The following is a 144,179-nucleotide window of genomic DNA, read 5'->3' on the forward strand; positions in this document are numbered from 1 at the left end:
CCAATGAAACTGCAGCCCTTGGCGAAGGCGTTGCTAGCCGTTGCCAGGGGCAACCGCCGTCAAATGAAAGCGGCGAAGGCGTCGCTAGCCGTTGGCAGGGGCAACCGGCGTCCAATGAAAGTGCGTATGGTCCGGGGATACACGCACACACACACAGACAGACAGACAGACATTCACGATTTTATATATATAGATAGAGACACATAGAGAAAAACAAAGACCCATAGAGATACACAAAGACCCATAGAAATACAAAGAGACCTATAGAGAAAGACAGAGACCCGTAGATATATAGAGAGACACAGAGAGGCCAATAGAGACACTCAGATACCCAATGAGATACTCAGAGACTCCTAGAGATACACAGAGATACATGGAGATACAGCGAGATGAACAAAGACCCTTAGAGATACACAGATACACAGTAGCCCATAGATATATACATAGATCCTTAGAGATACACAGAGACACACAGAGGCCCATATACATACACAGAGGCACATATAAATACACAGACCCATGGAGATACACATAGACCCATACAGATACACAGATCAATACAGAGACCCATAGGGAGACCGATATAAACTCTCAGAGACCCATATAGATACTCAAAGATTCATAGAGATAAATAGAGATACATTCAGATCCATAGATATACATAAACACTCATAGAGATACATAGAGGCCCATATATATATATAGAGACTCTTAGAGATAAATAGAGATCCATAGAGACGCATGGAATTAATAGATATGCATAGAGTTCCTATGCGTCCTGACTGTAGGCCACCGTATATACGAACCACCCTTAATAAGTGCAAACCCACTTTCTATTAGGAAACAATGTTAAGAGGGCAGGTTACATTCCTGGGGAAATTTACGATCGAATATTTTTTTAAAAATATTTGTGTACATACATTGAACCACATCGTATATATACACATTAATGAATGTGTGCAAGTGGAGTGCAGCAATGCACAGGCAGAGCTACACCTTGTATATGAACCTGGAAATGCCACTTTAAGTGAAGCAGCGCTAAGTGAAACCCAGTTTCCCATAGGAAGAAATGTTAATGAGGGAGGTTACGTTCCTGGGATAATATTTTACCGCAGTTAATTACGTACAAAGACTTTCTTAACATATGCACCACCCTATATATATAATAGGTTTTCCCCATATTTCTGGCAACAAAACAGGTGTTACAATATTAAAACACCAAACTGAAACCTCTTACAAGGAACCATGTCTGTGTAATGTTTTAATTACTGACGAATAAACTTCTTTATGAGGCACACACTGTTTATTGTCTTTCTTCGACACGGTCCCTAACACACACATAAGGGGTATACGGTCCTCTTACCCGATACCTAGGGAGGTATGGCCTCCGAACTCGGCGGGACCTACTCACGAGTTACCCGTTAACCTAGCATCCTCCGGCTGGGACCTAGGGGAGGTTAACTGACCCGACCGCTGGCTCGGTGGGTCCCCGGCCACTGGTCACACTGAGCCTCAGCCCTTAGAAGGGCTGCAAGGCTTGGTTCCAGGGTCCTGTCTATCCAGGACCTATTCTCCCCTGACCACAGGGTACACTGAGCCTCAGCCCTTAGAAGGGCTGCAAGGCTTGGTCCAGGGTCCTATCCTATCTTCAGCCCGGGCTTCGGTCGTCGTGTGGAGAGAACTGCCTCGAGCTCTCAGCGCTCTCCCTTATATACAGGTTCATGGCTGGCTCCGTCCAAGCCACACTCCTTCGTGGAACCTTGTGATTGGTCCTTCTCAAATGGTCGTTCTGATCCGCTTTCACCTTATCTGACCCCGGGAATTTCCCGAGCAGGAATTGGCGTTCTGATCCGCTCTCAACTCTGCTTGACCCCCGGCATTTCCCCGTTGACACTCAGTGGTACTGCAGGTTACTGAATGGTGAGTGGCGATGACCTCTGCATCTGCATTAACCACAATACTTGTGGTCAGAATGGGAAAAAAAACATACTTTGATAATATGCATTGTCCTTGAAACTGATTGGTCCACACCAGAGACAGCTTTCTTTTGAGCCTCGTCTCAAACGGTGTTTGCATTCTGACCACAAGCATTGTGGTTAATGCAGACATGATTCTTTGTAAAAGGTTTCAGTGTTGGTCTTTTAACATCTTAACACTTCTTTTGTTGCCAGAAAAAAAGGTGAAAAACTTATTATCATATTTTGGTACTGGCCATTGAGGTCCCATGATGTACACCCTATATATGCTTGCCTTTTCTAAACAAATGTGTATATATATATATGAACGGATGCGTGCAGATGGCGCACAGTCATTCACGGGCAGAGCCCCGGGCTACATCTACGCCGCCAGCTACATGGGTGGCTATTGGAGCGTCGTCTGCGCCAGGGCGTCTGCACCCGGCGAGCGCCCGTCCTGGTTGACGACCTCGATAAGTCTCCTGAACATTTTGGCCGACGTCTATGCCGTAGGTTGCTCGCCCGACGAATGTTGGGCCTGCGACGCCTTATACCGGCTGTGGCATAAACCCAACGTTGACTGCGCCAACACGACGTGGGTGAAGGCGAGCAGTACAAACTGTCCGACTTTGCCCAAGAAAATAGAGGTGGACTCTGCGGGTGGAGTCTACCTCCTCGGAATCAATGGGCTACTCTACCACAGGTTGGAGTTGTGTTGTTAAATCTATGGGTTTCAATGTTGAGTCTATGGGTCTCAGTGCTGAGTCTATGGTGCAGTGCCGAGTCTATGAGTGAGTACTAAGTCTATGATGCAGTGTTGAGTCTATGGGCAGTGCTTTTAATTCTATGGTGCAATGTTTAGTGTATGGATTTCAGTGCTGAATCTATGGACAGTGCTGAGTCTATGGGTATTTTTGAGTCTATGGTGCAGTGTTTAATCTATGGGCAGTGTTGAGTCTATAGGAAGCAGTGTTGGGTGGCAGTACTGAGTCTATGGTGCAGTGTTGAGAATATGGGTGGCAGTGTTTAGTCTATGGGTAGCAGTGTTGAGTCTAAGGGTGGCAGTGTTGAGTCTATGGGTGGCAGTGTTGAGCATATGGGTGGCAGTGTTGAAACTACTGTATGCTTGGCAGTGTTGAGTCTGCGCGTGGCAATGTTGAGTCTGTGGGTGGCAGTGTTGAGTCTATGGGTGGCAGTGTTGAGTCTATGGGTGGCAGTGTTGAGTGTATGCGTGGCAGTGTTGAGTGTATGGGTGGCAGTGTTTAGTCTATGGGTGGCATTGTTGAGTCTATGCGTGGTAGTGTTGAGTCTGTGCGTGGCAATATTGAGTCTATGGGTGGCAGTGTTGAGTCTATGGGTGGCAGTGTTGAGTCTATGGGTGGCAGTGCTGAGTCTATGGGTGGCAGTGTTGAGTCTATGGGTGGCAGTGCTGAGTCTATGGGTGGCAGTGTTGAGTCTATGGGTGGTAGTGTTGAGTGTATGGGTGGCAGTGCTGACTCTAAGGGTGGCAGTGTTAAGTCTATAGGTGGCAGTGCTGAGTTTATATGTGGCAATGCTGAGTCTATGGTGCAATGCTGAGTCTATGGTGTCTCTGTTCTTTTCGCAGGGTTGTGAATGAAACGGCGTGGACTGAGCCAATGCCCAATGATTACTTCCTGTCCATCACTGTACACGAATCTAACCTTATCGTCATAGACGCCACCGGGACCATGAAGATATGCAAACTGTGACACCATTTTCTTCTTCTTCTTTGTTCTTTCAGGTAAAGTCACGTAGAAGGGAAATGATAAAATAATAAAATAAAACATAATTAAATAAAAAAAATGTGACACCATTATTCGCTCACTCGACACTTAGCAACACAGAGCCTTTGCCTCTGCAAAACTCAGAAATTGGCTGGTTACGGGTGCCCCCAGAGTTTGCCACTGCAAGACTGACTTGTATGATTTCTAACTCATGTGATTAATTACCTAAGATACATTATGGCCCAACGTTCCCATCTTTGCACACTCGGTGCATCCCTGGTTCTGGCTCCACTGGCGCCTGACGGCATAACCCCTATCATACTCCCTCCCTCCGGAGATCATCCCACGATTTGTGTGGGCACAGATGTTCTTAATTGCCCCTAGGTGTGTGTGTGTGTCTCTAGCCATGCTCATTGTGAAACGGCCTTAATCTCTCTTTATGTCGACTCATCCTTAATATGAATTCCTGCTGCAGCATGCAATGACAGCCACTGGGAAGACAAAGGCGGTCGGGTGGGACGTTGGTTGTACCCCTGGAATACATATTATTCTGGTCGTGGAGAATTGACCATTCTTGTCTCTTTGCCCTGTATTTGCCCTCGGTTGGGCAGCGTGTTTATGGTGTTTTGCCATGGGTTCTCCCTTGCGCTCTCAGAAAGTCCCTGGGTCACTCCTTGCCCAGGCAAAAGTTGTTCCTTCATGGCCTATCATGAACGCATCCTCCTTTGTTACGTGAGTTAGGTTAATTCCTGGGAAGCAAATATACTACGGCTTCAAGGCCCTCCTCAGCTTTGGTTATTCTCTTCATGCCCATCTGTTCGACGTCTCTTGTGTTCTGTTTAACCGCTTCTCATTCTAGTGCTGTTTTGGCTTCGTCCTCTGGTTTTCCCGACTTTCGGCATGCAGGGAACGCGTATTTGTCTCCAATGATCCACGACATTAAGTCGACAATATCACACTAAATATACATTTTTGGAAAAGGCATATATACAACATGTCTCTCTTCATACTCTCTGGTTCTTTCGGTAAAGTCTCGTATATAGAAAAAATAACAAAAGAACACGACGTTTCGGTCGAAACACAAGCGTCCGTCTTCAGGTGCGAAAATCATCTGCTGTTGTGGCTTTATATAGGCACGGGAGGGGCGAGAAAGGGGGGGAAATGAGTTTTGTCGAGTCGTGGCTGTAAAAGTTCACTGGGGAGAGGGGGGGGTATGGCGTGCAGGGACGGGTGGGGTTGGAGAAATTAGCAAGTAAAGGAGCTCGATAACTGGGTGGGTGAGTGAAAATCACAGCAGTTAAAACTCGGCGCGGTTTATCACATCCTTCCAATGATTACTCAATCTGAATCCATCTTCTCGATTAAAGTTTTGTCTGTGTTTATATATCTGTTTGGCTTCATGAACAAACTACATATTCAACAACCCAGGATATTTACGCCTCACACGCCTTCACGCCATGCACCATCAGTACGGCGATCCGGGCTGTAGCCCATCCTCCCACAAAAGACTGTAATTGTTTAACCTTAGTGGTCGATATGATGAGGATAGAGGCGTTTTGTGATGATTTTCACAGGACTCCGTTACAATTGTAGTGGCATCGGTGGATGCCACTACAATTGCGAGACACGCGCCACTCACGCCGCCAACAGCGGTGCAGCAAGAGCGCAGTGTTCTGCGTGCAGTGCCAGCCTCTGAAGAGTAGGGGGCCCTGGGGCTGAGACGAGATTCTCCCCTCTAAGAAGCCCGAGAAGGGAGGCGTGAAAAGAAGCGTACGGAGCTCCATAGGCCGGGAATATAAACCGGACCCCCGAACAGGGGGGTCTGCTGACGAAGAGAAGCCAGAAGCCGTGATGCCGGGAGAAGTCGTGCCGATAGACGAGACCCGGACCCAAGCCAGGGTCTGGTCGTGGCTAGCTACTCCTGCTGCTCGGGAGGATTAGCCCGGAGGAGTTACCTCCCGAGGGTAGACTGACAAAGGGGCAGCTATAGCCTTTTGTGTGCATTAGGGAAAGTTGTAATAAACGTGTTGCCTCCACGCCGTCTCCGAGTGTCTCTGAGCTGGACACTACACAATCATTAAGTTGAAATAGCTGTAGAAGCAGTTGTGAACCAGACCTAATGGTCACTTCCTCTCACCATGAATAATCAGAAGATCGGAACGACACAGAAGTAAGTTATACTTATGACACAAATGCAATACCCCAAAATACATGGAAGGACTAATAATGTTGAGGTTTCATACGGCATCAGTTATGCAACTGCATCCCACAATACTGCACAATTCACAAACACCGGCACTTAGATGTTTTCAGAGAATTAATACGTGTTCATGCACATGGCAGGAAACTGAAGCACCCGGAGCAACACTCTATCCCATACAGATAGGACAGACATGTGGATACGCATTTATTTATTAATTTGTTCACTCGGATTATTGCACAGGACAGAGTGAGCACTTCGTTGTAGTGACTTCATCCAGGTTCAAATACGCAGACAATTACAGGCTCTGCACAGTGGCGGCTCCTGCAAAATCTCTCAGGGGGGGCAAATGTCTGGATGATTGATAAGGATAAGGTCCCCTCATGCAATGAATAAATTAACAGCTTAAGCATGTAAAGGCAACTTCACTTCTTTAATATTAATGAAAAATAAAGTGACTCTTACAATACATCTTGTTTGTTTATATACTCACTATTAAAACAAACCACTCAAGTTTATTTTATTAAAGATTCCACTAGGTAGCGATAAATTATATTGTTGGATGAAACGTGCTTACGTATGATGACGTAAGCACGTATGATGACGTAAGCACGTTAGGGCTTGCCCTCCCAGAAGCCATAGAGAATGCATTGGAGCGCCCCCGTTCGAAAAAAAACATCTTTGAATGTAAGTCAATGGGGCCACTCGGGGCGATTCTCAGCCGGAGTGAAATCGCCCCAAAAGAGGCGGTACTCCACAGAACGTGACATGACGCTGATTGGACTATATCCAGAGGCTGCAGTGACGGCTCGCGTGACTCTGTGGTTGAATGATATTGGTGGTGCGTCGCCCAATCGCCCTAATGAAGAAACCGCCCCTGGCTCTGCACACACACACGGGCACACGCTTCTTCTGGTGCTGCCGGTGATGGCGCTGAAGGTGATGGCGCTGACAGTGCTAGCATTGCTGCTGCTACTGCTACCACTGCCTGTTCCACTCCTGCTGCTCATACAGGTTGAAGGCGCCGGCAGTGCCAGCACCAAACTGCACTGTTGAAGGTGCAGTAGATTGGAGTTAATAAGATGTCATGGGTTGAGCAAGGCTTTTACAAGAACTTGAGAAAAAAGATCAAGGTGGGGAGTTACAAAGATAGGCAGCTCAAGACAAAACAAGGAGAGAGATAAAGCATTGAGTTGACTGCCATGGTTTATGAAATATGCTAACTACCGCACCACCTCCCCCTGCTTCCCATTTAAAATTGCTCAAAGATGTCCTCCAGGTGTGGGTAGGATCTCCTGAGATCCCACAGCGCCATACACAACTGCTTGACATTTGGACCTCCTTTCACCCCAACCAGCTCCAGCACGTGTTCATTCGCCTCTCGCTGCCGAACCATTGCTCTGTTTCTTTCACTTACTGCACAAACACGAGCACAAAGCTTGTCTTTAAACAGACTGATGTCCCAGGCATCGGAAATTCTTCCGACCCACTGCTTAGACCCACTGCCAGGCTACACTGTGTGCGTTTTGGTAAAAAGGCAGTGTTATTGGCAAAGGTGTGACTTGGGTTGATGCTTGTACATGAATTAAAACGCAATCCCTTGATGTTAACAGTTTCCAACTAAAGGTGTAAAGCTTTAATCTATTAACTCTGTTCGTTGTTTTGTAATGTGGGGGCACAAAAACTCTCATGAATGTGACTCCATATGAACAAGAGTTTAGTCTAAAGTTGTGCTGCTGTTAGGTATTCATCTTGAAGGAAAGTGGTGAAATTATTTAAAGAGTCACCATAGATTTAGGATTCCCCTTGCACCTGGCCCTAGCGACCAAGGTGTGTGTGCCTCCCAATGGCGTGATGATGTGTGAGGTTATCTCACTACGTTACAATCATGCACCGTGTGAGGTCATTTCATTATGTGGATGGGAACGTGATGTTATATTTTATACCAAAATATTTCCTAGGACAAACGCAGGTTAGACATGTTCATACAATAGTTGGACCACCTATATGGATCATCTTAATGAAGGTCATCGCACCTTCATGTTACTGACAAACTGCACACCATCCCACTCACCTTTGAATTTAAAATTGTCAGTATGTTCCTGATCCCCCTTCAATGATGGACATACCCGCATATTCTTGTTGGTGAGTATCTATCGGTGCTGTAGTTGGGACAGCAGGCGTGTCAAGTTGGAGTGTAGTGCCTTGATCAGCTCCCATTTATTGGATTAAAATTTTATTGCATTGAAGACTTCTTATACTTGGTCAGAAAACAGGTGATCTTCTTGCAAAGCCTCTGGAAAAACACTGCAGTATAAATAGACAAAGTCAAAGCTGTATCTGCCTTAGTGGTGGACAAGAGGAGGTTGGAGTGATTTTGGAAAACTGACAAAGAATAAGGAACAGAGACTGGAAACCGTGCAAAGAAAAATGTCAAAGTGCAAATTTGGAATTACAGTGAAAGACAGAAAGAGGAACACATGTACAGTATGTGTAAAGTCGCCTAAATTTTACTATACATTAACAGTAACAGAATACGCTGATAAACGTGTATATTTTTACCAGAATTGGTACTAATGTAACAAAGTATATTACTTCACAATTGTAACAATCGGTATGGAGCTCTCACAACCTCGCCACTCCCTATACCTCTCCAGGCTTAACTGCCCCTAACTGCCAGTTCACCCCTTTTTATATCGACTCTCCTACTCCCTACATTGCCCCAACTGAGAGCCTCGTGACTGCCTGTTAAGTGCCCCCACTGACAACCGTCTTGGCTGCCCGTGAACTGCCCCACAACGCCACCTCACACCCACGTTCTGCAGGAGCGGGGCTTCGTCCAACAACGCTCGCACTCAGCACCGCAATTCGGGAGTCCCATTCTTTCAGTACATTTAGTACACAGTGCGACCCATTTTTCTACATCAGGGGTGTCAAAACTTTTTGCAAAGAGGGCCAAATTTGATGAAGTGAAGATGCCCGGGGGCCAATAGTTCCTTCCGACATTTTTACCACAAAAGTTACGTGAAAACACACTGTTATAAAACAATTATCATCGTCTCAATTACCTTTATTTTTCAAATGACAATGTAACCAAATATAAGCCGCTCAGGCAGACGTGAACAACTCTAAAAACACAATTCTGCCTTTCATTTAGTCAGATAACATTGAACAAACTGTATAGAATACCTTAAATTTCCATGAGTTAAATATATTTGCCTCATGAACATTTTAAACAGGAGTTATAAGTAATGCAAAGTGGTCTGTTATCATTAAACTTTAAAACAAGTGAATTTTGTCTTTTACAAGATCTTTCAGAAAGCAGGAGTTTGTGTCACATCTACAGGTACATAACATCAACAGTTATAACCAAAGAGTTTAATAAAAACATAAGTGCCATAAGTCCAAGTGCATTAGTGTGATTTAGGCTTTTCACTGTTAATAGTGACAGATGTTACCGTTCAAAACACTTAATTTCAGATTGATCAAGGAACAGATAACTTGCTGACACTAATGAGAAGGGTGATACTGAGATCTAGATTTCAGTAAAGAGACCAGGTCAGGCTTGAGGGCAGTGGTTGAGATGCATAAAATGCCACGCAATTTGGAGTCACTCATCCTTGACCTAAATCGGTTCTTATTTAAGTTCATGACTGAGAATGTTTGCTCACACAAATATGTAGAGCCGAATAACCTCAGAATTTTCTTAGCGAATGACCGCATTTCTGGAAACCTGCTTTTGTACAGCTGCCGGTAAAAGTCAACAAGAGAACACTGCAGGTGTTTTCCGCGGCACTTATCGTCAAACTGCAGCTCAATGAGCTCCAGATGCAGCTGTGGAGGAGCATCATCAGGGTCCACGGAGAAGGGAGAAGAGAAAAGCAACATGTCCTTTTCAATAACTGCAAAGTCCTGAAAGCGTTTGTTAAATTCCACAGAAAGAGATGCGATAGCTGTTGCATAACTCTTCATTTGCGCACCGATGTTGTCCTGTGAGAAACGGTAAATTACCTCTTTCAAAGCTGGGAAGTGTGCGGTGCAGAACTCTGTTTGGGACAAGTGTCTTTGGAAAAGTTGCAGTTTGGTTCCAAAGGCCTTGATGTGAGCATATAGCTGGCTCACCACTGCATCTTTCCCTTGAAGGTTAACATTCAGCGCATTCAGATGCTTCGTTATGTCAACCAAAAAAGCCAGATTTGCCAGCCATACAGGATCGGACAGTTCTTCCATTGGTTGTCCCTTCTCACCCAAAAAATGTCCAATTTCCTCTTTGAGAGAGAAAAATCACTGCAGTGCGGATTTCCGACTTAGCGACCTCACATCGTTGATATATTACGTCACCGTATTCAGCCTGGATGTCACGCAAGAACTGCTGAAACTGTCGGTGGTATAGAGCTTTAGAGCGAATATAATTGATTGCCTTTGCCACTGGTTTCATAACATCGTCAAATTTCAGAAGTTTGGCGCAGAGAGCCTGCTGGTGAATGATACAGTGAAGTTTAATAGCGTTACCTGCTTCTTCGCTGACTTTATTGCAGATCAGTGTGGACAATCCACTTCGCTCACCAGCCATGGCAGGTGCACCATCGGTAATGATCCCAGAAACTTTACTCCATGGTAGTTTCATATCATCAACAGCTTCACAAACAGAAACGAATACATCTGTTCCTCTGGTTTGCCCTTTAAGGCTTTTGAGGTCAAGCAGCTCCACTGTCACGTTCATGTTGTCATCAACTCCTCTTAAAAAAATAAGTGGTTGTGCAGTGTCAGATGCATTGGTGCTTTCATCGCAGGCTAATGAGAAATAATCAAAAGCCACTCCCTGTCCCCCAGTTGTCTCGGAATATCTGACGATATGTCCTCAACTCTCCGTGCCACAGTGTTGCGTGCCAGGCAAACATTAATAAATTCTTGCTTCTTCTCGGGGCAAATGTTCTCCACCATTTTAATGACACAGTCTTTGATAAACGCACCTTCAGTAAAAGGTTTGCCATGTTTAGTTATTAATATGGCCACTTCGTAGCTGGCTTTGGTGATGTTTTCTTTTGACTCACGGGCCCGCGTGAAGATTCGCTGTTGCGATGCCAGAGCAGCTTGAAGTTGCTTTACTTTTTCAGCGCGGTCACTCCCTGTTAGCTTGTCGTATGTTGTAGCATGCTTAGTCTCGTAGTGTCTCTTTACGTTGAAATCCTTAAATAAGGCATCCGTCTCTTTACAAATTAGACAAACACAATTTCCTCGATTTCCAGTGAAGAAGTATTGTAATTCCCACCGCTCCTGAAAGCGGCGGCCCTCATTGTCAACTTTTCTCTTTTTTTTTGCAGTCGCCATGGCAGAAATGATTCGAGAAGGGTTCGTGGCACGGATGCAAAATTAGAGAGCATTAGAATGGTGCTGCCACCGTGTGGCGGAAAGAGGAATAACATCTCTAAAGTTTTATGATTTATTCTGACAGAGCTAGCAAGCCATAAATAACACATTATAAGACCGAAGCTGTGGGCTGTATGAAATCTGACCGCGGGCCGTGATTGGCCCACGGGCCGGACTTTGGACATGCCTGTTCTACATCTTTCGACATAACAGGTCAGGAATAATGTCTATTTAAGTGAGAATTGTAGGATGTACCCCCTGATGCCCTATATAAATGTGGTTGTGTCCATGATACAACACACCTTTGTGCAGTGCCTCCGGTAAAATAATTTGTCTGTCATTTGCCAACGGATGTATATACATGATCAGTCCATGCCACTCTACATACCATATTTTCCCGCATATAACCCGCGGGGTAAACCACTTTTTACAAACAAAACAAGACCCTGCGGGGTATATGGAGGTGCGAGCTATCCCAAAAAACATTTTACACGTGTGACATGTCATAACTCGTTACAAAATTTTATGGTAGGACTATCCACTATGAAACACTTACCTTTGACTAAAGCACTGCTGAATAAACCACTCCGTAAAATAGGACATGTTATCACGTTTTAAATGATTGGAATTGTTTGTACAATTAAACGACAATGTTTGAAGTGAGTGCACTTTGTTTACCATAATACTTTCAGTGGCTGTAGGGGGGTGCGAAAGTTTCAGCTCAGGCTATGGATTGCACAATGGGAAGGGCCTTAACAAGTGTCAATCAGACGCGGAATCATAATTGCTGAGTCCCTTAGGCCGCTGCTATTAGCTGAGCACTATACAGTCGCGACCATGAGCTTTGTTTCGATTTAAAGCTTTCGTGACTGCAGGGATTCATCTTCTTGGTTCTTTTGGTAAAGTCACATAGAAGGGAAGTAATAAAATAATAAAAATAAAACATAATAAAATAATTCTCACGACGTTTCGGCCACAACGCAAGCAGCCGTCCTCAGGTGAAGAATGAAACACCACCAAGCTTGGAGCGTATATTTAAGCTGGGTTAGAGGGGTGGAAGAAGAGCGCCTTGACAAAATAATTTGCATATCAAGAGGAATTTAGCATATTTATGGGAAATGCATAGGAGGAGTTTCAAAGTCATATTATGCCCGTGCATTATGCAGGATTAGCAGCATCAAAGGGAGGGGATGGGGGTAGCATTAACAAAGGGAAGGAATGTTAATAGTATGTAGCTGCAGTTACATACTACTGAAAAGCTAGACGTTAACAAAGTCGTAATTAATCGCAGTAACAGTTCTATTTCTGATGGTCTGAAATCCGTTTTAGCTAAAGGACTAAACTTTGCAGTCACACCTAGACACATACCAGTTAATGATATCATTGCCCGAGTAGATGTGGCTCTCAAGGGCCTGGGTCACATCGCTGCAGACGTAGCAAGATCTGAAATCGCTGCAACCCTCAAAAACGCTAAGATGCCAGCTAGTAACATCAGCCGACAAAGGCAATGCCACTGTCATCATGGACAAAATAGAATACAACAACAAAATTCAAGAACTACTCAACGATGGTAGCTATACAAAAATAAAAAGAGACCCCACCAACAGCCTCGTCATTAAAACCAACAAAATCATTTCTGATTCAACCGCATTAATTGATCAAACCAAACAGTTCTCGTTGAAACCTTCTGCAGCCAGGCCACCAAGATTATATAGCCTTCCAAAGATACATAAAGAAGATACACCTCTTCGTCCCATTGTCTCTACTATCAACTCCCCCACCTATAAACTGGCTCGTTTTTTGTCTGAAATCCTGCGGCCTTTCACTGGAAAAAGAACCTCTGCGGTACTAAACTCTACGGACCTGGTATCGACAATCAAGATAATTTCACTGTCCCCAGACGACCTGCTTGTCAGTTTTGATGTGGTTTCCTTATTCACCAAAGTTCCTGTACCTGACACCATAGCAATCATTGAAGACTTGGTTAATCAAGGACTGAATACTGGGGTACCCCCCCTGGTGAGACACTGCTTAACCAATACATACTTCACCTGGAATGGAACTTTCTACAAACAAACTGAGGGCACCCCAATGGGCTCCCCCCTATCTCCGGTTGTAGCCAATGTTTTCATGGAAAAATTTGAGACTGACGCCATCCAGACTGCCACTCTACGCCCGACCTTTTGGAAGAGGTACGTAGATGAAACTTTGTCATCTGGCCACATGGCCGGCCTGCTCTAGACTAATTCCTCGACCACATAAATTCCATTCACCCAGCCATCAGATTCACCATGGAAGTCGAAAAAGATGGCAAGCTACACTTTTTGGATGTCCTAATTTAAAGGAGACCTGATGGTTCAATGAGCCATTCTGTCTACAGGAAAGCCACCCATACGGATGCTTACCAAAAACCGGATTCCCACCACCATCCATCCCAGAAGAACTCCCACATCAAGATTCTATACCATAGAGCCCAATGCATCTCCGACCAGGAACACATTGCCAGTGAACTCAAACATGTACGCCAAGCTCTTAAGGCTAATGGTTACTCCGACTACACAATCCGCAAAGCCATCACTCCAACCATCAAGAAGGATCCTGTTGAGGAGCCTTTCAAAAGCATCACCTTACCCTACATTGCTGGGGTCACAAAAAAGATCTCCAAAATCCTGATTAAACACAAGATCCAGGTCCGATTCAACACAGTACATAAAATCCGTGATCTGGTCCCGTCTGTAAAAGATGTGGTTCCAGACATACAGTACCCTGGCGTCTACAAACTAAGTTGCCTCTGTGGTAGCAGTTACATTGGAGAAACCAAACGACATGTCTCGGACCGCATCCGTGAACATAAAGCAGACCTGAAACACGGTAGGACAAACACCTCAGCCGTGGCACATCACTGTTACAATTCAGTGGGCTCACATGACATTGACTTCTCCAAGACAGAGGTTCTCTGCAAGCCATCTGGCTACCATGAGAGATTCGTTCATGAGGCGATCCACATATACAAACACCAGAGACAATTTCAACCAAGAAGATGGATTCTGGCTCAGCAATCATTGGAAGGACGTAATATACCATTTCGGATCTTAACTGATTGTGTTCACATTTACGATGACTTTCAGACCGCAGTCCACTCACTGGCATTGACTATATATCTTGTATTCTCCACAGGGAATGGATTCTTTGCTCCGCTGCAAGTCTCCTTTCACCACTCTCCCATTGACATATTTCGTTGCTTCCTCTTAGTATCTTTCACGCGACGGTTAATGGTATAGTGTATAGCAGATTGTATAAATAGTATAAAATTGTAATGTTTAATACAATGTATAAGGTAATATACAGTATCGTAATTGTATAGTGAATATACAGCAGTGTGGTATACATTAGGATGGGTAGAATAATACTTAGGGTAATATTATAGACGAAGGTGTAATGCGAGCAAGGACAGGGTGGGCGCTGCCTCCGCACCACTCACACGGGCCGGAGTATAGGGGAGGCGGAGCCTGGTCGTCGGGGTGAGTGGGGGCAGAGTCAGGGTCATGTGAGAGGGAGGAGTCAGGGTCACGTGGGAGAGAGGTTATAGGAGGAAGCCTGGAAGAGATCAGGGCAGTCGGTCGATGGAGTGAAGAGGGAGACCACGTTGGGTGGCCGCCGTGCCATCAGCCACGTGGCTGATAGGGCTGGCACACCGCCAGCTAGCGGTGTGCGGCAAGAGAGAGCAGAGTGTGCGGGGCGCACAGGGCGTGCGAGGTTGCACGGGGCTAGCAGAGTAGCTAGCGGGACCATGTGGGTTGCACGGGGCTAGCGGAGGGCTAGCGGAGCGGGCGGAGTGCACGGCAGCAGAGTGGCTGCAGAGTGTGCGGGAGCACACGGAGCAGCGGGGTGGCTGCAGAGTGCGCGGGGCGCGAGGAGAGACGACGCTGGTCTGAGGAGGAGGCCAGCGGGGTGCGGAGGAGAAGAACATAAATTAAGGACAGACGGAGACCAACATCGCCTGAGAGTCCTTTATTACAAAGGTATAGAGTGGTGTATAGTAATACAGTATGTAATTTAATGTTGGGTTTGTCTATGGTAGTATATAGTACGGGGTAGATCCGTGTGATGTAAGAGAAAAAAAGTTTATCTGGATGCATATAATATTTTTTGCGACATAGAATTGTAATTGATTACTTACTGTTAGTAGCTCAGCTTATTGGAGATTATATTTAGTATACTAATGATACTATGTAGTTTATACTTTAGCTCTTTTTTTACGTGGTTGTGTAGTAACTGCAGCTACATACTATTAACATTCCTTCTCTTTGTTAATGCTACCCCCATACCCTCCCTTTGATGCTGCTAATCCTGCATAATACACGGGCATAATATGACTTTGAAACTCCTCCTACGCATTTCCCATAAATATGCTAAATTCCTCTTGATATGCAAATTATTTTGTCAAGGCGCTCTTCTTCCACCCCTCCAACCCAGCTTAAATATACGCTCCAAGCTTGGTGGTGTTTCATTCTTCAACTGAGGACGGCTGCTTGCGTTGTGGCCGAAACGTCGTGAGAATTATTTTATTATGTTTTATTTTTATTATTTTATTACTTCCCTTCTACGTGACTTTACCGAAAGAACCAAGAACATTAGCTTTGTTTCAAACTTACAATGGCTTTGTTGCCAGGAGGCAATGGCGTACCGTAGTGGCACTATTGTCTGTGCAGTGCGCAATCTACCAGTGCTAAAACCGTACAGGGGTAACTACCGGTCCAGTAGCTGCAATATGATGAGGTCGAATGCTGGTAAACCTAACAGTACGCTTACTTACTTATCTACCAGTTATGTGTTACTTATTTATTGGATACTTACTTTTGTTACTTATTTACTGTTTTAAGTTCACTCGTTTCCGGTTAGTTTGTTTTCTTTGTACACGTTATGATTTTAATGTTAACAATTTATAGTGGAATGTATTACAAATGTAAACTTTGTGTAATAAAAGCCATAGAGGGTTCACGTGGGGATTGGCTTGCCGGTCCCGTTTTGTAGCCAATAAGGGGTGAGCCAGGGAGCATGGCCTCGGCGTGATCACGGCATGCTAGCAGGGGTGATTGGCCTGGACAATCGGGGCCTCAGCTAATGGGAAGCCGGATCAGAGGCGTGGTCCCGGGATTAACAGGGAACCATCGGGAATGGTCAACGCTGTCTACGGAGGATTGGCTGGGGGGTACCACGTGACGAAGGGATTAAGAGAGAGAGGGAGAGAGAAGTCGGGAGCAGACTTGGGAACGAGAAGAGCGGGAGTCACGCGCGTACGGGGGCTCTGGGTGCCACGTGCGCGGTGGGGACTTGGCGGGAAGTCTGCCCTCTCTCCGTTGTCTGCCAGCAACGGGGAGTGTGTAAAGTGTAACTGTGGAAGTTGAAAATAAAAAGGACTGATTCCGGAAGCCGTCTCAAGAAGGTTTATTACATTTGTATTAATACGATGGAATTAAGCTGCGGTAACGACGTTTTATATATGAATGCATGCGGGGTATATGGAGGTGCGGGCTATCTAAAATTTGTTTTACACAAAACGCTATTTTTGCGGGGCATATGCGTCTGCGGTTTTTATGCATATGCGGGCGATTTGCGGGAAAATAGGTAAATGTCTCATCCATATAAATGTTTTCTTTTAATTTTTTTATCTCTTCATCTTTTTCTTGATAGCGAACCCAATATTTCAATGTTAGTCCTAAATCACGTGGTAAGGTCGTCCCTTGCTAAACAGCCATTACCGTTGATGGCGGAGGCAAACCACATCACATTCATCCAGTAAAACAAGTGTAATAAAGGACTCGACCACGATGTCTGGCTTGGTGTCCTTTATTCGGTTCTTCTCTCTTAACCCGCACGGCTGTCCTTCTATAAGACTCTATACTGACACTGATACTGCTCTCCTGCAGTTTCTCCCCTCGTCGTTCTCTCAGCCTCTCTCTCCTCTCGTCGCTCTCGTAGCCTCTCCCTCACACACAGCCTCGCCGGCTGTGTTCCCCGCAGCTCCTCGTCCGCCTTCTCTCCAGCCGCCCCACCGCTGTCTTCTCTCGCAGCTCCGCTGGCTGCTCCCTTAGCTGGCCACCGCTGGCCGCCGCTGCCACCCCTTGGCTTTGCCCACGTGGCCTTACTCTGGTCCAGTCCCACTCGTTCTGCCTTCCTCTTCCGGTCTCCTCCCTTAAGAACCTTAACCTTTCCTCCCACGTCACCTAACTCCACCTCTCCGTGACGTCACATCCGGGAGGTCGCCCGCGCCCGCATTACACCACCCTCCCCCGTGGAGAAAAACCCAGCCGACCTCGGCTGAACAACACCAACAGTAATGCGGGCGAACCCGAGCGTAACACACCAAAGGACACCAAGCATGCAATATAACAGTAAGAACAATCAACACAACTCAACAATCAATAACGTAGCAGAAGCAGGCAATAAATACACAGTAAGAACAATACAACATAACAATCAACGAAACACAAGGGATTTAGAGCGTGTGCGGGTCGCCGGCCCGTCCCGGACGGTCGGCGGCCCATCCGCGGAACGGGAACGTGATTGAGTTTGAGGAGCGACAGGGTGAAATCCCCCTGTCGCTGTTGGAAGTCCACCAACGTCCCGTGTCCTTGAAGGATCAGTCTTGGGCTTGTCCCGCGGATGCGTCTGCAGCGGGGTCGGAAGGGCTGCAGGGCTCGAAGGACCCGCAGATCTGGCAGGCACCCTCCGAGCAGAGCGCCTCGTCCCCTCCGGTGTCAAGGCCGGCCTGCCTGTTTCGGTGGATCCTTGGGCGGCTTGGCCGGTAATGAGGCCTCCTGTTGTGGCGGACCCGGGATGCGGGCCCAGCAGTCCTTCGCGTAGTGGCCCTTCCGTCCGCAGCGGAAGCAATCGGCGTCGTTGCGCCGAAGCGCAGGCCTTGCATCGCGCCGCCCGCGTATCGGCGGTGCAGCACGAGAGGCCGGTCCACCGCGGCCTGACCATGGCACCGAGGCGGCCGTCAGCTCCTGAGGGCCCCGCTCATCCGGCACGTATACCGACTTCGTAGGGTCCCAACCCAGAGCGCCACCCTCCGCGACGGGCCCCCCTGTCCACGCCGTGACCTGTTTCCATCGTCGTAGGTTGAATTGTGCATCCAGACATTTCGCCGCCGCCCGGGAGGTGAGCTTCTCATGCCCGCACACCGGCATGGGAATCCCAAGATCCCGCGACAGCTCGAGCATCTTGCCCAAGATGAGAGGCTCGAGCAGGTCAGGTGTTGTATCTGGATACGCGGCCATAGCCAAATCAAGCACTGCACCCCTGTACGCCACAGGCGACTCCTCGGGCGCTCGTTGTCGTTGAGCGAATCGCCGATGCGCGTCGTCAGGTGGCTCGTAGGCGTCGGCCATTTCTTGAAAAACTCCATATAATGTCCTCTTCTTCTCGGCCTTAATGGAGCGAAAAAAACGAACAGATTCGTCGTCCAGAAGAGTCGGCAACACTTCCAAGGCCTCAGCATCGGTCCATCTCGCAGAACGGACCGCCGCTAAAAATCTGCAGGCGAAAGCGCTCCAGTCGCCCCCAATGGCGAATTCCTTGACCGTGGTGAGATGGCGACTCCGACTTCGCTTCACTCCGCCCTCCGCCGATGGTTCCTCCGGAGGCAAATTCAAAATGGCGTCGAATCGCGGCGTGGTCAAGATGGCGGATTCCCGCCGCGGCACGCGCAAGATGGCGGCCTCCTGCCGCGTGGCCCATGGCGCCGGGAGTGAAGAACCCGTGGCGGCCTGTGGAGCACTCTCCGCTCTCTCCGTCGCCGTGCTTGGGGTGACGAGATGACACAATTTGCCCAGGGCGTCCTTGAGAGTCTCCAGTTGCTCAGCCACCTGCAGCCATCGCCGATCAGCGTCTGATGGTGTCGGCGGCCCTGACACTGTGGCTACATCTTCCACTCCCGTCCCCGCACTCGTTCCAGCAGGGCTCTCCTCCACCACCCTGGCAGGATCCATGTTTGGAGGGAAGTCTTCGTCTTCGGACGAAGAAGCCGATGCCGGCGCTGGAACATTTTTCTTTCTCACTTGTTTCGACATGCCGTTGCACTTCCGACACCAATGTAATAAAGGACTCGACCACGATGTCTGGCTTGGTGTCCTTTATTCGGTTCTTCTCTCTTAACCCGCACGGCTGTCCTTCTATAAGACTCTATACTGACACTGATACTGCTCTCCTGCAGTTTCTCCCCTCGTCGTTCTCTCAGCCTCTCTCTCCTCTCGTCGCTCTCGTAGCCTCTCCCTCACACACAGCCTCGCCGGCTGTGTTCCCCGCAGCTCCTCGTCCGCCTTCTCTCCAGCCGCCCCACCGCTGTCTTCTCTCGCAGCTCCGCTGGCTGCTCCCTTAGCTGGCCACCGCTGGCCGCCGCTGCCACCCCTTGGCTTTGCCCACGTGGCCTTACTCTGGTCCAGTCCCACTCGTTCTGCCTTCCTCTTCCGGTCTCCTCCCTTAAGAACCTTAACCTTTCCTCCCACGTCACCTAACTCCACCTCTCCGTGACGTCACATCCGGGAGGTCGCCCGCGCCCGCATTACACAAGCACATGGAGCCAGAAGATCGTAGGTGTCTGCATTCGGTATTCCAGATAAAGCATCACCATTGGTATGTTTTACTCCTGCTCAATGAATGATCGTCATATTCAATTCCTATAAATGCTCCAGCTAACGAGCCATCTGACCAGTGCCGGTCTAAATGAAGAATATACTGTAATCCTGCATGGTTTGCGTGTACTAAGCATGGTCTAACATTCAAATATGGTCAAAATTTTTGAGCAAAATGGACTAATACTAAAAATGCATTTCTGGTAGCAATATCTCATCTCAGGATCTGTCAATGCTCTGCTTCCATAGGGCACTGCTAATTATTTGCCATGTCTCTTTCAATCTTTGAAATACATGCTGTAATCGGATCTAATCTTCATCAATATCCTATAAAAAATAGATATCATCCAACGAAATCAAACAAGACTCCAATTTAAGTTCCATCAACACTGCTTCACATCAACCTTTGAAATGTTGCAGGAGCATTTTATCACCCCATAGGCATAACTTGGAATTCATTTAGACCAACTGGAGTCACAAATGCTGATTTGGTTTCAAGCCATCATCCAATTGGACTTGCCAGTAACCCGAAGAAATATCCAATGTGCTGAAATATGAGACTCTAGAGAGTGCATCTCTAGAATCGTTAATTCTGGGGAGAGGGTAGGCATCTGCCAATGTAATTTTATTTAACTTCTGATAATTCACGCAAAATCTAGTGGTGCCATCTTTCTTTTTAAGTTACAGTACTGGTGCCCCCCTAATGGCCGGATTATGGTGACATCACATCGGCCTTCAACATATCATTTACACGTTGTTTGATGATCATTTTGTCTAGTACACTTGTACGGAAATCATTCTGTCTTACAGAGCGGTGCCACCCTGTTGAAATATGATGCTTGGCCACATTTGTCCTCCCTAAATCATCTCGCGATTTACTAAATATATCATCATGTTAAAACATGTATTTGTCCAATTGTTACTTCTGAATATCTTTTAACTATTCTGTTTCAATATTTAATATATTTTTCCACTAACTTGAGAGTGACTTCCCAATTGTGTGAAGAGTTTTCAATTAATCGCATTTTTTATTAGATCCACTATCTGTATTATTAAACCATCCTACGCGTTTATCATCTTGTTCTTTCGCCAATTGACAAACTGTGGCAAATGCCATTCCCTTTTTAATGTAATTGCATCTGGAGTAACATTGATCACCTGCAAACATTTAAACTATTGTGTTTTCCGCTACTATCCCATGTTTTCCTACCATCTCACATCTTGTTGACACCAACAAAACTGTATACCTTTGTGGCGTCACCAAAATGGTGCATTCCAATCGTGGTAACATCATTTGACTGTTTGGTGGTATTCAAACTGTGATTAGCGTTGCAGCTTGAAAATTTGCAGTCCGTGTCAATAATTCGGTTGGTTGAGTAAACAAAATATTTTCCTGAAGATATTAATAAACATGTGAAAATTTTGAGTTGGTCAATTTCTACGGTTGTTTCAATTCATCCTAATATTCTAAAGCTGCTTCCATTTGCTGCTACGATGTTTTCATTCACGGGTTTAATTTCCACATTTTTGTAATTTATCATATCCAACATTACATCATTCATTATTGACACTACTACTCCTGCATCCACCGTTCATAATCGCAGCCAAGCTGCTCCCACCGCTCCATGCAGTGAACACGGCAGTCAACATGGAGTCTCTCCCCATCCTCCAGCAGCAGCACCAGCAGGTCACCATCGCCTCCACCAGGGGCGGGCAGCAGTCCCGCCGGGCCTCCCCTGCCTCCAGGTGCGGCCGTCTCGCCGCCGCTGGCCCCTGGCGACTGCCACGAGCGGCTGCCACAGCAGGGAAGCTGGCCCACATTTGCTGGCCCCAGCAGCATTAATATCCAGCCATGGAATGCATTATTTGTCAACGATGCGAATTTATTTTTTTACGTAGATATTGCTTCGTCCTCTAACCTCCTTTTTACTATAGAAATAATTTTCTTTAGATGCTTTTGGAAATTTTCTGTAGTGTAAACTCATTTAATGCAAAGTAGATGTTAATGTATTTATTTTATCTTCTTAAATAAAAAAAACTCCGCTTATGAATCATCACCCAAATACATAGGCAATCCCCGTAGCGCCATTGTGTCTGACCACTTCGCTGATAGAGCTGCTATTTTAAATATTTGGCTAAATCTTTCCCAGTCTGGTTTTGCAAAGTCAAATATTGGAGGTACCCCAGATGGCCTTGTGAGCTGGAGTGGACGAGCAGGCCTTCTTTTCTTGTAGGTTCATCAAATAAAAAACGCTGCCTCCAAATGTAATGTTTATATTTTACAATAAATATAAACAGTAAGAGAATACGCTTATATCTGTCTATATTTTGTACATACTTTGTTTTTTTTGGTAAAGTCACGAAGGTAAAAAATAAAATAAATGAAAAACAACTAAATTAAATCACGACATCTCGGGCACAACACAAGCGGCCTTCTTCAGGTAGGGACAGCGTAGCGAAAGCACAACCGCTTAAGTGTGTCTCAGAGATGGCTGTGATCAGGAATTATATAGTCGAGAGAGGGAGGGGGGCATGGTGAGTGTAGGGGCGGGGTGTGATCTGGGAGGCAAAGTTGCGAAACCGGGGGTGCGCTGGTAGGCAACGACTGGAGCCGAAACTGAAGCTTTGTGATGTAGATGGTGGAAGTAGATAAGCAAGCTAGGATTAAGCCGCATTTTGTTATGTTGCTGGGGGGTAAATTAGAAATGTGCAGGCTAACAACGCATGGAGTTCAAACTGAAATGTGCAAGCTAAAAAACGATGTGTGGCACTGGTGATGGTAGTGTGGGAAGCTGGGGGTAAGACTGGGAATATGGATATGTTAATGAAAATAAATCTAAACCGGCTGTCTAGCAGTAAACTGCATGGTAGCTAAAGTTTAACTTGGTTAATTACATCTTTCCAATGATTGCTCAATTTGAATCAATCGTCTCGGTTGAATTTATGTCTATGTTTATATATCTGGATGACTTCATGGACAAATCTTTGGTAGTATCCAGGAGGCTTGCAGAGCACCTTGGTATCGGAGAACACAAAGTCATGAGAAACAGCAGTATTATAACAGTGGTCAGCTACGGCCGAAGAATTCGTCCTGCCATGTTTCAAATCCGACTTGTGCTCACGAATGCGATCAGAAATATGTCGTTTCGTTTCTCCGATATAACAATCCCCACAGGTGCAATTTATTTTGTAGACACCAGGGTACTGTAAGTCAGGAATGACATCCTTTACGGATGGGATCAGATCACGGATCTTGTGTACTGTACTGAATCAAACCTGGATCTTGTGTTTGTTTAGAATTTTGGAAATCTTTTTGGTAACGCCTGCTATGTATGGCAACGTAATGCTTTTGATCGGAGTATCAGTGGGTTGTTTTTCCACGTTGGGAGAAACAGCTTGTCAGATAGCACGGTCCGAGTATCCGTTCATCTTGAGGGCCAGATGTACATGTGTAATGCGAGCAAGGACAGGGTGGGCGCTGCCTCCACACCACTCACACGGGCCGGTGTATGGGAGAGGCAGAGCCTGGTCGTCGGGGTGAGTGGGGGCGGAGACAGGGGCAGGATGAGAAGGTGGAGTTTGGGGTCACGTGAGAGAGGGGATATAAGGAGAGAGACGGAGGAGGAGAGGGGGAGAGAAGAGAGTGAACGACGGAGGGAGCCACGCTGGCGGTGGAGGGAGAAGTGGCGCCATTGCCACGTGGTCGGGGCCGATAGGCACACTGGGCTCCAGCGTGCGCGGCCAGCGGAGCGTGCGGGACCGCACGGAGAGAGAGAGAGCCAGCAGCGTGTGCGGGGTACCCGAAGGGCGGTGTGGCCCAGGCGGGTGAGGAGAGAGCACACGGAGGGGCCGGAGGAGACGGCGTGGCGAGAGCCACACGGAGCGTGCGCGGGGTGCACGGCGAGGGTCAGAGCGAGGACCAGTGGGTGCGAGGAAAGAACCCAATAAAGGACCAACGGAGAGCGACATCTTGTAAAGGAGTCCTTTATTACACATGTTCCAATTCACTGGCCAAGTGTTGTTAGTCAGAGATGCAGTGGGCCCTATGGTATAGTGTTTTGATGAGGGAATTATTTTGTGCCGGATGGTGGTGGGAATCAGGCTTCAGGTAGGAATCTATTTGGGTGGCCTTCCTGTAGACAGAATGTCCCAAAGAGCCATTGGGCCTCCTCTCAAACAGAACATCCAGGAATGATAGCTTGCCATCCTTCTCCACCTTCATGGTGAATTTGATTGGTGGGTGTATGGAGTTGATGTGGCCTAGAAATTGGTTCAATGCTGAGAGGCCATGTGGTCAAATGACAAAAGTATCATCCACGTATTTCTTCCACAGGGAAGGACACAGAGTGGATGTCTGGTGGCTTTTGTTTCAAATTTCTCCATGAAAACATTGGCTATCACTGGTGACAAGGGGGAACCCATATGGGTGCACATTTCAGTTTGAACTCCATGCGTTGTTAGCCTGCGCATTTCTAATTTACCCCCCTGGCAGCATAACAAAATGCGGCTTAATCCTAGCTTGCTAATCTACTTCCGCCATCTACATCACAAAGCTTCAGTTTCGGCTCCAGTCGTTGCCTCCCAGCACACCCCTGGTTTGGCAACTTTGCCTCCCATCCCACACCCTGCCCCCACACTCACCTTGCCCCCCCCTCCCTCCCGAGACTATATAATTCCTCGTCACAGCCATCACTGAGACACTCTTAAGTGGTTGTGCTTTCACTACGCTGTCCCCACCTGAAGTGTTGCGCCAGAAACGTCGTGATGTAATTTAGTTATTTTTCATTTATTTTATTTTTTACCTACGTGACGTTACCGAAAAAACTAAATAGCATGAATCCTTGCAGTCACGAAAACTTCAAATCTATATTTTGTACCCAGAATGGGTAGCAATTTAATTAAATATATTACTTTATAACTGTTACAATTTGCAGGTCTCACAACCTTACCACTCCCTTTCCTCTCCAGGCATCACTGCCCCAACTGCTATTTCACCCCTTTTTATATCGACTCTCCAACACCCTAAATTGCCCCAATTGACAGCCTCGTGACTGCTGCCTGTTAACTGCCCCAACTGACAGCGTCATGGCTGCCCGTTAACTGCCCAAACTGACAGCGTCATGGCTGCCCGTTAACTTCCCCAACTGACAGCGTCATGGCTGCCCGTTAACTGCCCCAACTGATAGCACCATGGCTGCCTGTTAACTGCCCCAACTGACAGCGTCATGGCTGCCCGTTAACTGCCCCAACTGACAGCGTCATGGCTGCCCGGTAACTGCCCCAACTGATAGCGCCATGGCTGCCCATTAACTGCCCCACACTCCACCTCACACCCACGAGCTGCAGGAGCTGCGCTGTGTCCACTCAGTGGCGCCGACAATGCTCACACCAAGCACTGCAAGTCGGGAGTCCCATCACCGCAGCTCCCCGCCATGGTGCTAAGTCCTCGCCATCATATCGTCCCTCATACACAAGGATCGTGATTCACTACAGAAGCAAAGACGAATAGATAACTTAATTGAGAATATTGTTACCTTAATATCTTTGGGTTTTTTTCCATTGATAATTGTCATCGTGAGACTTCTCTTCCTCTAAACCCCAATACACGGTTCAACTAATATGTCTGTATACGGGAATTTAAAAAAAAACATCCGTAGTAATTACAGTAAAAGTGATTCGGGAGAAAGAAAGGTTGGGCCCCACAGTCGTGTATCTTGCACAGACCCCCACCCTGTTGGCAAAGGTCGTTCCAGTAGCCCCTGGTGTTCACTAACAGCACTTCTCCCTACAGGGTCGTTGAAGCCTATACGGTGTAGTCCTTCGCTTCACGTTCTGTTAACAGTGACCATCGGGTTAACGGTTTTTCAGTTAACATTTCGCCTCCCATAGGACCTATCCATGGTGTCGACGAACGTTAAAGCATGCGGGGCGCCAATTTCGGCCAATTTGAGGGCTCATGAAGTGGGGCTGAGCCATTGCCCTCATCAAATCAGCGACGCCCATTTATGAGCGGTATAGACCTCGCGACTGGCTTTGTTTACATTATGGTTTTCTGGTTAGCCAGTGGAAACAGCTGATTTTTGCTTATTTTGCAACTAATAAGGGAATTCTATTCACACTTTTTTGGTTCACAATTAGCTTTCGTGGAACTAATTTTAAAGGTAAACCGAGGCAAGTACTGTAAAGGGGATTTTTGTGTTTTTCTTGTTCATTCATTTATAGAAAATGTCCAGCCTATCTTGAATAGCATTCAGACGTGAACATTTCCCCCTTTACACCGCAGCTCATATATTGTACCCCGCACAGGTGACATTGCAATCGAAACTGAGGTATTTTAATAATAAGACAATAATAAAGATATAATGAATAACATATAAAAACTATGGTGAATAAAACTTAAGAATCCAGATCACATTAAATATTATTCTGCACTAAGTGGGGCTAAATCCCATCTCTGAGAATTCAAAACCATGGATGCGGCTGTTACGCAATGAACATTACTGGCTTAAAACTTTCGTGGCTGCAGCAATTTATTTTCTTGATTTTTTCGGTAAAGTCACGTAAAAAAAGTAATAAAATAAAATATAATGAAAAATAATAAAAATAAATTGAAAATAATAAAAACCAAAAAAACCCAGAATAAAAATAAAAACTATAAAGATGTAATGCGGGCGTAAACGGCCTCGCGGATATGACGTCACGGGGGGAGGGGTTAGGTCACGTGGGGGAGAGGGGTAAGCTCTTAAGGGCGGTAACCGGAAGAGACGGGAGGAGAGTGTAAGAATAAAGACAGGAGGAGGCCACGCAGGGCAGAGGGTGGAGAGTGGCGCGATCGCCACAGGATGGGACTCGGCACCGTTGGCCAGCGGTGTCCGGGCACGGGGGAACGGAGAGCAGCGGTGGGGCTGCAGCGAGAGCAGCTGAGAGACTGCACAAAGGCAGAGAGGCTAAGAGAGAAGCCAGCAGAGGAGCTGCATCGGGAGCGGGGAGAAAAGGCTACGTGAGCGACGGCAGCTGTTAAGCTGCCAAGCGGAAGGCTCTGAGCGAGGGCCGTGTGGGGCAAAGTTGTAAGAACCCAAATAAAGGACAACGGAGACAGACACAGTGGAAGAGTCCTTTATTACAAAGAGAAAAATAATTTGAAAATAATAAAAACAAAAAACCCACGACCTTTCGATCACAACACAAGCAGTCTTCCCCTATCTACGTGACTTTACCGAAAGAACCAAGTATATAACATTACCGGCCTATGCCCAGAGCATGTGGAGACATCCACGGTGGCTAGGAGATGCTAACTACCTCGCCTGGTGTACAAGAAGTCGTGGGTTCGATCCCAACCCTGACGCCTGCTGCTGTATATTTTCTCTCTCGTGTCTCTCTCTGTGGTCGAGGGGTTTTTTTCCTCCAGTCTCCTCCGGTTTTTTCCTCCACATTCAGGATCAACGTCACGCGTTCAGAGTATATTTGGCTACTTTTAGAAATGTCCACGTAACGATAAGCCACCTTGTTGAGCTATCATTTGTGATAGCCAGATCGCTTCTAAAAAATAGCGATATAGCTCAGTGGGGCCTTACCTGGTAAAATAAAAAAGATATTCTTAGGTTTTTTCGGTAAAGTCACATAGGTAAAAAAAATTAATTAAAATTAATAAAAGTAAAATTAAAATAAGATAAAAATCACGACGTTTCGGAGGCAACACAAGCTTCCGTCTTCAGGTGGAACCGTCACAGCACGATTGCTGTTTCAAGTAAGAAAAATTCCAAGAAAACGCTGCTAGGAATGAGCCTTTGTTGTGTAGACAGTCTACACAACAAAGGCTCATTCCTAGCAGCGTGCTTCAGCCGCACCGAACCTCACAATAATAATATCCAGGGGCCTACCTTGGCTCCTCCCACCCTCAACCAGTATATATACAAGGACTGTTTTCTTGGAATTTCTCTTACTTGAAACAGCAATCGTGCTGTGACGATTCCACCTGAAGACGGAAGCTTGTGTTGCCTCTGAAACGTCGTGATTTTTATTTTATTTTTATTTTACTTTTATTAATTTTTATTTTTTACCTACGTGACTTTACCGAAAAAACCTAAGAATATGAATCATTGCAGTCACGAAAGCTTCAAATCTAGAATAAAAAGATAGTTTATTTTGTAGTAACAGATGTCACTCAAAGGGATATGCGAGGTGGCTCTGTGGTATCCGCTTCCGTGAGCCGGTCTCTAACGCTTCCGAACTACCTATAGACTCAACACTACCCATAGACTAACACTACCCATAGACTAACACTAAACATAGACTAACATTCCCCATAGACTAACACTAACCATAGACTAACACTGCCCATAGACTGTATCAAAGGCTTTGGACAAGTCAAGAAAAAGACTGGCGCAGCACTGCTTATTATCAGGGCTAATGTAAATGTTATTCAGATAGTCTAATGCAGCAGATGTAGTGCTGTATTTTTTTCGGAACCCAGATTGTTTTCGATGTAATAGATTGTTGTCGGACAGGAAACTGCTAATTTGGTAGTTCAATAATTTTTTTTTAAAAATGCATCAACGGGGACAAAAGTGAGATAGGTCGGTAGTTATTTGGATCATCTTTAGGGCCCCCTTTGTGAAGTGGACGAACATATGAATGTTTCCATTCTAGAGGTACTGATGCTTATTTGATGGACAGGTGGAAAATATGGGCTATAGGTTTGTATATTAAGTAACCAACAGTTAGCAGAGCAAAGACGGGAATACTATCTGCTCTGGTAGAGGAGGACCCCCTTTGAGGTAGGACAGTTGTTTCAAAACATTACTTTCGTGGATTGGCTGGAAACTTAATTCGTTTAATGTTTGAACAGGGGTGTAGGAATTTGCATGCGCAGGGGTGACTCTCAATACATCATAAAAAGGTCACCAGCTTAAAAAAAATGAAGGTTAAAATTGTCAACTATTTATTGTGGCTCTGAAAAATATTCCCCATTTCAGTTAAGCTCAATGGGCAGATTATCTGTTTTGGATGCCTTTTCAATACATTTGATTGTTTTCCAGAAGATCCTGGCATTTCTATGTGATTCCAGGAGAGTGGAGGATAATTAAGCATTTTTTGCATACCTTATTTTTTTACGCATCTATTCCTTAAAATTCTGTATTCTAGCCAGTCATTGACCACATTACTTTCTGAGCACATGCCCAAGCCTTGTCCCTAGTTTTCATGAGCTTAGTAATCAAAGGATCAAACCATGGTGGGCGGTTGCCTTTGGTTTTAAATCTAACCAACGAAGCATGTTTGTTAAGAATTTGGAGAAACGTGTACCTGAAGGTCTCCCAAGCCGTAGTCAGGTTGGGGATATCACAGACCTTGTCAATATCCGAGTGAAGCCCATCATTAGTAAATGCCTGAAGTGTCTCATGGAGTGCTTCTCAACTAATTTCGGGGGGGCTTTGGGCCTGGCTGATGATCTCACCCCAACTATGAAGGAGTGATCACTAAGGTTATTACCCAGAACACCAGTCAGTGCAAAATTGTGAGGGTCATTTGTCAATAGGACGTCAAGCAAAGATGACTGTCCCGGATTTTTTAAGTTTGGTCTTGTGGGGACATTTATTAATTGAAATAGGTTAAATTCATCTGCAAAATTTGTGGCCACGGCCGGCAGGTTTAGCCAATTCCAATTTAGATCACTCACTAAAACTATTTCGCCTTTAGGGAGGCCCCCAAGAAGCTCTCTCAGTGCAGACGCAGCTTCAACATCCTTCCCACTATCCGGTCTATAGCAGCACACTACCAATATCTGTTGATTATTTGGGAAAGTTATTCTGAGAGCCAGACCTTCAAAGCAACATTTTTTAAACAAGGAATGAGCTGGTGAACATGCAATAGTATTACGAACATAGATGGCAATTCCACCTCCTTTAGACCCTCGGTCAAGCTGAAAAAGTTACAGTTGTCAATCGTAATCTGCAAGTCATTTATGGCAGGAGTGAGAAATGTTTCTGTTAGGCTAAAAATGTCCGGGTCCAGATTTGCCACTTCTAGTTTTAGTTGAATAAGTTTAATCACAAGCCCTCTGATGTTAACATGTGGAACACCAACATCTTTTCTGCCAGAAAAATCTACATAATTATAATAGTTCTTTACATTTGGGCCAGGATTAAGCCCCCTGTACTTACCAACCGCGGTTTTGCCTACTACGTTCTTTTCCAGGAACTAAACTCCCCACGGGTTCGCGAGGGATTGCTGTTTATACATAAACGTAATGTTTCTTTTTTTTACAAAAGTTATATAATAATTAAATAACATCTCATAGAGTAAAGCATCAGGCAGTCCTAACGTCTCCTAGCGATCTGAAGGTGTACAGTGAGCCACAGACCACTCCACTTTATTCGTGAGCTCGCGGTTTTCAGTGGAAGCCTGGACTAAGATTTTTATTTTTAAAGCCACCTTATCGCTTCCATGCAGCCTTTAGTAGGCTCCCCAGTGCGGTGACCCACTTCCTTGCCTACAGATTGAACCACTCTGGTAGAAAATCCGCCTCTCTACAAAGGTAACATTTCAACGAGCGCGCTACTGATTGAATGTGATACTCTGTACCATGTCGTTTGAGAAGCTGTCAATGGGTTGTGGAGGGCCTTCATTATCCGAGTAGTGGATTAACAAAGGTTACCCATTGATGATAATCATCATCGTGTCATTTGAGCTAACAAACTCTTAAATGCCCCTTGCGAGTTGTTGACCACAATGTGTCCGCTTTGATCACATGGGCTGCTGGCTGGCTCAGTGTCCCACCGAGACACACACAGAGAAGGTAGGTGGCTGTAATCTATAGTCAGACTTTTAAATTTACCAGGTAAGGCCCACTGAGCTATACAGCTCTTTTTCAGAAGCGACCTGGCCACAAATGATGGCTCAACAAAGTGGCGTATCATGTGGAAATCTATCACAGCCAAATACTCTAAACGCATTTTTCTAAATGTGGAGGAATAAACAGGAGGCCCCAGAGAAAATTTCACGTGACCACTATGAGAGAGACACGCAAACTCCAAATATACAGGCGTCAGGGAAGGGATCGGGATCGAACCCACGACCTGTATACCAGGCAGGGTATATACCATATCCTAGCCACTGTGAAGTCAGGGTCGGAATCGAACCCACGTCCTACTGCATAGCAGGAGATATAGTTAAAATCTTGCCACTGCGGGGCCCAGCTGACTCAGTCTGTGAGCGAGGAGTTAAAGTCTAATTATGAATGTTGATATGAGTCAAGGTGTGGGCTGCCATGACCAAAATCTTGATTCAAAGTTGATATTTTGGATCAGACCGCGTAAGTAAAATGTGTGTCGTACACACCCCTCCACCCGGCATAGCAAATAAATATAATTGGCATGTGAACAAACAATGTAAGCGCATTTCTGCTTCAATACACCCTTGTGTTGGAAAGTCATCTCACAACATTCCCCGTCACGACCAACACCACGGACAATCTGAATGGGTATCTGGGCATGCCTTAGGTCGACTCAGCCTAAAATGTGTACCTGCTGCGGTGTGTAAACATCGCCACTGGGGAGTCAAAGGCGCCCCCGGGTGTGGTGATGGCCGCCTACCCACTCGTGCGCAGTGCCGGCCTTCATAGGTGCTGCTCGCTAACAGCACTTCCCCCAACAGTCTCTCACAGGCTACACGGGTAATATTTGTCGCTTTGTGTGTGTCTTTGTATATCGGTGTGTGTCTGTATACAGTGCTGCTCGCTAACAGCACCTGCCCCAACAGTCTGTAAGGCTACACGGGGGATCGTTGTCGTTCTGTGTGTGTCTGTGTGTGTGCGTAGAGAAGACATGAGAGATAGAACAGGCTAGCAGTAGAAACTAGGAACCATGGAAGTGAGAGACAGAGCAGAGTGAGACAGAGCAGGGTGAGACAAGGAGAGACAGAGTGAGACAGAGACAAGGAGAGACAGGAGAGACAGAGTGAGACAGAGGCAAGGAGAGACAAGGGGAGACAAAGAGGGACAGTGACAATGAGAGACACGGAGAGATGGAGAGAGACGGAGAGTGACAGTGATAGCGAGAGACAGCGGGAGATAGCGAGAGACGCTACTGGGCAGTTGGAGGCAGTCGCCCTCCAGCAACAATGGAGGGCAGAGGAGCGACGCTCACAACAAACGAGCGGAGCATGGGGTGGCTAAAGCACAGCAAGTTGACACAGTAGGGGGCACAGGTGGTGCATCAGCCAGTCATCACGGTCATCTCAGTCAGTCGACCCGTGGCACCTGGGTCTGCCCCGTGACCTCCTGCCAGCGGGCGTTTGACACTTCACGTGGCCTCAAGGTGCACATGGCCTGGCACAAGCGTCGTGGTGACGTCACTGCCACTTAGTGGCGAATGGCGGTTGTTGTTGTTGTCTGTGTGTGTCTGTGTGTGTGACTGTAACCCCTCCACCTTCAATTAATTACCACGAGACTACGATATAAACATAAACATGTAACAAATAAGCTTGTGCCGGAGGCCCCGGGGGGACAGGCTTCTATGACATCTCCTGGCCAAACCCCAATTGGCGGAGCCAGGAGATTGAATCTTCACCCTCGGGGCTCCTCCAGAAACAACGAAAAACCACTGCGGATGGCCACGTGGAATGTTCGAACGCTCACTGCGGAGGAGAGGCTGCCACTCCTTTCTCGGGAGCTGGACCGGTACCGCCTGGATCTCTGTGGCATTTAGGAAGTCCGGTGGACCGGTTCTGGCTCCTGCCACCATGAGGGGTGGACAGTCCTCCACTCGGGGCAGGAGACTGCCAAACAACAGGGTGTGGCTCTTCTTCTGAACAAAAGAATGAAGGGGGCGTGGGAGTGTGGCGGTGAGGTGTGGGAAGCTGTAAGCCCCAGGATACTTTGGGATCGCCTTCCCATCAACCGGAGGCGAGAAGTGGTGGTCGTGGTTACTTATGCCCCCACCGAAGACGAACATCCGTGGAGGGATGCAGGCAAAGCCGATGAGTCAGATGCCTTCTATGACCTCCTGTCACAGGTGCTGGCTAAAGTGGCCACTCGGGACAGAGTCATCTTGTTGGGTGATTTCAATGCCCGAGTTGGTCATGATGCTGGCACCTGGTCTGGAGTGATTGGTAGGCATGGGCCAGATCAACTCAATAACAACGGTAGGAGGCTGCTAGATTTTTGTGCAGCCCATGGGCTTGTAATTACCAACACGCTCTTCTGGCATCGGCGCATCCACACAACATCATGGATGCATGCCGGGTCCAAGCAAGAACATCTGCTGGACTACATAGTGACGGACCAGCGGATGCGAGCCCATGTCCTTGACACCAGGACTTACCGTGGAGCTGATCTGCCCTCTGATCATCGACTGGTCATCTGTAAGATGCGCCTGCCATTCTTCCACTCCAGTGGTGGGTGTACACCCAGGACCGCATTCCAACCCAAAGTGGCCTGGTCTTAGTTAGCTGATGAAAGTTGCAAGCGAGAATTTCATCATCGCTTGCAGCTGGGGTTGGCATCGTCCCCCACCCCTCCTGATGTCGAAGGTAAATGGGCGAGTTACAGGACTGTGACTCATGCAGCTGCAATGGCTGCTTTGGGTACGCGGTCCAGACCTCCCCAGAAACCCTGGCTGACAGAGGAGGTGTTCAGGTTATTTGAGAAAAAGCGACAGGCCCACTCTCATCGGTTACAGCATCCCACGTCAGAGAATGAGGAGGTGTACCGCAGCCTTCGCTCGGAGGTTCGGAGAGCCGTAAGGCGCTGCAAGGATGGGTGGTGGTCGTGGGTTGCTGAGGAGATGGAGTCTGCCTCAGTGGCCTGCGATCACAAATCCCTATTTAACTCCATCAAAAAAGTACCCTGCAGCGCCACACCTATTACCATCATTAGGGGAAAAAACGGTGATCCAATCTCCGACCCCCAGGAGCAGGGTTTGCAGATTTGCTGAGCATTTCTGTGAGGTCCTGGGGGAGGGGAAATCCCTCAGCCAGGAAAACATCATGGCCCAAAGTGGGGATAACCCTGCTAGGGCTGCGGTGCCTCAAATATTGGAAGAGGTCACCCCGTGTGAGTGGATGGCTGAGGTGCCATCTGTTGAGGAAGTACTGAAGGCGATCCAGAGTCTGAGACCAGGAAAGGCACCGGGCAGAGATGATCTCCCAAGCGAAATGCTCAGGGAGGGTGGCGTTTGTGCACAGACTGCCCTATATGACATCATAACAACAGTCTGGACCACTGGACGGGTTCCGCAGGATTGGAAGGATGCCCTGGTGGTCCCCCTCTTTAAGAAGGGGGACCGCACAGACTGTAACAACTACAGAGGCATCTCACTCCTCAGTGTGCCGGGAAAGGTCCTGGCAAGGATTATTCAACATCGCCTTGCTAGGCACGCTGAGGAGAGGCTTGCGGAGCCCCAATGTGGTTTCAGGAAAGGGCGGTCCTGCACAGATGCCATATTTTCTGTCCGTCTGCTACAGCAGAGGTGTAGGGAATTCCAACAAGACCTACATCTCTGCTTTATTGACCTGGTCAAGGCCCATGATACCATCAGTAGGCCTGGGCTCTGGGTTGTTTTTCGTGCTTTGAGTCCCTGACCCTCTGCTCACGATCATTACGGACCTTCATGATGGTGAGCGGGCCCGGGTAAAACTACGTGGCCGGGAGTCAGAGCCTTTCCCTGTACACCTTGGGGTGTGACAGGGATGTCCTCTGGCTCCCACATTATTTAACATCTATTTTGACCGCGTAGTTCGTGAATCCTTCAATAGCTGTACCGGGGGAATTTTCATCTGGTACAGATATAATGGGAGGCTGATCGACGCCCAGGTGCGATCAAGGGATGGCTCCCTATTGGTCAAGCACGTTATGTATGCCGATGATTTGGTAATAGCTGCTCATTCAGAAGAGGAGTTGGAGACGCTGCTGCTGAAACTGGAGTGTGGCACTTAGAGGTGGGGCCTTACCATCAGCCCCACCAAAACTAAGCACCTGCCTGGGTATTTTGTAACATCGGACACTACACCCCCACAACTCCCAATCGGCGATGGGGCAGTATTGGAGAGAGTGGAGAGTTTCCTATACTTGGGCAGTGTGCTCATGACCGGCTCCAGTTTAACAGCAGAGGTCTCACTCCGAATCAGTCGAGCGGCAATATCTTTTCATCGGTTGCGTAACGCTGTGTGGAAGCTACCTGGTCTGTCGCTCCGCACGAAGCTTCAGGTCTTCTCGGCCACAGTCATTCCCTCCCTTCTCTACGCTTGAAAAACGTGGACCCCCCTAATGCAGCATTTTTGCCGGTTGGAAACATTTAGGCTGGCCTGCCTACGATCCATCCTGGGTTTAACCAGGCTGGATTGTGTGAGAAGTTCACAAATCCTTGAAAGATCTGGGCAAAGTCCCATCGGTGAGCTCCTCCGGCAGGCAAGGCTGCGTTGGCTGGGTCATGTAGCCCGCATGCCCAGCCACCGCATGCCTAAACAGCTTTTGTTTGGCCGGATCGAGGGGGCTAAATGGGCGCGGCACGGGCTAGAGATGAGATGGAGTGATGTGGTACAGGAGGACGTGGAGCTGAGTGGACTTACCGATGACTGGTACCAGCGGTGTCAAGATCGGCCTCTGTGGATGAGGCTTGTGAAGGACGCTACTGGGCAGTTGGAGGCAGTCGCCCTCCAACAACAACAGAGGGCGGAGGAGCGACGCTCACAACGAGCGGAGCGCCGGGTGGCTAAAGCACAGCAAGTTGGCACAGTAGGGGGCACAGGTGGTGCATCAGCCAGTCATCTCGGTCATCTCGGGCAGTCGACCGGTGGCACCTGGGTCTGTCCCATGACCTCCTGCCAGCGGGCGTTCGACACTTCACGTGGCCTCAAGGTGCACATGGCCTGGCATAAGCGTCGTGGTGACGTCATCGCCACTTAGTGGCGAATGGTGGTTGTTGTTGTTGTGTTTGTGTGTCTGTGTGTGTGTGCGTGCGTAAATTGCGGGGACTCGGTACACTCCTTCCGACAAGCAAGCCAGCTTTTTTCCCACCATATGTAGCGAACCGTGTTAATCGGAGGTCAACATTTTTAACTTATTATCTTCTATGTTACTTATTACGTGGAAATGTACAACATTTATTTGCTATTACTTATGAACATAGTCTCATGTTTTGAATGAGAACATTTGTCGATTATTATGTTATCAGGATATAAATGTGGCTCCAAACACATCTCCGTGCACGCATGACCAGGCACGGCCATGACCTGGGTTCGACCCCGCGCGCGTGGCTTGTGGCTTCTGGGTTTAGTTCACCAGGTAAGAGTGCAGCTCTGACAGCCACTGCGCTCATAACCATTGCTAAACGAATCCAAGAGTATAGTACTAAACGAAACAATTTACTAGGTAAAGCCCACTGAGCTATGTAGATGTATTTTTAGAAACGACGTGGCTACCTTATGAAGACCGCCTTTGTTACCCTCGTGGCAATGTTTACACACCACACCAGATATTCATTTAAGGATGAATAGATTTAGGGGAGGCCCAGGACCGGTTAAAAAATCATCACTGGGTGGTGGCCGTGAACGGAAATCGAACTGTGGTCGTCGGGGTAGTAGCGCAGCACGCTAACCACTGCACGACCGCTCACCCCGAAACACACGCACACATACACTCGCTCACACATAGCCCTGCTCGTGGCTGTGGTATATAACAACACGGCGATTTTTCCCTGAAAGGAAATGGAATTTCTCACCGACTGAGTGACGCATCTGGCTCGACCGCACGCCGTGGCTCACAGCGGCTATCGCGAAGGAGCTGCAGCTTGGAGCAAGACGCGAGCGCAGACAAAACGAGAGCTGCGCGTCCGTATGTATGTTGTATGTATGTTTTATGTACGTGTGTTGAACTTCTTTGGCACCGTACATAGCCAACCGTGCTCATCGGTGGTGCAGGGGAAGGACAACAAACTAAAGACGAAAGCAGTTCTAAAGCAATGAGTCGTCAACCTATTTGATTTAAAAGTGCATAGCTCCAGTGCCTTCCTGATATCGGAAGGAAGAGCGTTCCAGACGGCTGCAGTCGCGCGATGCGGTGACCTCTCACTATTCGATGGCTAGCCAAAAGTGTAGTCTACAGTGTAGTGTATAGTGTCGTGTATATTGGTGTAGTATATGGTGTCGTGTAGTTTAAATAGCATCTGAAAGCGTGTGATGCGGTGACCATCTTTGTTCGATTGCTATCCAAAGTCCGCTACTGCGAGGTTGACTTGAGTTCGTTTGATGTTTTATGCTTCTTGATGAGATCAGCGAGGTATTGTGGTTCATTTGTGGCAAGCACTTTGCGTGTGTATGTAGTGCGGTGTTGTCCACCGATCTCCTTCATAGGCGTTACTCACTACGAGCACTTGCCCCAAGGTTATAAGGGGATTTGTGTCTTTTTGTGTATTTACTGCAATATGGATGTACGAACACAAGCTGCTTATGTACATAGCAATGTGTGTGTGTGTTCCTATGTACGGGGAGTGGTAGTTTAGTGTTTAGTGTGCGGCCCTACAAACCCGACGACTCAAGTTCAATTCCCGTTCACGGCCAGCATCAGTGACTAATATTTTGACCAGTTTTGGGCCTCCCCTAGCTTGACTCAGCCTTTAATGAGTTCCTGCAGTGAAGCAAAAATATCAGTATGGGGAGACAAAGGCGGCCGGGCACGGTTTTGGCCATACAACTCCCCCTTTGTGTTTTGTGCTTGACTTCATAGGTGCTCGCTAGTAACTGCTCTTGCCCCAACAGTTTGTTAGAGGCTACACGGGGGATCTGTATCTTTGCTGTTGTGTTTGCCTCTGAATATGCTCTATGGGGGCTCGTAGTATTTTGTATATGCGGAGGGTATTTGCTAAAACTTTACTTCGCCACGCTGGTCAATGCGAGTTGGTGGTTAAATGGAGGGGAGAAGAGGGAGCCATCTCTTGTTCAGATATCAATGCAACACCCATGCTATCCGTGGCTTTGAATCGAACTCATGTTTGCACGTCGTGGCATTGTCGATGTTGGTGAGAATGAATAGTGTTGATGTTGACGTTGATATTGTTACGTCAGATCGTTGTTGGTATTGATGTTACGTCATGTTGTGTTTTGATGTTGATAGGTTATTTTACGAGTTCATGAAGCTGTCTTCGCCAGGCAAAATATTTCAATATAATAATTATGATAGGTTTTGTTTACAACTTTTATCTACGATCATACACTAAAAACTTCTCAAAAAAATTCCGCAAAAAAATAATTGTTGACAAGTTTGATTCAACTTCTTATGTTTAAAGCCGTACCCATCGGAAACTGCTAAATTTAAAGATTCTATTATTTTTTTAGAAGAAAGAGGATAACATTTCTACATCATAAATATTTTTTTCATTCCTGTAAAAGAACACTGGTAAATCGTATGTGTTGACAGGTATGATGTTATATGTATTGAAATTAAAGTTCATATCAAAGTCTAAAAATATTCATATCTTCATTACCACTAATAGCTAAATTCAAAGTTAATTGACACTACCTAAATCTTGATTTGAAGCTTTCGTGGCTGCAGGAATCCATACGCTTTGGTTCTTTCGGTAAAGTCACGTAGTTAGAAATAAAATAAAACAAATCACGACGTTTCGATCGCAACACAAGCGGTCGCAACACAAGCGGTCGTCATCAAGATGACGACCGCTTGTATTGCCACCAAAACGTCGTGATTGTTTTATTTTATTTCCAACTAGGTGACTTTACCGAAAGAACCAAACAGTATGACATTACCTATTTCCTGTCAGTCGATTGACATTCAAGTCATATCAGTGTAACAGTTATATATGACTGGAGCTCATGCAGGGCCGTATTATCTAAAAGGCAGTTCCGACTCTGCCTAATAAAAGTAAAGGGCCTCCGAAAAAAAATATTACCTTTTTTTTTGGTGATGTTTGTATGATAAAACAACTGTAACCAAGATGTCTTCTGGAATAAATATATTAATATAGCAAGGATAGACGCAGTGTTTCAAATTAAATCTGGTTATCTGCTGCACACAACGCGCTCAAATCGAATGAGGGTACAGACTAAATAATGAACCTGTCAACAGTAACGACATCTTGTCCAGCTGCGACTGGACGAAGTATGCGTGAAGCAAGCGGAGTGACGTGGCAATGGCGGTATTAACATGGGCAGCAGCAGTACCAAGTGTAGAAAATTATCACTGAAGGCCTACAAAATAGACGTTCCTAAGGCCTACAAGAACATTACTCCGGGCCTGAGCTAATGTCATATGTGCAGTTCACCAGCACGAAGTCCGCGCAAATCTAAATTGCTTTGGACGTGGGGGACTCGTGGTCCAATCGCTGATCACCGTTGGCATTCACTTAAATAATAAAAAGCACCTGGCTACCCGTAGCTATGAGCAGAGTGCACACTTATACGTGTGATTAATCACATGTGAGCTCATACCCGGCTACACTTCCATTGAAAGTGTTTTTCAAAGCGAGGCTTTTTACTGACGTGCAGTGAACGTGGGGCACCGCAGTGACGAGTTTTAATCCCCCTTGCCTGGTTTGTAGGAGGTCGTGGGTTCGATCCCAACTAGCGATGCCCGTTGTATATGTAGTGGGTTCCCTGAGAGACACACTAACTCAGGAGGCAACACGTTTATTCTACAAACACAACGGGGTAACTACATAACCAATAACCACAACGGGATAACTACATAACCGGTAACCACGGGATAACTATATAAACGGGTCAGGTCAGTCGGCACACTGCCTGACCCACGATGCCGAGCACGAAGACCGAAGACCCAGGGGAAGATGTAGCACGGCGGGTCCCATTCCAGTAGACAGCCCGATGCAGCCTCGGGACCTCCCTTTTATACCCCCCAGCGTGGCCTGGCTGCGCACTCGGCCACACCCCAGAAGGTTCTGGGCCATACACCACGTGTCCCTTCTGTCACCTTTGGCCCACTTCCCTTACCCTGGCCTATCACGTGCCCTTGCCAGCCAACGAAGCTGCTACGTCCTCAGATGCCCTCTCTCTGCCAGTCACCAGAACTATGCCCCCTAGGGACCCTTTCCATGACATTGCATACCCTGCTGGCAGAGAGGGCTACTTCACTCCCAGTTCCCCTCTCTATCAGTAACTGGCGCTTGGCGCCGTAGTGGCCCATTATATTTTACTACATATTTTTAGAGTGTGCATCTCTCTCTTCCTGTCTCCGGGGTCCTCCGGTTTTTCCTTCCAAATTTAGAATCAACATGCCATGTAGATTATTTGGCTTCTATAAATGTCCACATGACAAGTAACTTAGGTTGAACTGCTATCATTTGTGATGGCCAGGTGAGCTCACACCGGGCGACACATCACAGCCACTCCTGGGTCAGGGGACCGCACCTCTGAGAACCGCTGCGCTAGAGAAACAGACACGCGGGCAGCGGTCGTGCAGAGCAATGTAGTTCTCCTGCACCAGTCCCTGGAGACAAGAACACAATGCAACGCGAGCACCGACTGTTTCATTCTATGCTTATGTGTATGTATTTAATAATAATCATTATTTCATTTCAAATAGCGTAATTCATGCAATTGCATCCCACAACGCTGCACATCTATTATCCAGTTCCGTACAAAAAGAGGAAAATAAAACCCCACTACTTATCAAAAAAGTTAATACGTAAATAATGAGAAAAAATGCAGATAACAAGAAAAAATAATTCGTTTTCAATATAGTACAGTGCTGTAGTGGAGTGTATTATCGCGTAGTCTATAATAGTGTAATGTGTTGTGTAAATTAGTGCAGAGTATAGTAGTGCAATATGTAGTGTAATGTGTAGTGGATAGTCGTGTAGTGTATAGTAGTGTATTGTAGAGTATAGTAGTGTAGTGTAAAGTGCATATAACTGGTCACAACAAGACCCTGCGTGTTGTGCTTGCCCTGTCCTCATCCCTGTCTCTTGTAACCCGCCCTAGGAGCTTCCAACCATGAACCATCGCGAGTCCGCCTTCCTCGTAATGGTAATGGCGGTGGCGGTGCACGTGACTAACTCAGGTAAGAAATATGGAGTGGAACGTTCGTGAGCAACATAATTCAGCGCGCGTGCTCTCCAATGCGATAGTAATGGTCGCGCCGAGTACCGGATTATCCTAGTAGCAAAAGTAGCTACTACATATATATTTTCTACGGGCCCCTCACTTTCAAGGGACCCGCGCTAAATGCTTTCAAGCTTTCAATTCCGGTTCAGTGATTCTGCACTTGCTCTATTACTATAGTACTATAGTGCCTTCAACTTTTATGAACGACTGGGTGTTTAAGGTTAGCGATTTGTTGTATTATCTGGCTGTATAGCAAATACAATTACTTTACTATGCAAGTAAAAAAAATGTGTGTTTTAATATTTATGTTTTTAAATTTAGGGCCCCTTTATAACATATGCTACAGGCCCCACACGAGGTTAATCCGGTACTGGTCGCACCCATACCACGGTGGCTAGGAGATGTTAACTGCCTCGCCTGGTATACAGGAGGTCGTGGATTCTCTTCCGATCCTGACGCATGCTGTATATTTAGAGTTTGCGTGTCTCACTGATCATCATCACGATGGCTAGGAGATGTTAACTATCATGCCTGGTATGCAGGATTGTCGTGGGTTCGATCCCGACACTGATGGCTGCGATATAATTGGAGTTTGCATGTCTCTCTCTCCGTGGTGGACCTTACCTCGTAAAATCATATCTAAAAACACATCTCAGGCTCTGTAGTGAGACCACAAGGCTTGCATAGCGGCTCCATTGCTTTGTGCGACAGGCAGGAGTTGTGTCAGCCGTGTCACTCATAGCAACCACGTGCATTTTGATATGGGGCATGGGTTGTGAGTTAGAAATAAGCTACACACACCAAATAAGTTCCGTTCAGTCATAGCGTCATTCGTGTCCGCTGTAGATTAATGATACAGCTTTATTAATATCAATACGTTTGTGATTAAAATAAGCCGAGTTAAGAGTGGTGGTGCAGTGGTTGTATGTACGTGTGTATGTATATTGAACCGTGCTAATCGGGGGTGTGGGGAAGAACAAACGAAATGCAAAAATTAGTTATAAATAATTTAGTTGTCAATCTATATCATGTAAAAGTGCACAGCTCCAGTGACTTCCCAATATCGGAAGGAAGAGCATTCCAGACAGCCCCAGAAGCACATTCCAGACGGCCCCAGAAGCACATCTGAGAGTGCATGATGTGGTGTCCATCTTTGTTCGATGGAGAGCCAAAAGCTGCCACTGCGAGGATGACCGGAGTTTGGGTGATGGTTTATGCTTTTTGACGAGATCAGCAAGGTTTTGTGGTTCATTTGTGGCAAGCGCACTGTATGTGTAATGAGTACTCGGCGAACACTGGGACTGACAGTGGCATCAACGGCATTGGCAGTGACGGCCTCCTCAACCGCGCGTGACCCTTTTATGTCTTCAATCGTTTCCCCCAATTGTGTTATCAGCGTAATATCACGAGATACGCAACCTCACAGCTACCACTCAAATACCCCCTGAAAGAACATCTCACCCTCACAATAGGGGGCAGCACTTCCCCACCCACTCTGCCACACAGAGTAATGTTCGTCAGTAAACCCTCTCTCGATCCGCGAGCGTTGTGTTCTTGAAAATTGCTCGTATTTCAGAATTTTCCGAATCCAGAAACCTTGGTTCCATTTAGGGGAAAAGTGAACATTACGAGTGAACATTGGGTGAGAAATTGGAAAAGTTTAATAACAATGGCTAAAATAAATTATAAACTGCACAGAACATTTTTTTATTACCTTTGACGATGAATATTATGATTTGACAAAATTCATAAAATGTATAACCGAGTCAACTGTAAGTACGTATTAAGTAAAAAAAAATGCACAATAGCGAGTTCAGGACATGGCGGACCATCAGAGTGCTGTTTTTTGTTTGCATTTTGACTGCAGGTATTGTGGTTAATGCAAACATAATCCCTTGTAAAAAGGTGTCAGTTTTGTGCCAGATAAAAGGGTAAAAAAACTATAATTATAGTAGTGTATAGTAGTGTAGCGTAAAGCGGAGTGTTTTATAAGAATAGGTTTTTACGCTTTTTTCTGGTAACAAAACAGGTGTTAAGACGTTTAAACACAAAACTGGAACCTTTTGCAAGTATTCATGTCCGCATTAACCACAGAAACTTGTTGTGAAAATACAAAAAAAAAACATGATCTGACAATATATGCATTGTCTTTGAATCGAATTGGTCCACACCGGAGACAGCTTTGTTTAGAACCTAGTCTCAAATAGGGTTAGATCAGAGGACGCCAAAAGGCAAACAGCACAAAAACAATGCAATATCAAGACAATGAGAGCTCGGAGTGAGCAGCTACATCATGGGGCCATTTATCTGGCAACAAAACAGGTTTTAAGATGTTAAAACACCAAACTGAAACCTTTTGCAAGGAATCATGTCTGCATTAACCACAGATACTTGTGTTAAAAAAACATGCTCTGACAGTTTATGTGTAGTGGGTACAAATATGTAGTAAGTTGCAAGAGGCTTTGACGACGGGGTCGGAGGCACACTTATTTATTAATACCAACTTGTGCACAGTAACGGGTACACACAGCACTTGAAAGGGTATCGTCCCCTTCACTCGCCTAACAGGGAGACACCACGTCTAACCCCGCTAACCTACGCCCGAGTCCTCCACTACGGAGCAAGGGGAGGCTACCTATCCCAGCCCTGGTCAAGCTGGGATCCCGGCACCCTGAGTCTCCAGACTGGCTCTCGGGGCCACGCCACCGGCTTGCCCTGGTCGGCCCTGACAAGGACAGCGAGCCAGGGGAGCTCCGGGGCCTATTCTAGCTGGTCTTCACTCTTCGCTGGTTAAAGCTAATACTCGACCTCGAGCCCTCCGGCTCACCACCTTTTATAGCACTCGGCCCCCGGGAGGGGCCCGTGGGGGATGCAGGTGCGGACGTCGGTGTGAGCACCTCCTCTGTGTACGGCCCTAACCACGCCCCTTGTGCTTGTTACCCATCCATGCCCATACATCTACACAATTACACCTCTACATCACCCCCCCCTGTACAGCTCGCAGCCGTCCCCGGCTGCAACAAAATCAGAATAAAGGTGCATCCCTCCCCAAAACCGTGTGTGCCTCGCGTAATTTTAACAAGAACAACAACAATAACAACAGGAAACAGAAAAAAAACAACCCGACGCACCCCCCCTAAATAAATACCCCATTCCGCAAAACCACATATATACACGCACTCCGGACGCCCCCCCCCCCTTCTTCCGCAAGGGCCCCCCAACGGCCGACCTCACAAAAGTCTGCGCGTTTTGGCGCGCGTTCTCGCGGCGGGCCCGTCACAAGGGTCCGCCCCGGCTCGCCCAGTGGCGGGTGTCGACAGTCCGGGTGCGAGAGTGTCCGGCTTCGCTGCTGAGTGACCCCCGACCCCCCCGGGAGGGGTTGGCGGTCGTGGACCCGTCACTCCTGGTGCACCTGGAGATGGAACAGTCGGTGTCAGGTTAGGCGAAAGCAATGAAGCCGGGGAGTCGGCGGACCCCTCACACGTTTGGCCATGCGTGTGTGTGTGAGAACCCTGGGGTAGCGCAATGAACGGTTTCAACCTGGAGGGGTGCACGTACCACCGACGCTTCCCCCACTTGACGCGTACACATTGCGGCCGCAAGACCTGTATGACCTCCACGGGCCCCCGCCACGGCCGCACCAGCTTCAACGAGGTCGCCAGTGGCACCTGGGGACAGTGCAACCATGCCCTGTCCCCCGGTTTCCATTGGAACACATGTGCCCGCCCCAGCCTAAGCCTCTCATTCGCCTTTTGGCGGAGCTCAGAATTTTGCACGGCGCTTCCCGCGCCTCTGTTAATTTCCCGATGTTAAATTTAACGTGGTCGGACAATTTAGACATCACCTGAGGCGCCGAGAGCTTCAGCTGAGTCGTCACAGGTGGGTTAGCCTCGCGGCCATACATTAAAAAAAGGTGAAAATCCGGTGGCCGCATGGGGAGCCATCCTGTAGGCTTGCAACACACCCGCAATGCGAAGGTCCCAATCTGTCTGGGATTCCGATACCTGCTGGGACAGCATGGACGTGATAGTCCGATGCAGCCGTTCCACCATCCTGTCAGTTTGTGGGTGATATGGGGAGGTCGCACACCTCGCGGAGGAGTTTCCCCGAAAATGTTTTACCCTGGTCAGTCAGCAGCCATTCCGGAGCACCCTTGTCGAGGACGTAGCCCTGGACAAAGGCCTCCGCGACGGCTGCTGCCGACTGGTTGGCCAGGGGCCAGGCCATGGGCCATCTCATGAAGTATTCGACCCCTGTCAATAAGTACCTATTTCCCCTGGGTGTAGCGGGAAATGGCCCGAGAATATCCAGAGCAACGAGCTCGTTAATCCGGGAAACCTTTATGGACTGCAGCGGAGGGTTGGACCCCCTCGCTGGTGGCTTCCGCTGCGCGCATTGAGTGCATGACCCCAGGAGATCCCTCACGTCCTTTGCCATGCCCGGCCAGAAGAAATCGAGCTGGAGCATGGCAAGGGTCTTGTGAATCCCCAAGTGCAGGAGCCGCTCATGCGCAGCCCACACCACTTTACCCCTCAATGCTGCAGGCACCACCAGCCATTGGCGGCGGGATTTCCCGTCGCAGTGCATTAAAAGCCCCTGGAACAACCCCCACGAGTCAATGTTCGCCGCCCCCTGACCAACCCCCCCGATGCGACGGCGCAGAGCGAGGAGGGAGGTGTTCTCCATTTGGAGGCGTCCCCACTCCGCAACGGACAACCCCAGCAAGGAATCCCTCCCTTCTTGCTCGATAGGACCCGAAGTTGAAGGCGCATCGGCGGCGGCCACAAGGACCGAATCCGTGGTCATGTTCGGGGGCCTACAACGCCCCGAACCCGAGAGGCAAGCGCACTCCGAAGTGGGCGGCAACCGCGACAGAGCGTCAGCGTTCGTGTGGCGGACGCCCTTACGATATGTGGTGACAAAGTCGTAGTCTTGGAGAATCTCCAACCATCGAGACAACTGTCCCGATGGTTGTTGAATCCGCAGGGCGTACTGCAGCGCCGCATGATCTGTACGGACGGTGAAACGTCGACCGTACAGATACGGGCGGTACTGCTGAATGAAATAAACGATCGCCAATAGTTCACGACGGGTAAAGCAGTACCGTTGTTCCGCCGGAGACAACACCCGACTACCGTAAGCCACCACATGCTCTACGCCACCAATGAGCTGGGACAGCACGCCCCCAATGCCCGTGTTACTTGCGTCTGTATCGAGCAAGAAGGGTTGTGAGAAATCGGGATAATTCAACGGCGGAGCCCCCACCAGGGCATCCCGGAGGGAGCGAAAAGCAGCCTCCTCCTCCGGCCCCCAACGAAACCTGACTCCCTTGGACATCAAGGCATGCAAGGGTTTCGCGATCGTAGTGAAGTCAGCCACAAACCGTCAGTAGTACGACGCGAACCCAATGAAACTCCTGACCTCCCCCACCGAGGTGGGAGTCGGCCAGGATTTGACGCATTCCGTTTTGGCAGGATCGGTGGATATCCCCGAGCGACCAACAATATGACCCAAATACCGCACCGATTCGCGGAGCAAATGGCACTTCTGCGGTTTAAATTTCAAATTGGCATCCCGCATTTTGAGAAAAACAGCACGCAACCTCTGGAGGTGTTCATCGAATGTTTTGCTAAAGACAATGACATCGTCCAAGTAAATTAAACACGAATCCCATTGCAAGCCCGTCAAGACCAGTTCCATTAACCGCTGAAAAATTGCCGGCGCAGAATGTAAGCCCATCGGCAAGCGGTTAAATTGGAAAAGGCCGTGCGGTGTACGGAAAGCCGTCTTAGGTTTAGATTCGTCATCCAGAGGAAGCTGCCAGAATCCAGAAAGTAAATCCAGGGTGGAAAAGAATCGCGCCCCCGCCAAGGCATCAAGCGACTCATCCATTCGAGGAAGCGGGTACGCGTCGGCTACTGAAATTTTGTTCAACCGGCGAAAGTCGACACAAAACCGCAGTGAGCCGTCGTGTTTTTTCACCAAAACGATCGGTGCGCCCCACGGGCTGTTGGAAGGGGATATGATATCGGCGGCTAGCATGTCGTCAACGGCCGATTTGACATGATCCTTTTCGGCGGGACTCAACCGAAAGGGATTTTGGCGGATTGGCGCGCTGTCACCCGTGTCAATGTGGTGTCGCAGCAATTTAGTACAACCAATATCAAATTTGTGTCGACTAAAAACGTCGGCAAACTCTTTCAGGAGAACTCGCAGCCTCTCACGCTGTGAGTCGGACAGGTCCACTGATCCCGCGCAAAGCTCATCCAGCCATCCGTCATCACAGTCCGAATGTGGTCGCGACGGAGGATCGGTGCTCACCTGACCCACGAGAAGTTCCTCATAGGGTGCCGGCGTTGCGTGTGCAACCACGGTCCCTTGAGGAACCACGGCCGTTCGCGATCCCACATTAAGGACTGCAATGAAGGGGTCCCCATCCCCTTTCACTATGGTCTGAGCCGCTATCAAATCGGGTCCATTGACCCCGGCTCGAGATGGTCCCAACAAGACCCCCCGATCCGCAACCCCTTCAGCAAACGGCCGACGTAACCTAAGAGGGACGAGCATCTGAGCTCCCGGGGGTACGCGTACAGTTCTCGCCACGAGCGCCTGCACGGTCGCAAATGCCCGACGCTCCGTGGCGGGGGAAGACAAAAATGTTACAAGTCGGCCCGACGGGAGTTCGATGCACCCCTGGTCGATCAATATACGGATAGGCATTTTGGCCAAGAAATCCGTCCCCAACAGGCACGGAACCGCCAGCGAGGAGAAAACCAATACAGGCCCGGATAATTTAATGTCCCCAATGCAAATTTTGGCGCGGATCTGCCCAATGATGCCCAGCGAGCCCCCGTTAGCAGCATAGCATGGCACGTCAACGGGGAGCAAAGGACGGCTTTGAACGGGAAGGATGTTATAAATTAAATCAGATATAATGGTCGCTGATGCTCCCGTGTCAATTAAAATCCGCACCTCAACCCCATCTATGTGACCGACCACGACCGACGACCCCGCCGACGCTGCAACGACATGATGGGCGAGCTCCGACCACTGGCCCGGTTGGAGCGCTCGCCGCATCTCAGAACAATCTGACGCAACGCCCGACAAATTTCGAGCCGTGTATGTTTCAGCGAATGAGTGTGTGACAGATGTGTGCACGGGCCAAACGTGTGAGGTGCCACGACTCGCCATATTTCTTTGCTGGAGCTTGGGTGGAGGCGGCGCGGCGTCCTGACGAGGTGTTGCCCCGCGCTGACGAGGAGCCCGGCATCTTGAAGCCACGTGGCCTTGAAGGCCACAGTTGTAGCAGCGTGTGAGCGCCCCGGATGGCCTGGGCTGCTCCTGGCGGCTCGGTCCGTTCCGAGCCTGTGGTCCCGCAGATCTCCATTCCCCCCGCCGCTCCACCCCGCAGACCTCCTCCGATGGGAGAGCGGGAGCCGCCATGGCATGGCCGGCCACCCCCTTGGCGGCCTTGCGACGCAGGGAACGCAAGCCCCCGTGGATGTGGCGCGCGACCAGCAAGGAAGACATCTCTGTGTCGTCCTGAGCCAAGACGGCGACGTCCAGCTCGTCCGCGAGTAGCAACAGCTTTTCTGCCACCATAGCGTCCACTCCCTCCTCGTCCATCCGCGGAAAAGCTGCCTTCGCCAGGGCCAGGAGAGCCATCCGGAAAGCCAGAGGCGATTCGGTGGCGCCCCGATGACGATCGTGGAACAGCTGCCTGCAGTCCGAAGGCGGGCCGTAGACAGCGGACAGCAGCTGCAGCGCCAAGTGCAGCGTGGCGTGCTTTTCCTTAGGCGCCGAGGTGAGGGTAGCCAGGGCGTCGTTGTCCAGCATCGCCGGCAGCGCGCGTAGTGCTTCGGCGTCCGTCCAGTTCGCCATCTCCTGATGAGCGATGAACCGTCTCTTGAAGCCGCCCCAGTCCCCGTCCGCGCCCACGAATTCTTTGAGAGGCGGCAGTCGCTGCTGTAACGCTACGTCCGTGGCTGCGGATCGCGCTCCGTCGTTCCCGGCGCTCTGTACAGTGTGGGCGGGCTGCGCGTATGGCATCGCCGGTCACTCCGTTGTTGACGCGCTGGCCGGTGTTGATGATGTCATGGCTTCTGCTTGGCCCTCGGCGGTCACCTGACGCGGGCCGGCCCCGCCCTCTGCACCCACTGTAGCGATGGCGGGAAATTTGACCGCGAGCCGCGTCAGAGTGGCGGGAAATGGCGCCGCGCGTCGGCTGCCGTCGTCGTCCCGCGCAGCCGCTCCAGCCCCCAGCTGCGTGATCTCCTCCAACGTGGCGGCCGCAGCGTAGAGCAGCTCCGCCAGGCGGGAGTGAGCCAGCCGAAGTCCCTCGGCCGACGCATCCCACCCTTCCTGTCGTAGCGGCGCGGGTGTACTCGGCCCCGGCTGCTCGGATCCGACCTCGGCCATCTCTGGTGCCGAGTCAGCCGAGGTGTCCTCCATCTCCGACTCCCTGGTACGTGTCGTCCTTCGTGTGTCCATTGTTGCACGATCACTTCTGACCCCAGATGTAGTAAGTTGCAAGAGGCTTTGACGACGGGGTCGGAGGCACACTAATTTATTAATACCAACTTGTGCACAGTAATGGGTACACACAGCACTTGAAGGGGTATCATCCCCTTCATTCGCCTAACAGGGAGACACCACGTCTAACCCCGCTAACCTACGCCCGAGTCCTCCACTACGGAGCTAGGGGAGGCTACCTATCCCAGCCCTGGTCAAGCTGGGATCCCGGCACCCTGAGTCTCCAGACCGGCTCTTATAAGAACGTCAGTCTGGGCTCTCGGGGCCACGCCACCGGCTTGCCCTGGTCGGCCCTGACAAGGACAGCGAGCCAGGGGAGCTCCGGGGCCTATTCTAGCTGGTCTTCACTCTTCGCTGGTTAAAGCTAATACTCGACCTCGAGCCCTCCGGCTCACCACCTTTTATAGCACTCGGCCCCCGGGAGGGGCCCGTGGGGGATTCAGGTGCGGACGTCGGTGTGAGCACCTCCTCTGTGTACGGCCCTAACCACGCCCCTTGTGCTTGTTACCCATCCGTGCCCATACATCTACACAATTACACCTCTACAAATACAAGGAGGCTTCTCTGGAGGCAATATGTTTATTCTTCAACTAGCGGTAAGTACCCGGCGTTTCCCGGGCGAAAAAGGCAGCATAACACAGCCGATGAAAACATAATGGCGCTCGACTGATTTGGAGTGAGAGCTCTGGTGTTAAACCGGAGCCTGTCATGAGCACACTGGGCAGGTATGGGAATCTCTCCAATCTCTCCACAACTGCGGCATCAGCAATTGTGAGTTGTGGGAGTGCATTGTCCGATGGTACAAAATACCCAGGCAGGTGCTTAGTTTTGGTGAGGCCGATGGTAAGGCCCCACCTCTTAGTGGCAAGCTCCAGGTTCTGCAGCAGTGCCTCCAACTCCTCCTCTGAGTGAGCAGAGCATCAGCACACGTAACATGCTTGAGCAATAGGGAGCCATACCTTGATAGCACTCGGGCATCGATCAGCCTCCCAAGGTATTTGTACCATATGGTAATTCCTCCGGTACAACCATTGAAGGCTTCGCGAAGTACGTGGTCAAAAAAACTGTTAAATAATGTGGGAGCCAGAGGACATCCCTGTCACACCCCAAGGTGTAGAGGGAATGGCTGTGACTGACGGCCACGTAGTTTGACGTGAGGCCGCTCACCATCATGAAGGTCCTTAAGGATCGTGAGCAAAGGGTGAGGGACTCCGAAAGTATGAAGAATAACCCAGAGGCCAGGCCTACTGATGGTATCATAGGCATTGAGCAGGTCAATAACACACATACATTGGTAGTGCTCGACTTGACACGATAGCTTCTTGCTTTTCCTCTTCCTTTATTTCACCAATACCGATCAACATTCCTCCAGCTAACACCGATCAACGTTTCTTTCGCGCGTTCTCCGCTCGCTCGCCGCGTTCCACCGGCATCGCTCGCTCCCCATCACTCCTCCTTCGACTCACCTCTCCCCTCTCCCCGTCACACTCAGCTGCTCTTTATTGGCTCTCCCGTCACACTCAGCCGTATCTTTATCCGCTTCTCCGCTACTCTCCAGCCACTCTCTGCTGGCTTTGCCGTCACACTCCAGCCGCTTCTGCTGGCTTCTCCATTTCTACCTTATGCTTCTCCACTTCTACCATCTGCTTCTCCACTGCTACCATACACTTCTCTACCGCTACCGTACATTTTTCTACTGCTACCGCACACATCTCTATTCCCTCTGGCTCCGCTGCTTCGGCTCTCACATCCTTCTCCACTCTCAGGCGTGAACTCCCGTCTGCTTCGAAACCCCTTCTCTTTATCCCCCAGCCAATGAATCCAATCAATCGGTGCCATCCCCCGCGACACCCGTCGCCCCTTAGCCCCCACTGGCACCCGCCGTGTTTTCCCAGACAATGCGGCGCCACTTAGCGACAACAACAACTTCTTGGCCAATCAACGCCCTCCATCCTTAATTGCTCCCTGCCACCTGCTACCGTCCTCAGACAGCATGGCCCCACATCTCGACTACAACAACTCCCAGCCAATCAGCGCCCTGTGTCCTTATTTGCTCCCTACCCGTTTCCGGCCCTCTCCTCACGCCTAGCAACAACAACACCTCGAACTCGTTTGCTCCCACTGTATGCCATGCGCGCGTACGCCGACTTCAGCATGTAGCGCGTATCTCAGGCACTACACATTCACTCACACGCACAGATGGACCTACAGACACGCAGAAAAATGGACTTACACTGACTCACATGGAGCCACGCTCACAAAGCGACTAACACACACGCCCATGGACTGACGCACACAGACATATCGACTCACACACACAAACACATGGACTTACACACACACATATGGACTCACACCCGCATAGACATCCACTTTAGGTACACACACATGGAGTTACACACACATATATCGAAGTACACACATACAGCGACTCACACACATCGACTCACACACAGACATATGTGGACTCACACATTAACATAAACACACATATGTACTTACACACACACATATCGACTAAGATACACACACATGGACTTACACACACATACATAGACTGACACACACATTGCCCTACACACACATACACATATGGACTGTGACACACAGACATCTACTTTAGATACACACACATAGATTAACACACACATAACGACTCACCCACACGCATTGACTTACACACACATCGAGTGATACAGGTAGACACACAGCAGTGCATACTGACTGTGGTGGTACCTGCTATGATTAGAGCAGTGCATACTGACTGTGGTGGTACCTGCTATGATTACAGCAGTGCATACTGACTGTGGTGGTACCTGCTTACACTACAGTAGTACATGCTGACTCTATCTATCTTATATATGTAGTAAGTATTCAGGAGGCTTGACGACGGGGTCGGAGGCACACTTATTTATTAACACCAACTTGTGCACAGTAACGGGTACACACAGTACTAAAGGGGATATCGTCCCCTTTACTCGGCTACAGGGAGACACAACATCTAACCCCGCTAACCTACGCCCAAGTCCTCCACTACGGAGCTAGGGGAGGCTACCTATCCCAGCCCTGGTCAAGCTGGGATCCCGGCACCCTGAGTCTCCAGACCGGCTCTTATAAGAACGTCAGTCTGGGCTCTCGGGGCCACGCCACCGGCTTGCCCTGGTCGGCCCTGACAAGGACAGCAAGCCAGGGGAGCTCCGGGGCCTATTCTAGCTGGTCTTCAGTCTTCGCTGGTTTAAGCTAATACTCGACCTCGAGCCCTCCGGCTCACCACCTTTTATAGTACTCGGCCCCCCGGGAGGGGCCCGTGGGGGATGCAGGTGCGGACGTCGGTGTGAGCACCTCCTCTGTGTACGGCTCTAACCACGCCCCTTGTGTTTGTTAGCCATCCGTGCCCATGCACAAATATACCTCTACATATATAAAGGCAAATTTGTGAATCTGTGTCTCTGTTCGAAATGTTTAGCATACAGTGATGGCGGGGAGGAGGCCGTGAAACACTCACTCATATCACATTGACTCACTCACACATCATACACTGACTCACTCACACATCATACACTGGGAGTGTCATGCTGCCAGCTATGGCTGTAAGTTTGGTCGTACATGTTATTACATCGTTTATTGTTAAATGAGAATCACAGTTCCTATGATGACTGTTGTTACATTGTTTGTCGCTTTATTTTGGTGATTTAGAAAACATATGGTTAATCTATCTTATGGTTGTTATTGTTTAACTTGCATCACACTGGGATTTGAGCACACAGCGTTGTAATACGTTATTTTTTTTATTTACTGGTTTATCCAGGATGTTTCTGTTGCGCGTCGTCGCTTCAAGACGATTTTAAAGTAATCTACAACTTTTGATTCCTTTGCGCGATTTAAAAAATTGATTCTTGTCATGCTCGGGTTTAATTTTAAATGAGTTTTATTTTCATTTGTATGTTATGTTTTTAAGTTTTCAGAAGTTTGAAAATCAATTTTTGCCCTGGGCAACGCTGGGTATTTCCCGCTAGTAGCAGTATATATCGACTCTATAGCACAAAGTCCTCACCAGACAGAGAGGCCTAGTCACGTGCAGAGCTCCTGGCCTTGCCTAGATTGCCCAGATGGGTGAGGCTGTGGGCTGGGCCGCTACCAGTCCCCCCACCCCCCCGCTACAATAACCCTGTACTTAGAGGCGTCTCCAGCCACGTGGCTGATGGCGCAGGAGACGCCCCACAACCCAACGTGGTCCCACTCTGTGACTACACCAACTGACCACGAGTCTCTTCCGGATCCCCCTTATATTCCCCTCGCACGTCATCCTGTCTCCACCCTTCACCACGCCCTTTCCGAACCTTCCAGATTACGCCCTTCGCTTCGCGTGCCTCCGGCTCCGCCCCTAGGTCCCGCGCCTGATCTTCCGGGCATCCGATTGGACCGGAGGTGGGCGGCGGACCTCCCCATACGCCCACATTACTGGGCCCCACCCCCAATACTCCGGGCGTCTGATTGGCCCAGAGCTGAGCGGCTAAACCTCACTCACGCTCGCGTAACATTTGTAATAAAAATAAATAAAATAACGGCCCTTTTCACCCAATATCCTAAGGAGGTTTATCTTCCTCCCTCGCGTGCCCTACACACTGGGAGAGCTGTCCACTAAGGGTCCTCCTGCTCGCAGGACCGAGGGAGGCTAACCTGACCTGACCCAGCCAGGGTCCTCGGGTCCGGCCTCCGGCTCCAGGTCTTCCAGGTGGCTTCTTGAGTCCTCGAGTGGACGACAAGTGCCGGGCCCGTTCAGGGACCCGGCTTTTATACACAGTCCCAGTTCACCCCGCCCCTAGCCACACCTTCCTTCTGGAATCTTCCCGAGGGACCTGGAGTGTGAAGTCATCCCTCAGACGCCTTCTTGGGGTCTGGGGTCTGTACCCCAGGGATTACCTGGGCCCAACGGCCCGACTTCATCTACCGAGCCGGCTCAGCCTCCATTCCGCCCCCTGTTGAGACGGGGCCAGTACTACCGGCTATGAATAGTGGCGATCGCGACCAACAATGCCACGACATATGTGAAATGGGCTCAATCAGGCGCACACCACTCTTGGGAGGCAAAACTATTTATTAATTAACTCAACTCTTAATAGACATAGGGTGGTGACCATCGGCCTATTCTAACTAATACACACCAGCACTCTTTAGCCACTGACTCTCAGGTACATGAGCGGAACTCAGCCAGGAGGCCTACTGGCTGGTTCGCTGACTGGAGGCTTGACTCTTCTCTGGATATGTCTTCACGATGCCTCTTCCATTCTTGACACGAACAGCCCCGAACATAGAAATGAGGCTGCTTATATGGGCCTCGGCGTGCCCAGGTTCCACCTGGTCACGCCTCCCTTCGAGAACCCTCTCGAAGCCCCTTGGCTGCCCACGTGCCCCCTGAGGTGCCCCTCGGGGCCCCGGCCCCCACTGAGTTTCGGTCCGGATTTCGGTCACGTGTGCGGCCGGGTTCACACAGAGTGCCACGGCCTCACACCACCCCCTGTTGCCTCACCCCCGGCCTCCCGAGTCCTCAACCAGCCCTGACGTCATTCCCACCTCCAGACGGGATGACGTCATGCGTGTGTGCGTAGACCCGCGGGGTAGTGACGCTCCCTCGCATAGTGACGTCACACGTGTGCGTGTGTATACATTCAGTAGTGACGCTGCCAGTCACTACATATGCATTGTCTTTGAAACTGATTGGTCCACACCAGAGACAGCTTTCTTTAGAGCCTTTTGGAATCCTCTGGTATAACACTGTTTGAGACTAGGCTCTAAGGAAAGCTGTCTCTGTTGTGGACCAATCAGTTTCAAAGACAATGCATAAATTGTCAGAGCATGTTTTTGTTTGTATTTTCACCACAAGTGTCTGTGGTTAATGCAGACACGATTCTTTGCAAAAGGTTTCAGTTTGGTGTTTTAACATCTTAACACCTGTTTTGTTACTCTTTGCCTCTTTCGGTAAATTCACGTAGGTAGAAAAATTAAATAAAAATAATATATCACGACGTTTCGATTGCAACACAAGCGATCGTCCTCAGGTGGAAAAAATAATCCAGTAGTGGAACTGCTGAACCAGACAAAAGAGTAAAAACGTATTCTTGTATTTTGACACAGGCAAAGGATGTTCGTAGTGTATTGTAGTGTATAGTATAGTGTATAGTAGTGAAGTGTATAGTAGTGTAGTGTGTAATAGTGTAGTGTATAGTGTAGTGTATAGTGTAGTGTATAGTGTAGTATATAGTAGTGTAGTATATAGTGTAGTGTATAGTGTAGTGTATAGTGTAGTATATAGTAGTGTAGTGTATAGTGTAGTATATAGTGTAGTATATAGTAGTGTAGTATATAGTGTAGTATATAGTGTAGTGCATAGTGTATACCCACGGTTCTCACCTCTCACGGTACTCACCATACCCACTGTACTCACCATACCCACTGTACTCACCACACTCACTGTACTCACCATACCCACTGTACTCACCATACCCACTGTACTCACCACACTCACTGTACTCACCATACCCACTGTACTCACCATACCCACTGTACTCACCATACCCACTGTACTCACCACACTCACTGTACTCACCATACCCACTGTACTCACCATACCCACTGTACTCACCACACTCACTGTACTCACCACACCCACTGTACTCACCATACTCACTGTACTCACCATACCCACTGTACTCACCACACTCACTGTACTCACCATACCCACTGTACTCACCACACTCACTGTACTCACCACACTCACTGTACTCACCACACTCACTGTACTCACCATACCCACTGTACTCACCACACTCACTGTACTCACCATACCCACTGTACTCACCATACCCACTGTACTCACCATACCCACTGTACTCACCACACTCACTGTACTCACCACACTCACTGTACTCACCACACTCACTGTACTCACCATACTCACTGTACTCACCATACTCACTGTACTCACCATACCCACTGTACTCACCACACTCACTGTACTCACCACACTCACTGTACTCACCACACCCACTGTACTCACCACACTCACTGTACTCACCATACCCACTGTACTCACCATACCCACTGTACTCACCATACCCACTGTACTCACCATACCCACTGTACTCACCACACCCACTGTACTCACCATACTCACTGTACTCACCATACCCACTGTACTCACCATACTCACTGTACTCACCACACTCACTGTACTCACCATACCCACTGTACTCACCATACTCACTGTACTCACCATACCCACTGTACTCACCATACTCACTGTACTCACCACACTCACTGTACTCACCATACCCACTGTACTCACCACACTCACTGTACTCACCATACCCACTGTACTCACCATACCCACTGTACTCACCACACTCACTGTACTCACCACACTCACTGTACTCACCATACCCACTGTACTCACCACACTCACTGTACTCACCACACTCACTGTACTCACCATACCCACTGTACTCACCATACCCACTGTACTCACCACACTCACTGTACTCACCATACTCACTGTACTCACCACACTCACTGTACTCACCATACCCACTGTACTCACCATACCCACTGTACTCACCACACTCACTGTACTCACCACACCCACTGTACTCACCATACCCACTGTACTCACCACACCCACTGTAGTCACCACACTCACTGTACTCACCATACCCACTGTACTCACCACACCCACTGTAGTCACCACACCCACTGTACTCACCACACTCACTGTACTCACCACACTCACTGTACTCACCATACCCACTGTACTCACCACACTCACTGTACTCACCACACTCACTCTACTCACCACACTCACTGTACTCACCACACCCACTGTACTCACCACACTCACTGTACTCACCACACTCACTGTACTCACCATACCCACTGTACTCACCACACTCACTGTACTCACCACACTCACTGTACTCACCACACTCACTGTACTCACCACACCCACTGTACTCACCACACTCACTGTACTCACCACACTCACTGTACTCACCATACTCACTGTACTCACCACACCCACTGTACTCACCATACCCACTGTACTCACCACACCCACTGTAGTCACCACACCCACTGTACTGACCACACTCACTGTACTCACCACACTCACTGTACTCACCATACCCACTGTACTCACCACACTCACTGTACTCACCATACCCACTGTACTCACCATACTCACTGTACTCACCACACTCACTGTACTCACCATACTCACTGTACTCACCACACTCACTGTACTCACCACACTCACTGTACTCACCACACTCACTGTACTCACCATACCCACTGTACTCACCACACCCACTGTAGTCACCATACCCACTGTATTCACCATACTCACTGTACTCACCATACACACTGTACTCACCATACCCACTGTACTCACCATACCCACTGTACTCACCACACTCACTGTACTCACCATACCCACTGTACTCACCATACTCACTGTACTCACCATACCCACTGTACTCACCATACCCACTGTACTCACCACACTCACTGTACTCACCACACTCACTGTACTCACCACACTCACTGTACTCACAACACTCACTGTACTCACCACACTCACTGTACTCACCACACTCACTGTACTCACCATACCCACTGTACTCACCACACTCACTGTACTCACCATACCCACTGTACTCACCACACTCACTGTACTCACCACACTCACTGTACTCACCACACTCACTGTACTCACCATACTCACTGTACTCACCACACTCACTGTACTCACCACACTCACTGTACTCACCACACTCACTGTACTCACCATACCCACTGTACTCACCACACCCACTGTAGTCACCATACCCACTGTACTCACCATACTCACTGTACTCACCATACACACTGTACTCACCATACCCACTGTACTCACCATACCCACTGTACTCACCACACTCACTGTACTCACCATACCCACTGTACTCACCATACTCACTGTACTCACCATACCCACTGTACTCACCATACCCACTGTACTCACCACACTCACTGTACTCACCACACTCACTGTACTCACCACACTCACTGTACTCACAACACTCACTGTACTCACCACACTCACTGTACTCACCACACTCACTGTACTCACCATACCCACTGTACTCACCACACTCACTGTACTCACCATACCCACTGTACTCACCACACTCACTGTACTCACCACACTCACTGTACTCACCACACCCACTGTACTCACCATACTCCCTGTACTCACCATACCCACTGTACTCACCACACCCACTGTAGTCACCACACCCACTGTAGTCACCATACCCACTGTACTCACCATACCCACCGTGGGGAGCGGTGGTGTGGTAGCGGTTAGCGCCGCACCGCGCTACGAATCCGGCGACTTCGAGTTCGATTCCCGATCACAGCCAACACCGGCGTTGATGATTACACTATGTAACACAATATTTGTTCCTGGGTAGTAAGTGTTATTTCGTAATTGCCTATGCCTAAAAAGTGTAGAAAATGACTACAAAAGATTTAGAAGTGAGTAGTTTTTCGAGATTGATCCTCCCTACAGAGAACTCTTGTCCGCCGTGGGCAGCCCCGCCTGTGGTAGTGCGTCTTGGTGTCTAACACATCTTTTGTAGTCATTTTTGTATTACTTTAGTATAAATACATTAAAATATTGATTAATATGTTGTTGTTTTCTAACTTTGTGTGAACGAAAAGACACACATTCGCCCTTTTTCTCCTTGAAAATAGGTACATTTTAAAATATCAATGTCCTGGTCACTAACGCAAGATTTGTCGGCAAAAATAGCGACTTTCTATACTTTTGAGGCATAAGCAATTAGGAAATAACACTTACTACCCAGGAAGAGTATTATCTGAATCTCTACCGGGCCTCCCCTAAGTCAACTCAGCCTCAAATGAGTACACCCCCCTCCCCGTGCAGTAGTGGTGTAGTAAAAATCGCCACTGAGACAAAGGCGGCCGGACGTGCGTGGTGCTGGCCACCCACCCCCTCTGTGTGTGCCACAGTGCGGGTAGCCTTCAATGGCTACTCGCTAACAGCACTTGACCCCCTTAGTCTTATAAGGCAATATGGGGGATATTTGTCTTTGTTTGTATACGTACGTGTGTGTGTGTATAGGTTGAAATGTTTATGTGTATGTGCGCTATTGGACACCTAGGTTCAATTGTTAATATTTACTCAGTATGAACGGAAACAGTTAACATATATTTCCATGCATTGCAAGCATCTATATAAGTCTGGATATTTCTCTAGCCCTTCGAGAACATCGATGGCATTCTCAACCCTCAGCTATCTAGCCCCTTCTGGAACATTATCTTGAGGTCGTGATGATGGTGGTGATGGTGGTGATGATGATAATGGTGGGATCTCTCTTCATCTTTACAACAGAGGTTGATGGTGAGTGTGCTGGTGGTGGTAGTATCGATGATGATGGTGGTGGTGATGGAGGTGAAGGTGCCACCCACTCATCCACCCACTCACACACTCACAAATCTACTCACCCACTCGGTCACCCACCCACCAAATCACCGACTCACTCACCCACTGATCACTCACTCACCCACCCACTTACTCATCCACCCACCCACGCACAGGGTTTGGCCACTTCCTCCGATATCTGAGGCTAGGCAATCGCCAAGCTCACACGCATCTCTCTCTTAGCCACTCAACCACCCATCCACTCACCCACTCACTCACCGGCCCACCCATCTTTGTCTCCCCACAGCCGCCTTGGTCTGCACTACTCCTTTCAGCGACAAGTTCAAGGACGTTTCCGCGTCCCCCGGCGGGATCCTCATCGGCGTTGGGAGCGACAGAGACGTCAAAATCTGGTCCAGTTGCTCTTGGCGATCGATGGGGGCGATGTTTGATCGGATATCGATCGGTGGCCGAGGTCGGGGTGCCGCAACGTCGAGTGGAGACCTCTACGCATGGGCGAGAACCGACGACTGGAACGTGTACTACTACCACGGATACGCGTGGTACCATGTGATGGGTGAGATGATGATTTGCTTCTGCCGCTGCTACTATTATTAGTACCACTACTGCAAGCAGATTATTTTTAAGTAATACGCCCACTCACTCACTCACCCACCCACCCACGCACCCATTCACCCATTCACTCACCCACTCACTCACCCACTCACCGACCCACCCACTAATCCACTCAGTCATTCATTCATCCACCCACTCACTCACTCACCTACTCACGCACTCACTAACCCAATCACTCACTCATCCACTCATCCACTCACCCACCCACCCACTTACCCATTCACCCATTCATTCACTCACCCACTCACTCACTCGTCCACTGACCCACTCACTCATCCACTAACCTATCCACTCACTCATTTTCCCATTCACTCACTCACCGACTCAGTCACTCACCTATTCACCGACCCACCCACTCATTCACCCACTCATACACTCACTCACTCATCCACCCACTCACCCACATACCCATTAACCCACCCACTCACTAACCCATTCACCCACTCATCCATTCACTCACTCACCCACTCACTCACTCACCCACTTACCCACGCACTCACCCAGTCACCCACTCATCCATTCACTCACTCATAAATTCACCCACATACCCATTAACCTACCCACTCACTCACCCACTCACTCACTCATTCACGCACCCACTTACCCACGCACTCACCCACTCACTAAACCACTCACACACTCAATCATTCATCTACTCACCCACCCACTCACTCATCCGCTCACTAACTCAACCACTCACCCACCCACCCGCTCACCCATTCATCCATTCCATCACTCACCCACTCACCCACTCACTCACCAACTCACCCACCCACCCACTTACCAACCCACTCACTTACCCGTCCGCTCACCCTTAATTGAATGAACACAGCTGTACCAATGATACTCACGCACTCGCTCACTAACCCAATCACTCACTCATCCACTCACTCGTCCACTAATTCACTCATCAACTCACCCACCCACCCACTTACCCATTCACTCACTCACCCACTCACTCACTCGTCCACTCACCCACTCACTCATCCACTCACTCACCCACTCACTCACTCATCCACTCACCCACGCACACACCCATTCACCCGCTCACCCATTCACCCATTCACTCACTCACCCCCTCAGTCTCTCACCTACTCACCCACTCACCCACTCTCCAACTCACCCACACACTCACCCACTCACCGATTCACCCAACCACTCACTCACTAATCCACTCACTCATCCACTCACCCACCCAACCACTCACTCACTGACTCATCTACTCAACCACCCACCCACTCATCCACTCACCCTCTCACCCATTCCATCACTCACCCACTCACTCACCTACTCAACCTCCCACTCACTCACCCACTCACTCACCTACTCACCCACCCACTCACTTACTAATCCACTCACTCATCCACTCACCCACTCACCCACTTACTCATTCACCCATTCACTCACTCAACCACTCATTCACTCACCCACCTACTCACTCACTCACCCACCCACCCAGCCACCCACTCACTCCCTCACTCACCCACCAACTCAATCACACACCCATTCACCCACCCACTCATCCACTCACCCTCTCACCCATTTCATCACTCACCTACTCACCAACTCACTCACCTACTCACCCACTGACTCACCCACCCACTCATTTACTAATCCACGCACTCATCCACTCACCCACCCACCCACTCACCCACTCACTTATTCACCCATTGACTCACTCAACCACTCACTCACCCACCTACTCACTCACCCACCCACCCACGCACCCAGCCACCCACCCACTCACTCACCCACTCAATCACCCTCCGACTCACCCATTCACCCACCCACTCATCCATTCACCCTCTCACACATTCCATCACTCACCCACTCACCCACCCACTCACCTACTCACCCACCCACCCACTCACTCACTCACTCAATAATACACTCACTCATCCACTCACCCACCAACCTACTCACTCACCCACCCACCCAGCCACCCACCCACTCACTAACTCACTCACCCACCCACCCACTCAATCACCCACACACTCACCCATTCACCCATCCACTCATCCATTCACCCTCTCACACATTCCATCACTCACCCATTCACCCACTCACTCACCTACTCACCCACTCACTCACCCATTCCATCACTCACCCACTCACCCAATCACTAACCTACTCACCCACCAACTCACTCACCCACTCACTCACCTACTCACCCACTCACTCACTAATCCACTCACTCATCCACTCACCCACCCACTCACCCAAATCACTCACTCACCCACCTACTCACTCACCCACCCACCCACTCACCCATTCACCCAACCACTCATCCACTCACCCACCCACCCACTCACTCACCCACCCACTCACTCACCCACTAACCCACTCACCCATTCACCCATCCACTCACTCACCAACTCACCCATTCACAAACTCACTCACTCACTCACCTGCTCGCTCACCCTTAATTGAATGAACACAGCTGTACCAATTATATTCTATCTGCGTCTAAACATCCCACTGCTATTGTTAGTGTGGGAGTCAAGTTTCGTGTTTATTTGGTTAGTCAGGCTGTATCAATATACTCATTGACACATTGAGACCAATAACGACTGATAGAGATACACGCACGTCGATAGATATACATAGACACGTGAAGGTAGATAGATACTCTTAGAGATGAATAGAGATACGTAGAGACCCATTGAGATACACAGAGATATACGGATACCCTTTGGGATACTCATAGACCCATAGAGATACTCATAGACCCATAGAGATACACAGAAATACACAAAGACCCATAGAGATACTCAGATACCCATTAAAATACACAGAGATACACAGATATCCATAGAGATAGACAGAGATGAATAGAGACCCATAGACAAACACAGGGATACAGATGTAATGACATCGCGGGAAGTCAGTTTGTAGTACCGGCCTATAGAGGCACGGCGTGCGGTGTAATGACACCACGGACACCACAGTGGTGTGGGTGTAGTAGCGGCCCTAGAGGGACCCGGTGAGCGCTGATTGATAGCGCTGGATGGCACCAAGCTTGGCGTGCAGTGCTAGCCCGACAGGACATGGTTTTGGAGTGCCGGCCGTAGAAATTAGGTTGCTAAAGGCCATGGCACTTTGGTTGACCCAAGAGGACACGTGCCCAGTTAAGTCTACAAAGGGGCCCGAGTGGGGGCTAGGGGTGGTCACGTGGCTAGCATCCAGATCCTTTCCGAGGATTGTGGAAGGTGGTCGTGGCCAAGGGCGGAGCCAGCCACGCTGCAGAGAATAGAAGCCGAGTCCCCAGAGGGACCGGCGTTGTTGTTCATCCTGGAAGAAACCTTCATCTACGTTCTCCGTTCCACTCACTCACTCATCCACTCACTCATCCACTCACCAATTCACTCACTCACCCACTAATGCACTCACTTACTCATCTACTCACTTACCCACCCACTCTCCCACCCACTCACCCATTCACCCACCCACTCTTCCACTTACCCAACCACTCACCCAATCACCCATTCAATCACTCACCCAGTCAGTCACTTACCTATTCACCCACTCACCCACTCACTCACCCACTTACTCACTCTCCTACTCATCCACTCACTCACTCACCCACACACTCATCTACTCACTCACTCATCCACTCACTCACTCATGGACTCACCCACTCACCCATTCCCTCATTCACTCACTCACTCACTCACCCACTCTGTCACTCACCTACTCACCCAACCACTCACTCACTCTCCCACCCACTCACCAACTCACCCACTCACTCATCTACTCACTCAGTCATCCACTCACTCACTCATCCACTCACCCACCCACCCACTCAACCAGTCACCCATTCACTTACCCAATCAGTCCTTAACCTACTCAACCACCCACCCACTCAACCACCCACTCACTCATTCACTCACCCACTCACTCACTCACCCACTCACCCAGCCACTCACCCAGCCACTCACCCACTCATCCATTTACCCACCCAGCCACTCTGCCACTCTCCCACCAACCACACACTCACCCAGCCACTCACCCACTCACTCACTCACTCACCTGACCCCTCACCCTTAATTGAATGAACACAGCTGTACCAATGATATTCTATCGCCGTCTAAACGTCCCACTGCTATTGTTAGTCTGGGAGTCAAGTTCCGTGTTTATTTGGTTTGTCTGGCTGTATCAACATACTCATAGACACATTGAGACCCATATATCTATGTAGTGGCGGTGCGCGCTGACAAGGTGGGGGTGTGTGTGTGCGCGCGCCGGGCGTGGCTACATCGAGTGTGGGGGTGTTGACGCACGCCGACAGTGATGGATCACGGGGCGGCACTGGGTGCGTGGTTGTGCGCGTTGACACGATATGGGAAACAGGATCGTGGGCAGCGCGCTGAGTGATTGGTCAACTGGGGTGGGTGCTCTCAGCGACGTCCGCATGGAGGACTATAAAGGGGGACGCACGAGAGCACTCGGAGAGTTATTACCAGCTGAAGATCGAAGACGGAGTTGAAGAGATAGGGCCCTGAGACCCCTAGCCCCGCTGTCCTTGTAAGGGCCGGGACCCTGTGCGGCTCAGAGGCGAGGCTGTGGGACCCGTGGCCTGGCGTCCATGTGGGACGAGGCTGTGGGACCCAGGGTCGAGACTAATAACCCAGCCGGGTGGGTTCCGAGAAGCTACGGGGCGTAAGAACCCGTGTGGGTGTAGCCAGGGGAACCTCGTGGGTTATGTGGCAGTTGCCACCCGTGTAAAATAAGTTGGTGTTAATAAAAGGTGTGCTACCCGTCAGAGTCGTCTCCCGCCAAGTTACTACTTTACAACTGGTGTCAGAAGTGAACCTGTCTTCTAAAACGATGGATACTAGGAAGACTACCCATACCCACGAGCGAGATCGGGAAGACGACGGCGTACCGGAGCCACAAGCCTCGGGAGGCGAGGACGATGAGATGCCGCCGATGCAGCACCTCGCGGCGATGGCCGACGCTCCGCTCGTCTCCAACACCGGCCTTCAGGATGCACACTCTCGCCTGGCGGAGTTGCTGCTTGCCGCAGCTTCAATTTTGTCAGAAATCACTGCTTCAGGAGGCGGGAGGACGACTACGAGGTTGGAGGAGGGAGCGCGGCCGGCGGGATCCCGCCACAACGCGCTTCGCGCCGAAAGTTTTGAAATTGGCGCCATTTTCGAGGGTCCACCATCCATTGGCGGGAAGCGTGGACACCACGTGGTCGGGGACCTCCACTCTACACAGCCCGCATCATTGGCGCGCGCCGAAACTCTCCACCATGCGCCTGCCGACGGAGCCGACATTTTCGTTGACCACAGCGGTGCGCGGGAAAAGCATTTATCGGGGGACGACGACCAGGTCTTCCAACAAAGACTGCCCGCGCTCACGGCGTTCAAGGCGGACGGGGGCGACTGGGGGGCCTTCCAACGAAGGTTCCTCGCGCATCAGGAGATGTCGGGGTGGTCCGACACCACTGCCCTACGCGCGCTGCCGGAGACGCTCGACGACGACGCGCTTGCGGCCTTCACATCCGCCCCAAGGTCGTCCCGCTCAACGCTCCAGGCCACGCTACATCTCATGGCTAAGGTGTTCGGACCGCCCTCGACCTGTCGCCACCAGTTTTACGAACGGCGTAAGGTGGATGGAGAAACTACGCTCGCCTATCGCACGTCGCTGCTCGCCCTGGCGGACGCCGCTTTTCCCCGCATGGACAAGGAGGAGAAGGACGCCATGGTGACAGAGCAGCTGCTGGCGTTGGCTCACGGTCTGGGAGTGCCCATCAATACGGCGGACGAGATGGACATCTGCTCCTTGGGGGTTGCGACAAGTATTCACGCACACGAGGTCCTCAAGCGCAAGCGGACGGTCATCTGTGCATTGGCGGGATCGCGACACCAGCCGCGACGGTCGCCGAGCCTCAGACTGCTACGGCTCGGGAGGAGGCCTTCACCGTGTCAAGACCGGGGGAGTGGAGATCGGGAGGTCGTTCGCCCGTACGATCCCGCAAGCTGGAGCAACCGAAACCTACGACGTCCCTCGTCTTGTGCTACAACTGCGGCCTCCGGGGTCACGTCGCGTCCGGGTGCCGGGCTCCGCGTCAGCGCGCCACGGGACCACGTCCGGACGACGACCAAGGCCCCAAGTCATCCCAGCTAACCCCGGCAAGTCGCGGCACCCCACACGCTTGGTCCACATACACGGCACACTCGGGTCGCCGCTTCGCGGTGGGGGGACCGCGTATGGGTACCGGGGATTCGGTTCGGCGAGGGGGGTTCGTACACGGCCCGGGCGCAGTCAAATGGTCCGAGTTGGCCCACAGGATAGTGGCTGCGTCGGCCGGGTCGTCCGTAGTAACGGGGTTTATTGACGGGGTCGAGGTCCGGGTGCTGGTGGACACGGGTGCGTCGGCCACTATCATTTCGGACCTTATTTATAACATCCTTCCCGTCCAATGCCGACCCCTTCTTCCGGTGGACGTACCGTTTTACGCGGCAAACGGGGGATCTTTGGGAATCATCGGACAGATTCGGGCGACTATTTGTATTGGTGATATCAAATTGGCGGGTCCCATTTTTGTGTCATCGTCTCTGGCAGTGCCTTGTTTACTGGGTACGGACTTTCTGGCTAAAATGCCCATTAAAATTCTCATTGATCAGGCCTGCATTGAGCTTCCATCGGGTCGGCGGGTTGCATTTTTAACGAGTCCTACCAAAATACGCACGGTTTGTGCAACGGTTCAGGCGCTGGCAACTCAGACTGTGCGGGTGCCCCCGGGATCGCAAATGTTGGTACCCCTTCGGTTGCGAAAACCCCTCGGGATTGACGCAGGGGAACAAGGTGTTCTGTTGGGGCCGTCAAACAGAGCTGTTGGGGGCCTCGACTTAGCGGTAGCTCAGACCATGGTGCGGGCGGACAGGGATCCGTTCGTTATGGTTCTGAATACGGGGTCGCGGCCAGCTGTTATTACACAGGGCACGGTGCTGGCTCACGCGGCGCCGCTACCCGTCGACGAACAGCTCGTTGCGCATGCCGACTCTAGCCTCGATACGCATCCTCCATTGGAGGAGGGGACAGAATGGTTGGACTCGTTGTGTGCTGGGTCTAGTGACTTGTCTAGTGTGCAGTTGGGAGCGTTGAGGGGCCCTGCTACTCGAATTCGCTGACGTTTTTAGCAGACACAAGTACGATATTGGCTGCACGGACTTGTTGCGCCACCACATAGCGACCGGTGATGCGGCCCCTATTCGGCAAAATCCCTTCCGGCTCAGCCCAGCCGAGAAGGAGCATGTGAGATCGGCTGTTAATGACATGTTGGCTGCCGACATCATTTCGCCCTCTTCCAGTCCGTGGGGTGCTCCCATCGTCCTTGTTAAAAAACAGGACGGGTCCTTGCGGTTTTGTGTGGATTTTCGCCGCCTAAATAAAATCTCAATGGCAGACGCGTATCCACTCCCCAGGATGGATGAGTCGCTGGATGCCTTGGCGGGAGCACAGTATTTTTCAACGCTTGACCTGCTTTCGGGATTTTGGCAATTGCCCCTCGATGAGGAAACTAAACCTAAGACCGCTTTCCGGACACCAGGAGGCCTATTTGAATTCAATCGATTGCCCATGGGCTTACATTCTGCTCCCGCCACGTTCCAGAGGCTCATGGAATTGGTTTTGTCAGGACTCCAATGGGACACCTGTTTGATCTACCTCGATGATATCATCATTTTCAACCGGACTTTCGAGGAGCACCTCCAGCGATTGAGAGGGGTGTTCCTCAGGATGCGTTCCGCTAAATTAAAATTTAAACCGGCTAAATGTCACCTGCTTCGGGAATCGGTCAGGTACTTGCGGCATATTGTTGGCCGTTCAGGGATCTCCACAGACCCTGCTAAGACGCACTGCGTCAGCTCATGGCCAACGCCAACCTCAGTCACTGAAGTCCGCAGCTTCATAAGATTCGCCTAATACTACCGCCGTTTTGTCGAACATTTTGCCACCATAGCCAGGCCCCTACACGCTTTGACGGCTAAAGGGGTAAGGTTTCACTGGGGCTCAGAGGAGGAGGCTGCGTTCTGCTCCCTTCGGGACGCCTTGGTGCGGGCTCCTCCCTTGTGTTACCCCGATTTCACGCAACCGTTTCTGCTTGACACGGATGCCAGTAACACGGGTATCGGGGGAGTGCTCTCACAGGTGGTCGGGGGGGTCGAACGGGTGGTCGCCTACGGTAGTAGAGTTCTGTCACCTGCGGAACAACGCTACTGTGTGACACGTCGTGAATTGCTAGCGATCGTTTTTTTTATACAGCAATTCAGGCCGTATCTCTACGGACGTCATTTTACTGTTCGTACAGACCACGCGGCTCTCCAGTACACAATGCGGGTGGCGCAACCCTCCGGCCAATTGTCCCGATGGCTGGAGGTCCTCCAAGACTACCAGTTCACGACGATTTACCGAAAGGGATTGCGGCACTCGAATGTGGATGCCTTGTCGCGGTTGTCGCCTCGCTCGGAATGCGCGTGTCTTCTGGGATCGGCGCGGTGTAAACCCCCTGTCACCGTCCCCGCGGAAGTTTTGCTCGCTGCCACTGACGCTCCGGAGGTCGATGCGCCCGCCGCTCCTACGGGCGGGGACTCGTTACTCGCGTTGCCTCTTACCGAGTGGGGCCGTCTCCAAATGGCCGACAGCTCCCTACTCACGCTGCGTCGGAAGGCAGAGGCTCCCGGGGGGGGGGGAAACGCGGGTCAGTTCATGGGTGGTCAGACAGGGCCTCCTGATGAAGTGGGACAATATGTCCCGGCGCCATACGCTCGTTGTGCCATCTGCTATGCGGGGTAGGGTCGTTTTGGCTGCTCACGAACGACTCATGCATTTGGGATTTCACAAAACGCTCGCCCTACTCCAACGGGACTATTACTGGCCGGGTATGGGGAGCGACGTGGCAAACATCCTCAAGGGATGTGTGGGGTGCGCTCGAAGGAAACCGCCACAAATAGCGGCTAATCCACCGCTACAATCCATTCAGGTTTCGCGCACGAACGAACTGGTTGCGCTCGACATTCTGGGGCCCTTTCCCGCTACACCTAGGGGTAACAAATACCTGCTGGTTGGCGTAGAATACTTCACCCGATGGCCCATGGCGTGGCCACTCGCCAACCAGTCGGCTGCGGCGGTGGCGGACGCCTTTGTCCAGGGCTATGTTTTGGACAAAGGCGCCCCCGAACACTTGCTGACGGACCAAGGAAATAATTTTTCGAGCGTTTTGTTGCGCGAGGTGTGCGACCTGTTGGGTACAAAAAAAGTGCGTACCTCCCCGTACCACCCGCAGACTGATGGAATGGTTGAACGTCTAAACAGGACGATTACTTCTATGCTGTGCCAACAGGTCTGCAACGATCAGGTTGATTGGGACTTGCAGGTACCTGGGGTACTCGCGGCCTATCGAATGGCCCCCCATGCGGCAACGGGGTTTTCCCCATTTTTTCTCATGTATGGGCGGGAGGCTGATCCGCCTATGGATGTCCAACTGGGGATTTCCCAGCCACGTGCGAAATACAAATTGGCCGACCACATCAAATTTAATATCGCCAAACTGGCTGAAGCGCGAGAGGCTGCGAGGTTGAATTCGAGGTCGCGCCAGGTCGCTAACGAGAGGTTGCATGAACGAAAAGTGTATACGCACGATTGGAAAACAGGCGATAAGGCCTGGCTGCATTGCCCACATGCACCGTTGGCTACGTCCCCTAAATTGTTGAGACCATGGAGGGGACCTGTGGAAATCGTGCGTATTGCGCGACCCCAGTGTATCCAGATTAAATGGGGAAAACGCCGTTGGTACGTACACCCCTCCCGGCTGAAACCTTTCGCGGCAACCCATGACCTCCCTTTGTGCCGTAACGACCGAGCGTGTGATGGGGCCGTCGGCTCGGGGTGGGAGGTGTCGCAGTCTGATCCTCACGTGTCTCCGCCTGACCTACTCCCAGGTGTCGCGGACCTGACGGCTGCTGACCGCCGAGAGCCGGAACCCCGAGGCGCGCGCGGATCTACAATGCCTGCCCCGTGCCTCCCTGGACTGCCGGCGCCACCGGACGGTCAACCGCGTCTGGTGCCGTACGACGGACCGGCCAGACGGACTCGTGCTAAGACACGCCACTTTTCCTGAAAAAAAAAAAAAAAGAGGGGGGGCCCGAGATTGCGACTCGGCGCCACGTTCCCCTTCTGCCCGCTACATTGCCCCGTGCAAGGGGTGGTCGGAAATGAAGGGACGCTGCACGAGTCATTTTTGTATATACGTTTATTGTTGTCGCTCGCCGTTTGTACATATTGTTCTTGTTGTTGCGGTGGTATGCTCTGCTTACGGATGGCGGAGTTCTTATTGTGTTGTGTTGTTGTGATTGTTGCTGGTGTTACGGGGCACACACTAAAGGGGGGAGGGAAATACATTTTTTTAGCAGCCAGGTCGGCTGCGAGCTATGTGGTAGGGGGTGATGTAGTGGCGGTGCGCGCTGACAAGGTGGGGGTGTGTGTGTGCGCGCGCCGGGCGTGGCTACATCGAGTGTTGGGGTGTTGACGCACGCCGACAGTGATGGATCACGGGGCGGCGCTGGGTGCGTGGTTGTGCGCGTTGACACAATATGGGAAACAGGATCGTGGGCACCGCGCTGAGTGATTGGTCAACTGGGGTGGGTGCTCTCAGCGACGTCCGCATGCAGGACTATAAAGGGGGACGCGCGGGAGCACTCGGGGGGTTATTACCAGCTGAAGATCGAAGACGGAGTTGAAGAGATAGGGCCCTGAGACCCCTAGCCCCGCTGTCCTTGTAAGGGCCGGGACCCTGTGCGGCTCAGAGGCGAGGCTGTGGGACCCGTGGCCTGGCGTCCATGTGGGACGAGGCTGTGGGACCCAGGGTCGAGACTAATAACCCAGCCGGGTGGGTTCCGAGAAGCTACGGGGCGTAAGAGCCCGTGTGGGTGTAGCCAGGGGAACCTCGTGGGTTATGTGGCAGTTGCCACCCGTGTAAAATAAGTTGGTGTTAATAAAAGGTGTGCTACCCGTCAGAGTCGTCTCCCGCCAAGTTACTACTTTACATCTACATAGAGACCCATAACGACTGATTGCGATACATGCACGTCGATAGATATACATAGACGCATAAAGGTAGATATTTACTCTTGGAGATGAATAGAGATACATAGCGACACATAGAGATACAGAGAGACCTATTGAGATACAGAGACCCATTGATATACAGAGAGATAAACAAAGATGATTGGAGATACGTAGAGATACACAGATACTCATAGAGACACACAGAGGCTCATAGAGATACACAGACATACACAAAGACCCATAGAGATACTCAGATACCCATTAAAATGCACAGAGATACACAGATATCCATAGAGATAGACAGAGATGAATAGAGACCCATAGACAAACACAGGGATACAGATGTAGTGACATCGCGGGATGTCCCTGTGCAGTACCGGCCTAGAGAGGCACGGCGTGCGGTGTAACGACACCACGGACATCGCAGCGGTGTGGGTGTAGTAGCGGCCCTAAAGGGGCCCGGTGAGTGCTGATTGATAGCGCTGAATGGCACCACGCTTGGCGTGCAGTGCCAGCCCTACAGGACATGGTGTGGGAGTGTCGGCCGTAGGAATGAGGTTACTAAAGGCCATGGCACTCTGGTTGACCCGAATTGACACGTGACCAGTTAAGTCTACAAAGGGGCCCGAGTGGGGGCTCGGGGTGGTCACGTGGTTAGCATCCAGATCCTTCCCGAGGATTGTGGAAGGTGGTCGTGGCCAAAGTCAGAGCCAGCCACGCCGCAGAGAATAGAAGCCGGGTCCCCAGAGTGACCGGCGTTGTTGTCCATCCTGGAAGAAACCTACGTCTACGTTCTCTGTTCCACTCACTCACTCATCCACTCACTCATCCACTCACCCATTCACCAATTCACTCACTCACCCACTCACTCACTCATCTACTCACTCACTCATCTACTAACCCTCCCACCCATTCACTCACCGACTCAGTCAATCACCTACTCACCCACCCACCGACTCACCCTACCACTTTCTTAACCACTCATCCATCCACTCATCCACCCATTCTCCCACCCACTCACTCACTTATCTACTCACTCATCCACTCACTCACTCACACACCCACTCACTCACCCGCTCACCCACTCACGCACTCACTCGTTCACCAACTCAATCACTCATCCACTCACTCACTCATCCACTCACTCATTCATCCACTCACTCACTTACTCACTCACTCACTCACCCACTCACTCACTCATCCACTCACTCATCCACCCGCTCACCCGTTCACCCATTCACTCAATCACCCACACCCTCACTCACTCATCCACTCACTCACTAGATCATCCACTCAATAACCCATTCACGCATTCACGAACCCACTGAGTCACTTACTCACCGACCCACCCACTCAGACTTTCACCAATTCATCCACTCACTCACTCGCTCACCCACTCACCCACTCACTCACTCTCTCACCCACTCATTCACTCACCCACTCACCCAGCCACTCACCCACTCATCCATTTACCCACCCAGCCACTCTGCCACTCTCCCACCAACCACACACTCACCCAGCCACTCACCCACTCACTCACTCACCTGACCGCTCACCCTTAATTGAATGAACACAGCTGTACCAATGATATTCTATCGCCGTCTAAACGTCCCACTGCTATTGTTAGTCTGGGAGTCAAGTTCCGTGTTTATTTGGTTTGTCTGGCTGTATCAACATACTCATAGACACATTGAGACCCATATGTCTATGTAGTGGCGGTGCGCGCTGACAAGGTGGGGGTGTGTGTGTGCGCGCGCCGGGCGTGGCTACATCGAGTGTGGGGGTGTTGACGCACGCCGACAGTGATGGATCATGGGGCGGCACTGGGTGCGTGGTTGTGCGCGTTGACACGATATGGGAAACAGGATCGTGGGCAGCGCGCTGAGTGATTGGTCAACTGGGGTGGGTGCTCTCAGCGACGTCCGCATGGAGGACTATAAAGGGGGACGCACGAGAGCACTCGGAGAGTTATTACCAGCTGAAGATCGAAGACGGAGTTGAAGAGATAGGGCCCTGAGACCCCTAGCCCCGCTGTCCTTGTAAGGGCCGGGACCCTGTGCGGCTCAGAGGCGAGGCTGTGGGACCCGTGGCCTGGCGTCCATGTGGGACGAGGCTGTGGGACCCAGGGTCGAGACTAATAACCCAGCCGGGTGGGTTCCGAGAAGCTACGGGGCGTAAGAGCCCGTGTGGGTGTAGCCAGGGGAACCTCGTGGGTTATGTGGCAGTTGCCACCCGTGTAAAATAAGTTGGTGTTAATAAAATGTGTGCTACCCGTCAGAGTCGTCTCCCGCCAAGTTACTACTTTACATCTACATAGAGACCCATAACGACTGATTGCGATACATGCACGTCGATAGATATACATAGACGCATAAAGGTAGATATTTACTCTTGGAGATGAATAGAGATACGTAGCGACACATAGAGATACAGAGAGACCTATTGAGATACAGAGACCCATTGATATACAGAGAGATAAACAAAGATGATTGGAGATACGTAAAGATACACAGATACTCATAGAGACACACAGAGGATCATAGAGATACACAGACATACACAAAGACCCATAGAGATACTCAGATACCCATTAAAATGCACAGAGATACACAGATATCCATAGAGATAGACAGAGATGAATAGAGACCCATAAACAAACACAGGGATACAGATGTAGTGACATCGCGGGATGTCCCTGTGCAGTACCGGCCTAGAGAGGCACGGCGTGCGGTGTAACGACACCACGGACATCGCAGCGGTGTGGGTGTAGTAGCGGCCCTAGAGGGGCCCGGTGAGTGCTGATTGATAGCGCTGAATGGCACCACGCTTGGCGTGCAGTGCCAGCCCTACAGGACATGGTGTGGGAGTGTCGGCCGTAGGAATGAGGTTACTAAAGGCCATGGCACTCTGGTTGACCCGAATTGACACGTAACCAGTTAAGTCTACAAAGGGGCCCGGGTGGGGGCTAGGGGTGGTCACGTGGTTAGCATCCAGATCCTTCCCGAGGATTGTGGAAGGTGGTCGTGGCCAAAGTCAGAGCCAGCCACGCCGCAGAGAATAGAAGCCGGGTCCCCAGAGTGACCGGCGTTGTTGTCCATCCTGGAAGAAACCTACGTCTACGTTCTCTGTTCCACTCACTCACTCATCCACTCACTCATCCACTCACCCATTCACCAATTCACTCACTCACCCACTCACTCACTCATCTACTCACTCACTCATCTACTAACCCTCCCACCCATTCACTCACCGACTCAGTCAATCACCTACTCACCCACCCACCGACTCACCCTACCACTTTATTAACCACTCATCCATCCACTCATCCACCCATTCTCCCACCCACTCACTCACTTATCTACTCACTCATCCACTCACTCACACACCCACTCACTCACCCGCTCACCCACTCACGCACTCACTCGTTCACCAACTCAATCACTCATCCACTCACTCACTCATCCACTCACTCATTCATCCACTCACTCACTTACTCACTCACTCACCCACTCACTCACTCACTCATCCACTCACTCATCCACCCGCTCACCCGTTCACCCATTCACTCAATCACCCACACCCTCACTCACTCATCCACTCACTCACTAGATCATCCACTCAATAACCCATTCACGCATTCACTAACCCACTGAGTCACTTACTCACCGACCCACCCACTCAGACTTTCACAAATTCATCCACTCACTCACTCGCTCACCCACTCACCCACTCACTCACTCACTCTCTCACCCACTCATTCACTCACCCACTAACCCACTCACTCACCGACTCACTCACTCATCCACTCACTCACTCATCCACTCACTCACTTCAGTTTCATTTATTTGGAATAACCCTGTGAGCCATTCGGCTCTTGATTCGGGTGCAATCGCAACAAACAATACAATTACAAGATACATTTAAAATTTACTTTAAGCAAATTGAAACTTCCCCTCCAAAAACAATAAAATCTTCCAGAAACAGCACCATTTGTTTATGCTGCGTACAAAAATGTGCATAAAATCCCATTTTGATGTTAGATCACAATAACAATGATAATGCAATATAGATAAAAAAAATGTAAGTATAACTCTATATTGATTTAAAGCTTTCGTGACTGCAGGGATTCATCTTCTTGGTTCTTTCGGTAAAGTCACGTAGAAGGGAAGTAATAAAATAATAAAAATAAAACATAATAAAATTATTCTCACGACGTTTCGGCCACGACGCAAGCAGCCGTCCTCAGGTGAAAACCAGGTCCGTCGAGGCGACAGAGTCTGAATGAAACAGCACACGAGCTTTGAGCATATATATATAAGCTGGGCGCCTTGACAAATATCAAGAGGAATTTGGCATATTTATGGGAAATGCAGGAATGTGATTAGTACTACATATGCATGTGCATTATGCAGGATTAACAGCATCAAAGGGAGCTGCAGTTGCTGCTGCTGCAGTTTCTGCTGCTGCTGCAGTTTCTGCTGCTGCTGCTCACGTTTACGGTGACTTTCAGACCGCGTTCCACTCACTGGCATGGTGCAGTGTGCAGAGTAATGTATGGTGTCGTAATTGTATAGTAAATATATAGCAGTGTGATACACATTAGGGTGGGTAGAATAATACATAGTGTTATATTAAAATGGATAAGGCAGCAACTGCAGCAGCAGCAACTGAAGCAGCAGCAGCAACTGCAGCAGCAGAAACTGCAGCAGCAGCAGAAACTGCAGCAACAGCAGCAACTGCAGCAGCAGCAGCAACTGCAGCAGCAGCAGCAGCAACTGCAGCTCCCTTTGATGCTGTTAATCCTGCATAATGCACATGCATATGCAGTACTAATCACATTCCTGCATTTCCCATAAATATGCTAAATTCCTCTTGATATGCAAATTCCTTTGTCAATGCGCCCAGCTTATATATATGCTCCAAGCTCGTGTGGTGTTTCATTCAGACTCTGTCGCCTCGACGGACCTGGTTTTCACCTGAGGACGGCTGCTTGCGTTGTGGCCGAAACGTCGTGAGAATAATTTTATTATGTTTTATTTTTATTATTTTATTACTTGCCTTCTACGTGACTTTACCGAAAGAACCAAGAAGATATAACTCTATACTACATCAAAAAATCGGGCTAAACTAAACCTATCTAGAAATTACTAAAATAATGCTAGAAAACAATGTAACAGTGATAATAAGAAATGTGATTGAAAGTTTACAATAGCGACATACATAACATATATTACTAAACCTAGCATCCTTCGCTAGCTGCATGAGTCAATCCAAGAGTAACAATAGTAGTAGCAGCACACTATAATCAAAATACATAACAATTTCTCGCATTGGTCATCGATAGCTATATATTTGATTTCAGGCCACTGGATAGCAGTGGCAGCTAGGGTTGTACGACTCCTCTAGAGCAGTTTTGAGTGATGGTCTTGTAGGTAATGACCCAAGCTGGAGTTTAATTGCGATAGCATTCCAGACCCTGGGGGCATCTATAGCAAAGGCCCTCCCTCCAGTATTTGTACGGCAATAAGGAATGTGGTAGCTGGTAAATGAGCGAAGATCTTAGCTCATATCTCTTTCTGAAACAATGAGGAGATCCAGCAGGTAATCGTTTCGTAAGTACATCGTAAATAAATAATATCTGATGCATAAGCCGTCGATCATTAAGAGAAGTTAAGTTTGACCCAATGTAGAGATCGCAGTGGTGGGTCCTATATGGGCAGTTCGATGCAAATCTTAAGGCCAAGTGATATATTGAGTCAAGTTTCTTCAGAACAGTACTGTGTGCTGATTTATATACGATATCACAGTAATCAAGTAGAGGCATGATGGTAGCTTTTATCAATTACAAACGGAACATAGGTGGAAAACAGTGCTTGTGTCGATACAAAAAACCAATTGTTTTGTCTTTTTACCAATATAATCAATGTGTTCTTGAAAATTCATTTTTGAATCAAGGATGACCCCAAGATACTTATAGATGTTGACCTGCTCTATTTCATAATTAGTTTTTGAATATAAATAGGGAAAAATAACGTCCTGCTTTAGTCCTGGTAAGAAGCATAGCACCTTGGTTTTGGAGGTATTCAAGACTAGTTTAAGAGCATCTAGCTGTCGTTGTAGTTTGTCGAAATCGACCTGGAGCCTAGCAATCACGTCATCCGGAGAGCGTCCAGCAGTAATCAGTATAGCGTCTCCTGCAGAAATATAAGAGAGAACAAGAGGGGGCCGAGGATTGAACCCTGTGGAACTCCTTTTTTATCTTAACACTGTTTGACCTTCAACCATCTGTGAAAACAGTTTGGGTGCGAGAAGAGAGGTAAATTTTTAACCATTCTACTGCGTGCTTGGAGAAACGGAGGCAACTTACTTTACTTAGCAGCGTGTTGTGGTCCACTATATCAAAAGCTTTGGACAAGTCAAGAAATAGACTGGCGCAGTATTGCTTTTTATCAAGGCTACTGTAAATGTGATTTAGAGAGTCCAATGCAGCAGTTGCGGTGCTGTATTGTTTCGGATCCCTGATTGTTTTCTATGTAATATATTGTTGTCGGACAGGAAACTGCTAAGTTGATAGTTCAGTAATTCTTTCATCAACGGAGACAAAATTGAGATCGGTCAGTAGTTATTTGGATCATCTTTAGGGCCTCCTTTGTGAAGTGAACGAACATAGGAATGTTTCCATTCTATAGGTAGTGATGCGTCTTTGATGGATAGGTTGTAAATATGGGCTATCGGTTTGTATATTAGGTGACCAACAGTAAGCAGAGCAAAAACGGGAATACTATCTGCTCTGGTAGCGGAAGACGCTCTGAGGTTAGACATTTGTTTTAAAACATTTTTTTTGTGTATAGGCAAGAAATTAAATTTGTTTAACGTTTGGTCAGTGGTTTCCGAAATTACTTGAGCTCGGGTTACTCCCAATATATTGTCATAAAGGTCACCAGCTTCAGAAAAATGAAGGTTAAAATAGTCGACTATTTTTTGGGGATCTGAAAAACACTCCCCTTTTCGGTTTAGCGTAACAGGCAGATTATCTGTTTTAGATGTTTTTTCAATACATTTGATTGTTTTCCAGAAAATCCTGGCATTGCCATTTGATTCCAGGAGCGCGGAGGAAAAGTAAATATTTTTTTGCATTTCGTATTTTTTGGGCACATCTATTTCCTAAAATCCTGTATTCTAGCCAGTCATTTACCAAGTTACTTTTATGAGCAGATGCCCAAGCCTTGTTCCTAGTTTTCATGAGCTTAGTAATTAGAGGATCATACCATGGTGGGCGATTGCCTTTTATTTTAAATCTAACCAACGCAGCATGTTTGTTAAAAATTTTGAGAAATGTGGATCTGAAGGTCTCCCAAGCCGTTGTCAGGTCGGGGATATCACAGACATTGTCAATATCCGAGTTAAATACATCATTTCTAAATGCCTGAATGCTGAAGTGTCTCAGAGAGTGCTTCTCAACCAATTTAGGGGGGATATTGGGTTTGGCCGATCACCCCAAATATGGAGTGAACGCTAAGGTTATTACCCAGAACACCAGTTAGTGTGAAATTGTGACGGGCATTTGTCAATAGGACGTCAAGCAGTGATGAATGTCCCAGATTTTCTTAGTTGGGTATTGTTGGGACATTTATTAATTGAAACAGGTTAAATTCATCTGTAAAATTTGAGTCCACAGCCGGTGGATTTAGCCAATTCCAATTTAGATCTCCCACTAAAATTATTTCACCTATAGCAACACACTACTAATATCTGTTCATTATTCGGGAGAGTTATTTTAATAGCCAGACCTTCAAAGCAACATTCTTTTTTACACGGAGTGAGCTGGTGAACATGCTATAGTATTACGGACATATATGGCAATTCCACCTCCTTTAGACCCTCGATCAAGCCGAAAATTGTTGTAGTTGTCATTCGTCATTTGCAAGTCATTATGGCCGGAGTCAGAAACGTTTCTGTTAGGCAAAAACATGTCTGGGTCTAAATTAGCCACTTCTAGTTTTATTTGACTTTATTTATTTACGAGGCCTCTGATGTTTGCATGTAGAATACCAATACCTTTTCTGCTAGAAAAATCTACAGAATTAAACGAGGTCTTTATATTTGGGCCTGGATGATGCTCAATACCTCCCAGAAAACACATTCCTGCAGAAGGAGCTGGTAGGAACGTTCGGTTGCTCGGTCAATGGCTAGGGTCAACGGCGGCGTGGTGTATTCCGCAAATATGCCCGACTGTGAGGGCGGGCACAAGCCGGCGTGAAGGGTGGGGACCGAGTGGGGACCTGGGATGGTGGAGAGAAAAAAAAGCTGTTCCTCAAAAAAAAGAGTACAATACCCATCGGGGGGTTGTTGAACAAGTTGTCATACAATACTTACTCTACCTGGATGTGCATGTACCACCTAAAGCAGCCTCTCCCCCGCCTGAAAAGAGTGCAATTCTGCCAGCAGGCGGTGGCGGAAGACAGGTATCGCATCCAGGTCGTACCACTCGAGGCAGTTCAGGACTCCGTCGCTGTGGCCATCGTGTGCGACGAAGCGGTCGTACGATTGCACGGCGTGAATGACATTAATGATGACGTGCACGCCGCAGTCGTCTGTGTTTGGCTGCCGCGGCACAACCGCCAGAATGACATGCAGCGGCGCTGCGACAGGCGCGTCAGGCGGCAGGACCCTGTGAACGAGATCGGCGCCGAACGCCTCGAGCGATCGTGCGTTGCCCGACCTGCCGTTGCTTCGCGCCAGCGAGTCGAGAACAAACACAGTCGTACCAGCCGGGCTGGCCGCGTTGGCAATCAGCAGGAGTATCCAATGCGCCGCCTCATGGATTGGAATGATCCAGAGATGGCGCTGCAGCGCGGCGACATACGCGCGCTGCACGGGCATCTTTCCCGCCAGGTAGCTGGTGTACAGGAACGTGTTGAACAGGAAGATGTCGTCCGGGCACCGCGAGACGTACATCTGCATGAAGAAGGTGACGATCTGGCTGTTCAACCAGCGCCCCGGCGCCAGGCAGTCGAAGTCGTCCGCCGACCACGACATGCCAGTCGGGTAGCGCGCCGACAGTGCCTGGAAATGCCTGTAGGCGACGACAGTGGTCGGAATCTTCGGCGGCGCGCATCTGCGTGTCCATGTGCAGGACGCGGAAATGCTGGAACAGGGCTTTCGCCTTCGCCCCGTCGGACGTCTCGGCGTGCGTCGAGTACAACATGCAGTACAGGTCCTGCTTGTTGACAGTCGTTGGCAGCTGGAGGAAGTCGCCACCGAACGGCTTCAGAGGGTCGAACTTGGCGCGCAGACGCCCGTCGAGCAGCACGAGGAAGCCGAATGGCAGCATTGACACCTCGTCAATGACGACAAGGCACAGGCGTTTACCGCCGAGCGAGTTGAACATCTTGACGACCAGGTCGCCAGCGTTGAGGTCCTTGACCCACGACAACCACATCCGGGCGAACGTCTGTCCGCCGGGCAGTGGCGCCGCCCCAATGCTAGTGTAGCAGCAGCACACTGTTATGCTGCCGCACTCCTTGATCACATCCACCGTCTTGACGATGATGTAGCTTTTGCCGCACCCGCCACCGCCGTGCATCATGGGCAACTGCTGTTCGCCGCTGTCGACCAGCGTGGACAAGATGGCACGCTGGTCGTCGGTGAGGTCGGAGAGGTCGCACGAGACCTCAAGTGGGAACTGAACATCAGCTCCCTCATAAAGAGAGCACAACAGAGGATGTACTTCCTACGGCAGCTGAAGAAATTCGACCTGCCAAAGACAATGATGGTGCACTTCTACACAACCATCATTGAGTCCATCCTCACCTTCTCCATCACCATCTGGTACGCTGCTACCACTGCAAAGGACAAGAGCAGACTGCAGCGTATCATCCGCACTGCTGAGAAGGTGATTGGCTGCAATCTGCCAAACCTCAAGGACCTGTACACCTCGAGGACCCTGAGGCGAGCGAGGAAGATTGTGGCCGACTCCCCATGCTGAGTCTGCATTTGACCAGGCCCTTCGGCGGCTTCTCGCACGTGAAGCCGTGCTCGTGGTGGCCCACCAGCGGCGCCTTGCGCTGCGCGATGGCGACAAACTCATCGTATTCGCTGGCTGCGTCGGGCACGGCCAATTCGATAGCGCGCGGCCGTGCCACGTCCATGTCAAGCGCGAGTATGTCCTTGTACCAATCGCCCACATCAGGCGCCAGGTGCGTGCAGGAAACGCTGTCAAGGATGCAGCCGACGGCCCGCCGCACGTCAACGGGCGCAGCCACGACAGCGCCGACGCGTACGCCGTCATGTGCCAGTGCAAGCGGCCGCCCATCTGCGGCTCGGTGTTGCCATTGATAGCTGCGAGCTTCAGGTAGGCGCCGCGCTCCCGCATCGTATAGTTGCGTGATACGCGCGTCTGCGAGGCTTGCAGGCAGTGCAAGACGTCGTTGAGCAGCGTCCGCAGCTTGCTGCCATACGAGATGGCCGCCAGCGCCTGGCGCGAACGCGTCAGCTGGATCCGAGCAGAGGCATTGTCGCGGATCTCGGGCGGCAGATTGGCGCGTGTAAACCCGGCGCGCGACACGATGCAGTCAGGATCGTTCCAGCGATTTATCAGGGTGTGGCGCGGTACGGCGTTGTCCTCGAATTCGGGCGCGCCCCTGTCAAGAAGTAGCCGCCAATCCCGTATCTGAGTCGCATCGCGGTCATCTTGGGGCTCGTCACAACGCGCTCAAACAGGCTGAACAGGACGGTCACCCCGACCATGGACAGGATCCGGCAGACGGTCACATTGAGCTTCTTGGCCTCGTCCAACAGTGGATTGTCGCGGACCCACACTAGACGCTCCCAGAAGACGGACGAGTTGGTGAGCTCGCCCAGCTTCTCCAGCTGCTTGTCGCGCTTGGCGCTGATCTGCGCTGTCGAACGGACACAGGCATGCCGCTGCAGCTGGTTGAAGGTGGTGGCGATGAAGAGCGGATCCTCGAAGCATCTGTTGTAGAAGAGGAAGCAGTGGCGCAGCTGCGTCTTGGGAATGGATCCCGTCGGGACGCCCTTGCCAAGCATGAACAGCTGCGCAAAGGCCGAGGCCAGGATGGCGTCATTGTGGTCCCACTCGCTGATCGGGTCTTCAGCGCGCGACATGACGACCGGCGGCGGGCGCAACTCGGTGCTCTTGCCGCCATCGCCGTCGGTACAGCTGGCAGCCGGCTGGATGATGTCGACCAGTGCCTGCACGGCGAACTCGTCGAAGCTACCGTCGATCAGCGACGGCTTGGGCAGGACAGCGGCATACACCAGTTCGGGCGAGGCACTTAAACGGCTGTCAAGCGGCGACTCGGCGTCATTGTCTTCGGCTGCATACGCGTGCATGTTGGCGATGTCGTGGTCGTCGTTGACGATGGCGGTGTCCTCGATGCGACCGCTCTCGGCGCCCATGCACTGGCGCATCTCAGGCGATCGGTTAATCTCGACGCCGGCGAATTGCGGATGACGCAGGCCGGTCCAGGCGTCAAGCCAGGCGTACGCGCCGACAACGTCCAACTAGTAGAGGGCGCGGAACCGGTTATGCGCCTTGCACCACGTGTCGCGCGGCCCGAGGAAGGTTAACTGCGGGAGGTGCTTGTCGGATATGATCGGCAGCTGCTTGCGACCTCAACCGGGCCGTCAGATGGGAACACGATGGCATGCGCCGTGGAATGGTTGGAGCGCACCAAGATTTCAATGTTGAAGGCGCGTGCCGGCAGGACGGCGTTGAGCGTGGTGCCGTTCAGCTTGGGCAGTGCACCGTGCCGGCCGTAGTCGTGGCCAGGCTGTACTTGTGGCTGGTCGGGTCCTTGCTGCACATAGTGCACAGTACGACGTTGTTGACGTCAGGCACGAGGTCCGGGTTCAAGTGGTAGTAGTAGTCACCCGAGCGCAGGACCGACAGGTGCTGCACGACCAACTCTGCGGGAATATCGCCTAGCGCGGCGACTTGCTGGTCGGTGAGGCGGAACGCAGCACCCAGCTGGTCGACCGGCCCGGCGTCGACAATCGAATTGTGGGCGCCGAGCTGAATCTCGTTGCACGACGCGCATGCGGCGATGCGAGCAGTTGCCGGGTCGTGCTCTGCAGCACTCTTCTGGCAGCGCACGGCGTTGTCCTGGCCGACCGAGACACCGATCGCGTGCATGACGCGCTCGATGATGCATTATTTGCTCCGCTGCGGGTCTCCTGCCAACGTCCTCCCATTCACATGTTTCATTGCTTCTACATACTATTAACATGCCCTCCCTTTGTTAATGCTACCCCCTCCCTTTGGTGCTGCTGATCCTGCATAATGCATGGGCATAATATGACTTTGAAACCCCCCCGCCCACCTCCTACGCATTTTCCATGAATATGCTAAATTCCTCTTGATATGCACATTATTTTGTTAAGGCGCTCTTCTTCCACCTCCAACTCAGCTTATATATAAGCTCCTAGCTTGGCAGTGTCTCATTCTTCACCTGAAGACGGCTGCTTGCGTTGTAGCCGAAACGTCGTGAGAATTATTTTGTTATGTTTTATTTTTATTGTTTTATTACTTCCCTTCTACGTGACTTTACCGAAAAAACCAAGAAGAGGATGTGGTGTGTTAGAGGTTGTGGTGTGTGAGAGGTTGCGGTGTGTGAGAGGTTGCGGTGTGTGAGAGGCTGCGGTGTGTGAGAGGCTGCGGTGTGTGAGAGGCTGTGGTGTGTGAGAGGCTGTGGTGTGTGAGAGGCTGTGGTGTGTGAGAGGCTGTGGTGTGTGAGAGGCTGTGGTGTGTGAGAGGCTGCGGTGTGTGAGAGGATGCGGTGTTTGAGAGGTTGCGGTGTGTCAGAGGCTGTGGTGTGTCAGAGGGTGTGGTGTTTGAGAGGCTGAGGTGTGTGAGAGGTCGTGGTGTGTGAGAGGCTGCGTGTGTGAGAGGCTGCGTGTGTGAGAGTCTGCGTGTGTGAGAGGCTGTGGTGTGTGAGAGGCTCTGGTGTGTGAGAGGCTGTGGTGTGTGAGAGGCTGAGGTGTGTGAGAGGTTGTGTTGTTTGAGAGGTTGTGTTGTTTGAGAGGCTGTGGTGTGTGAGAGGCTGAGGTGTGTGAGAGGTTGCGGTGTGTGAGAGGCTGTGGTGTGTGAGAGGCTGTGGTGTGTGAGAGGCTGTGGTGTGTGAGAGTCTGCGTGTGTGAGAGGCTGTGGTGTGTGAGAGGCTGTGGTGTGTGAGAGGCTGAGGTGTGTGAGAGGTTGTGTTGTTTGAGAGGTTTCGGTGTGTGAGAGGCTGAGGTGTGTGAGAGGATGTGGTGTGTGAGAGGCTGTGGTGTGTGAGAGGCTGTGGTGTGTGAGAGGCTGTGGTGTGTCAGAGGCTGTGGTGTGTCAGAGGCTGTGGTGTGTGAGAGGCTGAGGTGTGTGAGAGGTTGTGGTGTGTGAGAGGTTGCGGTGTGTGAGAGGCTGAGGTGTGTGAGAGGATGTGGTGTGTGAGAGGCTGTGGTGTGTGAGAGGCTGTGGTGTGTGAGAGGTTGTGGTGTGTGTGAGGCTGTGGTGTGTGAGAGGTTGCGGTGTGTCAGAGGCTGTGGTGTGTGAGAGGCTGAGGTGTGTGAGAGGTTGTGGTGTGTCAGAGGTTGTGGTGTGTGAGGCTGTGGTGTTGGAGAGGCTGTGGTGTGTGAGAGGCTGTGTGTCAGAGGCTGTGGTGTTGGAGAGGCTGTGGTGTGTGAGAAATTGTGGTGTTTGATAAGTTGTGATGTTTGAGAGGTTGTGGTGTGTCAGAGGCTGTGGTGTGTCAGAGGCTGTGGTGTGTGAGAGGTTGTGGTGTGTGAGAGGTTGCGGTGTGTGAGAGGCTGAGGTGTGTGAGAGGATGTGGTGTGTGAGAGGTTGTGGTGTGTGAGAGGTTGTGGTGTGTGTGAGGCTGTGGTGTATGAGAGGTTGTGGTGTGTGAGAGGTTGTGGTGTGTGAGAGGTTGTGGTGTGTGATAGGTTGCGGTGTGTGAGAGGCTGTGGTGTGTGAGAGGCTGTGGTGTGTGAGAGGTTGTGGTGTGTCAGAGGTTGTGGTGTGTGAGAGGTTGTGGTGTGTCAGAGGCTGTGGTGTGTGAGAGGTTGCGGTGTGTGAGAGGCTGTGGTGTGTCAGAGGCTGTGGTGTGTGAGAGGCTGTGGTGTGTCAGAGGTTGTGGTGTGTGAGAGGTTGTGGTGTGTGAGAGGTTGCGGTGTGTGAGAGGCTGTGGTGTGTGAGAGGCTGTGGTGTGTGAGAGGTTGTGGAGTGTGAGAGGTTGTGGTGTGTGTGAGGCTGTGGTGTGTGAGAGGTTGCGGTGTGTCAGAGGCTGTGGTGTGTGAGAGGCTGAGGTGTGTGAGAGGTTGTGGTGTGTCAGAGGTTGTGGTGTGTGAGGCTGTGGTGTTGGAGAGGCTGTGGTGTGTGAGAGGCTGTGTGTCAGAGGCTGTGGTGTTGGAGAGGCTGTGGTGTGTGAGAAATTGTGGTGTTTGATAAGTTGTGGTGTTTGAGAGGTTGTGGTGTGTGAGAGGTTGTGGTGTGTGAGAAGTTGTGGTGTGTGAGAAGTTGTGGTGTGTGAGAGGTTGCGGTGTGTGAGAGGTTGTGGTGTGTGAGAGGTTGTGGTGTGTGAGAGGCTGTGGTGTGTGAGAGGTTGCGGTGTGTGAGAGGTTGTGGTGTGTGAGAGGTTGCGGTGTGTGAGAGGTTGTGGTGTGTGAGAGGTTGTGGTGTGTGAGAAGTTGTGGTGTGTGAGAAGTTGTGGTGTGTGAGAAGTTGCGGTGTGTGAGAGGTTGCGGTGTGTGAGAGGTTGTGGTGTGTGAGAGGTTGTGGTGTGTGAGAGGCTGTGGTGTGTGAGAGGCTGTGGTGTGTGAGAGGGTGTGGTGTGTGAGAGGTTGTGGTGTGTGAGAGGCTGTGGTGTGTGAGAGGCTGCGGTGTGTGAGAGGTTGTGGTGTGTGAGAGGGTGTGGTGTGTGAGAGGCTGTGGTGTGTGAGAGGCTGTGGTGTGTGAGAGGTTGTGGTGTGTGAGAGGCTGTGGTGTGTGAGAGGCTGCGGTGTGTGAGAGGCTGCGGTGTGTGAGAGGCTGTGGTGTGTGAGAGGTTGCGGTGTGTGAGAGGTTGTGGTGTTTGAGAGGCTGTGGTGTGTGAGAGGCTGTGGTGTGTGAGAAGCTGCGGTGTGTGAGAGGTTGCGGTGTGTGAGAGGTTGTGGTGTTTGAGAGGCTGTGGTGTGTGAGAGGCTGCGGTGTGTGAGAGGTTGTGGTGTTTGAGAGGCTGTGGTGTGTGAGAGGTTGTGGTGTGTGAGAGGCTGCGATGTGTGAGAGGCTGCGGTGTGTGAGAGGTTGCGGTGTGTGAGAGGTTGTGGTGTGTGAGAGGCTGTGGTGTGTGAGAGGCTGTGGTGTTTGAGAGGCTGAGGTGTGTGAGAGGTCGTGGTGTGTGAGAGGCTGTGGTGTGTGAGAGGCTGAGGTGTGTGAGAGGTTGCGGTGTGTGAGAGGCTGCGGTGTGTGAGAGGTTGTGGTGTGTGAGAGGCTGTGGTGTGTGAGAGGCTGCGTGTGTGAGAGGCTGCGTGTGTGAGAGGCTGTGGTGTGTGAGAGGCTGTGGTGTGTGATAGGCTGTGGTGTGTGAGAAGCTGAGGTGTGTGAGAGGCTGCGGTGTGTGAGAGGCTGCGGTGTGTGAGAGGTTGTGGTGTGTGAGAGGTTGCGGTGTGTGAGAGGCTGCGTGTGTGAGAGGCTGCGGTGTGTGAGAGGTTGCGGTGTATGAGAGACTGCGTGTGTGAGAGGCTGCGGTGTGTGAGAGGCTGCGGTGTGTGATAGGTTGTGGTGTGTGAGAGGTTGTGGTGTGTGAGAGGTTGTGGTGTGTTAGTTGCTGTGGTGTGTGAGAGGTTGTGTTGTATTAGAGGTTGCGGTGTGTGAGAGGCTGCGGTGTGTGAGAGGCTGCGGTGTGTGAGAGGCTGCGGTGTGTGAGAGGCTGCGGTGTGTGAGAGGCTGCGGTGTGTGAGAGGCTGCGGTGTGTGAGAGGCTGCGGGGTGTTAGTTGCTGCGGTGTGTGAGAGGCTGTGGTGTGTGAGAGGTTGCGGTGTGTGAGAGGCTGTGGTGTGTGAGAGGCTGTGGTGTGTGAGAGGTTGTGGAGTGTGAGAGGTTGTGGTGTGTGTGAGGCTGTGGTGTGTGAGAGGTTGCGGTGTGTCAGAGGCTGTGGTGTGTGAGAGGCTGAGGTGTGTGAGAGGTTGTGGTGTGTCAGAGGTTGTGGTGTGTGAGGCTGTGGTGTTGGAGAGGCTGTGGTGTGTGAGAGGCTGTGTGTCAGAGGCTGTGGTGTTGGAGAGGCTGTGGTGTGTGAGAAATTGTGGTGTTTGATAAGTTGTGGTGTTTGAGAGGTTGTGGTGTGTGAGAGGTTGTGGTGTGTGAGAAGTTGTGGTGTGTGAGAAGTTGTGGTGTGTGAGAGGTTGCGGTGTGTGAGAGGTTGTGGTGTGTGAGAGGTTGTGGTGTGTGAGAGGCTGTGGTGTGTGAGAGGTTGCGGTGTGTGAGAGGTTGTGGTGTGTGAGAGGTTGCGGTGTGTGAGAGGTTGTGGTGTGTGAGAGGTTGTGGTGTGTGAGAAGTTGTGGTGTGTGAGAAGTTGTGGTGTGTGAGAAGTTGCGGTGTGTGAGAGGTTGCGGTGTGTGAGAGGTTGTGGTGTGTGAGAGGTTGTGGTGTGTGAGAGGCTGTGGTGTGTGAGAGGCTGTGGTGTGTGAGAGGTTGTGGTGTGTGAGAGGTTGTGGTGTGTGAGAGGCTGTGGTGTGTGAGAGGCTGCGGTGTGTGAGAGGTTGTGGTGTGTGAGAGGTTGTGGTGTGTGAGAGGCTGTGGTGTGTGAGAGGCTGTGGTGTGTGAGAGGTTGTGGTGTGTGAGAGGCTGTGGTGTGTGAGAGGCTGCGGTGTGTGAGAGGCTGCGGTGTGTGAGAGGCTGTGGTGTGTGAGAGGTTGCGGTGTGTGAGAGGTTGTGGTGTTTGAGAGGCTGTGGTGTGTGAGAGGCTGTGGTGTGTGAGAGGCTGCGGTGTGTGAGAGGTTGCGGTGTGTGAGAGGTTGTGGTGTTTGAGAGGCTGTGGTGTGTGAGAGGCTGCGGTGTGTGAGAGGTTGTGGTGTTTGAGAGGCTGTGGTGTGTGAGAGGTTGTGGTGTGTGAGAGGCTGCGATGTGTGAGAGGCTGCGGTGTGTGAGAGGTTGTGGTGTGTGAGAGGTTGTGGTGTGTGAGAGGCTGTGGTGTGTGAGAGGCTGTGGTGTTTGAGAGGCTGAGGTGTGTGAGAGGTCGTGGTGTGTGAGAGGCTGTGGTGTGTGAGAGGCTGAGGTGTGTGAGAGGTTGCGGTGTGTGAGAGGCTGCGGTGTGTGAGAGGTTGTGGTGTGTGAGAGGCTGTGGTGTGTGAGAGGCTGCGTGTGTGAGAGGCTGCGTGTGTGAGAGGCTGTGGTGTGTGAGAGGCTGTGGTGTGTGATAGGCTGTGGTGTGTGAGAAGCTGAGGTGTGTGAGAGGCTGCGGTGTGTGAGAGGCTGCGGTGTGTGAGAGGTTGTGGTGTGTGAGAGGTTGCGGTGTGTGAGAGGCTGCGTGTGTGAGAGGCTGCGGTGTGTGAGAGGTTGCGGTGTATGAGAGACTGCGTGTGTGAGAGGCTGCGGTGTGTGAGAGGCTGCGGTGTGTGAGAGGTTGTGGTGTGTGAGAGGTTGTGGTGTGTGAGAGGTTGTGGTGTGTTAGTTGCTGTGGTGTGTGAGAGGTTGTGTTGTTATAGAGGTTGCGGTGTGTGAGAGGCTGCGGTGTGTGAGAGGCTGCGGTGTGTGAGAGGCTGCGGTGTGTGAGAGGCTGCGGTGTGTGAGAGGCTGCGGTGTGTGAGAGGCTGCGGTGTGTGAGAGGCTGCGGGGTGTTAGTTGCTGCGGTGTGTGAGAGGCTGTGGTGTGTGAGAGGTTGCGATGTGTGAGAAGTTGTGGTGTGTGAGAGGCTGTGGTGTGTGAGAGGTTGCGGTGTGTGAGAAGTTGTGGTGTGTGAGAGGCTGCGGTGTGTGAGAGGCTGTGGTGTGTGAGAGGTTGCGATGTGTGAGAAGTTGTGGTGTGTGAGAGGCTGTGGTGTGTGAGAGGTTGCGGTGTGTGAGAGGTTGTGGTGTGTGAGAGGCTGCGGTGTGTGAGAGGCTGTGGTGTGTGAGAGGTTGCGATGTGTGAGAAGTTGTGGTGTGTGAGAGGCTGCGGTGTGTGAGAGGCTGCGATGTGTGAGAAGTTGTGGTGTGTGAGAGGCTGTGGCGTGTGAGAGGCTGTGGTGTGTGAGAGGTTGTGGTGTGTGAGAGGCTGTGGTGTGTGAGAGGCTGTGGTGTTGGAGAGGCTGCGGTGTGTGAGAGGTTGTGGTGTGTGAGAGGCTGCGGTGTGTGAGAGGATGTGGTGTGTGAGAGGCTGTGGTGTTGGAGAGGCTGCGGTGTGTGAAAGGTTGTGGTGTGTGAGAGGTTGCGGTGTGTGAGAGGATGTGGTGTGTGAGAGGCTGCGGTGTGTGAGAGGTTGTGGTGTGTGAGAGGCTGCGGTGTGTGAGAGGTTGTGGTGTGTCAGAGGCTGCGGTGTGTTAGAGGTTGTGGTGTGTGAGAGGATGTGGTGTGTGAGAGGTTGTGGTGTGTGAGAGGTTGTGGTGTGTGAGAGGCTGCAGTGTGTGAGAGGTTGTGGTGTGTGAGAGGCTGCGGTGTGTGAGAGGCTGTGGTGTGTGAGAGGTTGTGGTGTGTGAGAGGCTGCGTGTGTGAGAGGCTGTGGTGTGTGAGAGGCTGTGGTGTGTGAGAGGCTGTGGTGTGTGAGAGGTTGTGTTGTTTGAGAGGCTGTGGTGTGTGAGAGGTTGTGGTGTGTGAGAGGCTGTGGTGTGTGAGAGGTTGCGGTGTGTGAGAGGCTGTGGTGTTCATCTTCTTGGTTCTTTCGGTAAAGTCACGTAGAATGGAAATAACAAATTAATAAAAATAAAACATAATAAGATAATTCTCACGACGTTTCGGCCACAACGCAAGCAGCCGTCGTCAGGTGAAGAACAGGTCTGTCAGAAAGACAGCGTCTGAATGAACACCACCAGGCTTGGCAGCGTATATTTAAGCTGGGTTGGAGGGGGAAGAGCGCCTTGACAAAGGAATTTGCATATCAACAGGAATTTAGCATATTTATGGGAAATGCAGGTATGTGATTAGTACTACTTATGCCCGTGCATTATGCAGGATTTGCAGCATCAAAGGGAGGGGATATGGGAAATGCAGGTATGTGATTAGTACTACTTATGCCCGTGCATTATGCAGGATTAGCAGCATCAAAGGGAGGGGATATGGGAAATGCAGGTATGTGATTAGTACTAATTATGCCCGTACATTATGCAGGATTAGCAGCATCAAAGGGAGGGGATAGGGGTAGCATTAATAAAGGGAAGGAGTGTTAATAGTATGTAGCTGCAGTAACTAAAACCACCACGTGAACAACTAAAGTATAAACTACATAGTATCATCAGTATACTAAATATACTCTACAATAAGCTGAGTTACTAACAGTAAGCAATACATTACAATTCTACGTCGTAAAAAATATAATATGCTTCCATCTAAACTTTATTCTCCTACATCACACGAGTCTACACCGTACTATATACTGCCATAGACAAAACGTAGAATTGTGTGTGAGAGGCTGTGTTGTGTGAGAGGTTGTGGTGTTTTAGAGGTTGTGGTGTGTGAGAGGTTGTGGTGTGTTAGTTGCTGTGGTGTGTGAGAAGTTGCGGTGTGTGAGAGGATGTGGTGTGTGAGAGGATGTGGTGTGTGAGAGGCTGTGGTGTGTGAGAGGTTGTGTTGTTTTAGAGGTTGTGGTGTGTGAGAGGTTGTGGTGTGTTAGTTGCTGTGGTGTGTGAGAAGTTGCGGTGTGTGAGAGGTTGCGGTGTGTGAGAGGTTGCGGTGTGTGAGAGGTTGCGGTGTGTGAGAGGTTGTGGTGTGTGAGAGGTTGTGGTGTGTTAGTTGCTGTGGTGTGTGAGAAGTTGCGGTGTGTGAGAGGTTGTGGTGTGTGAGAGGTTGTGGTGTGTGAGAGGTTGTGGTGTGTGAGAGGCTGTGGTGTTTGAGAGGTTGTGGTGTGTTAGTTGCTGTGGTGTGTGAGAAGTTGCGGTGTGTGAGAGGATGTGGTGTGTGAGAGGATGTGGTGTGTGAGAGGTTGCGGTGTGTGAGAAGTTGTGGTGTGTGAGAGGCTGTGGTGTGTGAGAGGCTGTGGTGTGTGAGAGGTTGTGGTGTGTGAGAGGCTGTGGTGTGTGAGAGGCTGTGGTGTTGGAGAGGCTGCGGTGTGTGAGAGGTTGTGGTGTGTGAGAGGCTGCGGTGTGTGAGAGGATGTGGTGTGTGAGAGGCTGCGGTGTGTGAGAGGTTGTGGTGTGTGAGAGGTTGCGGTGTGTGAGAGGATGTGGTGTGTGAGAGGCTGCGGTGTGTGAGAGGTTGTGGTGTGTGAGAGGTTGTGGTGTGTGAGAGGCTGCGGTGTGTGAGAGGTTGTGGTGTGTCAGAGGCTGCGGTGTGTGAGAGGTTGTGGTGTGTGAGAGGATGTGGTGTGTGAGAGGTTGTGGTGTGTGAGAGGTTGTGGTGTGTGAGAGGCTGCGGTGTGTGAGAGGTTGTGGTGTGTGAGAGGCTGCGGTGTGTGAGAGGCTGTGGTGTGTGAGAGGTTGTGGTGTGTGAGAGGCTGCGTGTGTGAGAGGCTGTGGTGTGTGAGAGGCTGTGGTGTGTGAGAGGCTGTGGTGTGTGAGAGGTTGTGTTGTTTGAGAGGCTGTGGTGTGTGAGAGGTTGTGGTGTGTGAGAGGCTGTGGTGTGTGAGAGGTTGCGGTGTGTGAGAGGCTGTGGTGTTCATCTTCTTGGTTCTTTCGGTAAAGTCACGTAGAATGGAAATAACAAAATAATAAAAATAAAACATAATAAGATAATTCTCACGACGTTTCGGCCACAACGCAAGCAGCCGTCGTCAGGTGAAGAACAGGTCTGTCAGAAAGACAGCGTCTGAATGAACACCACCAGGCTTGGCAGCGTATATTTAAGCTGGGTTGGAGGGGGAAGAGCGCCTTGACAAAGGAATTTGCATATCAACAGGAATTTAGCATATTTATGGGAAATGCAGGTATGTGATTAGTACTACTTATGCCCGTGCATTATGCAGGATTTGCAGCATCAAAGGGAGGGGATATGGGAAATGCAGGTATGTGATTAGTACTACTTATGCCCGTGCATTATGCAGGATTAGCAGCATCAAAGGGAGGGGATATGGGAAATGCAGGTATGTGATTAGTACTAATTATGCCCGTACATTATGCAGGATTAGCAGCATCAAAGGGAGGGGATAGGGGTAGCATTAATAAAGGGAAGGAGTGTTAATAGTATGTAGCTGCAGTAACTTAAACCACCACGTGAACAACTAAAGTATAAACTACATAGTATCATCAGTATACTAAATATACTCTACAATAAGCTGAGTTACTAACAGTAAGTAATACATTACAATTCTACGTCGTAAAAAATATAATATGCTTCCATCTAAACTTTATTCTCCTACATCACACGAGTCTACACCGTACTATATACTGCCATAGACAAAACGTAGAATTGTGTGTGAGAGGCTGTGTTGTGTGAGAGGTTGTGGTGTTTTAGAGGTTGTGGTGTGTGAGAGGTTGTGGTGTGTTAGTTGCTGTGGTGTGTGAGAAGTTGCGGTGTGTGAGAGGATGTGGTGTGTGAGAGGATGTGGTGTGTGAGAGGCTGTGGTGTGTGAGAGGTTGCGATGTGTGAGAGGCTGTGGTGTGTGAGAGGCTGTGGTGTGTGAGAGGTTGTGTTGTTTTAGAGGTTGTGGTGTGTGAGAGGTTGTGGTGTGTTAGTTGCTGTGGTGTGTGAGAAGTTGCGGTGTGTGAGAGGTTGTGGTGTGTGAGAGGTTGCGGTGTGTGAGAGGTTGTGGTGTGTGAGAGGTTGTGGTGTGTTAGTTGCTGTGGTGTGTGAGAGGCTGTGGTGTGTGAGAGGATGTGATGTGTGAGAGACTGTGGTGTGTGAGAGGCTGTGGTGTGTGAGAGGCTGTGGTGTGTGAGAGGCTGTGGTGTGTGAGAGGCTGTGGTGTGTGAGAGGCTGTGGTGTTTGAGAGGTTGTGGTGTGTGAGAGGCTGTGGTGTGTGAGAGGCTGTGGTGTGTGAGAGGCTGAGGTGTGTGAGAGGATGTGGTGTGTGAGAGGCTGTGGTGTGTGAGAGGCTGTGGTGTTTGAGAGGTTGTGGTGTGTGAGAGGCTGTGGTGTGTGAGAGGCTGTGGTGTGTGAGAGGTTGTGGTGTGTGAGAGGTTGTGGTGTGAGAGGCTGTGGTGTGTGAGAGGATGTGATGTGTGAGAGACTGTGGTGTTTGAGAGGTTGTGGTGTGTGAGAGGCTGTGGTGTGAGGATGTGGTGTGTGAGAGGATGTGGTGTGTGAGAGGATGTGGTGTGTGGGAGGCTGTGGTGTTTGAGAGGTTGTGGTGTGTGAGAGGCTGTGGTGTGTGAGAGACTGTGGTGTGTGAGAGGCTGTGGTGTGTGAGAGGCTGTGGTGTGTGAGAGACTGTGGTGTTTGAGAGGTTGTGGTGTGTGGGAGGTTGTGATGTGTGAGAGACTGTGGTGTTTGAGAGGCCAGAGGCCCTCAGTCCCCGAAGGCGTGCTAGTGCGATTCCGGCCCTCTTTGCTTGACCGCTCTCCGTTTTGCCCGCTACCGATAAGCAGCGTTGCCGCGGTGTTGGTGGCGGTGGCGGCGCTGGGCAGCTGTTTGCTTGCGTGGTCGTCCTGCATTTGTTGGTATGCGACTTGACGATGAGCAGGCATAGCCACACGCAACGCTTGAGAGCCGGCGCTCGCGGGGGTCGGCCTTCACCCAGCTCTCGAGCGTCCAGTACTCCGACCCCTTGGAGGTGCATGCGAGGTTGTTGCTTCACAGAACCTCGTGCAGCTCTGCTGGACTCAGCTCGAGGAACACCTCGGTGCAGCGGACCTCTTCGAAGCGCTGCTGCTGGAAGCGCCACGCCGCTAGGCATTGCTTGGGGCAGCTGTGAGCGTCGGTGAAGCGCGCGATGTCGAAGCAGTTGGCTGGGTCGAGCTGGTAGTCGAGGAACTCGCAGTGCTCTTTGAGCGCCAGCCTCACCTCGACGAGGTGGGGCGCCACCACGGCCCATGTGCGAAAGAGGTGCAGCGCTCACCCACCCACAAACGCGCTAACCCACCCACAAACCCACCTACTCACCCACTCAGTCACTTACCCACTCAGTCACCCATTCACCCACCCAATCACACACTCACTCACTCATCCACTCAACCACCCACCCACTCGCCCACCCACTCACTCACACACTCACTCATCCACTCAGGTTACGTTCCTGTGGTAATGTTCTACCACACTTAAGTACGTGCAAAAACTTTCTTAACATGAACCACCCTATATATACTTAAATTTTCTTACGAAATGTATATATATATGAATGGATGCGTGCAGTTGGCGTACAGTCATTCACGGGCGGAGCCCCGGGCTACATCTACGCCACCGGTGAAAGGGACGGCTATTTCAGCGTCATCTGTGACAGGGCGCCCGCGCCTGGCGAGCACCCGTCCCGGATTACGACCTCGAAAAGTCTCTTGAATATCATCGCCAGCGTCTACGCCGTAGGCTGCTCGCCCAACGAATGCTGGGCCTGCGACTCCTCATCCCGTATGTGGCATAAGCCCAACGTTGACTGCGCCAACACGACGTGGGTGAGGGGTCCAGACCCTCCGGCTTTAGCCAAGAAAATAGAGGTGGACTCCGCGGGTGGAGTCTACCTCCTCGGAATCGATGCACGACTCTACTACAGGTTGGAGTTGTGTTGTTTATTCTATGGGTCTCATTTTTTATTCTGTGGGTGGCAATGTTAAGTCTATGGGTCTCATTGTTGAGTCTGTGGGTCTCATTGTTGAGTCTGTGGGTCTCATTGTTGAGTCTGTGGGTCTCATCGTTGAGTCTGTGGGTGGCAATGCTGAGTCTATGGGTGGCAGTGCTGAGTTTATGGGTCTCAGTGCTGAGTCTATGATGCAGTGTTGAGTCTCATAGGTGGCAGTGGAGTCTCATGCGTGGCAGTGCTAAGTGCTAACTATGGCTGGCAGTGTTGAATCTATGGATGGCAATGTTGAATCTCTGCGTGGCAGTGCTGAGTCTATGGGTGACAGTTTTGACTCTATGGGTGGCAGTGCTGAGTCTATGGGTGGCAGTGTTGAGTCTATGGGTGGCGGTGCTAAGTCTATGGGTGGCAGTGCTGACTCTGTGGGTGGCAGTGCTGACTCTATGGGTGGCAGTGCTGAGTCTATGGGTGGCAGTGTTGAGCATATGGGTGGCAATGTTAACTATATGGGTGGCAGTGTTGATTCTTTGGGTGGCAGTGCTGACGATGGTTGGCAGTGCTGAGTCTATGGTGCGGTGCTGAGTCTATGTTGTCTCTGTTCTTCACGCAGGGCTGTGAATGGCGCGGCGTGGACTGAGCCAATTCCCGGTGGATACTTCTTGTCCATCACTGTACACGAATCTAACCTTATCGTCCTAGACGCCTACGGGGCCATGAAGATATGCAAACTGTGACACCATTATTCGCTCACCCACTCACCTGTTCGCTCCCTTACCCACCAACTCACCCACCCACTCACCCACCCTCTCACCCACCCTCTCACTCATATACCCACCCATGCACCCACCCACTCACTCAACCACCCACTCATACACCCACCCACTCACTCACCCACCCACTCTCTCACCCATTCATTATCTCACCCACTCACCTATCCACTCATCCACCCACTCTCTCAACCACTCACCCATTCACCCACCCACTCACTCACAAACTCACCTGCCCACTCATTCACTTACCCACTCACTCCCCCACTCATTCACTCACCCATCCACCCACTCACACACCCATTCACCCGCTCACCCACCCACTCACCCACTCACTCGCCCTCCCACTCACCCACCTAGGTGATAGATACGTGGTGGTGGTGAGCCTTTAATTGTTGTTGTGTTTTGAGATTAAATGTAACGAAATAAGAACATTCAACAAAGAGTGTAATCTACGGAACTTCAATGGACAGTCATTCAGCAGCCTTTACAGAGACACCTCGATATACCAAGATGTTATCTGCCTCGTCTGGTATGCCAGAGGTCTTGGGAGATGGTGGTGATGGTGGTGGTGACGGGGGTAATGGCGATGGTGGTTGTGATGGTGGTGGTCGTAGTCATGGTGGTGGTAGGTGATGTGGATGGTGGTGATGGTGGCGGGGATCGTGGTGATGGTGGTGGTGATGGTGGTGGTGATGGCGATGGTGGTGATGGGGGTGATGGGGATGGTAAAAATGAAATGAGAAAATAAAAAAATACGTAAAATGTGTTAATGTAGTTAATTAAGTGTGATTAACAAAAAATAGGCATTAGGTGTAATTAATAATGTTGAAGTATGGGAATTGACGGCAGGAACTTCTTGACGGGAACACACTTTTATTAAATCTTTACGTATCAAAATACAACGTGTAGTCTCCTTCAATGACTTCACACTCCACTACTCTCGTGTAAACTCTAGGCCTCTGGCTACACACGATACCCTTCACTCGTGTAGACCCTATGCCTCTGGCTACACAATACACTCGACTCGTGTAGACCCTATGTCCCTGGCTACACACACTGCATTCGGCTCGTGTAGACCTTATGCCTCTGGCTACACACACTACACTCGCCTCTGGGTTACACAGAGTCCCGGTCCCGTTAGGACAGCGGGACTAGGTACCGCAGGGCCCTAGGTCTTCATCCCCGTCTTCATTCTTCGCTGGTTACACACTGCCCTCACGCCTGTGTGCATACCCTTTTATAGCCCCTGCTCACGAGAGGCGGAGCTGATGCGTACTTCAACGTGAGCATCGCTCCTTAATGAACCAATCACGACGCACTCTCTCTACGATCCGTTTTCCCCAGCGCGTGTTAACACTCCTCCACCAATCACACCGCGCTGCCACCCGATCACTCCCTCTCAGCACGTCACCGGTCCACAGCCAATCAGTACCCCGTAACCCACGACCCCGCGCTGACCCCTGATCCTCCACTGTCAGCGCACGTCACCACCTACACAGCCAATCATTACGCGCTGGCATACGATCTCTAATCCCAGCGCGTATCACCTCTACATCACCCCCTCCCACATAGCTTGCAGCCGGCCCGGCTGTTAACCAACAACACAACCTAACGTCAATGCAGTAACAAAGAAACTCCACCTCTCAGTGTGCCCCGTAACGGAACAACAACAACACAACACAACACTTAAATATGAAGCAATATACAGCCCGACGAACAACACAACAAAAGCGAACACCGGAAAACGAACACGCCAAGTGTCTCTGTGACTAAACGCAGTGCCGAGGCGCTCCGGCTGCCTCGACTCCTCACATGGCAGGTCACACAAAGTAGCGCGACCTAGCGCGAGTCCGTCTGGCCGGTCCGTCGTATGGGACGGGACGTTGGCGACCGTCCGGTGGCTCCGGCCGCTCAAGATCCGGCCGCCGGTGGTCGGCAGCTGTCAGTTCCGAGACACCTGGGAGCGGATCAGGCGGAGACATGTGAGGAGCAGGCAAAGACAATTCCCCCTCAGGGTCGCTGGTCACGTCACATGCTCGGCCCTCATGACACAAGGGGAGGCCATACGGAGGCGAGAACGGTTTCAGTCGGGAGGGGTGGACGTACCAACGGCGTTTTCCCCATTTTATCTGAACGCACTGGGGGCGTGCAACCAGCACGACCTCCACGGGTCCCCGCCACGGCTTCAACAATTTAGGCGACGTAGCCAAAGGTGCCTGCGGGCAATGCAGCCAGGCCCTGTCACCTGGTTCCCAATTGTGCACGGACACCTTCCGTGCCCGCAACCGCTCGTTTGCAATTTGGCGAGCCCGTGAATTAAGCCGTGCGGCCTCCCTTGCCTCTGTCAGCTTATGAATATTAAATTTAATATGCTCTGCCAATTTCGAATTTGCTCGTGGTGCGGACAGACCCAGCTGCGTTTCCATGGGCGGGTCGACTTCCCGACCGTACATCAGATAAAACGGGGAAAATCCGGTAGCTGCATGGGGGGCCATTCTATACGCGGCGAGGACCCCAGGGACCTGCAGGTCCCAATCAACATGCGCCTCACACACCTGCTGGCATAACATAGAAGTCAATGTCCTGTTAAGCCTCTCCACCATCCCGTCCGTCTGCGGGTGGTACGGGGAGGTACGCACCTTCTTGGTACCCAACAGGTCGCACACCTCTTGCAGTAATTTACTCGAAAAATTCTTCCCTTGGTCAGTCAGCAAGCGTTCGGGAGCCCCCTTGTCCAGGACGTAGCCCTGGACAAAGGCGTCCGTCACAGCCGCCGCCGACTGGTTGGCGAGTGGCCACGCCATAGGCCACCGAGTAAAATATTCGACCCCCACCAATAGGTACTTATTACCCCTAGGCGTGACCGGAAAAGGCCCCAGAATATCGAGTGCAACGAGCTCGTTAGTGCGCGAGACCTGGATGGATTGCAGCGGTGGATTAGCTGGCACAGGCGGTGGTTTCCGTCTGGCGCACTCAACACAACCCTTCAGAATATTCACCACGTCACCCCCCATTCCCGGCCAATAATAGTCACGCTGAAGCAGGGCAAGCGTTTTGTTAACTCCCAAATGCAAGAGGCGTTCGTGTGCGGCCAAGACAACCTTCCCCCTCACAGCAGCAGGCACCACAATCGCATGCCGCCGGGACAAACTGTCCCATCTCATCAATAGGCCTTGCTTAAGCTCGTAGGAGCCAGTTCGGTCGTGGTTACCTTCGGAACCCCCCGTCTTGCGGCGCAATGCCAGCAGGGAGCTGTCCGCCATTTGGAGACGGCCCCACTCAATCAATGACATTGAGAGCAGCGAGTCCTGACCCCCAGGGGTAGCGGGACCATCCCCAATTGGTGTGCTCGCGGCCGCAACCAACGCCTCCCTACCTTCCGTAACCGGCGGTTTACAGCGCGCCGATCCCGATAAGCACGCACATTTGTGACAAGGCAACAACCGCGACAGGGCATCGGCATTTGTGTGTCGCAAGCCTTTACGGTACGTAGTCGTGAACTGATAGTCCTGGAGGACTTCCAACCACCGCGACAATTGGCCCGAGGGCTGGGCGACCCGCAATGAATACTGGAGCGCCGCGTGGTCCGTCCGGACCGTGAAATGACGGCCATAGAGATATGGCCTGAATTGTTGTACAAAAAAAACAATGGCAAGCAGTTCGCGACGGGTGACGCAGTAGCGCTGCTCTGCCGGCGACAACACCCTGCTACCATAGGCGACCACCCGTTCGACCCCTCCAACGACTTGGGACAGCACTCCCCCAATGCCCGTGTTGCTAGCGTCCGTGTCTAGCAAGAAGGGACTCGCGAAGTCCGGATAGCGCAAGGGTGGGGCCCTAACCAAGGCGTCCCGGAGGGAGCAGAATGCAGCCTCCTCCTCCGGTCCCCATCGAAACTTCACTCCTTTCGCCGTTAGAGCGTGCAAGGGTTTAGCAATGGTGGCAAAGTGCTCAACGAATCGGCGATAATACGAAGCAAAACCGATGAAACTGCGTACGTCTGACACTGACGTGGGCGTTGGCCACGAACTGACACAGTCCGTCTTCGCAGGATCGGTAGAAATCCCCGAAGAGTCGACAATGTGACCCAAGTACCTCACGGATTTACGAAAAAGGTGGCATTTGGCCGGTTTAAACTTTAATTTAGCCGATCGCATTCGCAAGAACACCCCCCTCAATCGCTGGAGGTGTTCTTCAAACGTTTTACCGAAAACAATGACATCGTCAAGGTAAATGAGGCACGTATCCCACTGCAAGCCCGACAAAACCAATTCCATAAGACGCTGAAACGTCGCCGGAGAGGAGTGAAGTTCCATGGGTAACCGGTTAAACTGAAACAGGCCCCCTGGAGTCCGAAATGCGGTCTTAGGCTTAGACTCTTCGTCGAGTGGCAACTGCCAGAATCCGGATAATAAATCAAGAGTCGAAAAGTATCGCGCACCAGACAATGCGTCGAGAGACTCGTCCATCCTGGGGAGCGGATACGCGTCGGCCACAGAGATCTTATTCAGGCGACGGAAATCGACACAAAATCGCAGGGACCCGTCCTGCTTTTTAACGAGCACAATAGGCGCTCCCCAAGGACTGGAGGAAGGCGAAATAATGTCGGCTTCTAGCATATCGTTAACTGCCGACTGAACATGTTCCTTCTCAGCAGGACTCAGTCGGAAGGGATTTTGCCTGACCGGTGCCGCATCGCCCGTTTCAATGTGGTGGCGTAGCAGGTCCGTGCACCCAATGTCATACTTATGTTTACTGAAGACATCCGAAAATTCAATGAGCAACCCGCGCAGCGCACCCAACTGTACCGCTGACAAATCATCAGAGTCCGCGCACAGCGAATCAACCCAATCGAGGTCCTCCCTCAATGTAACGTTTTCCGTGGGACTCGCATCCGCCTGCGCAACCAGCCTCTCCTCCGCAGGGACCCGCGCCGCGTGAGCTAGCACGGTGCCCTGCTGAATGACGGCCGGCCGCGCACCAGCGTTCAAAACCATCACAAACGGATCCCTGTCAGCCCCCACCAAAGTGTGAGCCACCGACAAATCGAGACCACCAACAGCCCTATTAGAAGGACCCAAAAGCATGCCCTGTTCAGAGGCCTCCTTCACCCATGGCTTCCGCAACCGGAGGGGAATTAACATTTGTGAACCCGGGGGCACGTGCACGGTCTGTGTCGCTAACGCCTGTATGGTAGCGCACGCCGTCCGAATTTCATTAGGGCTCGTCAAAAATGAAATACGGCGACCCGATGGTAGTTCAATGCAACGCTGATCAATGAGAATTTTGATGGGCATTTTTGCCAGAAAATCAGTGCCCAATAGACAAGGGACCGCCAGGGAGGACGAAACAAAAACGGGTCCCGACAATTTGATATCACCAATGCAAATGGACGCCCTAATCTGACCGATAATGCCCAATGATCCCCCGTTAGCGGCGTAAAATGGCACATCCACCGGAAGAAGCGGACGACATTGTACAGGGAGAATATTATAAATGAGATCCGATATAATAGTCGCCGATGCCCCCGTGTCCACTAACACCCTGACCTCGACCCCATCAATAGATCCGGTAACGACGGATGAACCCGCTGAGGCAGCCACTATTCTGTGCCCCAATTCCGACCATTTAATGTCTCCCCGGTCCCGGCCGAATCGCCCTCTCTGAACCGAATCCCCGAACTCTACTCGGCTCTCCCCCGCCGCAACGCGACGACCCATATGTGCCGAGTATGCGGGCCGAGCATGTGAGGTGCCGCGACTTGCCGGGGTTTGCAGGGACGACTTGGGGCCTTGGTCGTCGTCCAGCCGAGGTCCCATGGCGCGCTGACGTGGGGCGCGGCAACCGGAGGCCACGTGGCCCCGGAGGCCGCAGTTATAGCAGGTGATGACAGTCGTCGGAGATCTCGGTTGCTCCAGCTTGCGGGCCGCTCGCAGAGGCGAACGACCCCCCGATCTCCAGTTCCCCGGTCGTCCCGCGATGAATGCCTCCTCTCGTGGGCTGACGACTTGGGGCACGGTGACAACTGGGCCCGGAGTTGAGGCCACGGCAGCGTTGCAGACGACTCCCTGTTTACGTTGAAGGACCTCGTGCGCTTGTATGCTTGTGGCGACCCGTAAGGATGAAATATCGGTCTCATCGGCCGTGTTGATGGGGACCCCCAGGTCCTGCGCCAACTTGAGCAGCTGCTCCAAAACCATGGCATCTTGGCCCTCCTCGTCCATACGAGGGAACGCGGCGTCGGCGAGAGCAAGCAACGCCGTGCGGTAGGCGAGCACGGTCTCCGTGTCCGCCTTCCGTCTTGCATAAAAATGATGGCGGCATGCGGAGGGAGGACCATAGACCTTGGCCATGAGAGCCAGCGCATCTTTGAGCGTGGAGCGGTCCGACCTGCGTGCGGACGTGAAGGCCGCGAGCGCGTTGTCATCCAGCATGGCAGGCAGTGCCCGCAGTGCCGTAGCGTCGGACCAGGCGGACATCTCCTGATGCGCCAAAAATCTGCGCTGAAATTGGCTCCAATCCCCGCCTTCCGCCTTGAAGGCTGACAACGTGGGAAGGCGCTGCTGAAAAATGAAGTCGTCCTCCTCCTCGTGCTTCCTCTCTGCCGCCCCGTCGGTGTGTAAGATGGCGGCCCCATCGGCGGGTGTGTGATGGCGGTCCGCCGCGCGCGTTGGTGACGTCAGCGGGCGCGCATGGAGAACCGCTGCCACGTGGTGATGGCCGTTCCCGCCAAAAGTCGGTGCAGATGAAATGGCGGCCATCGCCAAATCGTTTTGGCGGGAATCTGCAGGGCGACCCTGCAGAACGTCGGCCGCCGTTCCCGCTCCTCCCGACGAGCTGATCTCCGCCAAGATGGACGCGGCGGCGAGCAGCAGCTCCGCCAGACGGGAGTGCGCTTCGCGAAGCACGGCGTCAGTCCCCCGTGGCTCGTCCGGCGCCGTCGGCGGATCCTGCCCCGTGGGCAACTCCTCTTCCTCACCCCCCGATGCCAGTTGACCCGCGTCGTCGAGGTTGTCCCCGTGGTCAATCCCTTGGGTCCGACGGTTCCTCCTTGTATCCATGCTTGGAAGACCGTTTCACTTCTGACGCCAGTTGAAGTATGGGAATTGACGGCAGGAACTTCTTGACGGGAACACACTTTTATTAAATCTTTACGTATCAAAATACAACGTGTAGTCTCCTTCATAATCAACGATTTTTGGGTTTAGATCGCGTTTATTTATAAATGTGTCGTAACCCTCCACCACCCGACACGGCCAATCAGTAAAAAATGTGTCACGTTGACAAAGACAAATAGTTCACTGCTTTAGCCCACCGGTGTGTTGAAGCAACAACATTCACAATTTGAGTACGACGTTTCGCTGGTAATTACAACCAGCATCATCGGGCAATTCGCCAGAATGGTGAGGCTCTCCTGTGTCTCCCGTTCTTATATAGAGCAGAAGCAGGATGACGTCATCATTAACTCATCAGGTGCAAAGATTCAAGGGGGGGAGTGATTGTAATTATATACTAGATTAGTAATCAGGCTATTGTTACGATGCGAGTTGTAGATTAGCTACAGGCTTAGTGCGGCCTGGAAGCGTATTATTAAATAAGATACATTACAATTACTTATAAGGGAAACAACCACTAACTGATTACTAATGTAGCATAATCACAATAAAAACACATTCCAAATGATTACTAATCTACAACTCGCATCGTAACAATAGCCTGATTACTAATCTAGTATATAATTACAATCACTCCCCCCCTTGAATCTTTGCACCTGATGAGTTAATGAGTTAATGATGACGTCATCCTGCTGCTGCTCTATATAAGAACGGGAGACACAGGAGAGCCTCACCATTCTGGCGAATTGCCCGATGATGCTGGTTGTAATTACCAGCGAAACGTCGTACTCAAATTGTGAATGTTGTTGCTTCAACACACCGGTGGGCTAAAGCAGTGAACTATTTGTCTTTGTCAACGTGACACATTTTTTACTGATTGGCCGTGTCGGGTGGTGGAGGGTTACGACACATTTATAAATAAACGCGATCTAAACCCAAAAATCGTTGATTATGAATAACATTGGTCGCGAAAGCCTACGTGTTAAACTGACTAACCTCTATGGGGAGGATACTTTTTTTTTTTTTTTTTTTTTTTTTTTTTTTAAACCAGAAAATTGGAGAAGCTCCGCATTAAGCGGATGAAATTGATATCTTCATTGGCGTTCCTCAAAAGGTGCAGAGATTCGAAGGTAATACCAAACGCAGTTAAAATAACACATCACATAAAGTCTTCTAAGGCTAACAAAATACTACACAAAGCTAGCGAATTATTATTAATAGAGAGAATACAACACAACAGGAGTGAATTATCCAACATTTCTGAATCGCTAAAGCATTTACATTTAAATATAAGCAATAGTGTGTCCATGCATGATTGGAATATAATCGATACTATAACACAACAATCGGCTGATAATGTGTTTAATCTAACAAATGCTAACCAAATTAACAAATTTTCTAGACTTTACAATAAACAAATCCCTATTAAAAACGAACAATTTGAAAACAAAACCGTAATGAACTTGACTAACACTGATTTAACCACTGACATGATTTCTGTCCTTTCTAAAGGCCTTAACTTTGCCGTTACCCCACGCACAATTCCAGTGGATGAGATAATTGCTGAGGTAGAATCAGCAGTAAGACTCCTTCCACATAATGAGGCAGAGATGACTAGACACGAGGTTGCCAAAATTATTGAGAATAGTAAAGTACCTAAAGTAAATATTAGCTCGAACGAGGCAAAAGCCTTAAGAGAGCTTCGTCTAAACAAAGATATTCAAATCCTAGCAGCTGACAAGGGCCGCACTACAGTAGTGATGTCACGAGCCGATTATGATAATAAAATTAAAGATTTATTAGAGGAGAGTACCTACATTAAAATTAAACGAGATCCAACTAATACTTTGGAACGTAAGACTACTGCAATCATTGCAAATTCATTAATCCCAAAAAATGAGCAATTCCTAATGAAGCCAAGGGCTTCAAAACCACCTAGACTGTATGGGCTTCCAAAGATCCATAAAGTCGGCATCCCTTTACGACCTATAGTCAGTACAATTGGCTCTGCCACCTATAAATTAGCAAAATATGTAACTAAACAAATTCAGCCTTACATCGGTAGGACATCATCATTCATAAGAAATTCAGAACATCTTGTGAATATGATCAAAGATATTAAACTTAACCCTAATGATATTTTGGTGAGTTTTGATGTGATTTCGCTATTCACTAAGGTTCCAGTGAGCGAGTCGCTTAAATTACTTGATACACTGGTAAAGAATACAGGTTTACCAAAAGATATTCCGAAACTCGCAGACCATTGTTTAAATAACACTTACTTCTTATGGAGAGGCGAATTCTTTAAACAAAGGGAGGGAGCAGCAATGGGCTCTCCTTTATCTCCTGCTATAGCAAATTTGTACATGGAAAACTTTGAAACCAGAGCACTTGCCTCGAGCACATTAAAACCATCCTTTTGGTTTAGATATGTGGATGACACTTTGGTTGTCTGGCCACATGGTAAAGATACACTTAACGATTTTCTAAATCATCTCAATGCACAAAACCCGGCCATTCAGTTCACCATGGAAATGGAGGTGAATAACACACTCCCGTTCCTGGATATTTTACTTGGGCATGGCCCAAACGGTAAAATAACACACAGCGTTTACAGAAAGCCAACGCACACTGATGCCTATCTGAATGCAGATTCGCATCATCACCCAGCTCAGAAATCCTCTCTTATCAAGACGCTCATACATCGGGCTAAAACAGTGTCAGATGGTGAAAGTCTAGTGAGAGAGATTAAACATGTTAAAGAAGCACTAAGACAGAATGGCTACAATAATGCTCAAATTAACAGAGCACTAAAAGCCAAATCACGATCGCAAAGCAACACTGCTGAAAGCGATCAGATTATTAAAACAATAAAAATACCATTTATCTCAGGAGTAACTGATAAATTAGCCCGTGTTTTGCAAAAGCAAAACATTACAGTAAGATTTGGTACAGTACACAAAATTCAACAACTAGTAACATGCACTAAAGACGAATTACCTAAATTATCAACAGAAGGTGTATATCGGATTAATTGTGTATGTGGCAGATGCTATATTGGACAGACAGGGCGTAACGTTAGTGTAAGACTAAAAGAACACCAGAGAAATATTAAACTATCACAAACACAACTGTCGGCAGTAGCAGAACATGCATGCCAACAGGGACACTCAATTGATTTTGACAACGTGGAAGTGTTGTGTAAAACTAGTTACTACTGGCAAAGACTAATTAGAGAATCGATTGAAATTGAGAGAAACAGAAATAACTTCAATCGCTCAGACAGCTACAGGCTTAGTGCGGCCTGGAAGCGTATTATTAAATAAGATACATTACAATTACTTATAAGGGAAACAACCACTAACTGATTACTAATGTAGCATAATCACAATAAAAACACATTCCAAATGATTACTAATCTACAACTCGCATCGTAACAATAGCCTGATTACTAATCTAGTATATAATTACAATCACTCCCCCCCTTGAATCTTTGCACCTGATGAGTTAATGAGTTAATGATGACGTCATCCTGCTGCTGCTCTATATAAGAACGGGAGACACAGGAGAGCCTCACCATTCTGGCGAATTGCCCGATGATGCTGGTTGTAATTACCAGCGAAACGTCGTACTCAAATTGTGAATGTTGTTGCTTCAACACACCGGTGGGCTAAAGCAGTGAACTATTTGTCTTTGTCAACGTGACACATTTTTTACTGATTGGCCGTGTCGGGTGGTGGAGGGTTACGACACATTTATAAATAAACGCGATCTAAACCCAAAAATCGTTGATTATGAATAACATTGGTCGCGAAAGCCTACGTGTTAAACTGACTAACCTCTATGGGGAGGATACTTTTTTTAAAACCAGAAAATTGGAGAAGCTCCGCATTAAGCGGATGAAATTGATATCTTCATTGGCGTTCCTCAAAAGGTGCAGAGATTCGAAGGTAATACCAAACGCAGTTAAAATAACACATCACATAAAGTCTTCTAAGGCTAACAAAATACTACACAAAGCTAGCGAATTATTATTAATAGAGAGAATACAACACAACAGGAGTGAATTATCCAACATTTCTGAATCGCTAAAGCATTTACATTTAAATATAAGCAATAGTGTGTCCATGCATGATTGGAATATAATCGATACTATAACACAACAATCGGCTGATAATGTGTTTAATCTAACAAATGCTAACCAAATTAACAAATTTTCTAGACTTTACAATAAACAAATCCCTATTAAAAACGAACAATTTGAAAACAAAACCGTAATGAACTTGACTAACACTGATTTAACCACTGACATGATTTCTGTCCTTTCTAAAGGCCTTAACTTTGCCGTTACCCCACGCACAATTCCAGTGGATGAGATAATTGCTGAGGTAGAATCAGCAGTAAGACTCCTTCCACATAATGAGGCAGAGATGACTAGACACGAGGTTGCCAAAATTATTGAGAATAGTAAAGTACCTAAAGTAAATATTAGCTCGAACGAGGCAAAAGCCTTAAGAGAGCTTCGTCTAAACAAAGATATTCAAATCCTAGCAGCTGACAAGGGCCGCACTACAGTAGTGATGTCACGAGCCGATTATGATAATAAAATTAAAGATTTATTAGAGGAGAGTACCTACATTAAAATTAAACGAGATCCAACTAATACTTTGGAACGTAAGACTACTGCAATCATTGCAAATTCATTAATCCCAAAAAATGAGCAATTCCTAATGAAGCCAAGGGCTTCAAAACCACCTAGACTGTATGGGCTTCCAAAGATCCATAAAGTCGGCATCCCTTTACGACCTATAGTCAGTACAATTGGCTCTGCCACCTATAAATTAGCAAAATATGTAACTAAACAAATTCAGCCTTACATCGGTAGGACATCATCATTCATAAGAAATTCAGAACATCTTGTGAATATGATCAAAGATATTAAACTTAACCCTAATGATATTTTGGTGAGTTTTGATGTGATTTCGCTATTCACTAAGGTTCCAGTGAGCGAGTCGCTTAAATTACTTGATACACTGGTAAAGAATACAGGTTTACCAAAAGATATTCCGAAACTCGCAGACCATTGTTTAAATAACACTTACTTCTTATGGAGAGGCGAATTCTTTAAACAAAGGGAGGGAGCAGCAATGGGCTCTCCTTTATCTCCTGCTATAGCAAATTTGTACATGGAAAACTTTGAAACCAGAGCACTTGCCTCGAGCACATTAAAACCATCCTTTTGGTTTAGATATGTGGATGACACTTTGGTTGTCTGGCCACATGGTAAAGATACACTTAACGATTTTCTAAATCATCTCAATGCACAAAACCCGGCCATTCAGTTCACCATGGAAATGGAGGTGAATAACACACTCCCGTTCCTGGATATTTTACTTGGGCATGGCCCAAACGGTAAAATAACACACAGCGTTTACAGAAAGCCAACGCACACTGATGCCTATCTGAATGCAGATTCGCAACATCACCCAGCTCAGAAATCCTCTCTTATCAAGACGCTCATACATCGGGCTAAAACAGTGTCAGATGGTGAAAGTCTAGTGAGAGAGATTAAACATGTTAAAGAAGCACTAAGACAGAATGGCTACAATAATGCTCAAATTAACAGAGCACTAAAAGCCAAATCACGATCGCAAAGCAACACTGCTGAAAGCGATCAGATTATTAAAACAATAAAAATACCATTTATCTCAGGAGTAACTGATAAATTAGCCCGTGTTTTGCAAAAGCAAAACATTACAGTAAGATTTGGTACAGTACACAAAATTCAACAACTAGTAACATGCACTAAAGACGAATTACCTAAATTATCAACAGAAGGTGTATATCGGATTAATTGTGTATGTGGCAGATGCTATATTGGACAGACAGGGCGTAACGTTAGTGTAAGACTAAAAGAACACCAGAGAAATATTAAACTATCACAAACACAACTGTCGGCAGTAGCAGAACATGCATGCCAACAGGGACACTCAATTGATTTTGACAACGTGGAAGTGTTGTGTAAAACTAGTTACTACTGGCAAAGACTAATTAGAGAATCGATTGAAATTGAGAGAAACAGAAATAACTTCAATCGCTCAGACAGCTACAGGCTTAGTGCGGCCTGGAAGCGTATTATTAAATAAGATACATTACAATTACTTATAAGGGAAACAACCACTAACTGATTACTAATGTAGCATAATCACAATAAAAACACATTCCAAATGATTACTAATCTACAACTCGCATCGTAACAATAGCCTGATTACTAATCTAGTATATAATTACAATCACTCCCCCCCTTGAATCTTTGCACCTGATGAGTTAATGAGTTAATGATGACGTCATCCTGCTGCTGCTCTATATAAGAACGGGAGACACAGGAGAGCCTCACCATTCTGGCGAATTGCCCGATGATGCTGGTTGTAATTACCAGCGAAACGTCGTACTCAAATTGTGAATGTTGTTGCTTCAACACACCGGTGGGCTAAAGCAGTGAACTATTTGTCTTTGTCAACGTGACACATTTTTTACTGATTGGCCGTGTCGGGTGGTGGAGGGTTACGACACATTTATAAATAAACGCGATCTAAACCCAAAAATCGTTGATTATGAATAACATTGGTCGCGAAAGCCTACGTGTTAAACTAGTCTCCTTCAATTACTTCACACTCCACTACTCTCGTGTAAACTCTAGGCCTCTGGCTACACACGATACCCTTCACTCGTGTAGACCCTATGCCTCTGGCTACACAATACACTCGACTCGTGTAGACCCTATGTCCCTGGCTACACACACTGCATTCGGCTCGTGTAGACCTTATGCCTCTGGCTACACACACTACACTCGCCTCTGGGTTACACAGAGTCCCGGTCCCGTTAGGACAGCGGGACTAGGTACCGCAGGGCCCTAGGTCTTCATCCCCGTCTTCATTCTTCGCTGGTTACACACTGCCCTCACGCCTGTGTGCATCCCCTTTTATAGCCCCTGCTCACGAGAGGCGGAGCTGATGCGTACTTCAACGTGAGCATCGCTCCTTAATGAACCAATCACGACGCACTCTCTCTACGATCCGTTTTCCCCAGCGCGTGTTAACACTCCTCCACCAATCACACCGCGCTGCCACCCGATCACTCCCTCTCAGCACGTCACCGGTCCACAGCCAATCAGTACCCCGTAACCCACGACCCCGCGCTGACCCCTGATCCTCCACTGTCAGCGCACGTCACCACCTACACAGCCAATCATTACGCGCTGGCATACGATCTCTAATCCCAGCGCGTATCACCTCTACAATGTGTTAAAAATGTGTTATATGATTAATGTATGTGTTAGTGTTTGTGCATTCCTAAACAGCTTTGGTTCGACCGGATCGAGGGGGCTAAACGGGCGTGGCACGGGCTAGAGAAGAAATGGAGTGATGTGGTACAGGAGGATGTGTACCTGAGTGGACTTGCCGATGACTGGTACCATCGATGTCAAGATCGGCCTCTGTGGAGGAGGCTCGTAAAGGACGCTACTGGGCAGTTGGAGGCAGTCGCCCTCCAACAACAACGGAGGGCGGAGGAGCGATGCTCACAACAACGAGCGGAGCGCCGGGTGGATAAAGCACAGCAAGTTGGCACAGGAGGGGGCACAGGTGGTGCATCAGCCAGTCATCTCAGTCAGTCGACCCGTGGAAGCTGGGTCTGCCCCGTGACCTGCCAGCGGTTGTTCGACACTTCACGTGGCCTCAACGTGCACATAGCCTGGCACAAGCGTCGTGGTGAAGTCACCACGACGCTTGTGCGATTATGTGTTGTCTAAGGGTTTGTATGTGTGATTATGTGTTGTCTAAGGATTTGTATGTGTGATTATGTGTGTGTGTGTCGTTATTATGTTGTGCGATTGTTTATTGGCTCTCTCGTGGTCTCGGGGTATGCATCACCGATCGTGATAAGATCAACGATTCTCGCTTTAACATTTATGATTTTGGCTTAAACATTGATGATTCTCGCTTCAAAATGCATGATACTCGCTCAACATTTATGATTCTCGCTTCAGAATTTATGATTCTCGCTTCAATAGTTAGTTGTGAAATTGTCAGGTTTTCGGGATTCAGATCTCACCGCAGGATACAGTTCGTCATTACGACAATGACGAATTTAGTAAAGAAGCACTCGGAAATCTGTTTTTCATCTAAGCAACTTTAAACATCCAACAACTCTCATCATCAGAATTCCAACAGTGCCCATGCAAATATACGTACTCCTCAATCCGTACTGGATGATCATAATAGCATCTCAGGATCACGTGGCTAAACCAGAATAGGCACACCTCAAAGTGGCAATATTCGCACAGATTGCGTTCTCATCAAATGCGTATCAAATAGTTAGAAAACGTCAATGATTGGATCTCAGAATCACATGATCAAAATAAAACACTCGGCTGTCTCATGGTAGCGCGACCATACACAATTCCCTTGTTATGGTGCGTGATGCATGTGTAATGAACGACTTCCACGACCGGTTGAGACTCGCGTCTTTTCGTTATCAATGATCACTGCTCGGCTCCGCACCCCCTTTCTGGATGATCACCCTCTCTCCTTCTCTCTCGCCGTAATGCGCGCGGTCACTCGTCCTCCGTTCCCGCGCGGCTCCCCTCGCTCTCTCTCGCACACCGTTGGCTGGCGGCGCGCAGGGAGTCGAGAGGGCTTCGCCCCTCGAGGTTGCCACGTAGCTGGTGGCGTGACGAGGTGACGGAGATGCAGTCCGGACCCCAGGCTTCCACACCAACCCCGAGTCCTCCCCCTGCCTCTCCTTATATCACACCCGGCGGAGCTAAGCTCCGCCTTTAGCCACGCCCCCCTTAGAACCTTCCCATGGTCCCCGCACGTACCCACGTGCAGGAAGAGCGCAGTGTTCTGCGTGCAGTGCCAGCCTCTGAAGAGTAGGGGGCCCTGGGGCTGAGACGAGATTCTCCCCTCTAAGAAGCCCGAGAAGGGAGGCGTGAAAAGAAGCGTACGGAGCTCCATAGGCCGGGAATATAAACCGGACCCCCGAACAGGGGGGGTCTGCCGACGGGGAGAAGCCAGAAGCCGTGATGCCGGGAGAAGACCTGCCGATAGACGAGACCCGGACCCAAGCCAGGGTCTGGTCGTGGCTAGCTACTCCTACTGCTAGGGAGGATTAGCCCGGAGGAGTTACCTCCCGAAGGTAGACTGACAAAGGGGCAGCTATAGCCTTTCGTGTGCATTAGGGAAAGTTGTAATAAACGTGTTGCCTCCACGCCGTCTCCGAGTGTCTCTGAGCTGGACACTACACAATCATTAAGTCGACATAGCTGTAGAAGCAGTTGTGAACCAGACCTGATGGTCACTTCCTCCCATCATGAATAATCAGAAGATCGGAACGACACAGAAGTAAGTTATACTTATGACACAAATGCAATACCCCAAAATGCATGGAAGGACTAATAATGTTGAGGTTTCATACGGCATCAGTTTTGCAACTGCATCTCACAATACTGCACAATTCACAAACACAGGCACATAGATGTTTTCATAGAATGAATGCGTGTTCATGCACGTGGGATGGAACTGAAGCACCCGGAGCAACACTCTATCCCATACAGATAGGAGAGGAAATGTGGATACGCATTTATTTATTCATTTGTTCACTCGGACTATTGCACAGTACAGAGTGAGCACTTCGTTGTAGTGACTTCATCCGGGTTCAAATGCGCAGACAATTACAGGCTCTGCACACACACACACACGGGCACACGCTTCTTCTGGTGCTGCCGGTGATGGCGCTGCCGGTGATGGCGCTGACAGTGCTGGCATTGCTGCTGCTACTGCTGCCACTGCCTGTTCCACTCCTGCTGCTCATACAGGTTGCAGGCGCCAGCAGTGCCAGCACCAAACTGCACTTGAAGGTGCAGTAGATTGGCGTTAATAAGATGTCATGGGTTGAGTAAGGCTTTTACAAGAACTTGAGAAGAAAGATCAAGGTGGGGAGTTACAAAGATAGGTAGCTCAAGACAAAACAAGGAGAGAGATAAAGCATTGGGTTGACTGCCATGGTTTATGAAATATGCTAACTACCGCAACACCTCCCCCTGCTTCCCATTTAAAATTGCTCAAATATGTCCTCCAGGTGTGGGTAGGATCTCCTGAGATCCCACAGCGCCATACATAACTGCTTGACCTTTGGACGTCCTTTCACCCCAACCAGCTCCAGCACGTGCTCATTCGCCTCTCGCTGCCGAACCATTGCTCGGTTTCTTTCACTTACTGCACAAACACGAGCACAAGGCTTGTCGCTTAAAACAGACTGATGTCCCAGGCATCGGAAATTCGTCCGACCCACTGCTTAGACCTACTGCCAGGCTACACTGTGTGTCGTTTTGGTTAAAAGGCAGTGTTATTGGCAAAGGTGTGACTTGGGTTGATGCTTGTAAATGAATTTAAACGCAATCCCTTGATGTTAACAGTTTCCAATTGAAGGTGTAAAGCTTTAATCTATTAACTCTGTTCGTTGTTTTGTAATGTGGGGGCACAAAAACTCTCATGAATGTGACTCCATATGAACAAGAGTTTAGTCTAAAGTTGTGCTGCTGTTAGGTATTCATCTTGAAGGAAAGTGGTGAAATTATTTAAAGAGTCACCATAGATTTAGGATTCCCCTTGCACCTGGCCCTAGCGACCAAGGTGTGTGTGCCTCCCAATGGCGTGATGATCTGTGAGGTTATCTCACTACGTTACAATCATGCACCGTGTGAGGTCATTTCATTGTGTGGATGGGAACGTGATGTTATATTTTATACCAAAATATTTCCTAGGACAAACGCAGGTTAGACATGTTCATACAATAGTTGGACCACCTATATGGATCATCTTAATGAAGGTCATCGCACCTTCATGTTACTGACAAACTGCACACCATCCCACTCACCTTTGAATTTAAAATTGTCAGTATGTTCCTGATCCCCCTTCAATGATGGACATACCCGCATATTCTTGTTGGTGAGTATCTATCGGTGCTGGTAGTTGGGACAGCAGGCGTGTCAAGTTGGAGTGTAGTGCCTTGATCAGCTCCCATTTATTGGATTACATTTTTATTGTATTGAAGACTTCTTATACTTGGTCAGAAAACAGGTGATCTTCTTGCAAAGCCTCTGGAAAAACACTGCAGTATAAATAGACAAAGTCAAAGCTGTATCTGCCTTAGTGGTGGACAAGAGGAGGTTGGAGTGATTTTGGAAAACTGACAAAGAATAAGGAACAGAGACTGGAAACCGTGCAAAGAAAAATGTCAAAGTGCAAATTTGGAATTACAGTGAAAGACAGAAAGAGGAACACATGTACAGTATGTGTAACATCGCCTAAATTTTACTATACATTAACAGTAACAGAATACGCTGATAAACGTGTATATTTTTACCAGAATTGGTACTAATGTAACAAAGTATATTACTTCACAATTGTAACAATCGGTATGGAGCTCTCACAACCTCGCCACTCCCTATACCTCTCCAGGCTTAACTGTCCCCAACTGCCAGTTCACCCCTTTTTATATCGACTCTCCTACTCCCTACATTGCCCCAACTGAGAGCCTCGTGACTGCCTGTTAAGTGCCCCCACTGACAACCGTCTTGGCTGCCCGTGAACTGCCCCACAACGCCACCTCACACCCACGTTCTGCAGGAGCGGGGCTTCGTCCAACAACGCTCGCACTCAGCACCGCAATTCGGGAGTCCCATTCTTTCAGTACATTTAGTACACAGTGCGACCCATTGTTCTACATCAGGGGTGTCAAAACTTTTTGCAAAGAGGGCCAAATTTGATGAAGTGAAGATGCCCGGGGGCCAATAGTTCCTTCCGACATTTTTACCACAAAAGTTACGTGAAAACACACTGTTATAAAACAATTATCATCGTCACAATTACCTTTATTTTTCAAATGACAATGTAACCAAATATAAGCCGCTCAGGCAGACGTGAACAACTCTAAAAACACAATTCTGCCTTTCATTTAGTCAGATAACATTGAACAAACTGTATAGAATACCTTAAATTTCCATGAGTTAAATATATTTGCCTCATGAACATTTTAAACAGGAGTTATAAGTAATGCAAAGTGGTCTGTTATCATTAAACTTTAAAACAAGTGAATTTTGTCTTTTACAAGATCTTTCAGAAAGCAGGAGTTTGTGTCACATCTACAGGTACATAACATCAACAGTTATAACCAAATCTTATTCAAGAGTTTAATAAAAACATAAGTGCCATAAGTCCAAGTGCATTAGTGTGATTTAGGCTTTTCACTGTTAATAGTGACAGATGTTACCGTTCAAAACACTTAATTTCAGATTGATCAAGGAACAGATAACTTTCTGACACTAATGAGAAGGGTGATACTGAGATCTAGATTTCAGTAAAGAGACCAGGTCAGGCTTGAGGGCAGTGGTTGAGATGCATAAAATGCCACGCAATTTGGAGTCACTCATCCTTGACCTAAATCGGTTCTTATTTAAGTTCATGACTGAGAATGTTTGCTCACACAAATATGTAGAGCCGAATAACCTCAGAATTTTCTTAGCGAATGACCGCATTTCTGGAAACCTGCTTTTGTACAGCTGCCGGTAAAAGTCAACAAGAGAACACTGCAGGTGTTTTCCGCGGCACTTATCGTCAAACTGCAGCTCAATGAGCTCCAGATGCAGCTGTGGAGGAGCATCATCAGGGTCCACGGAGAAGGGAGAAGAGAAAAGCAACATGTCCTTTTCAATAACTGCAAAGTCCTGAAAGCGTTTGTTAAATTCCACAGAAAGAGATGCGATAGCTGTTGCATAACTCTTCATTTGCGCACCGATGTTGTCCTGTGAGAAACGGTAAATTACCTCTTTCAAAGCTGGGAAGTGTGCGGTGCAGAACTCTGTTTGGGACAAGTGTCTTTGGAAAAGTTGCAGTTTGGTTCCAAAGGCCTTGATGTGAGCATATAGCTGGCTCACCACTGCATCTTTCCCTTGAAGGTTAACATTCAGCGCATTCAGATGCTTCGTTATGTCAACCAAAAAAGCCAGATTTGCCAGCCATACAGGATCGGACAGTTCTTCCATTGGTTGTCCCTTCTCACCCAAAAAATGTCCAATTTCCTCTTTGAGAGAGAAAAATCACTGCAGTGCGGATCCCCGACTTAGCGACCTCACATCGTTGATATATTACGTCACCGTATTCAGCCTGGATGTCACGCAAGAACTGCTGAAACTGTCGGTGGTATAGAGCTTTAGAGCGAATAGAATTGATTGCCTTTGCCACTGGTTTCATAACATCGTCAAATTTCAGAAGTTTGGCGCAGAGAGCCTGCTGGTGAATGATACAGTGAAGTTTAATAGCGTTACCTGCTTCTTCGCTGACTTTATTGCAGATCAGTGTGGACAATCCACTTCACTCACCAGCCATGGCAGGTGCACCATCGGTAATGATCCCAGAAACTTTACTCCGTGGTAGTTTCATATCATCAACAGCTTCACAAACAGAAACGAATACATCTGTTCTTCTGGTTTGCCCTTTAAGGCTTTTGAGGTCAAGCAGCTCCACTGTCACGTTCATGTTGTCATCAACTCCTCTTAAAAAAATAAGTGGTTGTGCAGTGTCAGATGCATTGGTGCTTTCATCGCAGGTTAATGAAAAATAATCAAAAGCCACTCCCTGTCCCCCAGTTGTCTCGGAATATCTGACGATATGTCCTCAACTCTCCGTGCCACAGTGTTGCGTGCCAGGCAAACATTAATAAATTCTTGCTTCTTCTCGGGGCAAATGTTCTCCACCATTTTAATGACACAGTTTTTGATAAACGCACCTTCAGTAAAAGGTTTGCCATGTTTAGTTATTAATATGGCCACTTCGTAGCTGGCTTTGGTGATGTTTTCTTTTGACTCACGGGCCGGCATGAAGAATCGCTGCTGCGATGCCAGAGCAGCTTGAAGTTGCTTTACTTTTTCAGCGCGGTCACTCCCTGTTAGGTTGTCGTATGTTGTAGCATGCTTAGTCTCGTAGTGTCTCTTTACGTTGAAATCCTTAAATAAGGCATCCGTCTCTTTACAAATTAGACAAACACAATTTCCTCGATTTCCAGTGAAGAAGTATTGTAATTCCCACCGCTCCTGAAAGCGGCGGCCCTCACTGTCAACTTTTCTCTTTTTTTTTGCAGTCGCCATGGCAGAAATGATTCGAGAAGGGTTCGTGGCACGGATGCAAAATTAGAGAGCATTAGAATGGTGCTGCCACCGTGTGGCGGAAATAGGAATAACATCTCTAAAGTTTTATGATTTATTCTGACAGAGCTAGCGAGCCATAAATAACACATTATAAGACCGAAGCTGTGGGCTGTATGAAATCTGACCGCGGGCCGTGATTGGCCCACGGGCCGGACTTTGGACATGCCTGTTCTACATCTTTCGACATAACAGGTCAGGAATAATGTCTATTTAAGTGAGAATTGTAGGATGTACCCCCTGATGCCCTATATAAATGTGGTTGTGTCCATGATACAACACACCTTTGTGCAGTGCCTCCGGTAAAATAATTTGTCTGTCATTTGCCAACGGATGTATATACATGATCAGTCCATGCCACTCTACATACCATATTTTCCCGCATATAACTCGCGGGGTATACCACTTTTTACAAACAAAACAAGACCCTGCGGGGTATATGGAGGTGCGAGCTATCCCAAAAAACATTTTACACGTGTGACATGTCATAACTCGTTACAAAATTTTATGGTAGGACTATCCACTATGAAACACTTACCTTTGACTAAAGCACTGCTGAATAAACCACTCCGTAAAATAGGACATGTTATCACGTTTTAAATGATTGGAATTGTTTGTACAATTAAACGACAATGTTTGAAGTGAGTGCACTTTGTTTACCATAATACTTTCAGTGGCTGTAGGGGGGTGCGAAAGTTTCAGCTCAGGCTATGGATTGCACAATGGGAAGGGCCTTAACAAGTGTCAATCAGACGCGGAATCATAATTGCTGAGTCCCTTAGGCCGCTGCTATTAGCTGAGCACTATACAGTCGCGACCATGAGCTTTGTTTCGATTTAAAGCGTTCGTGACTGCAGGGATTCATCTTCTTGGTTCTTTCGGTAAAGTCACATATAAGGGAAGTAATAAAATAATAAAAATAAAACATAATAAAATAATTCTCACGACGTTTCGGCCACAACGCAAGCAGCCGTCCTCAGGTGAAGAATGAAACACCACCAAGCTTGGAGCGTATATTTAAGCTGGGTTAGAGGGGTGGAAGAAGAGCGCCTTGACAAAAGAATTTGCATATCAAGAGGAATTTAGCATATTTATGGGAAATGCATAGGAGGAGTTTCAAAGTCATATTATGCCCGTGCATTATGCAGGATTAGCAGCATCAAAGGGAGGGGATGGGGGTAGCATTAACAAAGGGAAGGAATGTTAATAGTATGTAGCTGCAGTTACATACTACTGAAAAGCTAGACGTTAACAAAGTCGTAATTAATCGCAGTAACAGTTCTATTTCTGATGGTCTGAAATCCGTTTTAGCTAAAGGACTAAACTTTGCAGTCACACCTAGACACATACCAGTTAATGATATCATTGCCCGAGTAGATGTGGCTCTCAAGGGCCTGGGTCACATCGCTGCAGACGTAGCAAGATCTGAAATCGCTGCAACCCTCAAAAACGCTAAGATGCCAGCTAGTAACATCAGCAAAGATGAGCGTTTTGAATTAGCTCAATTAAATAAGAGGGATGACATTGTCATCCTCTCAGCCGACAAAGGCAATGCCACTGTCATCATGGACAAAATAGAATTCAACAACAAAATTCAAGAACTACTCAACGATGGTAGCTATACAAAAATAAAGAGACCCCACCAACAGCCTCGTCATTAAAACCAACAAAATCATTTCTGATTCAACCGCATTAATTGATCAAACCAAACAGTTCTCGTTGAAACCTTCTGCAGCCAGGCCACCAAGATTATATAGCCTTCCAAAGATACATAAAGAAGATACACCTCTTCGTCCCATTGTCTCTACTATCAACTCCCCCACCTATAAACTGGCTCGTTTTTTGTCTGAAATCCTGCGGCCTTTCACTGGAAAAAGAACCTCTGTGGTACTAAACTCTACGGACCTGGTATCGACAATCAAGATAATTTCACTGTCCCCAGACGACCTGCTTGTCAGTTTTGATGTGGTTTCCTTATTCACCAAAGTTCCTGTACCTGACACCATAGCAATCATTGAAGACTTGGTTAATCAAGGACTGAATACTGGGGTACCCCCCCTGGTGAGACACTGCTTAACCAATACATACTTCACCTGGAATGGAACTTTCTACAAACAAACTGAGGGCACCCCAATGGGCTCCCCCCTATCTCCGGTTGTAGCCAGTGTTTTCATGGAAAAATTTGAGACTGACGCCATCCAGACTGCCACTCTACGCCCGACCTTTTGGAAGAGGTACGTAGATGACACTTTTGTCATCTGGCCACATGGCCGGCCTGCTCTAGACTAATTCCTCGACCACATCAATTCCATTCACCCAGCCATCAGATTCACCATGGAAGTCGAAAAAGATGGCAAGCTACACTTTTTGGATGTCCTAATTTAAAGGAGACCTGATGGTTCAATGAGCCATTCTGTCTACAGGAAAGCCACCCATACGGATGCTTACCAAAAACCGGATTCCCACCACCATCCATCCCAGAAGAACTCCCACATCAAGATTCTATACCATAGAGCCCAATGCATCTCCGACCAGGAACACATTGCCAGTGAACTCAAACATGTACGCCAAGCTCTTAAGGCTAATGGTTACTCCGACTACACAATCCGCAAAGCCATCACTCCAACCATCAAGAAGGATCCTGTTGAGGAGCCTTTCAAAAGCATCACCTTACCCTACATTGCTGGGGTCACAAAAAAGATCTCCAAAATCCTGATTAAACACAAGATCCAGGTCCGATTCAACACAGTACATAAAATCCGTGATCTGGTCCCGTCTGTAAAAGATGTGGTTCCAGGCATACAGTACCCTGGCGTCTACAAACTAAGTTGCCTCTGTGGTAGCAGTTACATTGGAGAAACCAAACGACATGTCTCGGACCGCATCCGTGAACATAAAGCAGACCTGAAACACGGTAGGACAAACACCTCAGCCGTGGCAGATCACTGTTACAATTCAGTGGGCTCACATGACATTGACTTCTCCAAGACAGAGGTTCTCTGCAAGCCATCTGGCTACCATGAGAGATTCGTTCATGAGGCGATCCACATATACAAACACCAGAGACAATTTCAACCAAGAAGATGGATTCTGGCTCAGCAATCATTGGAAGGACGTAATAGACCATTTCGGATCTTAACTGATTGTGTTCACATTTACGGTGACTTTCAGACCGCAGTCCACTCACTGGCATTGACTATATATCTTGTATTCTCCACAGGGAATGGATTCTTTGCTCCGCTGCAAGTCTCCTTTCACCACTCTCCCATTGACATATTTCGTTGCTTCCTCTTAGTATCTTTCACGCGACGGTTAATGGTATAGTGTATAGCAGATTGTATAAATAGTATAAAATTGTAATGTTTAATACAATGTATAAGGTAATATACAGTATCGTAATTGTATAGTGAATATACAGCAGTGTGGTATACATTAGGATGGGTAGAATAATACTTAGGGTAATATTATAGACGAAGGTGTAATGCGAGCAAGGACAGGGTGGGCGCTGCCTCCGCACCACTCACACGGGCCGGAGTATAGGGGAGGCGGAGCCTGGTCGTCGGGGTGAGTGGGGGCAGAGTCAGGGTCATGTGAGAGGGAGGAGTCAGGGTCACGTGGGAGAGAGGTTATAGGAGGAAGCCCGGAAGAGATCAGGGCAGTCGGTCGATGGAGTGAAGAGGGAGACCACGTTGGGTGGCCGCCGTGCCATCAGCCACGTGGCTGATAGGGCTGGCACACCGCCAGCTAGCGGTGTGCGGAGAGAGAGAGCAGAGTGTGCGGGGCGCACAGGGCATGCGAGGTTGCACGGGGCTAGCAGAGTAGCTAGCGGGACCATGTGGGTTGCACGGGGCTAGCGGAGGGCTAGCGGAGCGGGCGGAGTGCACGGCAGCAGAGTGGCTGCAGAGTGTGCGGGAGCACACGGAGCAGCGGGGTGGCTGCAGAGTGCGCGGGGCGCGAGGAGAGACGACGCTGGTCTGAGGAGGAGGCCAGCGGGGTGCGGAGGAGAAGAACATAAATTAAGGACAGACGGAGACCAACATCGCCTGAGAGTCCTTTATTACAAAGGTATAGAGTGGTGTATAGTAATACAGTATGTAATTTAATGTTGGGTTTGTCTATGGTAGTATATAGTACGGGGTAGATCCGTGTGATGTAAGAGAAAAAAAGTTTAGCTGGAAGCATATAATATTTTTTGCGACATAGAATTGTAATTGATTACTTACTGTTAGTAGCTCAGCTTATTGGAGATTATATTTAGTATACTAATGATACTATGTAGTTTATACTTTAGCTCGTTTTTTACGTGGTTGTGTAGTAACTGCAGCTACATACTATTAACATTCCTTCTCTTTGTTAATGCTACCCCCATACCCTCCCTTTGATGCTGCTAATCCTGCATAATACACGGGCATAATATGACTTTGAAACTCCTCCTACGCATTTCCCATAAATATGCTAAATTCCTCTTGATATGCAAATTATTTTGTCAAGGCACTCTTCTTCCACCCCTCCAACCCAGCTTAAATATACGCTCTAAGCTTGGTGGTGTTTCATTCTTCAACTGAGGACGGCTGCTTGCGTTGTGGCCGAAACGTCGTGAGAATTATTTTATTATGTTTTATTTTTATTATTTTATTACTTCCCTTCTACGTGACTTTACCGAAAGAACCAAGAACATTAGCTTTGTTTCAAACTTACAATGGCTTTGTTGCCAGGAGGCAATGGCGTACCGTAGTGGCACTATTGTCTGTGCAGTGCGCAATCTACCAGTGCTAAAACCGTACAGGGGTAACTACCGGTCCAGTAGCTGCAATATGATGAGGTCGAATGCTGGTAAACCTAACAGTACGCTTACTTACTTATCTACCAGTTATGTGTTACTTATTTATTGGATACTTACTTTTGTTACTTATTTACTGTTTAAAGTTCACTCGTTTCCGGTTAGTTTGTTTTCTTTGTACACGTTATGATTTTAATGTTAACAATTTATAGTGGAATGTATTACAAATGTAAACTTTGTGTAATAAAAGCCATAGAGGGTTCACGTGGGGATTGGCTTGCCGGTCCCGTTTTGTAGCCAATAAGGGGTGAGCCAGGGAGCATGGCCTCGGCGTGATCACGGCATGTTAGCAGGGGTGATTGGCCTGGACAATCGGGGCCTCAGCTAATGGGAAGCCGGATCAGAGGCGTGGTCCCGGGATTGACAGGGAACCATCGAGAACGGTCAACGCTGTCTACGGAGGATTGGCTGGGGGGTACCACGTGATGAAGGGATTAAGAGAGAGAGGGAGAGAGAAGTCGGGAGCAGACTTGGGAACGAGAAGAGCGGGAGTCACGCGCGTACGGGGCTCTGGGTGCCACGTGCGCGGTGGGGACTTGGCGGGAAGTCTGCCCTCTTCCCGTTGTCTGTCAGCAACGGGGAGTGTGTAAAGTGTAACTGTGGAAGTTGAAAATAAAAAGGACTGATTCCGGAAGCCGTCTCAAGAAGGTTTATTACATTTGTATTAATACGATGGAAATAAGCTGCGGTAACGACGTTAAAGATATGAATGCATGCGGGGTATATGGAGGTGCGGGCTATCTAAAATTTGTTTTACACAAAACGCTATTTTTGCGGGGCATATGCGTCTGCGGTTTTTATGCATATGCGGGCGATTTGCGGGAAAATAGGTAAATGTCTCATCCATATAAATGTTCTCTTTTAATTTTTTTATCTCTTCATCTTTTTCTTGATAGCGAACCCAATATTTCAATGTTAGTCCTAAATCACGTGGTAAGGTCGTCCCTTGCTAAACAGCCATTACCGTTGATGGCGGAGGCAAACCACATCACATTCATCCAGTAAAACAAGCACATGGAGCCAGAAGATCGTAGGTGTCTGCATTCGGTATTCCAGATAAAGCATCACCATTGGTATGTTTTACTCCTGCTCAATGAATGATCGTCATATTCAATTCCCATAAATGCTCCAGCTAACGAGCCATCTGACCAGTGCCGGTCTAAATGAAGAATATACTGTAATCCTGCATGGTTTGCGTGTACTAAGCATGGTCTAACATTCAAATATGTGTAATGCGGGCGTAAACGGCCCTCCGGAGGTGACGTCAGGAGGGGAGGAGTTAGGTCACGTGGGGGGGTGAGGGGTTAGGCTATAGAAGGAGGGGAACCGGAAGAGGAGAGGGAGTGACGGGGAACCAGGAACAGAGAGAGGCCACGAAGGGCGAAGCGGAGGGTGGCGAGATCGCCACGAACACGGGGGAACGAGGATCGGCACCGTTGGCCAGCGGTGACCGACCCGAAGCAGCGAGGAGGCTGCAGTCAGCAGCGGGGCTGCACAGAGAGTCAGCAGCGGGGCTGCATACAGAGTCGGCAGCGGGTCTGCATACGGTAGCAGCCAGAGGGTCTGCACATAGGGGTAGCAGCGGGAGTCTGCATAGGGGTAGCAGAGAGTCTGCGGGAAGGGAAGGGAAGCTATAATAGCAGTGAACAGCCGGGGGCTACAAATACAGAGTTATAACAGAGTGCCGTGTGGGAGAAGACAAGAACCCAATAAAAGACACGAAGACAGAAAGAAGTGTCTGAGTCCTTTTATTACACTGGAGTCAGAAGTGAAACGGCATGGCGAAACAACTGAGGAAAAAGAATATTCCATCCCCGGCGTCGGCTTCATCTTCGGACGACGACGATCTTCCTCCTGCGGTCGGCTTCACTTCGGCGGAGGGAGAGATCCGTGAGGGCCCGGGCGTCGAGGAGGTGGCCCCTTCGTCCGACCCATCTGCGTTGAAGGACGAAGATTTAAGATGGACCCGGATGGCGGAGCAACTGGCAACCCTAAAAACCGTCATCACAGAGTTGTGTGACCTTGTCACGCCAAGGGCGGCGTTGGAAGGTGATGGTGGTGATCGGCAGGAGCCCGGGTCGTCTTCGATGGCGCCGCCATCGGCCACGCGGCGTGAAGACGCCATCTTGGGCGTGGCGCACCACGGAAGGCGGGAAGCCGCCATTTTGGGGCCGCCGCGAGGATCGTCCGCCATCTTGGCGACACAGCGTTGCGACGCCTTGCTGAACTTACCGCCGGAAGAGTCAGCGACGGACGGAAGCAAGCCAAGGAGTCGCAGTCGTCACCTTACAACCGTCAAAGAGTTCTCCATCGGGGGCGATTGGAGTGCGTTCGCCTGTAGATTTTTGGCGGCGGTACGTACGGCAAGGTGGACGGACGCTGAGGCACTGGAGGTGCTCCCGACTCTTCTTGATGATGAGTCCGTTCGTTTTTTTCGCTCTATAAAAGCTGCGAAGAAGAAAACTCTGCGAGGGGTGTTCGATGAAATGGCGGACGCGTACGAGCCACCGGATGACGCCCATCGCCGATTCGTGCAGCGGCAACGCGCACCTGAGGAGTCACCTGTAGCGTACAGGGGCGCCGTGTTGGAACTCGCTATGGCCGCTTACCCGGAGACGGAGCCTGACCTGCTGGAACCACTCATCTTGGGGAAGATGTTGGAGTTGTCCCGAGATCTCGGCATTCCTATGCCGGCGTGCGGTCACGAAAAACTCACGTCCCGGACCGTGGCCAAGTGTTTGGACGCCCAGTTCAATCTCCGCCGCTGGAAACAGGTGACGGCGTGGACGGGCGGTCCTGTCGTCGATGGGGGGGCCGTAGGGTGGGACCCTACGAAGGCCGTGTACGTGCCGGATGCGACCGGCCAGAAGGAGTTGTCGGCTGCCTCTGCTCCGTGGCCGGCCCGGAGCGGGCCGGGGCCGCGGGCTCCGCTGCCGGTGCGGCCGCGTCGGGACGGGGTGCCCGCTGCGCGCCGCCCCGACGTCGACTGCTTCCGCTGCGGCCGTCGGGGCCACTATGCCAGGGACTGCTGGGCCCGGGTTCCGGGGCCGCCCCAACAGGAGGCCTCGACAGCGGACGCCCCAAAGAAAGACCCTCCGGCACAGGCAAGTCGGTGCGCACCAGACACCCGGCAAGGCCCGACACCTCACTCATCGCCATTGGTATGCGACGCGGATGTTGTAAAATACGGGAGGCCAGTATCTGCACCTTGTCGTTCGATAACGCAGTGGCGTAAGCTGGCTCGGCGGGTTGTCGCGGCCGCTACCGGGTCGTCCACTGTACCGGGGTCGATTCAAGGGGTGGACGTACGTATTTTGGTGGATTCCGGGGCGTCTGCGACCATTATTTCGGATGTGATATTCCATCTTTTGAACATCCCACCGGGGGCCGTGAGGCCGGCTTACGCTTCCTGCATCGCTGCGAACGGGGGTAGTATGGGCATTGTGGGACAGGTGGACGCTAACATTTCTATCGGGGGTGTTTCGGCCTCGGGCGTTGTGTTAATTTCAAGGTCCCTGGCGGTTCCTTGCCTGTTGGGTACGGATTTTTTGGCTAAGATGCCCATTCTAATTAGAATCAATGAAAATTGCATTGAACTACCAGGGGGCCGGAAATTGGCGTTCTTACAGTCCGCCTGGGGGCGGCCGGCTCCGGTTGCCCAGGTGCAGGCGTTATCGGAAGTTTCGGTTGATATTCCACCTGGCTCGCAGATGCTCATTCCCTTACGATACCGGAAGCCGGTTCCGGGTCGGCAGGGTGCTTTTGGGATTTTGCTGTCGCCGTCCGCCGCTGTTACGGGCGGATTGGCACTGGTGGGGGCGCAAACTATTGTCCGTCCGGATCAGCGCCCGTTTTTGCAGGTGTTAAATGCGAGTACTGAAAGTGTGTGTGTGCCGGCTGGTACCGTTGTGGCACACGCCACTACGGCGTTTACGGCTCAGAGTGACCTGCCGGACGGGGGGCTGGTGGGTGGTGTTTCACACGATGGAGGGGTGGATGATCGTTGGATCGCCGAATTATGTGGGGAAAATTCGGCCCTTTCCGCCGAGCAGCGTTGTGCGATTCATAAATTATTATCGAGCTATTCCGATGTGTTTAGCTCCGACGATTTGGACTTGGGACGCACCTCGCTGCTCTCTCATCATATCGACACGGGGGACGCTGCCCCTATCCGCTTGAACTCGCATCGGATGAGTCCGGCTGAGCGTGAGCATGTTCGAGGGGCGGTGGAAGACATGTTAAAAGCGGATATTATATCTCCGTCTAATAGCCCGTGGGGCGCGCCTGTTGTGTTGGTTAAAAAAAAGGATGGTAAATTGCGATTTTGTGTGGATTTTCGGAAGTTGAATAAAGTGTCGGTGGCAGATGCGTATCCCCTGCCGCGTATGGACGATTCTCTCGACGCCTTGTCAGGGGCTAAGTTTTTTTCAACGCTAGATCTCTCTTCGGGCTTCTGGCAGCTCCCCCTTGACGAGCCCTCGCGGGAAAAGACAGCTTTCCGTACGCCGCAGGGGTTATTCCAATTTAACTGTCTGCCGATGGGGTTGAATGCAGCCCCTGCCACTTTTCAGAGATTGATGGAGTTGGTATTGACGGGGTTGCAGTGGGAGACATGTCTCATTTATTTAGATGATATTATTGTCTTCAGCCGCACATTTGATGACCATTTACTGCGGTTGGAGGCTGTATTTGCCAGAATGCGTTCTGCTAATTTGAAATTCAAGCCTAAGAAATGTCATCTACTGCAACGCTCCGTTCGATACTTGGGACATATTGTTAGTGCGGACGGGGTGGCCACGGATCCAGAGAAAACTGCGTGTGTCAGGGATTGGGCAACCCCGGCCACGGTGGGTGATGTGCGTCGGTTTTTGGGGTTCGCCTCATATTATCGGAGGTTTGTTCCGAATTTCGCTACTATCGCCAGGCCTTTGCATCTCCTTACTGGGAAGGGGCATAAATTTGTGTGGGGACCGCCGGAGGAGGCGGCGTTTCGGAGCCTGCGCGATTTACTGGCTACTGCACCGACGTTGGATTATCCGGATTTTGAACATCCCTTCATTCTGGATACTGATGCGAGTGACACTGGTATTGGGGCGGTGTTGTCCCAGTCAAAAGGTGGTGTTGAGCGTGTGGTGGCGTATGGGAGTCGAGTTTTGTCTCCCGCGGAAACCCGTTACTGCGTCACTCGCAGAGAACTTTTGGCTATCGTGTTTTTTCTCCGCCAATTTCGACCGTATCTGTACGGTCGGTCGTTTATTGTCCGCACGGACCATGCGGCCTTGCAATACGCTCTTAAGATGGACCAGCCATCCGGACAATTGGCGAGATGGCTGGACACGTTGCAGGAGTTTTCCTTCCAAATTCACCATCGGAAGGGTGTGCGTCACGCTAACGCGGACGCACTGTCCAGGTTGCCGCAACAATCCCCTTGTGTGTGTGCGTCGGGGACGCATAGGTGTGGACCGACTCAGCTCCCCCCTCAGCCTGTCGCGCTGGCGGTGGATGTTCTCGAAACTCCGCTTACACCGGGACCGGTTGACGGGGGACCGGCGGACGGGATTTTGCGTCTTCCGAGGTCTGTGTGGATTCGGGAGCAAATGTTGGACGATTCTTTGGTGTCGTTACGAAAACGAACGGAGAAGGCGGGTAAGGAACTCGGTGCGGGTGGTATTTCGGAAACTGCTCTCCGAGATGGGTTACTGATGTGGAGGGAAGGGATACAGGAACACTGGCGTCTCGTTGTGCCTGCGTCATTGCGGTACGAGTTGATTAGATCGTTGCACTGTGACACACTTTTACATCTGGGGGTGCAGAAAACCCTATTGACGCTGCAACGAGACTATTATTGGCACGGCATGACGACGGATGTCGTCGGTCACGTTCGCGCGTGTCCCGATTGTGCCCGCCGTAAACCGCCTAAACATCCATATGTTCCGCCGATACAATCGATTCAAGTATCTCGGGTTAATGAGCTGGTGGCGTTAGATATCTTGGGACCCTTTCCGCCATCCGCTAAGGGAAATAAGTATTTACTGGTGGGGGTGGAGTACCTCTCTCGCTAGCCGATGGCCTGGCCTTTGCCTGACCAGTCAGCGGCGTCTATCACTGACGCCTTTCTATTTGGGTATGTAATGGACAAGGGGGCGCCGGAGAGGCTCCTTACAGATCAGGGGCGTAACTTTTCGTCCAAATTGTTGGGGGAGGTGTGTGCGGCTCTGGGAACTAAAAAGATACGGACGTCCCCCTACCACCCACAAACGGATGGGATGGTGGAACGGTTGAATCGGACTCTGTCCGCCATGCTGTGCCATACAGTCGGGGAAAATCAATCTGATTGGGATTTGCATATCCCTGGGGTGCTTTCGGCGTATCGCATGACGCCGCACGCGGCTACTGGATACTCGCCGTTCTTCCTTATGTACGGCCGTGAGAATGTGCCGCCGATTAATGAGCAGTTGGGAACCGGTGCGAGGGGACCTGTTAAGCCTCTTCCTGAGTATATTCAGGACAACGTTCGCCGTGTCACTGAGGCGAGGGAAAGAGCCCGCATGGCTACAGCCAAAGCTCAGGCCAGGAATGAGCGGTGTGCCCGACGTTCGAAGGGGGAGTGCCCCTGGAAGACGGGGGACCTGGCCTGGCTTCATTGCCCACAGGTGCGGCCAGGTACCTCTCCTAAATTACACAAACCGTGGCAAGGTCCGGTCCGCCTCATTGAGGTTCCCAACCCACAGTCGGCGCGTGTTCAGGTTGGTTCGCGGCGCTGGTTCGTGCATACATCCCGGTTGAAGCCATACATTGCCCCGCGGCCGGATGCGTCATCTCCCGAAGTTGCCTTGCCGGGGTCTGTTGCTGCCGACTCGCCCTTGCCTGTGTCTGCTGACCTTGCGAGAGCGCCTGTCGTACCCTTCACAGACAAGCCGGCCGTGACAGTGCAGGGAGGAGGACGTTCCGCTCGTGGGATGCCGACCGGTGCCGCGGAACCCACGGGACCTGCAGCTCTTCCTATCCCTCCGCGGACGCGAGTACGGGATGTCTCTGGACGCGACCGGGACAGTGGCGGGCCTCCAATGGCGACGGACGAACTCGCTCCCGTCGCCCCTAAAACCCTTCCACGTTCCCGCTCGGCGGGTGGGCTGCCGACCGTTCGGGACGGCCCGGCTACCCGTACTCGCTCGAAATCCCTCACGTTTCGTTGAAATTGTATTGTGTTGTGTTCTGGTTATATTGTTGTTGCAGGCTTCGTGTCTTTTTACGTGTTGGCCCTTTACACCCGCATTTCTTGTCAGGTTGCAATTCAGCCGAGGTCGGCTGGATTTTCTTTATGGGGGAGGGTGATGTAATGCGGGCGTAAACGGCCCTCCGGAGGTGACGTCAGGAGGGGAGGAGTTAGGTCACGTGGGGGGGTGAGGGGTTAGGCTATAGAAGGAGGGGAACCGGAAGAGGAGAGGGAGTGACGGGGAACCAGGAACAGAGAGAGGCCACGAAGGGCGAAGTGGAGGGTGGCGAGATCGCCACGAACACGGGGGAACGAGGATCGGCACCGTTGGCCAGCGGTGACCGACCCGAAGCAGCGAGGAGGCTGCAGTCAGCAGCGGGGCTGCACAGAGAGTCAGCAGCGGGGCTGCATACAGAGTCGGCAGCGGGTCTGCATACGGTAGCAGCCAGAGGGTCTGCACATAGGGGTAGCAGCGGGAGTCTGCATAGGGGTAGCAGAGAGTCTGCGGGAAGGGAAGGGAAGCTATAATAGCAGTGAACAGCCGGGGGCTACAAATACAGAGTTATAACAGAGTGCCGTGTGGGAGAAGACAAGAACCCAATAAAAGACACGAAGACAGAAAGAAGTGTCTGAGTCCTTTTATTACATATGGTAAAAAATTTTGAGCAAAATGGACTAATACTAAAAATGCATTTCTGGTAGCAATATCTCATCTCAGGATCTGTCAATGCTCTGCTTCCATAGGGCACTGCTAATTATTTGCCATGTCTCTTTCAATCTTTGAAATACATGCTGTAATCGGATCTAATCTTCATCAATATCCTATAAAAAATAGATATCATCCAACGAAATCAAACAAGACTCCAATTTAAGTTCCATCAACACTGCTTCACATCAACCTTTGAAATGTTGCAGGAGCATTTTATCACCCCATAGGCATAACTTGGAATTCATTTAGACCAACTGGAGTCACAAATGCTGATTTGGTTTCAAGCCATCATCCAATTGGACTTGCCAGTAACCCGAAGAAATATCCAATGTGCTGAAATATGAGACTCTAGAGAGTGCATCTCTAGAATCGTTAATTCTGGGGAGAGGGTAGGCATCTGCCAATGTAATTTTATTTAACTTCTGATAATTCACGCAAAATCTAGTGGTGCCATCTTTCTTTTTAAGTTACAGTACTGGTGCCCCCCTAATGGCCGGATTATGGTGACATCACATCGGCCTTCAACATATCATTTACACGTTGTTTGATGATCATTTTGTCTAGTACACTTGTACGGAAATCATTCTGTCTTAAAGAGCGGTGCCACCCTGTTGAAATATGATGCTTGGCCACATTTGTCCTCCCTAAATCATCTCGCGATTTACTAAATATATCATCATGTTAAAACATGTATTTGTCCAATTGTTACTTCTGAATATCTTTTAACTATTCTGTTTCAATATTTAATATATTTTTCCACTAACTTGAGAGTGACTTCCCAATTGTGTGAAGAGTTTTCAATTAATCGCATTTTTTATTAGATCCACTATCTGTATTATTAAACCATCCTACGCGTTTATCATCTTGTTCTTTCGCCAATTGACAAACTGTGGCAAATGCCATTCCCTTTTTAATGTAATTGCATCTGGAGTAACATTGATCACCTGCAAACATTTAAACTATTGTGTTTTCCGCTACTATCCCATGTTTTCCCACCATCTCACATCTTGTTGACACCAACAAAACTGTATACCTTTGTGGCGTCACCAAAATGGTGCATTCCAATCGTGGTAACATCATTTGACTGTTTGGTGGTATTCAAACTGTGATTAGCGTTGCAGCTTGAACATTTGTAGTCCGTGTCAATAATTCGGTTGGTTGAGTAAACAAAATATTTTCCTGAAGATATTAATAAACATGTGAAAATTTTGAGTTGGTCAATTTCTACGGTTGTTTCAATTCATCCTAATATTCTAAAGCTGCTTCCATTTGCTGCTACGATGTTTTCATTCACGGGTTTAATTTCCACATTTTTGTAATTTATCATATCCAACATTACATCATTCATTATTGACACTACTACTCCTGCATCCACCGTTCATAATCGCAGCCAAGCTGCTCCCACCGCTCCATGCAGTGAACACGGCAGTCAACATGGAGTCTCTCCCCATCCTCCAGCAGCAGCACCAGCAGGTCACCATCGCCTCCACCAGGGGCGGGCAGCAGTCCCGCTGGGCCTCCCCTGCCTCCAGGTGCGGCCGTCTCGCCGCCGCTGGCCCCTGGCGACTGCCACGAGCGGCTGCCACAGCAGGGAAGCTGGCCCACATTTGCTGGCCCCAGCAGCATTAATATTCAGCCATGGAATGCATTATTTGTCAACGATGCGAATTTATTTTTTTACGTAGATATTGCTTCGTCCTCTAACCTCCTTTTTACTATAGAAATAATTTTCTTTAGATGCTTTTGGAAATTTTCTGTAGTGTAAACTCATTTAATGCAAAGTAGATGTTAATGTATTTATTTTATCTTCTTAAAAAAAAAAACTCCGCTTATGAATCATCACCCAAATACATAGGCAATCCCCGTAGCGCCATTGTGTCTGACCACTTCGCTGATAGAGCTGCTATTTTAAATATTTGGCTAAATCTTTCCCAGTCTGGTTTTGCAAAGTCAAATATTGTAGGTACCCCAGATGGCCTTGTGAGCTGGAGTGGACGAGCAGGCCTTCTTTTCTTGTAGGTTCATCAAATAAAAAACGCTGCCTCCAAATGTAATGTTTATATTTTACAATAAATATAAACAGTAAGAGAATACGCTTATATCTGTCTATATTTTGTACATACTTTGTTTTTTTTGGTAAAGTCACGAAGGTAAAAAATAAAATAAATGAAAAACAACTAAATTAAATCACGACATCTCGGGCACAACACAAGCGTCCTTCTTCAGGTAGGGACAGCGTAGCGAAAGCACAACCGCTTAAGTGTGTCTCAGAGATGGCTGTGATCAGGAATTATATAGTCGAGAGAGGGAGGGGGGGCATGGTGAGTGTAGGGGCGGGGTGTGATCTGGGAGGCAAAGTTGCGAAACTGGGGGTGCGCTGGTAGGCAACGACTGGAGCCGAAACTGAAGCTTTGTGATGTAGATGGTGGAAGTAGATAAGCAAGCTAGGATTAAGCCGCATTTTGTTATGTTGCTGGGGGGTAAATTAGAAATGTGCAGGCTAACAACGCATGGAGTTCAAACTGAAATGTGCAAGCTAAAAAACGATGTGTGGCACTGGTGATGGTAGTGTGGGAAGCTGGGGGTAAGACTGGGAATATGGATATGTTAATGAAAAAAAATCTAAACCGGCTGTCTAGCAGTAAACTGCATGGTAGCTAAAGTTTAACTTGGTTAATTACATCTTTCCAATGATTGCTCAATTTGAATCAATCGTCTCGGTTGAATTTATGTCTATGTTTATATATCTGGATGACTTCATGGACAAATCTTTGGTAGTATCCAGGAGGCTTGCAGAGCACCTTGGTATTGGAGAACACAAAGTCATGAGAAACAGCAGTATTATAACAGTGGTCAGCTACGGCCGAAGAATTCGTCCTGCCATGTTTCAAATCCGACTTGTGCTCACGAATGCGATCAGAAATATGTCGTTTCGTTTCTCCGATATAACAATCCCCACAGGTGCAATTTATTTTGTAGACACCAGGGTACTGTAAGTCAGGAATGACATCCTTTACGGATGGGATCAGATCACGGATCTTGTGTACTGTACTGAATCAAACCTGGATCTTGTGTTTGTTTAGAATTTTGGAAATCTTTTTGGTAACGCCTGCTATGTATGGCAACGTAATGCTTTTGATCGGAGTATCAGTGGGTTGTTTTTCCACGTTGGGAGAAACAGCTTGTCAGATAGCACGGTCCGAGTATCCGTTCATCTTGAGGGCCAGATGTACATGTGTAATGCGAGCAAGGACAGGGTGGGCGCTGCCTCCACACCACTCACACGGGCCGGTGTATGGGAGAGGCGGAGCCTGGTCGTTGGGGTGAGTGGGGGCGGAGACAGGGGCAGGATGAGAAGGTGGAGTTTGGGGTCACGTGAGAGAGGGGATATAAGGAGAGAGACGGAGGAGGAGAGGGGGAGAGAAGAGAGTGAACGACGGAGGGAGCCACGCTGGCGGTGGAGAGAGAAGTGGCGCCATTGCCACGTGGTCGGGGCCGATAGGCACACTGGGCTCCAGCGTGCGCGGCCAGCGGAGCGTGCGGGACCGCACGGAGAGAGAGAGAGCCAGCAGCGTGTGCGGGGTACCCGAAGGGCGGTGTGGCCCAGGCGGGTGAGGAGAGAGCACACGGAGGGGCCGGAGGAGACGGCGTGGCGAGAGCCACACGGAGCGTGCGCGGGGTGCACGGCGAGGGTCAGAGCGAGGACCAGTGGGTGCGAGGAAAGAACCCAATAAAGGACCAACGGAGAGCGACATCTTGTAAAGGAGTCCTTTATTACACATGTTCCAATTCACTGGCCAAGTGTTGTTAGTCAGAGATGCAGTGGGCCCTATGGTATAGTGTTTTGATGAGGGAATTATTTTGTGCCGGATGGTGGTGGGAATCAGGCTTCAGGTAGAAATCTATTTGGGTGGCCTTCCTGTAGACAGAATGTCCCAAAGAGCCATTGGGCCTCCTCTCAAACAGAACATCCAGGAATGATAGCTTGCCATCCTTCTCCACCTTCATGGTGAATTTGATTGGTGGGTGTATGGAGTTGATGTGGCCTAGAAATTGGTTCAATGCTGGGAGGCCATGTGGTCAAATGACAAAAGTATCATCCACGTATTTCTTCCACAGGGAAGGACACAGAGTGGATGTCTGGGTGGCTTTTGTTTCAAATTTCTCCATGAAAACATTGGCTATCACTGGTGACAAGGGGGAACCCATATGGGTGCACATTTCAGTTTGAACTCCATGCGTTGTTAGCCTGCGCATTTCTAATTTACCCCCCTGGCAGCATAACAAAATGCGGCTTAATCCTAGCTTGCTAATCTACTTCCGCTATCTACATCACAAAGCTTCAGTTTCGGCTCCAGTCGTTGCCTCCCAGCACACCCCTGGTTTGGCAACTTTGCCTCCCATCCCACACCCTGCCCCCACACTCACCTTGCCCCCCCTCCCTCCCGAGACTATATAATTCCTCGTCACAGCCATCACTGAGACACTCTTAAGTGGTCGTGCTTTCACTACGCTGTCCCCACCTGAAGTGTTGCGCCAGAAACGTCGTGATGTAATTTAGTTATTTTTCATTTATTTTATTTTTTACCTACGTGACGTTACCGAAAAAACTAAATAGCATGAATCCTTGCAGTCACGAAAACTTCAAATCTATATTTTGTACCCAGAATGGGTAGCAATTTAATTAAATATATTACTTTATAACTGTTACAATTTGCAGGTCTCACAACCTAACCACTCCCTTTCCTCTCCAGGCATCACTGCCCCAACTGCTATTTCACCCCTTTTTATATCGACTCTCCAACACCCTAAAATGCCCCAATTGACAGCCTCGTGACTGCTGCCTGTTAACTGCCCCAACTGACAGCGTCATGGCTGCCCGTTAACTGCCCAAACTGACAGCGTCATGGCTGCCCGTTAACTTCCCCAACTGACAGCGTCATGGCTGCCCGGTAACTGCCCCAACTGATAGCACCATGGCTGCCTGTTAACTGCCCCAACTGACAGCGTCATGGCTGCCCGTTAACTGCCCCAACTGACAGCGTCATGGCTGCCCGGTAACTGCCCCAACTGATAGCGCCATGGCTGCCCATTAACTGCCCCACACTCCACCTCACACCCACGAGCTGCAGGAGCTGCGCTGTGTCCACTCAGTGGCGCCGACAATGCTCACACCAAGCACTGCAAGTCGGGAGTCCCATCACCGCAGCTCCCCGCCATGGTGCTAAGTCCTCGCCATCATATCGTCCCTCATACACAAGGATCGTGATTCACTACAGAAGCAAAGACGAATAGATAACTTAATTGAGAATATTGTTACCTTAATATCTTTGGGTTTTTTTCCATTGATAATTGTCATCGTGAGACTTCTCTTCCTCTAAACCCCAATACACGGTTCAACTAATATGTCTGTATACGGGAATTTAAAAAAAAAACATCCGTAGTAATTACAGTAAAAGTGATTCGGGAGAAAGAAAGGTTGGGCCCCACAGTCGTGTATCTTGCACAGACCCCCACCCTGTTGGCAAAGGTCGTTCCAGTAGCCCCTGGTGTTCACTAACAGCACTTCTCCCTACAGGGTCGTTGAAGCCTATACGGTGTAGTCCTTCGCTTCACGTTCTGTTAACAGTGACCATCGGGTTAACGGTTTTTCAGTTAACATTTCGCCTCCCATAGGACCCATCCATGGTGTCGACGAACGTTAAAGCATACGGGGCGCCAATTTCGGCCAATTTGAGGGCTCATGAAGTGGGGCTGAGCCATTGCCCTCATCAAATCAGCGACGCCCATTTATGAGCGGTATAGACCTCGCGACTGGCTTTGTTTACATTATGGTTTTCTGGTTAGCCAGTGGAAACAGCTGATTTTTGCTTATTTTGCAACTAATAAGGGAATTCTATTCACACTTTTTTGGTTCACAATTAGCTTTCGTGGAACTAATTTTAAAGGTAAACTTAGGCAAGTACTGTAAAGGGGATTTTTGTGTTTTTCTTGTTCATTCATTTATAGAAAATGTCCAGCCTATCTTGAATAGCATTCAGACGTGAACATTTCCCCCTTTACACCGCAGCTCATATATTGTACCCCGCACAGGTGACATTGCAATCGAAACTGAGGTATTTTAATAATAAGACAATAATAAAGATATAATGAATAACATATAAAAACTATGGTGAATAAAACTTAAGAATCCAGATCACATTAAATATTATTCTGCACTAAGTGGGGCTAAATCCCATCTCTGAGAATTCAAAACCATGGATGCGGCTGTTACGCAATGAACATTAGAGGCTTAAAACTTTCGTGGCTGCAGCAATTTATTTTCTTGATTTTTTCGGCAAAGTCACGTAAAAAAAGTAATAAAATAAAATATAATGAAAAATAATAAAAATAAATTGAAAATAATAAAAACCAAAAAAACCCAGAATAAAAATAAAAACTATAAAGATGTAATGCGGGCGTAAACGGCCTCGCGGATATGACGTCACGGAGGGAGGGGTTAGGTCACGTGGGGGAGAGGGGTAAGCTCTTAAGGGCGGTAACCGGAAGAGACGGGAGGAGAGTGTAAGAATAAAGACAGGAGGAGGCCACGCAGGGCAGAGGGTGGAGAGTGGCGCGATCGCCACAGGATGGGACTCGGCACCGTTGGCCAGCGGTGTCCGGGCACGGGGGAACGGAGAGCAGCGGTGGGGCTGCAGCGAGAGCAGCTGAGAGACTGCACAAAGGCAGAGAGGCTAAGAGGGAAGCCAGCAGAGGAGCTGCATCGGGAGCGGGGAGAAAAGGCTACGTGAGCGACGGCAGCTGTTAAGCTGCCAAGCGGAAGGCTCTGAGCGAGGGCCGTGTGGGGCAAAGTTGTAAGAACCCAAATAAAGGACAACGGAGACAGACACAGTGGAAGAGTCCTTTATTACAAAGAGAAAAATAATTTGAAAATAATAAAAACAAAAAACCCACGACCTTTCGATCACAACACAAGCAGTCTTCCCCTATCTACGTGACTTTACCGAAAGAACCAAGTATATAACATTACCGGCCTATGCCCAGAGCATGTGGAGACATCCACGGTGGCTAGGAGATGCTAACTACCTCGCCTGGTGTACAAGAAGTCGTGGGTTCGATCCCAACCTTGACGCCTGCTGCTGTATATTTTCTCTCTCGTGTCTCTCTCCGTGGTCGAGGGGTTTTTTTCCTCCAGTCTCCTCCGGTTTTTTCCTCCACATTCAGGATCAACGTCACGCGTTCAGAGTATATTTGGCTACTTTTAGAAATGTCCACGTAACGATAAGCCACCTTGTTGAGCTATCATTTGTGATAGCCAGATCGCTTCTAAAAAATAGCGATATAGCTCAGTGGGGCCTTACCTGGTAAAATAAAAAAGATATTCTTAGGTTTTTTTGGTAAAGTCACATAGGTAAAAATGTTTAATTAAAATTAATAAAAGTAAAATTAAAATAAGATAAAAATCACGACGTTTCGGAGGCAACACAAGCTTCCGTCTTCAGGTGGAACCGTCGCAGCACGATTGCTGTTTCAAGTAAGAAAAATTCCAAGAAAACGCTGCTAGGAATGAGCCTTTGTTGTGTAGACAGTCTACACAATAAAGGCTCATTCCTAGCAGCGTGCTTCAGCCGCACCGAACCTCACAATAATAATATCCAGGGGCCTACCTTGGCTCCTCCCACCCTCAACCAGTATATATACAAGGACTGTTTTCTTGGAATTTCTCTTACTTGAAACAGCAATCGTGCTGTGACGATTCCACCTGAAGACGGAAGCTTGTGTTGCCTCTGAAACGTCGTGATTTTTATTTTATTTTTATTTTACTTTTATTAATTTTTATTTTTATTTTTTACCTACGTGACTTTACCGAAAAAACCTAAGAATATGAATCATTGCAGTCACGAAAGCTTCAAATCTAGAATAAAAAGATAGTTTATTTTGTAGTAACAGATGTCACTCAAAGGGATATGCGAGGTGGCTCTGTGGTATCCGCTTCCGTGAGCCGGTCTCTAAAGCTTCCGAACTACCTATAGACTCAACACTACCCATAGACTAACACTACCCATAGACTAACACTAAACATAGACTAACATTCCCCATAGACTAACACTAACCATAGACTAACACTGCCCATAGACTGTATCAAAGGCTTTGGACAAGTAAAAAAAAAGACTGGCGCAGCACTGCTTATTATCAGGGCTAATGTAAATGTTATTCAGATAGTCTAATGCAGCAGATGTAGTGCTGTATTTTTTTCGGAACCCAGATTGTTTTCGATGTAATAGATTGTTGTCGGACAGGAAACTGCTAATTTGGTAGTTCAATAATTTTTTTTTAAAAATGCATCAACGGGGACAAAAGTGAGATAGGTCGGTAGTTATTTGGATCATCTTTAGGGCCCCCTTTGTGAAGTGGACGAACATATGAATGTTTCCATTCTAGAGGTACTGATGCTTATTTGATGGACAGGTGGAAAATATGGGCTATAGGTTTGTATATTAAGTAACCAACAGTTAGCAGAGCAAAGACGGGAATACTATCTGCTCTGGTAGAGGAGGACCCCCTTTGAGGTAGGACAGTTGTTTCAAAACATTACTTTCGTGGATTGGCTGGAAACTTAATTCGTTTAATGTTTGAACAGGGGTGTAGGAATTTGCATGCGCAGGGGTGACTCTCAATACATCATAAAAAGGTCACCAGCTTAAAAAAAATGAAGGTTAAAATTGTCAACTATTTATTGTGGCTCTGAAAAATATTCCCCATTTCAGTTAAGCTCAATGGGCAGATTATCTGTTTTGGATGCCTTTTCAATACATTTGATTGTTTTCCAGAAGATCCTGGCATTTCTATGTGATTCCAGGAGAGTGGAGGATAATTAAGCATTTTTTGCATACCTTGTTTTTTTTACGCATCTATTCCTTAAAATTCTGTATTCTAGCCAGTCATTGACCAAATTACTTTCTTAGCACATGCCCAAGCCTTGTCCCTAGTTTTCATGAGCTTAGTAATCAAAGGATCAAACCATGGTGGGCGGTTGCCTTTGGTTTTAAATCTAACCAACGAAGCATGTTTGTTAAGAATTTGGAGAAACGTGTACCTGAAGGTCTCCCAAGCCGTAGTCAGGTTGGGGATATCACAGACCTTGTCAATATCCGAGTGAAGCCCATCATTAGTAAATGCCTGAAGTGTCTCATGGAGTGCTTCTCAACTAATTTCGGGGGGGCTTTGGGCCTGGCTGATGATCTCACCCCAACTATGAAGGAGTGATCACTAAGGTTATTACCCAGAACACCAGTCAGTGCAAAATTGTGAGGGTCATTTGTCAATAGGACGTCAAGCAAAGATGACTGTCCCGGATTTTTTAAGTTTGGTCTTGTGGGGACATTTATTAATTGAAATAGGTTAAATTCATCTGCAAAATTTGTGGCCACGGCCGGCAGGTTTAGCCAATTCCAATTTAGATCACTCACTAAAACTATTTCCCCTTTAGGGAGGCCCCCAAGAAGCTCTCTCAGTGCAGACGCAGCTTCCACATCCTTCCCACTATCCGGTCTATAGCAGCACACTACCAATATCTGTTGATTATTTGGGAAAGTTATTCTGAGAGCCAGACCTTCAAAGCAACATTTTTTAAACAAGGAATGAGCTGGTGAACATGCAATAGTATTACGAACATAGATGGCAATTCCACCTCCTTTAGACCCTCGGTCAAGCTGAAAAAGTTACAGTTGTCAATCGTAATCTGCAAGTCATTTATGGCAGGAGTGAGAAATGTTTCTGTTAGGCTAAAAATGTCCGGGTCCAGATTTGCCACTTCTAGTTTTAGTTGAATAAGTTTAATCACAAGCCCTCTGATGTTAACATGTGGAACACCAACATCTTTTCTGCCAGAAAAATCTACATAATTATAATAGTTCTTTACATTTGGGCCAGGATTAAGCCCCCTGTACTTACCAACCGCGGTTTTGCCTACTACGTTCTTTTCCAGGAACTAAACTCCCCGCGGGTTCGCGAGGGATTGCTGTTTATACATAAACGTAATGTTTCTTTTTTTACAAAAGTTATATAATAATTAAATAACATCTCATAGAGTAAAGCAGCAGGCAGTCCTAACGTCTCCTAGCGATCTGAAGGTGTACAGTGAGCCACAGACCACTCCGCTTTATTCGTGAGCTCGCGGTTTTCAGTGGAAGCCTGGACTAAGATTTTTATTTTTAAAGCCACCTTATCGCTTCCATGCAGCCTTTAGTAGGCTCCCCAGTGCGGTGACCCACTTCCTTGCCTACAGATTGAACCACTCTGGTAGAAAATCCGCCTCTCTACAAAGGTAACATTTCAACGAGCGCGCTACTGATTGAATGTGATACTCTGTACCATGTCGTTTGAGAAGCTGTCAATGGGTTGTGGAGGGCCTTCATTATCCGAGTAGTGGATTAACAAAGGTTACCCATTGATGATAATCATCATCGTGTCATTTGAGCTAACAAACTCTTAAATGCCCCTTGCGAGTTGTTGACCACAATGTGTCCGCTTTGATCACATGGGCTGCTGGCTGGCTCAGTGTCCCACCGAGACACACAGAGAAGGTAGGTGGCTGTAATCTAAAGTCAGACTTTTAAATTTACCAGGTAAGGCCCACTGAGCTATACAGCTCTTTTTCAGAAGCGACCTGGCCACAAATGATGGCTCAACAAAGTGGCGTATCATGTGGAAATATATCACAGCCAAATACTCTAAACGCATTTTTCTAAATGTGGAGGAATAAACAGGAGGCCCCAGAGAAAATTTCACGTGACCACTATGAGAGAGACACGCAAACTCCAAATATACAGGCGTCAGGGAAGGGATCGGGATCGAACCCACGACCTGTATACCAGGCAGGGTATATACCATATCCTAGCCACTGTGAAGTCAGGGTCGGAATCGAACCCACGTCCTACTGCATAGCAGGAGATATAGTTAAAATCTTGCCACTGCGGGGCCCAGCTGACTCAGTCTGTGAGCGAGGAGTTAAAGTCTAATTATGAATGTTGATATGAGTCAAGGTGTGGGCTGCCATGACCAAAATCTTGATTCAAAGTTGATATTTTGGATCAGACCGCGTAAGTAAAATGTGTGTCGTACACACCCCTCCACCCGGCATAGCAAATAAATATAATTGGCATGTGAACAAACAATGTAAGCGCATTTCTGCTTCAATACACCCTTGTGTTGGAAAGTCATCTCACAACATTCCCCGTCACGACCAACACCACGGACAATCTGAATGGGTATCTGGGCATGCCTTAGGTCGACTCAGCCTAAAATGTGTACCTGCTGCGGTGTGTAAACATCGCCACTGGGGAGTCAAAGGCGCCCCCGGGTGTGGTGATGGCCGCCTACCCACTCGTGCGCAGTGCCGGCCTTCATAGGTGCTGCTCGCTAACAGCACTTCCCCCAACAGTCTCTCACAGGCTACACGGGTAATATTTGTCGCTTTGTGTGTGTCTTTGTATATCGGTGTGTGTCTGTATACAGTGCTGCTCGCTAACAGCACCTGCCCCAACAGTCTGTAAGGCTATACGGGGGATCGTTGTCGTTCTGTGTGTGTCTGTGTGTGTGCGTAGAGAAGACATGAGAGATAGAACAGGCTAGCAGTAGAAACTAGGAACCATGGAAGTGAGAGACAGAGCAGAGTGAGACAGAGCAGGGTGAGACAAGGAGAGACAGAGTGAGACAGAGACAAGGAGAGACAGGAGAGACAGAGTGAGACAGAGGCAAGGAGAGACAAGGGGAGACAAAGAGGGACAGTGACAATGAGAGACACGGAGAGATGGAGAGAGACGGAGAGTGACAGTGATAGCGAGAGACAGCGGGAGATAGCGAGAGACGCTACTGGGCAGTTGGAGGCAGTCGCCCTCCAGCAACAATGGAGGGCAGAGGAGCGACGCTCACAACAAACGAGCGGAGCATGGGGTGGCTAAAGCACAGCAAGTTGACACAGTAGGGGGCACAGGTGGTGCATCAGCCAGTCATCACGGTCATCTCAGTCAGTCGACCCGTGGCACCTGGGTCTGCCCCGTGACCTCCTGCCAGCGGGCGTTTGACACTTCACGTGGCCTCAAGGTGCACATGGCCTGGCACAAGCGTCGTGGTGACGTCACTGCCACTTAGTGGCGAATGGCGGTTGTTGTTGTTGTCTGTGTGTGTCTGTGTGTGTGACTGTAACCCCTCCACCTTCAATTAATTACCACGAGACTACGATATAAACATAAACATGTGTAATAAAAGGACTCGAACACTTCTCTCTGTCTTCGTGTCTTTATTCAGGTTCACGTCTTTACCCACACGGCACTCTGTTATAACTCCTGTATTTGTAGCCCCCGGCTATTCACTGCTATTATAGCTTCCTCTCCCCTCTGACTCTCTGCTTCATCTACTGTAACCTCCTCCCTGCAGACTCGCTGCTACCCCTATGCAGACTCCCGCTGCTACCCCTATGTGCAGACCCTCTGGCTGTCACTGTATGCAGACCCGCTGCCCACCCTCTCTGTGCAGCCCCGCTGCTGACTGCAGCCTCCTCGCTGCTTCGGGTCGGTCACCGCTGGCCAACGGTGCCGATCCTCGCTCCCCCCGTGTTCGTGGCGATCTCGCCACACCCCGCTTCGCCCTTCGTGGCCTTCCTCTGTTCCTGGTTCCCCGTCACTCCCCTTGCTCTTCCGGTTCCCCTCCTTCTATACTCAACCCCTCTGCCCCCCACGTGACCTAACTCCTCCCCCCCTGACGGCGCCTCAGAAGGGCCGTTTACAACCGCATTACATCACCCTCCCCCCTAAAGAAAATCCAGCCGACCTCGGCTGAATTGCAACCTGAAAAGCAATGCGGGTGTAAAGGGCCAACACGCAAAAAGACACGAAGCATTGAAGAACATTATAACAATAACACAACACAACACAATCTAACGAAACGTGAGGGATTTCGAGCGAGTACGGGTAGCCGGGCCGTCCCGGACGGTCGGCGGCCCACCCGCCGAGCGGGAACGTGGAAGGGTTTTAGGGGCGACGGGCGCAAGTTCTTCCGTCGCCATTGGAGGCCCGCCACTGTCCCGCTCGCGTCCAGAAACATCCCGTACTCGCGTCCGCGGAGGGATAGGAAGAGCTGCAGGTCCCGTGGGTTCTGCGGCTCCGGTCGGCGTCCCACAAGCGGAAGGTCCTCCTCCCTGCGCTGTCACGGCCGGATTGTCTGTGAAGGGTACGACAGGCGCTCTCGCAAGGTCAGCAGACACAGGCAAGGTCGAGTCGGCAGCAACAGACCCCGGCAAGGCAACTTCGGGAGATGACGCATCCGGCCGTGGGGCAATGTATGGCTTCAACCGGGACGTGTGCACGAACCAACGCCGTGCACCAACCTGAACACGCGCCGACTGTGGGTTGGGAACCTCAATGAGGCGGACCGGACCCTGCCAAGGTCGATGTAATTTAGGAGATGTACCTGGCCGCACCTGTGGGCAATGAAGCCAGGCCAGGTCCCCCTTTTTCCAGGGACACTCCCCCTTTGAACGTCGGGCACACCGCTCATTCCTGGCCTGAGCCTTGGCAGTAGCCATGCGGGCATTTTTCCTCGCCTCAGCGACACGCCGAACGTTGTCCTTAATATACTCAGGAAGAGGCTTAACAGGCCCCCTCGCACCGGTTCCCAACTGGTCATGAATCGGCGGCACGTTCTCACGGCCGTACATAAGGAAAAACGGCGAGTATCCAGTAGCCGCGTGCGGCGTCATGCGATACGCCGAAAGCACCCCAGGGATATGCAAATCCCAATC

General features: G+C 49.6%; 1 protein-coding gene across 3 annotated transcripts; it reads left to right on the forward strand.

Moving 5' to 3' along the window:
• The first annotated feature begins 59,833 nt into the window (after window positions 1–59,833).
• Window positions 59,834–97,092, forward strand: LOC133339346 (uncharacterized). Of its 3 annotated transcripts, none has more exons than XM_061547472.1 (4): window positions 59,834–59,966; window positions 60,295–60,564; window positions 95,087–95,441; window positions 96,076–97,092. In XM_061547472.1, the coding sequence occupies exons 1-4, from the start codon at window positions 59,897–59,899 to the stop codon at window positions 96,197–96,199; spliced, it is 819 nt and encodes a 272-aa protein (XP_061403456.1). In that variant the 5' UTR covers window positions 59,834–59,896; the 3' UTR covers window positions 96,200–97,092. The 3 variants fall into 3 exon arrangements, 2 of the variants coding, with proteins under 2 accessions (XP_061403456.1, XP_061403457.1); XM_061547473.1 differs by having other exon boundaries at window positions 59,843–59,929; XR_009754711.1 differs by lacking the exon at window positions 95,087–95,441.
• The last annotated feature ends 47,087 nt before the right edge of the window (window positions 97,093–144,179 follow it).

Source organism: Lethenteron reissneri, unplaced genomic scaffold (genome assembly GCF_015708825.2).
Source record: "Lethenteron reissneri isolate LAM-NWPU_2019-01 unplaced genomic scaffold, ASM1570882v1 scaffold_1845, whole genome shotgun sequence".
Classification (NCBI taxonomy): Eukaryota; Metazoa; Chordata; class Hyperoartia; order Petromyzontiformes; family Petromyzontidae; genus Lethenteron; species Lethenteron reissneri.

Coding starts and splice junctions, on each gene's coding strand:
- LOC133339346 (XM_061547472.1), top strand. CDS start 59,897: ATGATGGTGGTGATGGTGGTGATGATGATAATGGTGGGATCTCTCTTC. Junction 59,967..60,294: donor CTTTACAACAGAGGTTGATG/GTGAGTGTGCTG, acceptor GTCTCCCCACAG/CCGCCTTGGTCTGCACTACT. Junction 60,565..95,086: donor CGCGTGGTACCATGTGATGG/GTGAGATGATGA, acceptor GGATGCGTGCAG/TTGGCGTACAGTCATTCACG.